The 144,179-nt window shown below is 40.5% G+C and overlaps 2 protein-coding genes across 2 annotated transcripts; both read right to left on the bottom strand.

Annotated features, from left to right (window-relative positions):
* Nucleotides 1–49,907: 49,907 nt before the first annotated feature.
* slc7a8b (solute carrier family 7 member 8b) lies at nt 49,908–121,651 on the bottom strand. Its single transcript, XM_039747834.1, has 11 exons — nt 120,824–121,651; nt 115,267–115,471; nt 91,170–91,321; nt 66,371–66,496; nt 65,648–65,801; nt 65,400–65,523; nt 65,081–65,184; nt 64,909–65,005; nt 64,199–64,348; nt 61,521–61,698; nt 49,908–54,619 (listed from the first exon to the last, which is right to left on the bottom strand). Exons 1-11 carry the CDS (start codon nt 120,957–120,959, stop codon nt 54,492–54,494), a joined length of 1,554 nt encoding a protein of 517 aa, XP_039603768.1. The 5' UTR covers nt 120,960–121,651; the 3' UTR covers nt 49,908–54,491.
* Nucleotides 121,652–123,480: 1,829 nt separating this feature from the next.
* On the bottom strand, nt 123,481–125,007 carry LOC120523081 (tigger transposable element-derived protein 1-like). The gene has a single exon (XM_039744087.1). It carries the CDS (start codon nt 125,005–125,007, stop codon nt 123,481–123,483), a length of 1,527 nt encoding a protein of 508 aa, XP_039600021.1.
* Between the last annotated feature and the right edge of the window lie 19,172 nt (nt 125,008–144,179).

Below are 144,179 nucleotides of genomic sequence, written 5' to 3'. Positions count from 1 at the left end.
CACACAGGCATGAATTATCGCATTCCAAGCCTCACAGCAAACAAAACACAAAGCACTGCAGACAGGGCCGGATTTTCCTATAGGCTAACTAGGCTTCAGCCTAGGACCTCAAGATCAAGAGGGGCCTACATTCAAATTGTTAGCAAAATTAAAATTACACTACAGTATTCTAAAAACAGTGAACACTAAAACACTGAACCGAAAATAAGGAGAAATTCTACGCATATGACTAATAAACAAACATAAAAATGTATTGGTTAAGATCAACGCGTTCGGCTCATTGGGTCTGTTCATTTGTATATACTAGATTGCACCAAAGTATAGTTCATACGTTCACTGATTGCTATGGCAAATATTGACGTGCCTTATGCTACTAAGCTCTGGTTTGTTCTTGCATAAATAAAGTGCAGATTGGTGTAGATTGGAACAGACAAACAAACAGACCTATTGATATCCCGACGTTCGGTTATATTCGTGTTACTTCGATAATATGAAACACGTGTTAATGTTATTAGAAAAGATTCTTATTTTAGGATTGCGTACACGATCATTTGATTCTCGCCTTTTGAGTTCAGTAGGTTCAATACTTTAGTGAAGTGTTTATAGACTATTGAAAAATTTTTTGTGACAATATCTTCATTTGCGGAATTCTAGGTAAGTTCTTAACATATGTTTTAATTTGTATATTTTAAAATGTATATTACGTGCTTTATTTAAGTTACAGTTTTTGCCCGTTGCTTGAACACATTTTGCAAAACTTCGCTCATTGTGCCAAAACTCTAAACACAAGTAAACATGACACAACACTGGGAAATATACCATTCACATCTGTGCCAAATTGAAACTCTACTCCCAAAACCTAAACTCTGCTATCAAAACCTAACATTCCTTTGTCAAAATGTAACTCTGTTGACAAAATGACACATACTTGCATCATATGCAAACACTATCAGATCAGGGGGAACACACTAGTCTACTTTATATAAAACACTGCAGTCTTTGATTTTCATTGTTTATTCAGAAGGCATATTTTCAGGAGACACATTTTCAAACAACCAAAAAAGCAAATAGGCCTACTCAATATTGTACATTGCAGTACCATGAATTCAGATAAAGCTAAAAAAAAAACCATAATACAGTAATAGAAAAACACTATACTATAAACACAAAAGATCATGATAATTGTGCATACGTGGGCTCATGGATCCCGCCGTCTGTTGGGGTCTGGCCACAGGACCTCATCGACATCGCAAGCAATGTCTTCTCCCGCTAGGCACCGGGGAAAATATCCTCTTGCATGTCGAAACCATCCATGGATTGCTGTCACCTGAATGTCGCTGCAGGCCTGTTCCATTGCCTGCAGAAAGGGCATGCGGGCATGTGGTTGGCGGTCATATACACCCCATCTCCAAGCCGAAAAGAATTCCTCTATAGGGTTTAAAAATGGTGAGTAAGGGGGCAAGTATACCACTTCAAATTGATGGTGGTTGGAGAACCAGGCCTGGACCAGAGCAGCCCGATGGAAACTGACATTATCCCATATCACCACAAACCTGGGCTGATCTGGTCTGTTCTGTACAACTATATTATGGAGAGCATCTAGAAATGTGAGTATATGTTGGCTATTGTATGGACCTAGTTTTGCATGATGATGCAGAAGCCCTCGAAGGCTTATGGCGGCACACAATGTGATATTTCCCCCGCGCTGCCCTGGGACGTGCACAATTGCCCTTTGGCCAATTATATTACGACCCTCGTCGTCTTGAGGTCCGTGCATGGCCTCTTCGACCTCCTCCTCCTCCTCTTCCTCTTCCTCTTCCTCTTTCTCTCCCTCCATCCATGCTTGCAAAGTTCTTGAAATGGCTGAACTGAAGGCTTTTTGTAGTTGGCTAATTAGTGTTGAGTTTTGCAAGTAAGTGCCTTCAGGTGTGTATTTGAGTGGTTGCAATTACCCGATGTGTTTTGTATTTTGGATACATGTGTTTTCCAAATGACACCCTGAGATTTCATTTTTGAACGAAGTGTCTTATGTATGAAATAGAGTGTAGTATGCAGGACCATGTGTGTTGCATAAAGGAGTAAGTGTGTTGCATAATTGCAACTAGAGTGCAAAGCAGCGCTTTTGTGTAAGGTATGGGTACATGTGTTTGAGGTATGGTAACAAAAGCTTCAAGTTGTGTTACTTTAGTCTAAGCATGGGTCTATAGTGTTCAAGCAACGGGCAAAAACTGTAAAATCATTTATTCCTATATTAGATGCACTAGAATCAAATTTAGGAAGAAGAGCTTCTGTTTATGATGATGTAGTGAAAATATTTTCCTTTCTTTCCGATCTTACATTATCAAAGGTAGAACTTCAAAGAGGTGTTAATGCAAGAATACCCAGAAGATGTCAACCAAAATCTTACTGAAGTACTATTTCATTTCCACACATATGTGAGACAAATGCATAAGCCTTCAAAAAATTCCACATTGTCGCATACAGACTTGTATCAAATAATATTCAAAGAAAATATTCAAGTGGCCTTCCCCAATGTGGAATCAATCTTACGGCTGTTTCTCAGTTTAATAGCCACTAATTGTACTGGAGAAAGGTCATTTTCAAGACTTAAAAATATCAAAAATCAATTAAGAAGCACAATGACCCAGACGAGGTTGTCTTCATTGAGTATTTTGTGCATCGAAAATGAGACCTTCATGAGAACTTATAGAAGAATTCTGTGTGAAAAAGTTTAGAAAGAAATTATTCTAATCTACTATTTCGTTTTAAATGTATACTTGGATTGAATCAGTTCTTAAATAAAATAACTATTAACATAAAATTTAATATGATATACAATTTGATTTTCTTTTTTGTGATCTGGATTTTGTTTGAATAAAGTTCCATTTTTGGTTTAGTTTAAGACTTAAAATTCATAATAATTCATACCTAAACTTTAAATGCGAATTATTATGAAATAAATTTATCTGAATTGAATTTGGTTTAATCTTCAATGTATTGAATATATTTAATTTAATTTGATAGAAAATATGATAATTTTTATTGCGTATTTTATTTTTGTAGTCAAAGATTTTCATTGTTTGAATTTTGTTTCTTTGTAAATGTTGTATGTTATATTTGATTAGTTATTGTTACAAGTACTATATATGGTGCTGAGAATAAATGTCCAAATAAGTGTTCTCGACTTTTTCTTATTTATTATCCGTGCCACATTTTTTATAAAGGTTGGTACCAATCACAATGTGTTTCATTTAACATATTGATATATATCACAGTAATGATGTATTTTATTATCTCTCATGTAATTTACAAACTTAAAAATGGGAGGTGAAAGAGCCTCATAAGTGGAATAGCGTAGGGCCTCTTTTCATCTAAATCCGGCCCTGACTGCAGACATTCCAAAACACAAAACTGGTGTAGGCGACTCAGTAAACCAGTTAGCTTCATCTCCATCTCTTCTTTGGGAAGACTCAGGCCACAAAAACTCATCCACGTCACACTGGAGGGTACGCCTTGCCTGACAGCGAGGAAAATAAGCTGGTGTGTGTTGGATCCCCCCACTGAACTGACTGAACGCGTGACCTTCCACATTTCTATAGTAGACACACAATACAAAACTACTGCGACTGGCCAGTTTTCTTGTCTGAAAGTGCGGACGATAGCTGCCACTCTCTAGCGATTCCCATTTGGCTGGGCACGTCTTCCAGCCTCTGCCACTGTCATCCCATTGGACCAATATGATGTGTACTTCATCTGATATAAACTGTCTGCCACCCGTACCTCTTCTTGTTCCTCGTTGTCTTGCTCTTCCATGAACTCACTCCCTTCCATTGTTTGGATCCATTGTTCCAAAAACATTGACCAACCTTTGACCCTCTTTGTGTTCTCAGGTTCTGGTTGGTGAGTGTTAGATGATTAGAGTTCACACGTGGCTACAGGAGTGTTAACTGAGTTCAGGTAGTGATGACTTGAGTCAACTGCTTTGATTGCTAGACTTTACTGCATGAGCACAGGGTGAACCAGAGATGCCCGACGACAATAAGGTTTAGACGGATGTGTTTCACAGTTTGCAAAATATGCAAAACCAAGTGGATTGTGTTGATATTATTGGGATAAGTGCTGATCTGCTGAGAGCGGGAGTAAGGCTATCAGGGACGTTATCAGTTGAACCAGTTTTAGTGTGTTAGTATAACTAAAATGACTGTAAAAATAACACTGCCCACCATCCTTAACATCTCCCAGTTCTGATAAAGTTTCCCTCAACATACCTCGTCCTGTGTTAGAGCTGATTTTGTGCCCACCGCACCCTAAATTCTTACTTTATTTTGGTTTGATCACTACCCTTTCATGTGGGACCTTATCAAAAGCCTTCTTAAAATCCAGATAAATAATATCATATGCACCACTCCTATCGCGTGGTTTTGTTGCTTCCTCACAGAATTGCAGCATTGTTAGTGAAACACAACCTTCCTCGTCTCAGCCCATCCTGACATTAGTGTGCTGCCATAAAATAAAACTGTGGCCTGAAGAAAGATAGTTAAATGCATGAATTAATTGTGAGCTCAGCCTCTTGGTAATGAAGTCATGGCAAACGGGAGTGATGCACTGACTAACATCATGGAGGCCACTGTGGATAGTACAGCCGATATAAGTTCAGACCTTTGTAACACAAGCTGTCATTTTACAGCGTCACAGCCCAGAATTCACAAAATCAAGAGCAAACCAACATAATGGAGAGCACCTCTTACACAAAATGATATTCATACGCAGAGCAAAACAAGTTAAATCCATTCCGTTTCAAAGTCAAATGGAGGATAACAACAGCTGTGCTGTCAGAGGTCACATCACATCACCAGTATTTGGACAGCAAGGGAGTGAAAATGTCCAGCATTACAGTTAGGCAATCTTGTCTGCATGTGCAATGAAGTAAAGCAGCCACTAGAGGGTGCGCTCACTCGGAGCGAGAATACCCAGAAGTCAACAGGCCAGCAAGTAAGAGCAGACTTGGGCCTTCTGATTTCATATCAAATAGAGGAAGATAAAGCAGGTTTTATGTCTTAAATTAAATGTGAAGAAAGTTCAGATTTTAAATACACACAATGTGCAATAAAATATAAGGAACTCACTGAGAAAGACTACTCTCAGCTGTTGAAGTGAAAAATAAGATGGGACAAAGACATGACACCCCATCTGTGTTTAGGGATGGCAAGTGGGGCGACCGCCCCAGACTCCGCGCCTAAGGGGGCCCCACTTTTGAGGTCCACGTGTCCTGTTCGAGTGTATTTGTCAAGTTATATTCTCCGGTATATATATATATATATATTTATACAGTATATATGCTTCTAAATGGAGCCCTTATCACATATTTAGATTCACAGTATACTTGCAATTTGGGTAGTTTTCTAGAAGAAACTTTCTGCATGACACTGCATCGCATTTCACACTGTTGTGGTATTGTCATGAATTATGAATTGCACTTTTTAAATAGATTATATCGTTATATTTTGATAAAGTCCATGTGTTATCTTGCAAAAATTTAGCTGAATACTGTAAAGAGGGGCGGCACGGTGGCGCAGTGGTAGCACTGCTGCCTCCCAGTTAGGAAACCCGGGTTCGCTTCCCGGGTCCTCCCTGCGTGGAGTTTGCATGTTCTCCACGTGTCTGCGTGGGTTTCCTCCCACAGTCCAAAGACATGCAGGTTAGGTGGATTGGCGATTCTAAATTGGCTTGGCGTGTGGGTGTGTGTTTGTGTGTGTCCTGCGGTAGGTTGGCACCCTGCCCAGGATTGGTTCCTGCCTTGTGCCCTGTGTTGGCTGGGATTGGCTCCAGCAGACCCCCGTGACCCTGTATTCGGTTTCAGCGGGTTAGAAAATTGATGGATGGATGGATGGATGGGTTAGAAAATGGATGACTGGATACTGTAAAGAGAAAATCGGGTGTATGTTAACAATAGTTTTATTAAATACTTGTGCAAGTTTATACAGTCCACGCATAACGCTATCAGCGTTTGATGTAACCGGCCCCGCGTGGAGTTGGTCAGCCCGAGACTCCACACCTCTGTTGCTTACTCCAGATTTGGATCATAAGACAGAGCTCATCCTCACAGTATCGGGTACAAGCCACACCACCTGCACTTCAGAAGAGGTCATTCTCCTGAAGCTAAGCATATTCGGGCCTGGCCAGTACTTGGATGGGAGACCATCTAGGGAAAGCTTGGGTTGCTGCTGGAAGAGGTGTTGGTGAGGCCAGCAGGGGGCGCTTACCCTGTGATCTGAGTGTGGATCCCAATGCCCCAGTGCAGTGATGGGCACAATGTGCTGAAAATATGGGACTGTCCTTTGAATGAGACTCTCTACGCCCATCCTTCAAAAAGTGTAAGGTGTATTCCAATGTCCTGGCTAATCTGTCCACCACAGCCATGTCCATTCTCACCCCCTAATCATGCCCTGTCTCTAATTGGCTATCTCTCTCATCATTTCAACACCTAATAGATAATGTGTGGTGAGCATACTGGTACAAAATGGCTGCCATCACATCATCCAGGTGGATGCTACATGTTAGTGGTGGGTGAAGGGGCTCCCCTCGAGACACACTATATAAATGTAATTTATTATTATCATCACTGTGAACAGGACATGAATATGGTTGCTTTACAAAGATCAGTAGCCTTAATGGTTTTATCTGAATCATAGTCTTCTTGGAAACGACATTCAGCACGGCACCATGATGTATGTGTTATGGCTTATCTTGCACTGCATTTTGGTGGATTTGCTTTCTGGTTTTCCCTGAGATTGTTAACATTCTTAAGGTTTTATAAAAAAATAAAAGTCTGCAGAATGGTGTTCCCATACTGCTTTACATTTTGCCATTAAACATAACAGCATGGAGACATTTCTTGAGATGAGCAGATGGCCCTCGTGTCATTTGTGTAGCATCAGCATTCAATGTAGATAACAGACCATTCAGGGGGCAAAGCGCCCACCGTGTGGGGTACAGGAGGGTGTCAAACAGAAAGTGATTTATGGAGAGTTTCTTAAAATTCTCCATTTGGATCATTTTCAGAAATCTGGGTGACCAATCACAAGAAATGGTACAGAAAAGAGGAATGGAGCGCATCCCAGGTTTACAGGCGTGCCTTCGTCTGGTGGGATAAGTGAACGCGACCTCCTCAGACCTGAACGGAGAAAGTGAAGTGGGGGCGCAAATCTTGAAAATTCTTGAAGGTGTCAGTATGTGGACTAGCAGATGCACTCTGGGCCAATAAAGAAATAAATGAACTTATTCAAGTCAATCGAGCAAAGCCATCCATTTAAATGTCGAGGACACCTAGTGGAGATTATAGAGAACTCCACACAAGGAGCCGACGAGGGAAGCCATTTTCGCAAACACAAAGGAGGCCCAAAGTGTGAAGGAACTTGAGAAATCTGGTTGGGCGTCTTTGAAGAAGAGACATAATCACAAAATTAGGAAAGTGGAGTCTCCTCCAAAAAAATTACAGGTTAACATTCAAAAAGGCTGCAGGATTTCTTTTACTTACACATTGTAGGCTGTGTATTCTTTCTTGAGGTCACATCTCTCTATTATAAAAAAAAATCCTGGAAAGGAAAAGCAGGGCGACAAGACATGATCGTCTTGGAAGTTCTTGGAAGACACTTAAAAGACCAGCGAGACACAAACAATATCAAATAAGAGCACTCAGTCGTGTAAAGCACGTAGCACACACAGATCCTGTGCTCTCAGCACATATAAAGCGTATAAGGACAATACGTTCTCGATGAAACGTCAATGACTACGCAAAGAAGAAAGAGCAGCGCGGAGAAAAGAGACTCAAAAGCGTTGGAGAGAAAAGGCAGATAAGAGATTATGAAAGCAGTGGAATTCGAAAGGCTCAAACAAACGATGGCGCGATACACATGCAGAGAAAGGTACAGAATATGAAAGCAGTAACATTCGAAAGTATTGTAGCGTCCCAGCAAGGTTGAAGCCTTTTTTTGTTTTAAGTGACTGTTAGGTCCGATTGAGGGAGGGCAGAGTACAGCACGGCACACTGATAGCAGCGCGACAACAGATGATCCGACGGCACCTCCTTAGCATGCATTGAGCCGCCCACTTTTGATGACGTGAGCAGCATTATATGTCCAGAGGAAGAGATTTAACCACACCCAGGGCTGGAAATAAAGGAGATGTATTGTTTTTACAACATCACACAAGATGTCATTTAAAACAAGTCCACGGACATCTAACATAGCAGTTGTTGGATTGCTGTTGGCAGACACGCTTCATGTGCTCCCAGCTCTTAAAACAACGACAAGAGACAAGCAAAACACGCAGCTCGCCAACAGCAAAAAGCCTGCAGATGATCAGACTGCTTCTCCTTAGCGTGTGTTCAGCCAACCTAACCCTCGCTCCCCCTTCACAACGCGAACGACAGAGATGTGAAGTGGCAAAAGGACAGCTGCCGTACAGGCTTTGAAATGATCGGGCAGCGCGACAAGCAGAACAGGCAGCTCGCCTGTAGCAGAAAGATAGCAGATGATCCGACGGCATCTCCTAAGTGTGCGAGCAGCGAGCAGCATTATACGTTCTGTAAGAAAGAGATGTAACCACGCCCGGGGCCGGAAATAAAATATTGTTTTTACAAAAGTTTTAAAATAAAAGTGAAAATAATGCATATGTAACAATTCCCATGAAACTAACGATCTCTTTAAATTGTATATCCGGTAAACCAAACCCGGGGGTGGGCGAGTGAAACAAGCAGGGGGCAGAGCCCCCTAGTTTAATTAAAAAAAAAAGAATGTAGAGATACTTATCACTTGCCTACACTGTTTGGGTTTATCTTGTGGGAAAACTTTAATCTCAGCAGAAAGTTGATTTTAGTCACAGGAGTGTGAATATCCATGTGGCATTCCAAGCTGGCAGTAACAAAAGGTGTTGAAGCATTTCATCTCTGAAATGATCGCTTCTGTTCAGTAGTGGCCATGTTGAATGCTGGGCACCACGTTTACTCATACAGCATACATCAACTGTCTATACTGGGCCTCAGGCCTGTACTGTACACTCTATACGGAGTACGACATACAGAAGGCCCTCACACAATATACTGTTAGTGTGCACAGTAAAGGACGTTCGTCAGATTATTGGATTAACCTCCAGAAGTCGGTCAGATGGCGCATGTGTGATGAGAAGCTGAAGTGTGAAATACACTGCCATGGAGTACAAAGCGGTTGTGTGCTCAGAATGTTGGAGCGTTTTGCATTGTTTTCATTTACTCTGGCAAAGACAGAGATATTTCATTATTGTTTAAATATTTTTGTTACATTGAGTACTATTTAAAAGAAATAATGATAACAGAATGTAACCAGTGTGAAACAGGCGAGAGTTTCTCACCACCAGACTTTCTTCAGTCATAACATCTGCGGCTCAAAAGGCAAATATCTGGGGCTGCTTGTGCAAGTTTGGAACTGATGAAATCGAAGGAATCAAATTATAAAGGAACTCGTGAGAAATATTGAAAAAGCAAACACTGCTGGTGCCACTATGCACATGTTTGATCGATACAGCGTGTGTTCGGACCGTTGCACTGCGGTCCTGTAGCGTTGCATTCTGCAGGATGAAGTCCTCTTTACTGTAATCTGTATTATCTGATCATAATGTGGGCCTCCCATGAAAATCCACTGCCCCGCTGGTAATGTTGTCTTGGCGCAAGTTATATACAGTGCAGTGGCTTCAGAAGGTATTCGCACCCCTTTACGTTTAATGCATTTTGTTATGTTGCAGCCTTGAGCTAAAATCATTTAACTTCATAATCAGAGCTTGAAGTGGATGATGAGCACCTCACGTGCTATGACCCCCTCTATCCACCCCACTCAATTACCGTGCTAAAATCTCTAAGTGGGATGACCCTCTCAGAAGTACTACACGTGTAGCAACACATCGCAAGGAGGACCAAGAAGCAACCAAAAACAGAGAGTGCTGACAATTGTTCGTCTGCACTTCAAGCATTGTGCAGAATGACAAAGCAAACACAGAATTTGGGGGATTTTTGCATATTTATTAAAAATGAAATGCTGATGAATTGATACTGAAGTATTTAGACCACTTTACTCAGTACTTAGCTGAAGCGATTTCAGCCTGGCATCTTCTAGGGTATGACATTGACAAGCTTCACACACCTGAATTTGAGGATTTTCTGCCATTCCCCTCTGGAGATCTTCTCAGGCTCAGTCAGGTTGGATGGAGACCATCAGTGAAAGTCTATTTTCAGGTCCCTCCTAAAATGTTCAAGTTGGTTCAGGTCCGGGCTGTGGCTCGAGAACAATCCCAGAGTTGATCTTAAGTCACTGCAGCGTCATCTTTGCTTTGATCTAAGGGTCATTGCCAGGTTGGATGGTGAACCCTTGGTCCAGTCTGATGTCCAGCATGCTCTGGGGCAGGTTTTCATTATCACTGTGCTTTTCTCTGTTCAGATTTTTCTCAAACCTGTCTAGTCTCTCAGTCTTTGCTGCTGAAAAACAACCCCACAGTATGATGCTGCCACCATCACGCTCCATCATTTGAATGGTATTGCACATGTGGCTGGTCCCCTCCAAATGAGACACTTAGAGCTGAAGCCGAACAGTTCGATCTTGGTTTCATCTGACAAGAAATCTTGTTTCCCATAGAGAATCCTGTAGGAGCCTTTTTGCAAAATCCATACAGGCTTTCATGTGTACTCAGGCCACTCTGCAATAAAGTCCAGATATGTGTGGCGCTGCAGTGATGGTTGTCCTTCTGGAAGTCTCTTTTTTCTCCACACAGTATTCTGTGGAGCTTTGGCCAGAGTGACCATTAGGCTCTTTGTTGCCCTATTTACCTTGACCCTTCTCCTCCAATTATTTGTCCAAGTAGCCAGCTCTAGGAAGAGTAGCACTTGCTCCAGACTTCTTCCATTTTGGACTTATGGAGACCACTGTGCTCTTGGGAACCTTCAATGCGGCAGGAGTCATTTTGTAGCCCTCCCCAGATCTGTGCGTTAACACAATCCTGTCTCTAAGCTCTCCAGGCAGCCGTCTTGACCTCATGGCTTGGTTTTTGCTCAAAGGTGAGACCTTCTCTAGACAAGTGTGTGTGCCTTTCCTAATCAGTGCAGTCAACTGAATCGACCGCAGGTGGACCCTGAATAAGGTGTAGAAACATCTCAGTGATGATCAATAAAATGGGGCACACCTGAGCCAGATTTCAAGTGTCTAGCAAAGGGCCTAAATACCTGTGTCTGTGTGATATTTCAGCTTTTTATTTTCAACAAAGTCACATAAAATTCTAAAATGCAGTTTGTCATTCCAGGGTATTGTCTGATGAGGGGAAATATGAACTGAAATGATTTGGCCATAAGGCCGCAAGATGTCAAGATGAAAACACTGAAGAGGTCTGAATACTTTCTGGCGGTCCTGTAGATATTATATTGTTCATAGCCAGTGGAAGACGGAGTGTGGGTGTCCTATTTACAGTGTATTGCTATTTGTTAATTAACGTGATAAGAATAAAGCCATTCAAATTCTGATACTTTTCCGCACAGTTTCTTAAAATAAGATTTTCAGTTAATGTCATATCTTTACTCCGACTTAGTGCAAGTAGTTAAAATCAGCATTGAAATTTCAACTCTTAGCATGTTAGTGTGTGTGTGTGTGGATGGATGGATGGACAGCAGACACATCAAAATGACAATGTGAGGACGAGGAGAAGGTTTTAGATGAGGGGTCCCCAACTCCACTCCTGGATGGCCCCAGTGGTTGCTGGTTTTTATTGTAACCCTTTTCTTAATTAGTGATCAGTTTTTGCTGCTAATTAACTTCTTTTGAATTAGTTTCAATTGACTTGTTTCTTAAGATTTGTTCCCCTGAATTTCTTCATCATTCCTCTGAATTGCTTCATTTCATTCCTTAAACAGAAATTAAATCTGAAGTGAGTGAGCCAACAGAAGACCAACTAAGTCAGGGCTTCAAACTCCAACCAATTTCATTCCAACCAGTTGCTCAATTAGGTGCGATTCTTGTCGTTAATTAAACCCGTTCTTTAATTCCATGGCTTCGTGCTGCTCTCACTGTACAACAGCAGACATTTCCGAAATTATTGATTTTCTCTTTCTAAGAGCACTGTTAAAATGTTTTGCGGACCTGAGCAGATCCACATTCCTGAGACTGCCATCTTTCTTTATTTTCATTATTGCTTGGCTGCTAATTAAGGAAAAAGGAACAATAAAGTGGTCGATATCTTCTACAGCAAGTCAGATAAAATTAATTCAAAAGAAGGTAATTAGTAGCAAAAACAGGTCACTCATTAAGAAAAGGGTTAGAATAAAAAGCAGCAGGCACTGGGGCCTGCCAGTACCGGAGTTGGGGACCCCTGTTTTAGATGATTTCAATAGTCTCAGTTTCAACGGCTCTGCTTCGATAAGCCAATGCACTTACTTAGAAAGCAGTGCTATTTCAAGCCCAAGAAGTACACCAAATCTGGAGTCAACGTGGCTCTTCTTTTCCTTAAATGAGGGGTCCTGACTGGCCAGAGGACATCAGGTGGTGACTTAGCTTGCTTTGTTTTACTGTTTAGCATTGCTGGAGCTGCGCTCTTAGTGTGTGTTGTTGTGATTGACATGGAGCTGTAATGAGAAGTTTAGCTCCTGGTGTTACTGTGAGAAGGGAAGAGAAGAGAAGAGAAGAGACAACCAGGAGATGTAAATATTTGGCTAAACGCATAGTGAGGGATGATAAAGAGTCAAAGCCAGAATAGTCAGAGAGACTGACGCCAAGGCAAACCAGAGAATCGAAAGGCAAAGACACGAAGTGACCTGAAAAACCAAAATGCTATCTACAGAAGCACTTGGCCTGTTGGCTTAGAAACGAATGACACTAAAATGTTTGCTTGCTTATCCATCTGAGGGATACTGAAACAAGAAAATGCCGCCATACTTATGCGGTCACTACCTGTGATGTAAGGAGTGTGGCGATCACGGTCACGTCACTCATGTAAAGCAGACAACGAGATGGACGAAAGCAAAATTAAACTTGCAAAATATTAAAAAATGGATAGAAATCTTCATAGATAGATTTTCCATGCTAAAAATTATAACAAAGTAACATGAAGTACACGTACAACGATGTGCCATCACTACAGGAACGTGTGTGTGTGTGTTAAGCAGGAGGTCGATTGTACATGCTGTTATAATTTGCTTTCGTAATACATTTTTTACAGCTTTGTTTTCAATTTTTTCTTGGTGAAAGTTGTCGATAACAGATATTTAAAAAAACCATTTATTTAAAGACACAAAATATTTGAATTTGTTTGTTGTTGAATTTTGTTTTTCTCTTTGCACATGTGATTATGTATTTTTACGCAGCATTGTGTTCCTTCCCTGGCTTATGGTTTTTGATCTTTTCATTCATTTTTCAGTTTGAATTATTTACAGTAACACGTAGTTTGGTTATTTCTGTTCCTCTGTTATTATTTGAAATGTTTAATGTATTGTTTATATGTTAAAAATATATCTGTACAATTTCTTTAAAAGTCTTTATGTTCCCTGTACTTAATGGGTGGTTCCCCAAGAGGCGGGGCCACCTGTCCATCACAGCTGAACCCTGTAAGGGCTGATGGGTAATGCCGTTCACCGGTGTGATTTGCTGGAGTGCGGTGTATCTGTAAGTCAGTGTTTTTAGCATTTTGGTATATTTGCTGGTTCTTGTGAATAAATCTTCAATTTTATGAAGATTTTTGTGGACTTGTCTCCACCCCTAGCCAGAGTGCTCCTCCTGGCAGGACATAACCTGAGCATTTTGAGAGGCTGTGCTATTATTTTCTTCTTTAAAAGCCAGTTTTTCATTTTGGGACCTTAGTCTGGCCTGAAGCCTCCAAATCAGCGAGAGTCAGGCTTGCCTGGGTGAGGCCTACACTGAGGGTAGAGAGTCAGTTCTCTTTATCGTGGGCCTTTTTCAAGGCCTCACCTGTTTTTGTTATTTTCAGGGGCAGAATCACAAGATGCTGGACAAGCAGAGGTTGTGACTCGTGATGTATAAAGGTCAGCTCAGTAACTTTGTGCTTGTCTGACTTTGTAGATAGAAACCTAAACAGTTACAAGGGCATTTTTTGCTTTTCAAATTTTTGATTAAGAAGTTTGTGCTTTAATTCTTTGATTTTCATTAATGCACTTTGAGCTACTTTTGACTACTATCCTAGTTTGTAAAAATCTGCTTCAATTTTTTCTGTGGCAGAACAGTAGTACGCTGGCGACATATTGAGATCAAGGACAGACAAGGCCATGTACGGTTCCGACGGTTTCCTTTACGTCTTACTTGTTAATGATAAAAAAGGATAAAGTAAACTTTCTAATCATGAATTTTGACTAAAAGGTCATTCAAGTTGATGAATAAAACGCCTCACAAGGTCTAACCTGAGGAATGTCAGGAATGCCGAGCACATCAGACGTCACAGGCGGCAGCAGCAGCAGCGGTTCTGCTCTTATCGCCGGTGACCGACTCACTCCGCATTATCACTGGGCAGACAATCGCAAAGGCCTTTTCTAGAATATTGTCAATATCAAGCATATCCTCAGGTTAAAAAGAAACTCCAATAAAAGTGGCATAGAATTTGAAAAATGCTGATTAATCGTCTTTAATCCTTTAAATAATGCTGAAGCAAAAATGAAACGGAAGGCTTTTTTTTTTAATTCTATTTATCAAGATAACTGCAATCCAATAATTAAAATGCCACAGCTGACTAAAAAAATTAATAGACAAACAAGCTAAAAAGACTTTCTGAGAACATGAAGCCAGCTTTCTCAGATATTCTCCACCAACCTATGAATGAAATATTTAGTTATTAAATCTGTTTTGACGTTTTGAAGGTTTTGATGTTGAGGGCATCCCAAAATACAGCATCACCTACAGAGAAATAAACTCGGTCAGCAAATGGAATTCACCTGAAATGTGCTCCAGCCTTTCCTCTGTATAGTCGTGTCACTTCCATGCTTGTGAGCGGACTTCAGCATTATAATTACTTGATGGACGCCTTCCTCCAAGGCACCTTAGAACATCTGAGATCCAGTTGGTTACACTTCTTCTGATTGTTACCCAATTAGAGCACAGACCGGTGAATATAGTGACTTGCTCGTGGTCACACAATGTCAGGCACAGGAATATTCCAAAGCCTTAACCACTACACTACCCAGCCTGCCTCCTGGACTGTTGGTTTTGATGTCCTTCACTCAGTTCACATCTTAAATCAATCTCGACACAAAGGATGACCTCACTCCCTCCACCATACACTGAGTGCTCAGTTTCATAGGTCCACCTATCTTGTTGCATGGTTGCCTCCATTGGCCTTCATTAATTTGTTTATCAATGAATTCTACAAGAGCCTGGATGTGTTGGTCAGGAATTCTCCATCATGAGGAAATGACTGCATTGTGCAGTTTCTGCAGATGAAACGGCTGAACGTTCCTTTCAACAACAACAACAACATTTATTTATATAGCACATTTTCATACAAACAGTAGCTCAAAGTGCTTTATATGATAAAGAATAGAAAAATGAAAGACACAATAAGAAAGCAAAATAAATCAACATTAAATAACATTGAATAAGAGTAAGGTCCAATGGCCAGGGGGGACAGAAAAACAAAAAAACTCCAGACGGCTGGAGAAAAAATAAAATCTGTAGGGATTCCAGACCATGAGACTGTCCAGTCCCTCTGGGCATTCTACCTAACATAAATGAAACAGTCCTCTTTGGATTTAGGGTTCTCATGGAAGGGCTTGATGATGATGATGGTCACGTAGAATTCTGCCTTTTAATCCATCCATCATTGTTGGAGCATCATGAAGCTTTGAGTAGGTGGAGGTGGCGCAGGCCGCCACCACAAAGAAACCGGAAAAAGAAACAGAAGAGAGAGTAGGGGTCAGTACAGATTTTAGAGTCACCATGAATAGTTATTATGAAGAATTGAACATACAGAGTATCAGGATTTTAAATTAAATTGAAGTTATAAAAGGCCATGTTAAAGTAATGTGTTTTCAGCAGTGTTTTAAAGTGCTCTACTGTATTAGCCTGGCGAATTCCTATTGGCAGGCTATTCCAGATTTTAGGTGCATAGCAGCAGAAGGCCGCCTCACCACTTCTTTTAAGTTTTGTTCTTGGAATTCTAAGGAGACACTCATTTGAGGATCTAAGGTTACGATTTGGAATATAAGGTGTCAAACATTCGATATATAAGATGGAGCGAGATTATTTAAGGCTTTATAAACCATAAGCAGAATTTTAAAGTCAATCCTGAATGACACAGGTAACCAGTGTAGTGACATCAAAACTGGAGAAATGTGTTCGGATTTTCTTTTCTAGTTAGAATTCTAGCAGCTGCATTCTGCACTCGTTGCAAGTGGTTTATGTCTTTTTTGGGTAGTCCTGAGAGGAGTGCGTTACAGTAATCTAGTCTACAGAAAACAAAAGCATGAATTAGTTTCTCAGCATCTTTCAATGATATAAGAGGTCTAACTTTTGCTATGTTTCTTAAGTGAAAAAATGCTGTCCTAGTGATCTGATGAATACGCAATTTAAAATTCAGATTACAGTCAACAGTTACCCCTAAGCTTTTTACCTCTGTCTTGACTTTTAATCAATCCTAATGCATCAAGTTTATTTCTAATAGCTTCATTATTATGATTATTGCTAATCACTAAGATTTCAGTTTTCTCTTTATTTAACTTGAGAAAGTTACTATTTATCCATTTCAAGGTCATCTCAAAGATGTTTCATAGAGATGAGATCCAGTGACTGTGCGGGCCATTGAAGCAAGGAAAACTCTGTGTTGTGTTCCCAGAACCACTGGGTGGCAATACGTGTGTTAAGGACATGTTATTGTGTCTTGAGGATTACTTTGAGATGAAAACGTAGCCAAACGATAAAGTCAAGGAAAGTACAGAGGTCAAAACCAGGAGAGCAAACTGAACCGAGAAAGCAGAGCAAAAGAAATAGGATGAGTGCGAAGGTCAAAGCCAGAGATGAACTCAAATCAAAGTTCAGATTACTAATGCTGGGGCCTACTTGGAAATTCAATGACCTACTGCTAAGTCTTTTGAGAAGATGTTATATCTACCTATTGGCGACTGCTGCCATATTCACATCGTCATGTCTTGTGATGTCATCAATGACCACAATCATGGTCAGATGATGGAGACCAAGAAAACAAAGAAAATTAAGAAGGTTAAAAAAATCTTTGTAAATACAAATCAAACATAAAACTACTGTCAAATAAGAATTCTTTGGGATTCAAAATCCTAAACTAGACAGGAATTTACATATAAGATGTGTTAATACTGTAACATGCCTTCTAATTGGCTAACTGTGATGAGAGAGCTCTGTGGTGGTACAAGTATTAAATACAAACAGCATGGCTTGGGCTCCCTGGGTGTGCGTGTTTGTGAGTCCCTGGGTTGTTTAATGTGGGGACTGGGGTTGACTGTAATCCTATGTGAGGATACGTTTGGTTCCAGTGTCCTCATTGTTGCTCCATGAGTCATAATTATGACACTTTGTCCACTGATGTACAAATAAGACCCTGAGCATGAGAGGAGGACAAAGAAAAGAAAGGAGGGAAGAGAAGATTTTGAGTTGGATGTGGACATCCATTTGCATGAACAATTATAGTAGATCATGGGAAGAGTAAGATACTGCAAGGCAGGTCTGAATGATCTCAAGTAGCAAGAAATTCCCAGGGTTGAGTGAAGCGTTGAACCTGCAATATGAGCGAAGGGGCAGGAGAGAGGACTGAACCAGAATAATCTCTGTGGGTGGCAGACAGATCTCACTGTGAGGCTGTTGGAGCAGTAGCTGATTTTGAGGCAAAGGCCGTCAGGACAAGATGACTTGCCAAGAGATAAACTGCATTTGGCATGGCCCTTGTGGATGTGGTACGAGGTTGCAGAGAATGGAGCGAGCAATTCATCGCTTGCTGTACTCATCAGGAAGGAGACGAGTCAAGTGATGTGGTCATTGTTTACACACTATTGGAGGCCTGAGCAGCTGAGGGGACTTTCACAGATGTCATGCTGAAGGATTTTAGATGGTTTTATTTATTTATGACATACACTGTTTTTGTTAATATTTATTTGTAGATTATTTATTGACTTTATTATGAACAAGGCCCGCACTGCACTGTTTTGCACTTTGACTATTGTTGGAAAAATAAAAGCATTTATTGCACACTTGCGCTATGCTCTTGCCAGTTTGTGCGCTCATCACGCTGGCTCATCTCAGTACATGACTATTGATATCCTGGGTTCAAGGAGTAAGGCAGCTGCAGCCGGCACAGACTGCCACATGTACCTTCAAGCTTCAGACTTCCCCATTGTGTATTCACAACTACCATTTTTACTTCCAATGGATTGGCTGTCATAATCTGGTAGAACCGGACCTTAGCCAATGGGTCCCGCACCACACATTTAATGTAAATTTACTTTTTTTATCCATCTCTTTCCAAACTTGCTTAACCCAATTTAGAATCATGGAGTCAGCTTGGGTCCACCAAGACAGCATGACGCACAAGACTGGAGGAGGTGCCATTCGCTCACTCTGAGTCATTTTTGAAGCAACCTAAGCTCTGTATCTGTAGAAATTTGATGGAAAACTGAGGAACCCCAGAAAACCACATAGAAAGAGAGCGGGAAGGGGCAAACCAGGCAGATCTCGAGCAGACAAGGAGTCCCATCTGCTGGGTCTGTGAGGCGTCAGCACTGCACATCGAGCCACAAGGCCCACTTTGAAGAACTCAAGTCATCAGAAACAGAAATGATTTGACTTAAGAGATTCACTTGACATGATTATATTTAAAAAACTGTCTCTGCACTAACTGTCATAAACCCGGTGCCCCCAATGCTTTTGTTTTATTCACCATCTAAACATCACCCATCAGATGTTATCAGCTAGTTACAGAAGCAGCTGGCGGCTGCAGTTCCTGTTGGCCCAAATCTCAAAGGCTGCTATAAAAGACTGTGGGAAGTGGGCTTAGCATTGTATTACGGATAAAAGGACAAAAGCAAATGGGACTTGCGGTAACCATTTGTTAAAAATATAAGCTGTGACTCGGTGGGTGAGATGCTAAGGAGCATCCTGTATAAATAAAGTTTGACTGTCTGCTCCATCTTGGTGGCCCAGTGACTGGCACTGCTGCCATACTATTCGAGGCCGACCTCTGTGTAGTTGGCATGTTCTCCCAGCCACTGCCATTAACCAACATTCACAAAGAAACCAAAGACATCTTCATCACCTTCTGATTATGAAACACGTCCACCTTTCTGTAATTTCTAGAGAAAGTGAAACTTTCTGTGTGTTTTATCTCCGGGGCTCCGTCAACAACGGATTAAAGGGTGTCCAGTTCTGCTCGACATCACCCTGACCCGGGTAAGCCTGCTAGAAGATGAGCAAATTAATGGAGGTGCTCTGTCGCAGCCCTGTGAAGATGAGCAGATCAGGCAGTTCACAGTGGGAAGAGACGGTGCAGGATGGGGGTCAGGGGGTCACAAGATGTCTTCTCATGTGCAGCCATTACATCCCTCGCTCTGTTTGTCATGTTAAATGATGGCAGCAGTTCAGCAGGAGCTACAAAAGGGAAAAAAAAAGTGTCAACGATGAGGGAAGGAGAAACAGAACAGAGCGACTTGTGTGGATAACATTCCAAAAGGTCAGCTTTCACAAATCCCCTCATGTTACAATAGAAAACTGAGGAAAGTGGCATTTATATGACAAATAAGATACAAACTATGGATGATGGGTTTCAATTCTGGCAGCCCTGAGTTGGATTGAACAGGCCTGAGAATTGTGAATGTTGTGAATTCTGGTTGGTATTTATTTGACATTAAAAAAAGCTTATGAAGTGCACCAAACAATCGAGTTCTAACAAAACAGCAACTGCATATCCTCTTTCATTTACCACGAGGACTTCCGTCTGAACAACTTGAAAAACAAACTGGTGATTGGCGCTGAAGTCCAACAGACGCCGCAAGCGGCTTAAAAAGCATTCCACGCGTGCATCACCTCCTAACTGAAACACGACTTGACCGGAGAGTCACATGTGGGGCACCATGCCAGCGCTACTCGGCTACGGGCACAAATTTGTTAAACAATATGAAAGTGATTAGCCACTGCTGTTGGGATCAGCTCCAGTCATATGGCTTAGGCCGGCACACCGTTAAGTAGCACTGGACATTTATTAAAGGTCGACAGCAAGTGGCACAGTGGCTAGAAATGCGACTCTCAAGCTCAGGATTTGGGTTCAGCTTCTGGCTCATCCATGGCCTCTTTGGTTTTCTTTGGGTGCTCCAGTTCTCCCAAAGACATACAAGCTGTGCTGTCTGGGGGCTCAAAGCTGACCCTCTAAAAATGAGCACCAGTGTGTGTGCATGAGAGAGCAGGGCAACAGACTGGTGCCACGTCCTGGCACAGGAACAGGACCACAGAGGTCGGCCCTATCTACTCATAAACAGTAACTATTTATAAGAGAGCCCGGTGTAAGGAGATTCACTTCCACCAAGCTTGGGGGCTTTGGTGTGCTGGGTGAAGACGTTCTACTGTAGTAAGGGGGCCAAAATCCTGGAAACACAAGAAGGAGTGGAGAAACTGGGCAGTAATGGACTGGGCTTGGGTTATGCTGATGCCCTGGCTCAGTCTGATTTAGTGTTTGTGCTCTTTTTTTAAATATCATCTATCCATCCATCCATCCATCTTCTAACCCGCTGAATCCGAATACAGGGTCACGGGGGTCTGCTGGAGCCAATCCCAGCCAACACAGGGCACAAGGCAGGAACCAATCCTGGGCAGGGTGCCAACCCACCACAGGACACACACAAACACACCCACACACAAAGCACACACTAGGGCCAATTTAGAATCGCCAATCCACCTGACCTGCATGTCTTTGGATTGTGGGAGGAAACCCACGCAGACACGGGAAGAACATGCAAACTCCACGCAGGGAGGACCCGGGAAGCGAACCCGGGTCAATATCATCTACAAACCACTTTTAAAGTAGAACAAAACAGAAAATAGCAAAAAAAAAGCATTTAAAAACACAATAATCCTCTTGTGAGGATGGCCTGAAAGGAAAATAAGAGGCAGGACCATCAAAATGAGACACCATCCCCTGTAGCTGCCTGCTTTTATACAGCACAGACCAGAAGGGGCGGGGCTTCTTTGCTTCAGTGCCCTCAAGGGGCGGGTCCTCCAGGCTGTGAGGGAAGGAGGAGACGAGTCTGCTAGCGGCAGTGTGCCCTCTCGTCCCAGGGCGGTACTACTGTGGTAGAAATTTAACATTTTATTAAAGAAAGAAGCATCCCCTAACAGGACAAATCAGTTATCAGACAGGAGAAAAGCTGTTCATTGTATCTTTTAATTACGCCTCTGCATAATGCCTTAGAGGGAGCATTCTGTTACAGCCTGGTCTGAATAATCAGAGAAACAAAGAATAGAGGTTTATTGTATAGACTGTTGAATTTACATGCAGTCTCAATCAATGCATACATTTCACTCTGGTTGGTTCATTGGTTTACACCCAAATGATTTATATAAAGTAAAAGTCTGTTATATTATATCCTGGTTCTTCTTACACCTTTTGAGATGAGCTACCACCCTTGAAATGTCTGTGCATGTAACAATTGTCCATTCTCGTTGTTTATAGGACATCTGCGGATTTCTTAGTCACCTCTTAGTCACCTTGACTGCAATTAGGTATCGGTATAAAATCCTTGGACCCATTGTCAGACCCTATGCTGGTGCAGTGGCTCCTGGGTTCCTCCTGGTGCACGACAATGCCTGGCCTCATGTGGCGAGAGTATGCAGGAAGTTCCTGGAGGATGAAGAAATTAATACCATTGACTGGTCTCCACACTCGCCTGACCTAAATCCAATAGAACACCTCTAGGACATTATGTTTCAGTCTATCCAATGCCACCAGGTTGCACCTCAGACTGTCCAGGAGCTCAGTGATGACCTGGTCCAGATCTGGGAGGAGACCATCCAGGATACCATTTGTCGTCTCATTAGAAGCATGTGCCCTAGACGTTGTCAGGCATGCATACACGCACGTAAGGGCCATACAAACTACTGAGTACGATTTGGAGTTGCTGCATTGAAATTTCCGCAAAATGGACTAGCCTGTCGCATCATTTTTTCACTTCGATATTCAGAGTGTCTTTGAATTCAGCCCTCTGTAGGTTGATAATTTTCATTTCTATCAAATGATGTGGCATCCTTTCGTTCCTAACACATTACTCAGTCCATATCAGTAGAGATGTTCAGCACGATTTTTTTCCCATTGAGACCTGATGTGTTTTCAAAGAGTTCCTTTAATTTTTTTGACCAGTTTATATATAGTGTATATACGGTATGTACAGGTGAGGGCAAAGTATGTTTACAATTGTTCATATGAAAAAAGACATGCAGGATATGACTGCTGCAATCTAGCACACTTTAACAATAATAATAAGAAGAAAACAAATAATACAATAATAATTAAATAAATACTAATACAAGAATAAACTCTATGTTTCGTATACTCACAACTATAAACGTAACTTTTGCCCGTGTATATATACAGTGGGTACGCAAAGTATTCAGACCCTCTTCAATTTTTCACTCTTTGTTATATTGCAGCCATTTGCTAAATCATGTAAATTAATTTTTTTCCTCATTAATGTACACACAGCACCCCATATTGACAGACAATAAAAAGAATTTTTGAAATTGTTGCAGATTTATTAAAAACGAAAAACTGAACTATCACATGGTCCTAAGTATTCAGACCCTTTGCTCAGTATTTAGTAGAAGCACCCTTTTGAGCTAATACAGCCATGAGTCTTCTTGGGAAAGATGCAACAAGTTTTTCACACCTGGATTTGGGGATCCTCTGCCATTCCTCCTTGCAGATCCTCTCGAGTTCTGTCAGGTTGGATGGTAAACGTTGATGGACAGCCATTTTTAGGTCTCTCAGAGATGCTCAATTGGGTTTAAGTCAGGGCTCTGGCTGGGCCATTCAAGAACAGTCACAGAGTTGTTGTGAAGCCACTCCTTTGTTATTTTAGCTGTGTGCTTCGGGTCATTGTCTTGTTGGAAGGTAAATCTTCGGCCCAGTCTGAGGTCCTTAGCACTCTGGAGAAGGTTTTTGTCCAGGATATCCCTGTACTGTACTTGGCCGCATTCATCTTTCCCTCGATTCCAACCAGCTGTCCTGTCCCTGCAGCTGAAAAACACCCCCACAGCATGATGCTGCCACCGCCATGCTTCACTGTGGGGACTGTATTGGACAAGTGATGAGCAGTGCCTGGTTGTCTCCACACATACCGCTTAGAATTAAGGCCAAAAAGTTCTATCTTGGTCTCATCAGACCAGAGAATCTTATTTCTCACCATCTCAGAGTCCTTCAGGTGTCTTTTAGCAAACTCCATGTGGGCTGTCATGTGTCTTGCACTGAGGAGAGGCTTCCGACAGGCCACTCTGCCATAAAGCCCTGACTGGTGGAGGGTTGCAGTGATGGTTGACTTTCTACAACTTTCTCCCATCTCCTGACTGCATCTCTGGAGCTCAGCCAAAGTGATCTTTGGGTTCTTCTTTACCTCTCTCACCAAGGCTCTTCTCCCCCGGTAGCTCAGCTTGGCCGGACGGCCAGCTCTAGGAAGGGTTCTGGTCGTCCCAAACGTCTTCCATTTAAGGATTATGGAGGCCACTGTGCTCTTGGGAACCTTAAGTGCAGCAGAAATTGTTTTGTAACCTTGGCCAGATCTGTGCCTTGCCATAATTCTGTTTCTGAGCTCTTCAGGCAGTTCCTTTGACCTCATGATTCTCATTTGCTCTGACATGCATTGTGAGCTGTAAGGTCTTGTATAGACAGGTGTGTGGCTTTCCTAATCAAGTCCAATCAGTATAATCAAACACAGCTGGACTCAAATGAAAGTGATCTCAAGGATGATCAGAAGAAATGGAAAGCACCTGAGTTAAATATATGAGTGTCACAGCAAAGGGTCTGAATACTTAGGACCAGGTGATATTTCAGTTTTCTTTTTTAATAAATCTGCAACAATTACAAAAATTCTTTTTACTGTCTGTCAATCTGGGGTGCTGTGTGTACATTAATGAGGGGAAAAATTAATTTAAATGATTTTAGCAAATGGCTGCAATATAACAAAGAGTGAAAAATTGAAGAGGGTCTGAATACTTTCCGTACCCACTGTATATCCTTCTCTGTGCTCATTTGACTATACGCAGTACAGATAGCTTGTATCTTATGTTTGTGAAGTTACGCTACATTAAAAAAAAAAAAAAAGAAAAGGAGAATGGCGTCTATGTAAAAATAAGCTAAAGCAGTCATTGAGGTTGCCGCCTCCCAGAATAGCTTTTCATGCAGAAGCAGGTGGGATTCTCCCAAGAGATCGTTCCCAGCAGAGCACTACACTGGCGTCCTGGAGCAGCGCGTATGAACTTCAGATCCTTGATGTTCGTCGAAAGGCTCAGCACCTAAACATGTGGAGACACCTGTGAGGTCCTATGCTCCTTCTCAACCCCTCGGGTCCGCTGGTGATCCCACCTCTGCATGGTGTCAAATCTTAGTCATGCTGAGCTCCCAGATGGTGGAATGAGCCCCCGATTGAAATTCGGACCCCTTCAAAGTGTTCAAAGACTCTCTTTTTTGGTGAATTTCTTTGTAACTTACTTGTATTTTGTTCGGAGTCCTTTACCTGTAGTGATCAATTTTGTAACCTTGTCCAGTAACCCTTGTTCCCAAACAGACCCCCAGACTGATGTTTACTTGATTATGTCAAACTCTGTTGTAAGTAAGTTGGATAAAGACATCCACTAACCATATAAATGTATAAGTAGATGTAGATCATCTTCAAGGAGTGTGCATGCACTGGAAAACAAGTTCCCATTTGCTGCTTTTCTGCTTTTGAATTCTCCCTGAATGTTATGATCTGCTTTACCGTTGTGGATAGACAAGCATCCTAACGAGGATGGGGGGGGCGATTGCTTGTCCAACCAGGATGCCATGAGGAAAGAAAATGGATGAACGGGAATTCTGGCCAGGTTGGTTGCCAGTACCTTACCCACAGTGGAAGGACAGAGGATGTCTGCTTCCCAGTACATGGGGTGGCAGCATTCCCACAGTGGAACTCCCATCTGTACAGCCACAGGGCATTGTGGGAGTCATAGCTCAGATGGTCAGCTCATTGGGTACTTGGGTGCTATAAGGGGGAGCTGCTGGGGACCGCTGTTTGTACTTTCGGGGGCTTTCGCCTGGCACAGAAATGCTTCCAACATTCACATTGTGGCACCAGAAGTGCTCCCACGTCCAGCATAAAAGAAGCCGCCTCATCGTCGACAGGTAGTCACACTTGGGAGGAAGAGGATGACGCTCACTGTGGAGGTGAAAGGAGACAAAAGGCATTTGATTTATTAGATTATACAGCATGGACTGACCTCAAAGCCTGTCTAGATATATTTAAATGGAGCTATCACTTGCTTTTAACTTGAAACTGAGTCTTTGGGGCTCACTGGTGCCCCCTAGAATTCACACCATTAAACTAACGATGAATCACAGAGTGTGTTAGGCATTTGATTGCAGTAGTGGGCTTTTTCTTCATGTGCAGGTCTTCTGAGTCAATGGACTTCAAGCCCACTGTTAAGTCGGAGCTGGGGATGGACAGTAAACTTGGGCATCATATTGGCAATGCCAGGTAATGCCATGAAAGAAATTTAACAGGATCTGGTCGGACATCAAGTTCATCTGTAAACATCTACATCAGGCTCAGGCCCCACAACCCTTCCTGTCTGTCACATCGCCTGCGTTGTTAGCAGTGATGGCTGAGGAAACTCACATTTTCATGGATACAATGGACTTCAACGGCAAACCAGCTTAAACAATAGCAGGCAACCTTAAAATCTCAAATGTTAGGTGTGCTGACGACCTCCCAAGCGTGCATTGTGGATGAAACGCCTTCACGCTTGTGATGTTTCAGCCAGCATTTCATCCCCAACTTCCAATCGGTTTTCTTTTATTTTAAAGATTTTTTTGTCTTCTGAATTAATTTTGTATATTTTACTGTTAACCCTACTTTTGATGTGTTTTGCATATTTTATTGTGTAATAATTATTTATGGTGTGTAATTATAGATTAGTGTGCACCTCGTGTTTTGTGGGTGAAACCTCTGGAGGTGGGGCCACCATGACAAGTCTGTGGAAGCGCTGCCATTAGCTTCAATAAATCACACGTTCTATTTGGCTCTGTTTTGTTCACTCATTTTTTTTAGTGCTTTAAACAATTTACTTTGGAATCCTGATATGGTTTTGATATACAGTGATCCCTCACTATATCGCGCTTCGAATTTCGCAGCTTCACTCTATCGTGGATTTTAAATGTAAGCATATCTAAATATATATCATGGATTTTTCGCTGGTTCGCCGATTTCTGCAGACAAATGGGTCTTTTAATTTATGGTACACGCTTCCTCAGTTGGTTTGCCCAGTTGATTTCATACAAGGGACGCTATTGGCAGATGGCTGAGAAGCTACCCAATCAGAGCATGTATTACATATTAACTAAAACTCCTCAATTATATACGATTTGCTTCCTGCGTGGTGCTTGATTGCTTGCTTTTCTCGATCTCTCTCTCTCACTCTCTCTGACATTCTCTGCACCTGACGGAGGGGGTGTGAGCAGAGGGGCTGTTTGCACAAAGACTGTTTGCCTAGAGGATACGGACGCACCTCTACAAAATGCTGAAAGACTACCTTCACATCGCTCCCTTCTGTTGCGGCTGCTTTATCGATTTTCTGATTGTTTGCTTTTCTCTCTCTCTCTCTGACATTTTCTGCTCCTGACACGCATTCTTTGAAGTGAAGATCTATTTGCATTCTTTTAATTGTGAGAAAGAACTGTCATCTCTGTCTTGTCATGGAGCACAGTTTAAACGTTTGACTAAAGGGTGTTATTTCATGTCTAGAGGGCTCTAATAATGTTAACAGTGTGGGAGAGTTTATAAGGGCTTAAAATATATAAAAATAACTACACAAACATATGGTTTCTACTTCGCGGATTTTCACCTATCGCGGGGGGTTCTGGAACGCAACCCCCGCGATCGAGGAGGGATTACTGTAATAAAATAAAGAATTTGTTGTTTTTTTTCTCCTTTGGCTAGGGGTTTTTTTTGGCTCCCTTCTCCCTTAAGTTATATTTGAAGGCCTCGGGCCACTTTGAGTGTTAGGCCTAAGGCTTGTTTTTGAACATTCAGGCCTTTCTTGAAGTTGTGGACCCTAATAATGACATCAGTGGCCTTGAAAACTCTTTGAGGACCTTCTCCTGGGTCAAGGCCTGAAATACCATGGACATGAACTGCCTCAGTGCCCTCCACTGGGCCATTGTGCCAATGCAACTCTGAGCCCTGAGTGACGTGGAGGCTTCTGTGCAGTAGGACTTCGACTCACTCATCCCATGTGGTACGAGCCTGCTACCACCTGCTGCCCTGGAGAATCTGCATTGGCTTCAGGCCAGTCCTCCATAGCTCCTCACACTCGCCCTGACTGCAGGCTTTTCAGCGTTCATTTCACAGCACATTCATGGCTTCCTGCCCATGTTCCATACTGCCAATCAGCAGAAATGTGCATCTGTCAGTGGTGAGCTCTCTGTCTGTGCCATTCTGCTGGAAGGTTGTGCCAGGTTTACTCAATATCACAGTATTAGGAGGAGGGTGAGGGCAGCAGTATATAAAGGTGAAAAGATAATCCATCTGCAAATTAAACAAAAAGAACTTTGAGAAAGGGGGGTCTACAAATGTACTGCCATTGGCACAAAACACAATGGGTGGATAGCAGGAGTGGCAGTCCTGGGCTGCAATATGTGGACATCACAGCACTGAGGGTGACTGGCACACGTAATGAAGGTGGGCTTTGTGTCAATACTGGCCTACTGGTAGAGCCCAAGTACCTCGTCCCACCCACCTTCAGTAAGAGACAACTTGTCTTTCTCTAAAAATGTGTAGTGGAGTAATAAGAAGGAAGGCAGTTCAGCTCAGTCACCTGAATGTGTCAAAGTGTGGAGAATAAAGGGGGGAAGTTCAAAAAACTCTAATATTAAATTAGACTTAATGACGGTATAATTGATATGAAGAACAGAATTTGGACGTCACTGTGCTGCACTGTGGAGCTCCTTATCTACAGCCCATGAAATGTTTTAATCTTTTTTAAGATATGTGAACATCTCAAGATGTGATTTCCATTTAAAGTATCTATCTATCCATCTATCTATCTATCTAAATAAAAGTGATATAACAAGCATCAGGCTACATTTTTATATCATAGTCTAACTGAGATAAACAGAAATGCAAATTCTGCATGTAGAAAAAGTGACACCCCTACATTTATTGGTACCTCAAATACCTCAAACTAGAATGAGGTGCACCACATCAGGGTTAAGTGATCAGAACGTCGTTAGAGAGGACCTCATCTGAACCTACGCAGTCACAGGAAACGCCCACCTAAGGGGGCAATACCAGCTTTTAGAACCAAGGGTTGACTTGCTTTTCCCATTGACAGAAATAACAACTGTTCATTTTTGTCGATTAAACTGTTGCAAAGTCACATTTTCATTTTTTATTATATCACCTCTTATCTAAAGATACTGTTTAAATGAAGATCAAATTGTGATATGCCCACATATGTTAAAAAACAAACAAACATAACAAAACATTTCAGGAGTGCACTTACTTTTTCACATGACTGTTTCATGTTTTTATAGCCTCCCTATAGCTAGTGTGGCAGATGGTCGGGACGTCCCACTGAGGAGAGGACCGGGGGGAGAGGACATGTCAACAGCAGTATCTCCCGCGGGACACGAGAGAGCAGCCCCCCTGGTTTGCATTGGGGGCTTAGAAGCTCAAACCTGCTGAGGGCACCTGGACAGCTCCGGAGCCGTGGTCTGCAACACATCTGCCACAACCGCAAGTGCTAGCAGAAGATGATCTGGGTTCCCATGCAGCACTTCCGCCACGTGATCAGTATAAAGAGGCTGCCTCACTCCATTCGGGGAGCCAGAGTTGGGAGGACGGAGACGAAGCTTGCCGGGAGGAGTGAGGGATTAAAAGAAGAAGAAAAAGGAAAAGAATTGTGCTTGTATTTGGGACTGTGTTGTTGTGCATGTAGGAGACGAGGAAGACATTTACCAAAAGGGAAAAGCCCTGTGTGCTTTGAATTGTGTCCTATGCCTGTCTGTGTCAAGGCTGGCCTTTACACTAGTTATCAATCCCTCTCTCTCATATAGTGCCTTTCCCTACTTAGCTGTCTACCTGCAGCCACGGTGGTTCTCCAGGACCGGAGTTGGAGACCAAATAATGTTTTAATCTCTGATATTGTCCTTAATAAATTGCATCAGTGAATTAAAGGAGTGGATGGATGTCTTTGAACACCGATAAAACAGAAATGTTAATTACTGGAGGGAGTGATGCTAACTGCAACAACATTCTGTTAGTTTTACCCAATCAGCCCGCAATCTAGGAATTAGCTTTGACTCTATCCTGTCATTTAAAGCACACATTACAATAATATCCTAAACATGATTATTTCATCTCAAAATTGTTTGAAAATTAAGGCATTTTCTAAATATGCAGGATACTGAGAAATTCAAGCCATTCTTTACATAGTTTTCAGATAATTCAAAATGCTGCTGTAAGAATTACTACAAAAACAAGAAGATACGAACACATAACTGCACTTCTTCAGTCCTTACACTGACCGCCTTGGGAGTTGGTCTTGTTCAAAAAGCGGAACGCCAGCCATCTTCTTGTTGCTGTTTGTTTTAGACCGGCCTAACCCTACTACAAAGCCTGAACTTAAGGTTCGTGGTGGTAAGGCCGGGTACACCAGGGTCCCTAATCTTAAACATTTAGAGTAGGTGCCTAATCTTAAAAACAAGACCCGACTGACCTTCTAGATCTGTGAGGAGGATTACTTGTGTTCTGTTTTCTGTGTTGTGTTTATACCATTTATACCATTTTTTGACACCCCTTGCACATCCAGCCCACCTCTCTCTGAATTGCTTTTCCTAGGATTTCGAATATTTTATCCCAGTTGTTGTTGTTGTTGGTCTCATGTCCCGGTGCTCCCCGTATCTGATCACAAACCTGCCCTTTCTTATACTTGGCATGTTTGTTCAAATCTTTGTGCTTAAAATTCCAGCTGTTCAAAACAAGATGAGCAGAAAAACAAGCCTGAGGCCTGCATGCGATGTCGACACACTGCTAAGCTGGCCAGAAGGCCTTTGGGTGTTTTCTCCTGACTTTCAAAGGTTTGGCAGTGCTCACGTGTTCTCAGATGAGGGTAAAGGAGGACAAGACTTGAGATAAACCAGGTAACTAACTGAATGATGCAGAGCAGGAGGAGGAGGAGTGTGAGTGACGGAGAACTCATTGCTGTAGTTCAAACAGAACAAAATGTAACATCCTCAGAGGCCAGAAGAACTGTGGGGTGATCAACAGAAGTTTAAATGAATGGTCATGTAGAGTGAGACAGAGACGACATGCAGCCATTTAGCAAATATTCAAAATAATGTCACCACTGGGAATCCAAACAAGTGTGCCAACGAGGAATTGCAATATTGACAATCTGTGTGAAGCTTTTGAGGCACGTATGGACCAACCACACTGTCAGCATCATAACAGATGTGCTTATGAACTTGCCAGCATGTATTAACTGAATGTCTTTGGTGGAGGAAAGCTGCCATGCATCTATTGTCTCTGGTGTTCTTGGACTCTGGACCACAGTGATGTATCCAGTTCTGAAACATTTTGTCAGTTTATTACATTATTTGAATTAATTTGACTTATCTTCTTCTTGGAATATTGAATGTGGTGATGCCTAATTTCAGGACTTAAAATTCCATGCTTCCATCATACCTTGTTTGTGTTTCATTTCTTCATGAAGAATGGATTCATTAGACCCATAACTAACCTTTATAGTGTCTGCCATATCACATCCATCATCTTCATCAATTCCCCTTCACTGTTCACTTATGGTGGAAACAATGTCTTCTGTTGCCAGTGTTGAAGGCTGGCCAGACTTTGGGTCACCTTGGAGAGATGTCTATACAGTAGGCCCATCCCTTGATTGTGACATATGAAGGGATCCTAAGATTAACCATCTGTACCAGACACATCGGCATCAGAAGAATATTCACACAGTGCTGTCTCTTTCACGTGAGTGATATTTGGTACTGTCGGACCGTCTTCTGTGTTGCAGCTGGAACAGGTGGATTCCTCTTCTCAGGTAAATTCAAACCTATTTATCTGTCAGTTATATAGTGCCTTGCGTCTATCTATCAAGTGGCTTCATTGTCACACCATCCATACCCAGTACTGCAGCATACAGTGGCACAAAATAATGTGCTTCAGGGTCACAGTACAACAGATACATAAACACAGGATGAGGTAAAGGACAATACTACATTATAAATAAATAAAAATAAGTAATAGGTAAGTGAATAGATAGTAATAACTTGAAATGGATAGTTATACATCATTCTATAATAATATCAATTAAAAAAACAACAAGTGTAACCAAATGAATTGCATATAAATAAAGCACTAGGAGCTGATCCGAGTCCAGACCACCAAGGGGTACAAGCTGTCGCAGTACCTGGCAGAACTGATTAGGATGCTACAGGACCTTCTGCAAGATGGAAGTGGGACAAAGAGACTAGGAATCAGTTCAGCAGATGCAGGTATTGTTTGATAAAGGCTCAGCATTATTCATGATGTGTCTGTCCATTACCTGGCAATTTTAAAATGTCTCTGACAGATTTTAGTAAATTCTAGAGTGGGGCTGCTAGTTGGGCATTCATTCCCTGCCACTCGGCCCGCCATGTCATTCATTGTCTCCATAAGCATTCATGCTGAAAATCTCCTCACTCACACAAACATCAACCTCACCCACTGACAATAACCCTTTGAAATCCTAAAATATTCTCTCATTATGCCTCCATGACTGACCTTTATGCTCATTGCTATGAGCCAGCAGATAACGCAGACATCTTTGGTCAGAAAACACTGAGAACATTCAGCAAGGCCTGGTGCCTGGTGCCTGCCTGGAGACGCACTGCTTGTCATACATTCATGTGTTTGGACCCCAAGGTTAAGCAGACCCCTGCTTGTGGACACAGCGTGTGTCCAATACAGTGCTGGGAGAGACCACTTTGAACAGAGTGACACAAAGTAGTGACCTGCGCAGCTCCTCTTCAGGTGAGGTGATAGATAGATAGATAGATAGATAGATAGATAGATAGATAGATAGATAGATAGATAGATAGATAGATAGAAAAGCACTATATAATAATAACAGATAGATAGATAGATAGATAGATAGATAGATAGATAGATAGATAGAAAGGCACTATATAATAAGATAGATAGATAGATAGATAGATAGATAGATAGATAGATAGATAGATAGATAGATAGATAGATAGATAGGAAAGGCACTATATAATAGATAGATAAATAGATAGATAGATAGAAAGGCACTATATAATAGATAGATAGATAGATAGATAGATAGATAGATAGATAGGAAAGGCACTATATAATAATAACAGATAGATAGATAGATAGATAGATAGATAGATAGATAGATAGAAAGGCACTATATAATAGATAGATATTTTTATTTTTTTTTTATTTTAAAAGCAAACTTTATTAAATAAACACAGGAATAAATACAAAAAAAACACAGTAAAAACTCAAAATCTTAAGTCTTACAAAAAAACACGTACACACTTTCCTAATGATGAATATTCATTTTAAACCATTACATATTCATATTGTTCTTGGAGTATATATTTATCTAATCCCCCCCATTGTTTCCACCCTCCAATCCCACTTATTCTCAATTTATCCACCCAATTTATAAAGGAATGAAACACCAAAGTCAAAGCACAAATTGCAAATTATCTTCATCACATACACAAAGCACATTATTCACGCACACATTTCCTTAAACTTTGCTAAATTATTTGTGGACTTATAAAAATTAAAATCCACTAATATCCTACTTTCACATACTTTTCTAAAAAATACAACAACATTTTCATTTCCACTCCCAGTAATCTTGTTTTTACGGGTCTTCCATATTGACAGTTTTGCTTGCCCGATAATAAAATTAATTAAGTTCATATTTTCTCTGGTGTGTTTTGTAATTCTAACCCCAAACACAAACACCGTGCCATTATACGGGACCCCCAGCCCTTCTATTATTCTTTCAATTTCACTAAAAAAGGTCTGGAGCCTCTCACAATACATAAAAGCATGAAAGACACTTTCCCTCAGACCACAAAAAGGGCAGCAATCTGAGACCCCCGGACATATAATCGATTAGAAGGAGTTCACCGCTAGTATCCCATGTACCAACCTCCACTGCAGGTCTCCCACCCTACTGGCCAATGGCGGCTTGTACAACGACCTCCATGCGGGGTTCAGTCCTAGAGGGGCTCCAAGCTTGTCTCTCCATGGTGTGTCGTGTCTTCGTGTCCTCAGCTGCTCCAGGTTGTTCACCTTCACACAACAACATAAAAATAATAATAAATAATAGATAGATAGATAGATAGATAGATAAGGCACTATATAATAGATAGATAGATAGATAGATAGATAGATAGATAGATAGATAGATAGACAATGGTTTGAGCACACAACAGAATGACTATAAAGCCAGAATATTAAAAACAAAGAAACCTGACTTGGCTGTCCCAGTCTCAGTGAGACATTACGCAGACGTATTGCTGTTGGTATAATGGAGCCCCCCGCAGTGTTTCTTGACACACTTCTGCTAATAATTCATTGGCTGAAAGTCCTCAGTGTTGGTGTGTCAGAGAGAGGATGTGCAGCATTGTTCATAATGACACTCAGGTTTGTTTTAGTTCTCCAGAGTGCGTCCCATAACTGAGTCTGCTCAAGTGATGTTACCAGTCCAGCTGTGGTAAAGTGAGGTTTGCTGCTGATTGACATCTTTTAAATAAATAATTGCCACACTCGCGTCTTTGTGTGGGGTGGTGTGGTAGCATGGCGGGCGCAGATCCCATGCATAATGCGGGAGCGGACGGCCCTGCACTTTGTGCTCTGGTGCAGGATCACCTGTGACCCGAATTGGTGCCAGGAGCTTCCCAGCTTTAAAAAGGGAAGAGTAAGTGCAGGAAGGAAAAAGGAGAGGGAAATAAAAGCTGATTGGAGGAAAACAGACTGGCCAGTGACTGTGAAAGAGACAAGGAGGTTGAAAGGGAAATGGAAAAAAGGCAGGAATGGAGAAAGAGAGAGAGAGAGAGAGAAAGAGAGAGCGCGCCGAGCTGATCGAGTGAGCCTCAGGGCCATGGAAAGCGGAGGAGGTGTTAGTGACGCTCCCACTGAGCACTTTCTTGGGAGTGGGAGAAGCCTGAGTGACGGCGTCGCCCCACAAGGGCGGAGGGTGAGCGGGAGAGACATGTGGGGCTCATTGGGTTGCCCTGCAGACGCTGAAGGAATGGTGGCATTGAACAGAGCCCGGTCAAGACAGTCGACTGCACCTGTCGGCGGGCGCCTCCTTACACTGCACAGTCCAACCGGGATAAGCGGAGGAGATGCCAGTTTTTAAAGGGAAGCATTGGGGCTCGCCGTTTTTATAGTCGATCTCTGGCTTTTAACCTTATCATTTTAATGGATTTATTTATTGGAATATTTTAACTTTATTTTATGGATTATTTTTTGACATTTTGAAGCACTGCACTTTTTGTAAACCTTACTTTGTGAATTGTTTTTATTAAAAGCACATACATTTTTCACCATTCCCTTACTTGATGTGTTTGTCCTCACCTGTTCAGCTCATCCCGGTCTTGACTATCAACAGTGTCGGCTTCAAGAGGCTCCCAAAAACAAAGAGGGAGCATGGAGTCAACCAGCACCTTTACACCAGCACACCACAGCGCAGAAGGATGTCACTTCCCACATTAGAGGAACGCAGTCTGATCAGGAGCGAGAGCTGCCCTGCCCTTTGTTATAACGTTCTTCTGTGTTCTGAGACCAGTCCAACCTGTCATTGACGTGGACCCCCAGATAAAGAGGCTCTTTGGTGAGGTGAAAGTCAATAAGCAGTTATTGATTTTGCTAAGGGTGGCACAGTGGTAGCGCTGCTGCCTCACGGTAAGGAGACCTGGGTTCGCTTCCCGGGTTCTCCCCGTGTCTACGTGAGTTTTCTCCCACAGCCCAAAGACATGCAGGTTAATAACAATTCGTTCCATTTATATAGCGCTTTTCTCAGTATTCAAAGCGCTATCCGCGGGAAGCAAACCCACAATCTTCCACAGTCTCCTTACTGCAAAGCAGCAGCACTACCACTGTGCCACCTGTGAGGTTAGGTGCACTGGCAATCCTAAATTGTCCCTGGTGTGTGGGTTGGCGCCCTGTGTTAGGATATAGTGGGTTGAGTGATGATTGACTGACTGATTTTTGCTAAAGTTAACCTGCAGAAAATGTTCAAAGTTCTCCACCTGACTCCCCTCCTCTGTCTCATCCCCCTTATCAATACACCCCATAAGTGTTAGTGTTACCACTCCAGGGGTCCAGGTTGAAGCCCCAGCTTGGTCACAATCTGTGTGAGCTCCCTGGCTGTGTGCTCTGGTGCTGAAGCCTGCAGGCCGAGTTACTTTATAGGTTTTCGAACTGACGTACCCAACGTTGCCGATATAAATAAGCAGAAAAAAACATATTGAAATTCAGGCTGACTAAAGACAACCCACAATGAGACAAAAAGACGCACTCTTAGTCAAAAACTATAATCCAGCAAGACAATGAAACCGCTGGCCAGATTAGCTGAGATGTAAACGCACTCCCATCAGCCCCACTGCCTGATGGGAACTGTAGTCCCCATGTCGGTGCTGGTCTATGGGTTAACTGCGCCTCATAGTGTTTATGTGAAGCTGGACTAACGCCAAAGTAACAAGCAAAATTTCCTGAAAATCAGCTTAGCTGTTTCTCCGTGATTGGCAAACCAACAAAGAGACACCCAATGAGGTTCCGATTTTATGTAAATTGCTATTGTTACGTTTACAACGGCATGCAGTGAGGCTGCTCCTTGTGCGCTGTAGTCAACACACACCTAACGTGCTCAGCCTGTTCACATACGAATGCGTCTGCAAATTCTTAGATCAGCGGCACAGACGGCCGGGGCCTACGCTGGCAGCGCCCCACTCGTGGGCACGGGGCCAGTTCAGAGTTGTCAGGTAACCAAACCTGCAAGTCTGTGCTGGACCACCTGGAGGACGGCATACAATGATTTGATGGGGAATACACAACCTCCATACGGACAACAACAAGGTGGGCATTCAAATCCATGAAGCTGGCCCCTTGAGGCAGCAACAACAACCACTGTGTCACAGCGTCCTCCACACGTACAGTATTTATTATCTCTCATCTTCTTCTTCATCTTTCGGCTGCTCTTGTTAGGGGTTGCCACAGCAGATCATCTTCTTCCATATCTTTTTGTCCTCTGCATCTTGTTCTGTTACACCCATCACCTGCATGTCCTCTCTCACCACATCCATAAACCTTCGCTTAGGCCTTCCTCGTTCCTCTTCCCTGGCAGCTCTATCCTTAGCATCCTTCTCCCAATATACCCAGCATCTGTCCTCTGCACATGTCCAAACCAACGCAATCTCGCCTCTCTGACTTTGTCTCCCAACCATCCAACTTGAGCTGACCCTCTAATGTCCTCATTTCTAATCCTGTCCATCCTTGTCACAATCTTAGCATCTTTAACTCTACCATCTCCACCTCTGTCTCCTGCTTTCTGGTCATTGCCACCATCTCCAACCTATATAACATAGCTGGTCTCACTACTGTCCTGTAGACCTTCCCTTTCACTCTTGCTGATATCCGTCTGTCACAAATTACTCCTGACACTCTTCTCCACCCATTCCATCCTGCCTGCACTCTCTTTTTCACCTCTCTTCCACAATCCCCATTACTCTGTACTGTTGATCCCAAGTATTTAAACTCATCCACCTTCGCCAACTCTACTCCTAGCATCCTCACCACTCCACTGACCTCCCTCTCATTTACACACATGTATTCTGTCTTGTTCCTACTGACCTTCATTCCTCTCCTCTCTACAGCATATCTCCACCTCTCCAGAGTCTCCTCAATCTGCTCCCTACTAGCGCTACAGAACACAATGTCATCAGCAAACATCATAGTCCACTGGGACTCCTGTCTAATCTTGTCTGTCAACCTGTCCATCACCATTGCAAATAAGAAAGGGCTCAGAGCCCATCCCTGATGTAATCCCACCTCCACCTTGAATGCACCCGTCACTCCTACTGCAGACCTCATAAAAAGCATAAGATATGGTGGGCAGTGTCACTGCCAATGATGTGTTAGTCATGACACCAAATAAAGGACTTTTTTTGGACAGTTGGTAGTGCTCTTTGTGCCTGGTGATGGTGGCCCGTTTCCAGGTGACCCAGGTAGGCCCCTTGTCCCTGCATTGTCCTTGTCATGTGTAGCCCCAATGGCCAAGCCTTTTGAAGTGTCCCATTGGCTGACTGTTCTGTAGGTCATAGGGCGGGTAAACTTGAACAGCTAGCTATTTTGGAGTAGTCGGCGTGATCGTGAATCACGTCAATTACTTACGTACAATATGATTTAGCACTTTAAATTATAAATATTTGTTTGAGTATTTGATGTCGACAGATCTTTTAAAGCTGCCCTTTGGTGTCTCCCTCAAACACACAAAAAGATTTGGGGCAGCCACCCTTATATTGTACCTACTGTAGCTGCAAAGGTTAACTGAAATTACACAGATGTGCTCAGGAGGAGTTCTCAACATGAACTGACAAGTAGCCTCAAAGATGGTGGCTTTAAAGGCCATCAAAGGAAGTGATGTCATCTATGTCGGACGTCACTCTTGGGGTCGGAACCAGAAGTGATGTCTTGTATGATGTGTTTGGTCTACAGAGAAAACAGAGAAAGATGTAGTGCACCCCGCCGCCCCCTGGCATGGTGTGGAATTACCTTCTTTCGGTCTACTCAGCTTCCTCCTACTCACACGTGTGACAGTGTTTTACCGTAACACATTGAGGAATGATGTGGCTGTCCCTCAAGTGGAGGCCATCTCCTTTCCAAAGCCACTGATGGCTCTGCTGCCACTCTATGCCTCCTTCCATGAAGCTGCAATGACCGCCTGCACATTTATCTCATAGCGCTTCATTCTGTGAGATCGACATCACTAGCGGCCATCATACACACAGGCCGGGAGATTTAAGCAGAGCAGCAGGCCTCATAAGTTCTGCTATTGAAGTGTTGGATCTTCTCCTTCTCTCTCTGACACACACACCAGTCAGCATTTCTCTGCCAGGTCTCTGTGGCCCTACCTGAATGTTCCACTGGACGTGGTATTTTATGAGCCTCCACACAGAAGGTGCCAGGCTAACAGAGGTGAACACTTTCTACCATCACAAGCTAAAGATGAAGAGCACATCTGGGAGGTGGGAGTAGAGCTGACAAATGTTAGCATGTGACATCATGAAATGGGCCTGCATTCAGATGGATATTCTGACATAAAAAATGATTTTGTTTGATGAATTATTTATTTAGATTTATACAGAGCTTTTCTAGGCACTCAACATATATTGCATAGACAGGGGAGAGTCACTTGAACCCCCACCGATGTGTAGCACCCACCTGGATGATGTGACAGCAGCAATTCCTGCACCAATACACTTACCAGACATTAGCTATTAGGGGGCGATGGGGTGGGAGAGACAGTAGGGGATGATTAGGGGAAGAGAGTGGCGGGGGGTCATCCTGCTCCTTTCAAAACCTCCTTTTATGACCACAGAGAGTGAGGACCTCAGTCTTGCATTTCATCCAAAGGACAGTGCCATTTTTACAGCACAGTGTCCCCGTCACTGCACTGGGGCTTTGGGATCTGCTCAGAGACCACTGGGTAAGCGCCCCCTGCTGGCTTCACCATCACCTCTTCCAGCAGCAACCCAAGCTTTTCCTAGATGGCCTCCCATCCAAGTACTGGCCAGGCCTGACTATACTTAGCTTCAGGTGGATTAGCTGATCTGAATTACAGGTGGCACGGCTGACGGCCAAATAATTTAATAAAGACCTGAGCTGAAGTTTTAAAACAGTAGACATGTCCCTAAAGCTCATCCAGAGGTGACAAATGGCATCCCGATGCTCTGAAGGGACACACTCAACCATGGGGACCTCTGCTCTGGACATCATGCTGTCCCATGAGCTCCTGCCAGTTGTTATTTATGATGGTGGGCAGCACTGCAACCTACAGTAGCTCTGTTCATCAATATCACAGTCTTCTCTCCGGTGGGAATAGGAGTTGATATTTTATCATATCCAAAATAGATGGAATTTTTTCCCGGCCACAATTTTCAGCTCCTGTGATGGACGTGTGTCCTGTGCACTCTGTGCTGTCGCAGCCTTCACCCCAACCCCAAATTGGATTAGTTAGGTTTGAGAACGTTATGTTGTGTTAACATTAGGCCTCTCAGGAGGCCTTGGTGGAGGCGCAGCAAAGGATGGGACTACAAGCCCAGTGTTAGTGAGCAGGTAAGTCATCCGCTGCTGCTTCCTATCCTCCTCTGGCTACTCTCCATTACAGTTACTGGGATCAGTTGATTCACAGAAGGGAGGAATGAAGGAAGAGCCTACTGTAGTTAACCCAGGAGGGGTTGGGTGGGCAGCTGGCCGTGTTCTCCAGGACGGCGACTTTCATTCTTACAGTTGACTGTGGAGCCCCTGGCGATGCTGCTGACTGGAGTTTTTGTTCTCCTCTCCTCCGTGGTCCACTGGCCTCAGCTCAATGATAATATCGGCGGGCTGCTGGGCTCCACTTATGTTAGTCCGACTGGAGTGGCTGTATTTCCTGTCCGATTACACAAATGGTGTCTTTATCTGCACTCGTTACGTTCCTCAGTCGTTTGTAAAGTTTGTTATTTGCGTCTCTCTGTGAACCTGCATGTGCTGAGGACAGCTGTGTAAAAATAAATATAAAAATCGACTTCTGCAGGGTGGGCTGTCATCCACAGTACAGCCTATCTGTTACTGGGCCACAGAGTTCAATTACATAAAGCACGGACAAGACAAAGGTAATAATAATTAAGAGAAAAATGAAATAAACATTAAACATAGACGAAGACAGCAGCTGGCACAGAATTTACTGATTTGTCAAAATTTTAAAAACATCCCAAATAAGCACGTCCCATGAACGGATTTATTTTCCCAAAGTTACTTCTATAAAGTGGTCTGGTTCTGCAGGAAGCCCCCACAGCAGATGTGTCCTGAAGCGAAACACTCAGAGGGACAAGACAACCGTCTGGCAGCAGCAGCGGTGACAAAAACAAGGCATGAAATTCACAAGCTTGATGCTAAACCATTGCTGCTCTATCAACACCGGGACAAGTGGCACAGACGTGGCACTCTAAAGGTCAAGGCTCCCAATTAACACTCGCTTTGTGCCCCTCAGTGCCTGCCAGTCCTGCCTGCCCACCAATGGAAGGAAAAGCAAACACAACGGAAAAACTTGGACTCAAAGATGGCTGTGCATTCAGAAGACACCGTTTACATACAGTGGGCCGAGAAATTCATTCAGACCCCTAACTTTCTGCACACTTCCTGGTGTCATAGAGTTAAATAAATAACAGCCATTTTGACCATCAATGTGCACATAACAGACACACGATAGATAGATAGATAGATAGATAGATAGATAGATAGATAGATAGATAGATAGATAGATAGATAAAAGGCACAATATGATAGATAGATAGATAGAATATGATAGATAGATAGATAGATAGAAAGGCACTATATATAGATAGATAGATAGATAGATAGATAGATAGATAGATAGATAGATAGATAGATAGATAGATAGATAGATTCCCTCAGTTCTGTCCAGTCTCCCTGACCCTCCTGTTGAGAAGCACCCCATAGCACGATGCTGTCACCCCCATGCTTCCCCGTAGAGATGGTATTAGTCGGGTGATGAGCAGCGCCTGGTCTTCGACAGACATAGTGCTTGCAGCCCTGTCCAAAGAGTTCAAATTTTGTCTCATCAGATCAGATTATTTTCGCTCATGCTCTCAGAGTCCTTTAGCTGCCGTTTGGCCAACTCCAAGTGAGCTGTCAAATGCCTTTAACTCAAGAGTGGCTTCCATGTAGCTACTCTACCATATACACCTGATTGATGGAGTGTCGCTGAGTTGGTCCTCCTTCAGACACACACATTCTTCCATCTCAGCAGATGATCTCTAAAGCTCCTTTAGAGTGACCGTTGGTTTTTGGTCACCTCTGTGACAAAAGGCCACTCTTGCCCAGTTACTCAGTTTGGCCAGACAACCAGATCTAGTCAGAGTCCTACTGGTTCTAAACTTCTTCCATTTCACACTTCTTGAGGTAAGTGTACTTCTGCAAACACTCAAAGCTTTAAAAATGGTTTTATTTGTCTGATGTGTGCCTTACTGCGGAGGTCTACATGGATGTCTTTGAACTTCATGACTTGTTTTCTCTTCTTACATGCAGTGTGAATTTGTGGACCTTCTATTCAGAGGTGTGTGTCTTTGTAAATGACGTGCAGTCTCTTCAGTTTGCCACAGGTGGGCTCCAGTCGAGTTCCAGACACATCTCAAGGCGCAGTAAACCATGCAGGATGGACCTGAGCCACTGCCGAGGGTCTGAACCCTCATATTACTGAGAGATTTCAGTTTTTGGCTTTTAATGAATTTGCAAACCTTTCCGAAAATGCGTCTTCACTTTGTCATTATGAGATGTTGAGTGCAGATTGATGGACAAAACTGGCAAATGTATCCTTTTACAATGAAATCTCCAACACAATAAAGTGTGAGGTCTCAGAACTTTCTGAATCCACTTTCCCAGACCACTCACTTCTAGTTGCTGCCTTTTCATTTCCTCCCTTTTCCTGTTTTGAGCGCCTGCCATTCACCAGCATGAAGGTGAGCCGGTGGGATGATGGAGAACCCTGGCGAGCTGTGATTGGGAGGAATGGCTCCCCAATTTGAGTCCCCCTAGGAACTGTTATTGGATTCCTGTTCTAATGATGGACGTTCAAACACAAAGATGCTGCCAAGAGTGCCTGGTCCCGGCGCATTTTATTAACTGTACAGTTGTGTCAGCTGATCTTAGGCGGTGTGCTCTGGACATCTGGGTAATGGGAGACTTTATCTGATCAGCACTTGGTGCTAAACTGACTGACAGAAATGAGTGCCCACTGGACAGATTGTGAGGGGTCGACCTGGACAGATACATCTGCTCCACATGACCTCAACTCTCACCTCCTGACTCTCGGTTGTGGTCAGGTGCATCAAGTCTGGGTGAACTGTGCTCAAGGGCTCAGTGTCTCCTGTCATGGCAGCAGTCCTAGGATCCATTAATGGACACCTATGATAAGGGAAGCTATCAAGTTGAAGGAATAGGCCTTCTGTGCCATGTTAGTTGAGCGGTCTCTGATTTGACCAAAATTTACCACAAGCCCAGGAGTTACAGAAGTGGCCAAAAATGAAAGTCTTAGGGTGGCTGGAGTTCAGTAAGGCCATGAAGAGGGACTTTCAGGTGGTCTCAAGGATGCTCTTGCAAGTCAGTTGAAAACACGGGAAGTGACTCTGGGAAATTGCATTAGGATATTCTCACCAAGAATGGGGAACCACAGATATTTGGAGTGAGGAACTCCAAAACCCAGTGGTTACGTCCTACTTGGGGGGCACTGGTCAGGACTGTGGTCACTGCGGCTCAGGCAGAGGAAGATAACGGGGTGATGGCATCCAAGAATAAAAAAAAAATCATTAAAAAAAAAAAACAAAGAAATCATTCAGGGGATTAAAATAGTAACAGAGAAAATACCACAGCACCAAGCACAACCATCTGGCTTAGTGGGACAGGTGTTGTGAAGTCTGCAGAGCAAACATCAGACGTGGGCCCCCAAGCTCTGTCCTCAGGACTTTGAATTTGAATGGGAGAAAATGGAAAAGACTATTTAGAGACAGAAGGGGAGACGATCAGCTTAAGCTGGGAAACATGGACAGTGGGATCGATGTAAAAATGATAAGACCCCCAGACCCTATTTTGTAAGATGGGACAGGTTTCCGAAATGGAATTCCATCGCTGTGAGCCACACCATCTGGCCAGGCTGATAATGTGGAGGAACTCGTCCTTCTCTCATCAGAGAACACTTTGGCTGTGCTTTCCACCCTCAGCAAGTTCTCCAGTTTTGAAAATTCAGCAGCCATTCATGCAGAGTGAGTATCAAAGAAGAGAAAAGAGCAGGAGCCCAATCCGCAAACCCAAAAGGGCCGTCAGGAATAAGAACATGAAATAATTCACAGCCCTCAGACTGAAACACGCCACTAGCACTCACTGCGGTGCTGACCACACATCACGACAGTGCTAGAAAATGGGGATGTAAAAAATAATGAAACTAACTAAACAACCAGATTCTCCACATAGCAAAAAGCATAAAGGAAAAAAAGAAAATTTAAGAGAGAGCCCAAAATCAGGACACACAATAGTGAACAGAAGAATAAATAAGAGGTTGCGGTAATAGAAAATTGTCCATTCATTTGGCAGTCTGTAATCCAGCACCCCTGAGCAGAAGGCAGGAACACACGATGGACTTTGCACCTCTCACTCCTTCACTCACACACACCTTTATAGAATGTACAAGGAGTGAAAAGCAATGCCAAATGTACAGACTCCACGCTGACAAAGACACGGCCGCATCTCTGAGGTATCGGTGCGGACCGCTACACCACCACACCGCCTGGGAGACTATGCTGACGTCAACTCTTGCCTCAGTTTTAGGGGTCTGCGAGACTCCCCTGCTTCTTCTGCTCTCTTCTCCCCTTGAGTTGCTCTTCTGGCATAACGTCTCTGAATGGACTTGACTGCCTTTCCCTACTCCGTTTGATTCCACTGTTCCCACAATTCAGTGTGGGCTCCGTTTCATGCTCTGCTGTTAATGGTGCTCTGGAGTGCTGCTCAGACCTCTGCTTTGTGGCCCACTTCTGATACTCCACTTGGCTCGATTTCCCACCAGATGTTCACTTTTGACATCCAGAATGTCCCGCCAGTTGGAGAGCTGGACTGGAAGTCACAAAGCTGAGGTTTTAGAGACGTCACCCCTCAGCTACAGGCCACACTATTGTGTCCAACTTATCAGAGCACGCGCTCACCGTTTGGCAAGTCCAGGTGGGCTCTGCCAATGTCATGTCTGTCATGTGTAGTCAAGGTCACTTCTGTAAGGACAGAAAACATTTTCTCTTGGGTGGAATTAGAAAACTAATACAAAAAGTGAGACAAGTCATTTTAATGTTTTTGTAAGTCATGTCTGACAGAGGAGCACAGGAATCATCAGGGAGAAGAGTCTTTTCATCTGATTGGCCAGCCTGGCACTGACTCAGCTGTGCAATGGCCAATAGGGGGAGGCGGCTTGTTGGCCGAAGTCTCCAGGACTCTGAACAAATCAGAATCCTCGTCTGTATAGTTCTGTGTTTATCTGATGATATCTGTACTTGCTCATATTATTACTATTGTACTGTTGTGTTGTATTCCGGAGGTGGCCATGACAGATTGGCCATCGAGCTCTGTAAAGAGGATTACTTGTCTTCTGTTCTGTGTCGTGTATTTACCCCGTTTTTTGACCCCCATTGTACACCCAACCTCCCTAGAAAGGAGGTCTCTCCCCACATTGCCTTTCCCAAGATTTCTTCCAATTTTTTTCCCTACAAGGGTATTTTTTTGGGAGTTTTTTCTTGTCTTCTTAGGGAGTCAAAGCTGGGGGGCCACCAGAAGACAAGGCTTGTTAAAGCTCATTGTGGCTCTCCTTGTGTGATTTTTTGCTATACAAGAAATAAATTGTATTGTGTTTAAAAGCTGTAACTAATTCTGACTTATATGAAATCTCCACTCCATACAAAAACCCATCCATCAAGTCCCTGAAGCCATTTCAGCAGGTGAAATACAAAATGGCAGAGTTGACCTTCATCAGAGTATCACATTTATCCATCGATCTGAATGGAACGCGGGTCTGCGGGGTCTGGCCCACCCTGTGAAAACCCCACCCAGTTTAATGAATGAAGTAGGAACATCCAAGGATGGCCAGCATCATACGAGACCCGCATTGTACTTGATAATGCTTACAATTTGTTTGGGTGACAGTTGAGCCCTTTTAGAATTAAAACATAAATTAATCGAGGAGTTTGTCAGTGAATTGCAGCACTGCTTTAATACTTACTGGCCCTCTCTAAGCCCCATATTGACAATTTAAGGTGCTCATGTTGCTAAACGCTTTCTGCTACTGTTTCACTTTACAGTGTTTTTAGTCCTTGTGCGACTTTCCCATCAGCCTCTCTGTTTTCCTAGAAAGCTCTCATTTCCTTTTTTAAACCCAGCACAACTCTAAATACATTGACCATGTGAACAGCTTTCTATTTCAGTGTGCTCTTCATCTCCGCGTTCCTCCTAGCGTCCCCAGTTGACTAGTAATCTTTCTTTACTAGGAAACCCCCTCTCACTTATTTACTTTTAAAAGACACAAAGCCGGTTAGTTATTTACTTACTTTGGCTACTCGAGGCCATTGACTAAAATGGCAACATCTGCTGCTCAAAGCTGGCATACTGCTTTACTGGCCAACATTCTTTTTAAACGCTTACAGAGAGGACTACAAGCGGTATTCTGTATGAACTAGATGGACCCTTCCAGATTTCCTTATGAAAACACAGCCAGAAGACTGGCGAACAGAGGCGGAATCCTTCCTAGTTTGCCACAACACCAGAGGGATGGCCGAACTTGTTCAAGAAATCAACTACCATGGAGTAAAAGTTACTGTGCGTTACTCAAGAGGGTCTGCTCCTTATGAAGAAATCAACATGAATGGCCTGGCTGCTGTCACCTGGTGAAGCTGCTGATCATTTAATGCAATACAATTTATTTTTTGTATAGCCCAAAATCACACAAGAAGTGCCGCAATGGGCTTTAACAGGCCCTGCCTCTTGACAGCCCCCCAGCATTGACTCTCTAAGAAGAGAAACTCCCAAAAAAAACCCTTGTAGGGAAAAAATGGAAGAAACCTTGGGAAAGGCAGGTCAAAGAGAGACCCCCTTCCAGGTAGGTTGGGCGTGCAGTGGGTATCAAAAGAAGGGGTTCAATACAATACAGTACAATACATAGAACAGAACAAATCCTCAATACAGTATAAAAATAAAAATTTTACAAGTACGGAGCAGAATTTAACAGTAGATGATATCACATAATAGGATTTGGATTTGTTTAGAGTCCTGGAGGCCTCGGCCATCAAGGTGCCTCCCCAATTTGACCATTGTACGGCTGAAACAGCCCGGCCTTTAAAGGCTACCAAGCCTTCTACTAAATTGTTCTGAGAATTCAGAGTCGCTGTGCTAAACAACATGGCTGCCATAGTCACGTGACCGGCCCACATAATGGTAGTCCATTACAGTCTTCAGAAACAGTCATTTTTAGTGGTCTTTGTGAGCACTGAAAGCGGACTGCACTTGGGGGAATGCAGCTCTCCAGGTGAGGCTCACTTTTTTTTAACCCGTTCCAGTTTTCAAGATGGTTTTTAATCGCCTCACATAATTTTTAAATAAGCTGGATCCAGCAGGGGGCACTCTTTCTCTCCTTTCTTGATGCATAACAGATTAGAGCCAATCATTACCCATCCCTTTTGTAACCACACTGGAAATAATCAAACGAGAGAAGTATGGCACAAAGAGAGAGATATGTATTCCCACAAAAATACCATGTCTAACCATTTATACATACATATGCGGGATGGGGAGAAGCCAAGGAACAAGATGGTCATCACAGCCAGTTCTCCAAGTGTGGGAATGCTAAGACTATATGGCCATCAGCAGGAATGACGGCATCTGACTTTGTGCTGGATCACACATCACATATTTACGTATGCATAAAGTTCTGGTCAGCTGCCAGGCGGGCTGTCTGTACCCAAAGAACACCGTCACCTGTTCTCATCACTTATAACAGACTGTGGTTTTAACCATACTGGTCATCAGGCATTGGCACTTATAAAACAGCCAGCCCGAGTGTCTATCTTCTCTGGCACTTTCCCCTCTGTGTTAGTTTATAAACTATACAACAATGGATTAGAAATAATCTTCTCAGATTACAGTGGCACACAATAACCTTATTGCTACGTAAGCAGAACAGAAAATGTTCTGCCATCATTGTTTGAAAGTGGTCCTGTGTCAGTGCCGCAGTTCTCATCCAGGCAGTGTGCGAGTGGGCACTAAAAAGGAGCGTCAGTTAGACAAACCCGAGTGCCCATGCCAGGCTGTGCTTCAGATCCACCGCTCCGTCTTGTCAGTGCTCCTGCAGCGAGTCTGAGCCCATCTCACTCACCCAAACTTCTGTGTCCACCACCCATGCTACTCCAGCCCTGCCTCCCTCCCTACCACTTTGAGCCCCTCCACAGAAAGATGGAGACCCTCACTCAAATTCTTTATCTCAGTTCCACTGCGTCAATGTTGCCTTTTTTTTTTATACCCTTATTTTCTGAATAGCATTAGGAATTCACAGACTAATGGAGAAAATATACAATGTGGAAAAAAGAAAGTCAAATGTTAGTAATTATTAACAATAAAACATATCTAACATTTCATTTTAGTGTTATTAACACTTTGAGGTACGAGTTAACTCACATGTCACTGAGCTGGTTGAGGTGAGACATTAGAGAGAACTCGGACCTCAGTACACACAGACTATAAGTGCAGCCAGCGTGCCGGCGACCTCTGCTGCTGTTCCCTACTAAGTTGCTGCCATCGAGTGGATGGCCACTGTCACAGATTGCTGGGGTCCTTACTCGGCCAGGATGCCTGGAAGGACCAGAAGGTAGCACATATATGTTCCGGGCCACGAGGGGGCAACCGCCCTGGATTAGGAGAGGACCACGGGAGAAGAGGAAAAAGGTTTTAACTAGTTGGGACCCGTGGCCACCGCAAGGGGGCGCCTTAAGCCTCGTGGAACCCAGCAATAGTTACTTCTGCCACACTCAGAAAGATGGCGGAGGAACCTTAAAGGTGCAAAGGGCAGCACTTCCACCACACCAGGAAGTGCTGCCAGAAGGACATCATCAGCAACCTGGAGCACATCCGGACAGGAATAAAAGAGGCCACCTTCCTACAATCGAGGAGCTTGAGTCGGGAGTGGGAGCAGGACAAAGCTCCCAGGAGGAGAGGAAAGGCGGCCAAGGACTGAGAGAAAGAAGCCCAACTTGTGGTGATTATTGCTGTGTGCATTATGTATGGTGTTCAGGACTGTGAACCTGAGCTTATTTACGATTAATAAACATGTGCAAATGATAAAGATGTGGTTTCCAACTGGTGGTGTCCAGGCAAGTCTCACACCACATTTCTTATTGTTTTGGTGGGCAACAGAATGCAGAAAATAATGTTCTAAATAGACAGTCTGAAATTAAGTTGTCACAAAAAAAGGCTGCTGATGTTTTGAAACAACCAGATTTGTTCCAAGAAAAATATTTTGATGTTAATGACTGTGGATCAAGATAGTGACAATCATTTAGATGACGTGGGACATGCAAGTTCTGGCACTTATGAAGGCATTTCTTGATCATAAGGCAGCCAAAGGGTCACGACTGTCAGGACAGCAGTACATGGACATTCAGCCACCTGCTGTTGACAGTCATTAAGTACCAAAGGTGTTGTATGCAAGAAGCGTGAAACAAAGGAGCACATCGTATTTGTGGCACATGTGCACTCGGCCTGGTGCCGCTCTTCAAGGACGTTCATTCAGGATGTCAGGATGCAGGCCAAAATAAACTATTTCTTTAGGCTTTTCATTGGATTTCTTTGTATTTTCAGAGTTTTTAAAGAGTTACTTTTGATAACAAAACATTTGTTTTGAAACACCATATATACTCACGTATAAGTCGGGTCTAGAAACCTGAAAAATCGATCAAAAAAATGAAACCCCGACTTATACACCCGTTCAAAAATGCAACGCTTCAATTTTTTTTTTTTTTTTACATCTTCTTGCCTCCTTTAATCTCGCAATCTTCTCAGTCACACTGAATTTTGTTGCATCAGTGAAGTTACCAATTTCTTTCGCCACTTCAATGAGTTTTAATTTAAGACTTCTTCTGATCGAATGCTCCATCGTAGATAAGGGATGCTCTTACGATAAAGGTGTATGAGGGTGTGAGGTACAAAAACACAAATCAGTGCAAACGTCGCTTCAGAATAGTTCGGGTATTACTGTGTGGTCACGTAGGCACAATAAGAGACTGAAATAGAGGTTAGGAGCACATGCTGATACAGCACATTGCTGCACCCACACAGAAAACATAAGGCAGTGTGCTCCGTGGTTACTCTCTCAGGTGGGTCCCTTGGACCAACTCATACACCTTGTGTCAACTTATACAACCGACATTATAAAATACCAGAAATAATACAGTAAAATCAAGTCCCGACATATACGGGAGTATATACAGTACATTTCTTTATGGGTGTCCATTATTCATCAAATATGCATAACCTATACTGCAGCATCCTGGTATTAAATGGTCCGGCAGTCAATGTGTTGATGTGTTATTAATAAATCAAAAGCGGAAAGTTTAATTTAGAGAGTCTCTAATGTTGGGTAACCTTCGTCCTTCATTTATTATCCTTCATTGAACCAAGACACCGGACTGCACAGCCATGAAGCAGGCTCAGCCTTCACGCTGACCTGGAGCCATCTTTGAGTAATTTGTCTCCTGCTTTTAAACTGAATTCAAATGCAACTGAATACTTTTTGTAAATGTGAAGTATTAAAGGGACATTTTTATTTCGTATCAAATCACACTACTGTTTTTGCAATAAGAATATAGTAGGACTCTGCTCATCTGAGGTGATATGGACCAATGCTATCTTGAATAACTGAAAACTCGGATAAAATGGATAACCATGGCCATTTTGGATCAAAAATTACAGATACAAAAGATTTTGCCAATTTAAATATTAAGAGTGTCACTTTTAAGGCTCTTTTCATACTTTAGTGAATATAATGTTCCTTGCTCTCTCCTCTGCAATGTTCCTCAGTCGCCCCAGCAGGTGTAGTGTCTTCTTGATGCTCGATATGTAAAAGTGACGTTTTGATTGCATTCAGCCCGTCCATTTGAGAAATCCTGTGTGCGATCCTCATGGTCATAACACACAAAATTCCTAAGTGAATGAAACAATAAAGCATGTTTACGCAGTAAACACTGGTGACGCAATGACAATGGCCGAGAGGTGAGCAAGTCACACACACATAGTCCCACAGTCCCTCGGTACAGCCAAGGTTAAAAATACAGTAGTCACAGCAAAGCCTTTATGAATTATAAAAAAATAAATGCTGTATTACAATTAGAGATTCATCTTGGATGATGCCAGGCCTTGGTTAATGGGGGCTCAGATGATTGAGGTTCTACTGCAACTCATTAAAAAAAGAATATAGCATATTTAAGTCCAGAGGTTGTACACCATGAAAAAAAGCGGAGCCCCCCAGCCTGGAGATATCACACCTTATTTGATTGCATACTGTGTGAGCCAATAGTCTTCTATATGAATAATAAGGTCTGCTATTGTCCCAAAACATGCTGTGGCCCTGCTGTCAGCAGAACTGGAGCATTGGGTTTATATATTAGTGGGAGGCCATGACAGGTGGTACAACGTTCTCTCTAAAAAAAAGAACCGCTGCTCAGTTACATGTAATTGTGGGGCCATCACGGTGGCCATCTTTGATCGGAAGAGCATTTTGGACTTTCTGCTCATTCAGGAGGGTTGAATAACCATTGCAAGGTCAGTTATTTCATTAAACAACATATCGTTTTCTAGATAATGATGTACCGGTATTTTGCAAAAAATGATGACTTTTTTGGACTTAAATCATGGGACACTTACCCTATGGCCTGTGTGTGGATCCCAAAGCCTCAGTGCAGAACTGGTGCTGCCCTTTGGATGAGACATTTAACTGAGGTCCTGACTCTCTGAGGTCCCTGGACATCTTTCAAAAAGTGTAGGGTGCACCCAGACGGCCTTGCCCATTCTAGCCCCCTGGCTCTTTCTTAGTGGTTAACTATTTCTCTCACCACTTCACCACCTAACACTTAACGTGTGGCGAGTGTACTGGTGCAAGAATGGCTGCCGTCGCATCATCCAGCTCGGTGCTGCACATTAGCGGTTATTGAAGTGGCTCCACACTGTCTATGTAAAGTGAGTAGGTTAGTAAAGCGCTATATAAATCTAATTAATTAACATTTCTGATCTTGTATAAGCTAAAAAAAACTGGAAAATGAAAGAGCCCAGGGGTTATAAGGATGGAAGCTGTTGTACTAAACAGACTGCAGCAGATATCTGCAGCTCTGACTAAACCCTCCAGACTCGGATGCAACGACTGCAAACGCGGCTACAACTCTCAACTGCGGCTTTCTTGTCACGTCGCCATCTCCATATGTTCAACACAAAACTCTCCCATTTTCACATTTATTGGATTTCTTTTTCATCTCATTCCTGGTTTCATCTGCACGCCTCGCTCTGAGTCACTGTTTCAGTTCTGCATTTTAAACCTGCCGTCTGCTTTACTTCCAGAAAGTGGCCGGGTTTGCATTTCCTCTGCACGACACGCTGATTTTATTTCACCATGGATATCTACTCGCCAGCAGACTGCTGCTCCAGGAGCTTATAGTGGAAATTAAGCTCGGCACTTTTCCCTCGGGTTCTCATACAGATTTTCCTCATTCTATCTAGTGATATTTATTTTTATACATTTGCCTTCTGAATTTATTATTTATTTGTCAAACTATATAAAGCACACAACAAGTGAACCTGAAAAATCGACCTTAGGTACAGCTGCACAGGAAACGATTACACCAGATCTGGGATGTTCACAAAAAAAGGGGGATCTTTGGCCAGGAGTGGGCATTCTCACATCTCCATGGAAAGGCCCCCGTGTTGCTATAGTGACAGCCCATGGGAGTTTATGTCACACTTTAGTTTCTCAGGCAACCAGGCCACAGGGAGGGACACTAGGTGATGCCTGTACAAACAGAAAGACCTTTATCCAAATATGAAAAGGCACACTGTACTGGAACATTGTGATCTGATCCCCGTGGGGGATTAGACAGGACTTCTGATACTCGTGTCTGCTGGTGCTCCTTTCCCAGTGACTCAGCAGCTCTGCTTGTCGACAAGCCGTCAGGCTGAATTCAGCACCCCACCAATAATTGAAAAGGGTCACAATTCACACAGACGTTAAAACTTTATGCAGGAAGGAACGCACAGTAAGGCTTGTTAAAGCATCTCAAATAATAATTTACACTCAGTTTTGGGATAATCATTTTTCTGATACATTTATATATATATATATATATATATATATATATAGATAAGAGAGATTGCTTAATTTATAAACTGATTTCAAGCCATTGACAAATGGGTACAAAACATAAAATAAGAAAAGTCCTTGGAAAAGCAAGAACAGGTGTCATACAATGGCAGGTAACACGGCCTGGTGAGGCGGCTTCCCGACTCCAGAGATCCATGACAGTGCAGACACACTGAGCGTTTCACTTCTCACTTTAGGCTTGCTGGGCTTAAAAGACGTTTATATCCTCATTAGCGACAGTAAAACACAAACATCAATGGGATAGCCCGTATCACGCCCCAAGAATAAGAAAAAGGCGCTCCACTAGCTTGTACAGTACCAAAGAGGAGGACTGAAGCAAACGCTGGCGGAGACGGGGCCATCAAACCTGTGTGCAGCGTCCCCAGGCCAGACGAGTGACAACGTTCACACTGAAACCAGTTAGTTAGAACGATAAATTTGCACTTCCTACCAAGCCACCTGTCCAAGAATCCTGTAGCCTCCTTGTTATGGAGAGAGGCAGACAGATCATCTCTTGAACACACACACAGCTTCACAAAACAGAACTTTCATTTTAATTTTTGTAACTTTTTCGTTTTTGACATCCCAAGATCTAAATGCCTACAGGAAGTGATGCACTTCAATAGAGTGATGCTATTCAGTCATTTAAGCAAACTGTAATAACCGGCCAGCCATATTTTTGGAACATTCATCACCAGAAGCAATGGTTACCGTCCTACTCTGAAGTTTCATTGATAAGCGAAATTAATGATGTTAGCAGAGTGTCCTGCTAGCTCACGGTAAAGGTATCAGATGAACACACACAGCTGGCAGCTTTTCCACTATATTTTGGCAAAACGATAGATAGATAAAAAAAAAAAACAAAAGTGCAAGTCTCAATATCTTCGACTTCACAATTACAATCTTTTTTATAGCAGGGCTGTACAGAAACATACACAAGGGGAACATCTTGCTGGCTATTCTTACGGTACTGGTCTTCGGTTCAAACACATTCACTGACGGTGCTGCCTGTGACATCTCAAATGGTTTTCAGAAGTTTACACTGTTGACTACAATTACAGCCTTCATTTTTCAGCACAGTTACAGATGAAAAACAAAAGCACACTGTGCAAAGACGGCAATGGAACAAAACGGCAGTTGAATCGATTTCTTTCAAGATCAGAACAGGAGACAGGCAGTATCTCTGCAGGCTCATTACAGCCTGATCAGTTTGATAGTATCTCGCCTGCTGGTGACAAAACCAAAGGCAGCATAACCCAAATAAACCCTGAGTAATTGTAAAAGTAAGAACTGACCCAGAATGCCAGTCTGTGATGTACTAGCAGACTGGGCGACACTGTTGTACAAACTCGGCCGATGGTGAGCCGAGGGAGGGTGCGAGTCTATTGCTTGGTCTTCTGACAAAACAATACGACGATGACTAAAATTACAAATAAATTCTTTTTTTTTTTATATACTGCTTATTGTTATTTTCTGTGAGTGATGAGAAAAAAAATCTACGGTATAATATAATTTTTATATAAAAGTTTAAAAAGACATAATAAAAATATCCATACCGACATTTTAAGAAAGTGGCAAATACCGCACATTACCACTGAAATCAGCCTCAACCAAATTTAACTTGAAACTGATTCAAATGGCATTCTGAAATTGAACAAGCGAGAAGTGGACGGCCATGGCGTTTCCTAGTTGCCCTGCTAATCAGGGTCATGGTCTTTAAGTGAACTTGCATTTGTAACTCTTGTAGCAATGGCTGGGCTATGATTAGTGTTTGACAGTATGGTGAAGTGTTACCCATAAAACCACATCACATTGATGAACAGGGCAGTTTGGTTGAGACAGTCCCACTAAGAGTAACTGAATGCTCAGTGAAGAGCTGAGCTGAGGCTAATCTGGTCGGGATTCTGCAGTGGTTTTTGGCGGACTCTCTTGACTGTGTATCTTGTTGGCGTGGCTGACCCACTGACTTGTATTCTTCAATCACTGGCTCTCTTCGCTGTCCTTTGTCAGTGGCGATCTTAGCTCTTGCTTTTCTTCCGATTCACTTGAGGAATCTTCAGCAGGGTAAACTACCACACAGAATTTCTGTCCAATGTATGTCAGATTGTCTGCAAGGGAACGGAGAGACAAAGATGTTAGTAAAGCTGATGTCACATGGCATGACTTCTGTTTGGAAGGGGATATCAAAGTTGACGACTGCAGTTGCTGATCTCTCCGTCTGAAGATTACACAACTAGAAAATGTTGGGGATGTCAAATTACATAACTAGGCGATGATTTTCCAGCACAGTTTCTTATTTGTTATTTTTTCTGAAAGAGTCAGCGCCCATGCAAAGGGTTCACTGGTATTTTTTTTTCCATTTTATCGTGGTACATAAAACACAAGAACTCAGACTGACAAGTCTCTCTTCTATTTGAAAAGTCCAAAATACAGGTGTCCCTTATTCCTGGTCACTCCATTGTACGCATTGCACTTCTAGGTGGGCACTAACTGGCACACAATGAGCCCACCGCGAATACTTAAAACCGAATCAAACCTGCTTGGTTTGTCAGGTTTAGACACTGACTAGTTGGATTGAGTCACTGAGTATGTTCCACAACAAGACTGGCAATCACGGGAGCGGGCTGCGACTGTCCAAGAGTGTCAAAGATTATTAAATAACGTTTACAGCTGAAAAATCCCTGGAAAAAATTGTGTAATATGATAAAGAATGTAGAACATAGAGAATGGAGAGTGAAGAGAAAACAGAATGTAGAGAACACACACTGTCCAGATGTGTGCAAATACTGAAGTAACAGAAAAAAACACATCGATTTTATACATTTGTTAACCAGTCTCCATCACAAAATATTAAGATGTTCTCTAAAAAAGAAGGCTGCAGGAGGCTCTTGACTTGCATTTGCCTTCTTCATCTCAGATTTCTATCTATTCCATGGAATAAAAAAATGTTCACAGTTACGACCAAAACTCCAGAAATATAAGGCTTTTGTTTAAACCATTTAGTTTTAATGATGCTTGCTACTCCAAGTTTGATATATTAAACTGCAAATTTCAATTATGTCAGAACTACATCTTGGCCCTTGATGCACAGAAACATTGACAACGCTGCACTGTTGCTACTTGACTAGGTGACCTGCATGTTAAAACACATAAGCAATCAAGACAGGAGGCGCAGCAGTGGCATACATGAATCAGTCAGCGTTTGTGTTATCAAGTGGTATAAGGTAGGGTGTTGGGTATTGTTACGGTTTGAACTTGATTTTATTGAGGCACACTCATACAATGGTTAATCCTGTCACCTCCAGTTTCAAAGTTCTTGGCTGTCTGTGTGTACATTCCCCCATTATCACTGTATGTTTTATATACGGACCCCCATATTCTACCCACACCTAAAAGTTACGCCCAACAAGTTGCTCCCTTCAAACTGTCTCAGTATGTTGATAAGTGTGTCCTACAAAGTGTACTCCTCCTCCAATCAAGGATTTGTACTTCACTGTGCCAGATGTCGCCATCATAGGCTTCTTTGAATGGAATAATTAACATCAAAAAGGCAGATGTTACCTCCCTACGTGGTGTTTGCATCCTCCGGGTGCTCCGGTTTCCTCCCACAGTCCAAACACATGCAGGTTAAGTACATTGACGATCCTAAATTGTCTCTAGTGTGTGCTTGGTGTGTGGGTGTGTGTGTGCCCTGCAGTGGGCTGGCACCCTGACCGGGGTTTGCTCCTGCCTTGCCACCCGTGTTGGCTGGGACTGGCTCCAGCAGACCCCCTGTAATCCTGTGTTAAGATGTAGCGGGTTGGATAATGACTGACTGACAGACAGACATCAAAAATGGATAATTACATGGAAAACAGTTTGCAGAAAATGTCCATAATTAGAACATTCAGAAACAAATCTTAACTTAAAATATTTTGCTGTTTTGTTGTTCAGGAATGGAGAGTGATCATCACATGTATTCATAACCAAACAGAAAACAGGTTAATGTTCAAACTACGAGACACACAGAACAAGGCAAACACTTAATGTCAATGTATAAATAGGAGTGCATGGCACCTAACTAGTGGTCCTCAAAATGTGCAAGGTGGAGTCAAGTAGGGCTGGTGCCTTTGCTTTCAGATATGTTCCCTACTGGTGCCAACCCTTACATTATATCAAACTGGTCATATTTAACTGGACACATGACAAAAGAAATGCTGCTTTGTGTGTATCTAACTGAACACGATGTTAATAAAAGGCAGATATTAGCCACAAAGTAAAAAAAACATCAATTGCTTCCACAGACCAAATCTTTTAACTACTGCTTTCCAGTCAGTAACTTAACTAAACTGGGTATTAGAACATTAGAACGAGAACAGGCCATTCAGCCCAACAAAGCTTGCCAGTCCTATCCACTTATTTCTTCCAAGAAAACACCAAGTCGAGTTTTGAAAGTCCCTAACATCTTACTGTCTACCACACTACTTGGTAGCTTACTCCAAGTGTCTATCGTTCTTTGTGTAAAGAAAAACTTCCTAATGTTTGTCCGAAATTTACTCTTAACAAGTTTCCAACTGTGTCCCCATGTTCTTGATGAACTCATTTTAAAATACAAGTCTCGATCCACTGGACTAATTCCCTTCATAATTTTAAACACTTCAGTGATGTCACCTCTTAATCTTCTTTTGCTTAAACTGTAAAGGCTCAGCTCTTTTAATCTTTCCTCATAAGTCATCCCCTGTAGCCCTGGAATCAGCCTAGTCGCTCTTCTCTGGACCTTTTCTAGCGCTGCTATGTCCTTTTTGTAGCCTGGAGACCAAAACTGTACGCAGTACTCCAGATGAGGCCTCACCAGTGCATTATAAAGGTTGAGCAGAACCTCCTTGGACTTGTACCCCACACATCAAGGCGCTATATAACCTAACATTCTGTTTGCCTTCTTAATGGCTTCTGAACACTGTCTGGAAGTCGATAGCTTAAAGTCCACTATGACTGCTAAATCCTTCTCATAAGGTGTACTCTTGATTTTCCGAACGCTCATTGTGTATTCAAACCTAACAGTTTTACTTCATATGTGTAATACTTTACATTTACTGACATTAAAAATTTCATCTGCCACAAATCTGCCCAAGCCTGTATGCTATCCAAGTCCTTCTGTAGTGATATAACGGATTATCAGCTAATCCACCTGTCTTGGTATCATCTGCAAACTTAAACAAACAAGATTGTTACTTAAATTCCTATCTAAATCATTTAATAGCAGGGGCCCTAGCACTGACCCCTGTGGATCACCACTCTTAACATCAGCCAATTCTGATGAGGTTCCTCGCACCATCACCCTCTGCTTCCTGTGTGCCTTATCAAATGCTTTCTGAAAGTCCAGATAAATAATATCATATGCTCCACTTTGATCGTATCCTTTTCTTGCCTCCTCATAGAATTCCAGCATGTTAGTAAAACACGACCTCCCTCTTTTGAACCCATGCTGATTGTTCAGAATAACTCCTGTCCTTGCCATGTGTTGCTCAATCTTATCCTTAATAATTCCTTCCATTAATTTTCCTGTGATGCTTGTTAAGCTTACTGGCCTATAGTTGCTTGGATCTGCCCTGTCACCCTTTTTATATAATGGGATGATATTTGCCATTTTCTAGTCCTTTGGAATCTCTCCAGTGTGCAGTGACTTCCTAAAAATATGTGTCAATGGTTTATATATGTACTCACTAGCCTCCTTAAGAACATGAGGATAAATATTATTTGGGCCTGGTGATTTGTTTTATTTCATCTTATTTAATCTGAGCAGCACTCCCTCTACAATTTCCAAATCTCTCAGTACCTCCTTAGTAGTCGCGTTTACCTCTGGGAGGTTATACACCTCAGAAAAATTTAAGTTTAGGGCATCCTGTATTTCTCTGTATCTTTTAATTCCCCTTTACTATTCCTGATGAACTTGACCTCCTCCTTGACTGTTCTTTTACTACTAAAATACTGAAAGAATCTCTTAGGGTCTTCTTTCGCCTTATCTGCTATATTCCTCTCCGACTGTCTTTTAGCCTCCCTGATATCCTTCTTAATGGTTGCCCTCATGTTCTCATATGCTCTACGATTCTCTTTGCAGTCATTAGTCTTATATGCCTTATACAGCAGTTTTTCCTTTGCAACTTCTTTTTTAAATCTTTATTAATCCATCATGGAGTTTTTTTAGTTTCCTATTACTTCCAAATTTAGGTATGTATCTGTCCTGCATTACATGTAAAACATTTTTAAACCTGTTCCACTGCTCCTCGACTGTCTCCACATTTAAAAGCTTATCCCAGTCTATCCTACTTAGACTTTGTGCATCTGCTCAAAATTAGCCCTACTAAAGTTCAACTTAACAATTTTAGTCTTTGCATCTGTACTCTTACAAAATACTGAGAATTGTATTACATTATGGTCACTTGACCCTAGTGGTTCAATCACCTCTACACCCTCAATTCTATCCTGATTATTACAGAATACTAAATTCAGACAGGCTTCACCCCTTGTTGGTGCTTTAACATGCTGTGTTAAAAATCAGTCGCTGATTACTTCTAAAACTCCTGCTCTTGTGCTCCTCCATCTGTAAGGTTATCCCAGTTAATATTTGGATAATTAAAGTCCCCATGACTATAATATCCCCTGTAAACTTGCCTTTTGATATTACTAAAAAGACGTATGATGAAATTACTGTCTGAATTGGGTGGTCTATAACACACTCCTAAAATAAGACCTTTTTCCCTAATATTGTCCTCACTAAGATGTGGCTCATCATCCAACTGAAGAGGACTTACATTTAAATTCTGTTTGGCATAAACAGCAACCCCACCTCCTTTTCTGTTCTGTCTATCCTTCCTAAAAATGTGTATCCCTATGTTACACTCATCCCCATCTTTGTTATTTAGCCAGGTTTCCGTTATTGCTATAATATCATAATTATGCTCTGCTACATACAACTCCAACTCACTTACCTTATTTTTGATACTTCTAGCATTAAGGCAAGCTATTTTTAATGTGTTAATCCTTCTACATTTATGTTTGCTTAAAATTTACATTACTATGCATTTTTATTTCTACACCATTGTTTGTTCTTCCATGTATAGATCTAAACCTGGCCTGTCCTAAACTCCCTGCCCCCCCATTCCCTAGTTTAAACAATCCTCGACTAGCCTACACATACACCTCCCAATACATTGGTGCCCTCCGTTCAGATGTAACCGTCACGGCAGAACAGGTCCCATCTGTTCCAAAAGGAGTCCCAATGCCCCATAAACCTATACCCTTCTACCCTGCACCAAGATTTGAGCCACGCATTAAGCCTTCTAATCTCCTCAATCTTACCTGGACTGGCGCTGGCACAGGCAGAACTTCGGAGAAGACTACCTTGTCAGTTCTGCTCCTCAGCTTGGTACCTAACTCTTTGAATTTGGATCGCAGAACTGACAGACTACCCTTATGTATGTCATTTGTTCCAACGTGGACAATGACAACTGGATCCACCCCCACTCTGGCCAAGAGCCTATCCACCCTTCCAGGGAGGTCTCCCACCTGTGCTCCCGGAAGGCAACACACTGTGCGAGACTCTCTCTCTCTGGAGCACACCTGCGCTTCAATCCCCCTAATGATTGAGTCCCCAACTATCACTACCTCTCTCTTTTTGGGAACTGGTTTTGAGGTGGCCCGTTGGGGCTCCTCATCCCTGCCTACCACCTCAGAATTATCAGAGTCACCGTCCAGCTCTGCAAGGACATGATAATGGTTTGACTCTTCTAATTCTGGGGTTGATGCCCCCGGACAGTGTGCACCCTTTACCTTACGCCTTGTGACCGTGACCCACCTATTCCTACCTGTCTGGTCTGGAATCTCTCCCGCGCCACCTTGGGGGTGCACACTCTCTCTAAAGGACACCTGGGCCAAGTCCGCCAATTGTCTATTACAACGCAGGTCAGCCAACTCCTCCTCCAGTTCAGCGACCCTGAGCTCGAGGTGCTGGATCAGCTGGCATCTCTTGCAGATGTAGCCCTCATAGACAACTGGCTCTTCCAAACCATCATCTAAAAAGTCCAACATCCAACAGGACTTGCATTGCACTGGCCTCATTATTAAAATTTGATTTGGGATTACTAAGCTGCCTTAACTTAAGTTCTTCTTCTTTCAGCTGCTCCTTAACTTAAAACTGATTGGCCTCTCTGACACAAAGCAAGTGCAACTTTGTTTTATGTATCTATAGGACTTTTTGTTTTTTTTTTGTAAAAGTAGCTGTAAACCGAGATTGAATCCGCTCAGCTGCCATTTGAAGTGGTAACAGTATAAGGTGCATTTAATAATGAATAATCTGCCTTTTGCTGTTAATGATGTGAATATGAATAAGAAAAAAGTAGAATGTGATAGCTGATATATTATGAGCATATAGCTGATATATTATGAGCACACTAGCATATCTTGAACCATTTTCTACCAATGGGTCAAAGTGTACATACATTAATGTCACATGAATTGCTTGTGTTTGGAATAATTAGGCGTATTTATAAAAGAACAACCAGGGTTTACCGGTTTGCAAATGGATATCTGATGAAATGTATTTAATATTTTTGTGCAGTTATTTTTTCTTATGAATGTTGCAGCCTGAAGTCTATTATCAACAGGAAAAACACAATCAATTTCATCCTATGAAATGTTTGCACAGGTATAAATAACAAAAATATAAAAATGGAACAACAGCTGCAAGTGCTGTTATTCAATTTGTCACTATGATCAGTTAACACTAACCGATCTCCTTCACAATTATCCTCACTTCAAATCTAAGAGAAGAAATGGAGTAAGTACGAGGATTTTCTTTGAGCCAATAAAATGCAATATCAGAGAAAAATCAATCACTTTACTGCAGCGGCTGATGTTAGAACATCCCGAATTGATTGCACATTTGGCTAAAGACAGCAAGTGAACCATTCTGTTACAGAATGAATATAACAGAAATTGAAAAAAAGAATAGACACATTTATGACCACTTACCTATAAAGGTATTAAAACATGCTGGTTTGTTTTGCCAGTGTACACCAAGGAAGTAAACTGGAACACCAGTTAACATTATAGCAAGTCCAATTCCACAGACTACAGGTTCCGACCACAGGCTAAACACCAGTAAGAAGGCCCAGAACAGGAGGTATATCACAGGGAAGATGAGGTTGACCTACACAAAAAGAAAGCCAGCGGATATTGTTAAAAAGGAACATAACAAAAAAAAACAAGGATATCATGCAATCCCATCAAACTCAGCTGGTCCAGAGGGAATCAAACTCTCGATTATTTCTTACAGTAGATCTTAAAAATAGCAGGAAAATAAACTGTTGGCTTGAAACCCAAGTTACTCTTTGTGTAATGTCATATTATTCCATTTTAAATCGGGTAATTCAAAACACTCCCAGACTTAACATACACCATGTGCACATTATTTTGACACAGTTCAGGTATTACTCAACTCTGGTCAATACTCTAAGCTAACACGATGAGTGGCACTAGCAAGAAGTGGAGGAAGATGGCTTGTCGAAATATCTAATTATGAGTATATGTGCGACTTATTTGTTGGCAACTGAACTGAATACATATATGTGTGGCAAAATAAACTTTAAATATTAAAAAAAATAAAAATGATATATCCCAAAACTGCACTAAATACAAACACTCATTACAGCTCTAAAAAATGTGATGCTGTCAGTTCTAACAGTTTTCGCCCTCCAAGAGCTTTACCTCGCTTCATGTCCCAACTCTTGCATGTGTGTTTGTTCACGTCAACCTCTCACTGCCTATTAGGGCTTCATGTCAGGTTATTTTGCTTGTTTCATCGGGTGGGCTACCTTTCAAAGACTGTATTTCACATTCCCAAACATTGCTTTGAACTTTATGTCTGCATCCATCTACTACATTAGGGTGGAATGCAATCCCACACCTCTTGCAATTTTTCCACTTAATATACTGTATGTAATGTACTAATTGAAACATATTTGAAGGTGAACAGCATGAAACTGGTGCAAACCAATCCTAAAGAGTGTGAATATCAAATTTTGTCAGTCCAAATCGGATCCACACTCCAGGGTAGTTTCCAGCAGCCACAAACCTCTCTCATCACACAAACTTAATCAGGAACAAATCTACGGATGTAACTGAAAACATCTTTGATTTGACTCTACAGAATCCAGATATGTTGTCCGAGTGGTATGAAAATTCTAAATATATAGAAAATGAAAATATAAGGAAAGGAAAATGCCATAACAATCTGTTCTTTTTACCAGGCCAGAGTCTTCGGGCCTATTAGGCTAGAGCTCATTAACTGGCGGGAAGACACACTGGATTGGGCACCAGTCAGTGTATCACTGTGAGGTGGGGATCCATAGGAAGAAAAAAAAAAAAAAACAAGCACACAGAAAGAACAATTATCAAGCATAGCATTGGTTTCAAACTCTGGACACTGGACCCGTGAGGCAGCAGCGCTAAACACTGTGCCATCATGCTACCCCATAAAGGGTAATACTAAAAACATAACCAATAAGCAACTGATACCGATGAAGCTTAAGAATGGTAACCACTGCCTTTCTGCATACTTTGATGTTTTCAGGTACTTTAAAGAATATCAATCGTATTTCATAATATTGTACACATAACAGCATATGTTTTTGATGATGTTGTCATTTGCCTTGTTTTATTAAGTGTAAAATAATATGATCTTTTTAGATCAGGGGTCTCCAACTCCAGTCCTGGAGAGCTACTGTGGCTGCAAGTTTTCATTATGCCCCCTTTCTTAGTGACCAGTTTTTGCTGCTAATTAGCTCTTTGCCTTAATTTTAATTGATGCACAACTTAAGACTCAGGCCTCTTAATTATTTCTTTTTTCCTTAATTAGAAATCAAACAATATTAAGACACAAAATGAAGCAACACAAACAACAACAACCTGCGTCCATCACACAATAACTGAAAATAAAAAAAAGGTGAAGGCCTCAGTAATGTTGATCTGCTCAGGTCCACAAAACATTTTAACAGTGCTCTTAAAAAAGAAAATCAACAGTAAAATGAGTGTCATGGAATTAAATAATGGGTTTAATTAGCAACGAGAATTGGCTTCAAGTTAAGAAACTAAATGAAGTTGGAGTTTTGAGGCCCGAACTTAGTTGGTCATCTGTTGGCTCAGTTCTCATCAAATTTATGTTTAGATGCCGTTTAAGGAAAAACGAGTCAATTCAGCAGTCAGAGTCTCAAGAAAAGTCAACTAAAATAGTTAATTAGCAGCAAAAACTGGTCACTAATTAAGAAAAGAGTTAGAATGAAAACCTGCAGCCACAGTAGTGCTCCAGGTTTCGAGCTGGAGACCCCGTTTTAGATTGTACAGTAAGAAAAATGTGGTCATGCTGTTGCAAAAGAAAGAATACTTTGGAAACAAAAATATGGTAAGCTAAAGTTATATAAACTAGATCAAATTTTATAGTACAATTATTAAAATGTTTGAAGCCTTTATCCAAAGTGACTTGTTGAGTTGGGATACACTATAATTGCTTACATATAGTGTTTTAAAAATGCTCATAATCACCCAACCTGTTAGACAGGAACTGAACCAGCAACCTTGTGTTTTAAAGTACAGTTCTTTAGCAACTACAGTGTAATGTCTGTGTGATTAAAAGTTAGGAATCAGAGACTCACCTTGATTGGTCGAGGCAGGTCTGGCTGCTTCCAGCGCAGCACAATCTGCCCGGCAACAGTAACACCATAGAACAGGTAGTTGATGAAACCAACATAGTTGATAAGAGTGTACATGTCACTTGTGACCAGCATCAGGAGAGTGGAGATACACTGGAAAGGAAACATATGAAGCCAGTTAAGATTCTCCCCTATCTGAGCAGTCAAGTCAACCAACATCTAAAAAGAGGTGCACATCACACAAATATCTTCATTTAAGTGACAATAGCAGACATTCTTCTTCATTACCACAAGGAATACAGACTGTTCTCAAGCTAGAGAAAGCATATGTGTATTCTTATATTCATCTCCATTTGTCAATGAGACAATACGCTAGGAGGACATTTCAACCAGCATAAACATCATAAATTTAATATAAAAAATCTGAACTAGACACTCTTGACACAAATGGAAAAGGAAAACACTGTAATGGAACACACAGGCTTTTGCCAACCAAAATAAAAGGAAGCACAGAACACCGACCCCCATTCCAAAAATCTTCCAGTTAATATTGCTCAAAGATACTGACAAAAAGGACAAACAAGGCAGCAAATTTAATGCCTGAACACAACAGGCTGGACAGACGCTGCACAGATGGATATTTTGAAATAACAGGACAGGAAGAAACTCCTTGACACAAGTACAGTGGGACAGACAAACAAATCACCACTTACAGTAAACAGTAGAGCTGGGATTGGTGTACAGCGCTTGATGTGGATCATAGCCAAGAGTCTTGGCAGATGACCCTCTCTTGCTCCAGCAAAGAAAAGCCTGTGGGGCAGAATGGTGTGAATGGCAGTTTGAAAAATGAGATTTGATCAGCATAATGTGGAAACTCATAATTACCTGGAAGAGGTGAAGAGTGAACCATTAACACCTCCAAAGGTGGACAAGGCAACAGAGATGGGCATTATCCAGGACATTACACCAAGAAGCTTCTCTCCAAATGTCTGTAATGAAAGAGAAAGATACACAGAGCCTTTAAATGGCACATTTGCAAATGAACAGAAGGTGACAGATTAGCATTTCAAAAAAGTGCTTTGTCTGTGAATCAATACATTCACTGGAAGGTCCATCACAAAACTGCACAGAAATAAAAATGAAAGTTTTTCTTCATTTGCTATATTTTTCTTATCTGTCCACTTCAAAGCACTGTTGTACTCACCACTGCCACCGCATTGGAGTCCAGCAGTTCCTGAGGTGTCATTGCAGTCACATATGCAATATTGGCAAAGACATATACAAATGTGACTAAGGGAATGGAGATGTAAATGGCACGGGGAAGATTTCTGTATACAGAAGTGGAAAAATTAGGAGCTTCAGAATACATCGAATATACTGATCAGTCAATAAAATACAAAACATTCTTGTTAATAAATTGAGCTTTCTGTTCAGCTGTAAAAACAGACTTACTTGTGGGGTTCAACCAATTCTTCTGTGACATAGTTGAGGAAATTCCAGCCACCGTAAGCAAAAGACCCTTGCAGAAATGCTAATGCAACCAGGCCGATATCTGGTTCCTTGAAGCTTTCAAATGCATTTGATGGCTCCAACCAATAGTAATGTCCTAAAAGGAAGCCAAAATAACAGATTCATTTTCTGCAACTATGTTCACTAAACAATGAGTATTTCTGGTTCCAAAATGAGTTTTCAACAGCCTTACATCTTTAAATTCCTAGAAAACAAAAAAATACATCTTTAGGAAGGCACCACACTGACTCATCTTTAGATTACTGAGAAGCCAGAGGTCAAGGTGCCAGTCAGACTAAGGTGAACCAGAATGAATATGTGACAGTTCTCTTTGGGATGTAGCTTAAAAATATCTGATATTCTTAGCAAAACGTCAAGTCAAAAATGCTTATTTATTTACTGAGCAAATTAAAAAGACTAATATAAGGCGATTGAAGCAAGGCATATTAACTTTAATGCAGACTGAAGATTATAAAACCACTAATACATGAATAAAATGTCTTGATTTAAAAAGGTGTATTACATTAAAAGAGTGAATCCATGTGAATCAAGTGCTGCACAATGAATTAATCATTGAGCTGTTTAAGAATTTCCCATTTTACAGCCCTGTCTACCCAATCTAGCATTATGGAACATATTTATTAGCGCAATTTCTACTCCACTCACCTTTGCAGATCTGTACAATGCCCATTATAATGATGAGGCCCAAAGCTAGCAGTTTACCAGCTGTAAATACATCTTGAACACGAGTTGCCCACCGAACACTGGAACAATTAACCCAGGTGAGTAAAACTGTAAGAGGGAAAAAAAAGGGCACAAAACAAGATTTTTTTTAATCAATATGAATATTTCAATTTAATATTCTCTGCCGGTACTTTTTCAGTCTATGCATATGTGAAGGTATAAGAGCCATTTGTTACTGCTTAGAATAGCAATTCATTCATCTAAGGTACTGACTGAACGTCACTCGAGACATGGCAAAAGGCTGGATCAATAGGAGATGGATGCACTGCTTCATTATCAAACAGCAAGAAAAATGCTCTGCCAGATCATGGACATTTCTTGTTTTGTATTTATTAGCTTTCAGGGTACAATACGTGCACAAGCAAAACTTGTAATGATAGTTTCAAGCAATTATATGCTTTCTTTATAACAATGAATGGAATTCTCTCCAAAGGAATAAATTACAATGTTGGCAACAATTAATTTTGATAGAGGTACTTTGATATTACATACTGCTAAATATTTCTTAACTAAAAAAAATCCAAGAAATCATAATACAGAAAAATGACATTTGTAAGTAGACTTATTCTGAAATAATTACACAGAGAATAACTCAAACAAATGAAAATAAAATACAATGGCAAGTGCAACTGTGTGCTTTGAAAAATAATCCACAGAGCTCCATACTTAATCCCTACCTGACAAAAAGAGCAACATGAACAGAGAAATGGGTCTTCATTTAGGATAAAACAGCAAGGAAAATACAAAGTTTGAACGGAGGCCTGCTAGAATTAGGATTATATCAATAAAATCTTGCCAAGTTTCAAGTTTTTAAAAAAAATTCTTAACAGATCCTTGTAAAGAGAATCAGATTTTTTCCAATTTTATGTAATATAGAACATCACTTCCCACAGAATTATAGAGGGTGGACTGGGATTTTTCCAGCTGAGCTAAATAAACCATTGTGCAAGCATTGTGGCATAAGACATTAAAATTAATATTCTTTTATCCCATCTAGTATGACTGCAAACACTGCCACTAAGGTGTCAGGAGTGACTTTAAATCCACAACTATCTGAGAGACATACACATTTTTGTGTAGGACATTCTAAAAACATGCGACGAGTGATGCATGTGCTTCACTGAACGGTTGGATCTTCCCCTACGTACATTTTATACACTTTCAGACAAGATACATATGAACAATGAACAATTTGTAATTGAATTATAGTATGGTTGGTGCATACTGAATTAGAATGTATTTTATGAATGACTTTTCTGAGATTTCAATTGAGATATCCCTTTCTCATCATTCCAAGTGTTTCATGAATGGGTTAATTTCCTTGAAATATTTTATATACCCTGGAGATGCTGTCAGAAACATTGTCCACAATAGCCAGTATCACAGATTGTAAGCAACCAATTTGTATATAAAAGAAAAAAAAGTGGAAGATTAAATTAAGAACATAATCATTTAAAGGATGCATTTATATCAAATGTTCCAGAATCTCTAAAAGTCACAATCTGGGGCATCCTTCATACACTGAATACAGAAGATGGATGAAACAGGTGATCATCATGTGTAGGAACAATAGATAAGAGCCCCTCTGTCTTAAAATGTTTCCTACACTCGTTCCAGACTTTACTGAATGTTGGACTGGTAAATCAATGCTTAATTTTGTTGACTGGAGGACAGTGCAGAGCATGCAAAGATTTAGAAAAGAATTTCCTTTCCATCGCAATCCAAAAAGGCATTAATATGTAGACCTCTAACAACTTCCAGTGTTTTATTGTAAAAATGTTTGCTGCCCAATAATGAAATTGAAAATTAGGTTGTGTCATGCCATGTTACGCTTCAAATGTCTGTTGAGACACGTTTTCAATGTGTAGCCATTTTGAGGCTATAATTTAGTCTAACTTCTTACAGAGGATAAGTTTGGTATTTTTTAGTATGTATGTTTTTATTATATAATAGTAACAATAACAGCAGCAAACTACTGAAAACGGTAAACGTGGGGAAAACCTGGGATTGAACCCTCAACCTCTCGATTATGAGACAGCAGTTCTTACCTCTGAACCAGCCAAGTGGACATGTCTACTTCGTCTCAACTGATATTTGGGCTTCAGTTTTTACACACTGACTGCAATACTTAAGTTGAACAATTTCTTTGTCTTCTGTTACATTCCTGAATAAAAGCACACTTGTTTTGTTATACCTTTTGTGAAAGTGCTTCTTTGATATTTGGACTTCAGTCTTCACACATTATATACACTTCACGTCAACATTTTGTCATTATTACTATAACATGAAAAATGTTTCTGTTTTAGTTATGTGTTCAGCATTTCTTGCCTCGCATTTCCAGTCATCCTTTATTTACAGATATCATTGCAGACAATGAACACACATGAAATGTATGTATTCCAAATAACGATATATTACTTACCCTCTACAATTCCAGACACCCAACTCCCTGATAAAGAGACTTCAGCTATCTCGGTGAGGGATGGGTGTGCAGGCCGCTTGCTGAATGTGCTGATTGACACCGTTGCACAACAAAGGCACTGATGACGAGGTGCGATGGAATTAAAGGTGGACCAGCATTACAAATATTTTTGTAGGCTTCAGGGATTCTACTGTTACATTGGCTAAATCTCACAATATTGGTGTTTTTTGTTCAAAAATTAAATGTATAAACTATTTTACAATACAATACTAAACAACTATCTTGGCTTGAAAAATGGACGTATTTTGCAGGTTTTGAAGTGTTTCCTTTATGCTCTGCAGCCTCCATTTTAAAAATATTTTTTTTAATTTATTGAAAATGCTTAACTTTAGAATACAATTTTGCATGACAAATGCATATATACAATGTTTGTGAAGAAATAAGTTCAACTTGAAAAATGCCAAACTTCTTTAAAGAAGGACTTGCTAATTTATATATGGATGTTCCGACAGCGGTATAAGAGCTTTTTAGCAGGATACCCATTTTGATAATATTAAGATATTGCACAATATCATCTGTGTAAAGAGGTATTTTCTATTCAAGCCCTTATAATAATAATTCTTTACATTTATATATTGCTTTTCTCACTACTCAAAGCACGTCAGTGAGTGGGGAGCCACTTCAACCACCACTAATGTGTAGAACCCACCTGGATGATGCAACGGCAGCCATTTTTGTGCCAGTATGCTCACCACACATTAGGTATTAGGTTGTGATGTGGTGAATGAGACAATTAGAGACAGGGGATGATTAGGGGGCCAGATGGGCAATTTAGACAGGACAGATAGACATGGATATATACTCTACTTTTTATGAAAGATGCCCAGGAATCTTTTATTACCACAGAGAGTCAGGACCTCAGGTTTATGTCTCATCTGTAGGACGACTCCATTTTTTTGTACAGCACAGTGTCCCCATCACTGTGCTGGTGCATTGAGATCCACATTCAGACCATAAAGTCACTAACACCTCTTCCAGCAGCAACCCAAGCTTTTCCTTGATGGTCTACCATCCAAGTACTGGCCAGGCCTGAACATGCTTAGCTTCAATGTGAATGTTCTGAAGTACATGTGGTATTTTATCTTGCTTCTGGAGGTAAATGGCTAGTGTTTCAATAGGAATCACACAAATACTGCCGATAATAGATACCCTTGGTTGCTTCCATTTTTTATTTTGAATTCATCCCGAGTTCACATTATTAATATGGACTGAGACTTCTGCAATAGCATAATGTAATTTAATCCACGTAGATATATTGGGGCCAAACCCAAATTTGCAAGTACAACAGAAAGACATCCCCATTAAGCTCTATCAAAGGCTTTTTTCTATATCCAAAGATAGCAAAACCTCTGTAGATTCAGATCGGGCAATTGAGCGTTTGTCTAATAAACCCAAATTGGTCTTTTGATACTTTAGAGGGAAGCACTTTTTTCTATTCTTATAATACTATTTTTAATAAAGCACAGAAATCTAATAAAAGCCTTGGACAGTACAGCATACAGCCATCTGTTATCAAATATGCTTCATCAAGTTAAGCATCATAGGAGCCAAAAAGTTAAAACAGCAGCATGAAGTGCAAAACATAAACGAGCACTGGACGAGGTTACAGTCAACTGAAGGACACACACATGCACAAATATGGAGCAAAATTAGAGGAATCAGTTAACCTAACATATCTTTTGGGATATTGAATGAAACGAGAATACCCAGAGAATGGTATGGGGAAAAAGTATAATAATGCACGACACTATACCACTAATTAGCTGCTTCACCCTGATGCCACATCTATGTAACACATGCAGAGCTTAACAGTGTGCTCCTCTTCATCATCCTCCTCTCAGATTAACTCAATGTTATGAAACAGAAACAAAAAAGATGCATGAAGGAAATTCAATTTTAACATATAGTTGAAAACCAGAATACTAGTTTGTCAATTGGCACTCTAGTGCACCACCTCACTCAGGATAGGATTATAGTGAGGCGTTTAAAACCTTAACAAATGCCATAACTGCCCGAGAAACAGAATGACTGGTACATTTGCCAGGATGTTTCCGCAATCTAAAGAAGCTACACAATCATGATGGGACAAAGGCCTGCCTGGCAGAAGCAGGCACACAACACCACACACATTTACAAATGAGCAATTTAGTAACCTAAATGAATCACATTTATAGCATGACCAACAACTGGGGAAGAATTATGCTGCAGAGGTACACTGATTGGAAGTGGGTGCTTCTCAATGTATGAATGCTCATTTTATTTTATAACTGGCATCTCTTATGTAAAACAGTGAACCAAGTGAATGTGTGGTGCTGTGATGTATAAATTATAAACCAAAAAACAACATAAGAAGGTGTATACTGCGCGATAGGACATACTGTATACACCAGCTGATTACGTTGAACGAGTCTCTCTCGGTGAATGCAACACACCACACTGTTGAGCAGAATGATCTGACAAATACACATAAGTAATAATTATTTTTTAGCAAACCTTTTTAACCATGGAGACTTTCAAGATTGATGGATTGATAATTAGGACACAGCAAACAGTCACCACAGCTCCCAGCTGTCAGTTGTGGAAGAATAATTTTAGGGTAACGTAGCTTAAAGAAATAGCATAAAGGCTTAAATGTCAGAAACCTGTTCAGGCACACCAGGAAACCAGATAAAGGTCAAGTGAACCACAAAATGCACACCGAAATATAAGAATTGGTTTAGGAAAAATACTGAGATGATCATGTAAAGAACGCACCAGAAGAAAGGTTGATGTAATATACAATATGTACTGAAGGATGACTAAGAGATGACTAAGAAATCAGATGTCCTATAAACAACGAAAATGGACAATTGTTATATGCACAGAAATTTCAAGGTTGGTGGCACAACTCAAAGGTATAAGAAGAACCATAATATGATATAATAGACTTTTACTTTATATAAATCATTTGGGTGTAAACCAATGAACCAACCAGAGTAAATGTATGCATTGATTGAGACTGTATGTAAATTCAACAGTCTATACAATAAACCTCTATTCTTTGTTTCTCTGATTATTCAGACCAGGCTGTAACAGACTGCTCCCTCTAAGGCATTATGCAGAGGCGTAATTAAAAGATACAGTGAACAGCTTTTCTCCTGTCTGATAACTGATTTGTCCTGTTTGGGGACGTTTCTTTCTTTAATAAGATGTTAAATTTCTACCATACAGTGCCTACAACACTGTGTTTGAAAGAACCTGAAAGCATTAACACAGCAATCAAAACTTAACAAGAATATTGCAAAGAAGATATTGTGTAGGTAATTTAACATACACCCTGACAGACTGCCATGTGTTACACCAGCAGGCATGCCATTTAAGAAGACTACTAAAGACAAGGACCAGGAGAACAACTATCAGTATACAACCAAAGCCAAGAATCGCAAGACAAAGTTAAAGTCAGTTGGACTGCAGAGAGATCAAAAACCAGAGAAACAAAACAAAAGAAAATTTGCAAAAAGGTTTGAAGGTTTTAGGAATCCTTGTAGTCAGATTGGAAAGCAAACCAAAAGGATGACTTTTATCCCTTTGCATCGGGATTGACAGGACAAAACTTCTCTAAGGTTACACCACTCTGGGACGGATGGTCCTAACAATGGGAACAAACAATAGCACTGTGAGCATAGCGGCAATATAACAGCACAAATCAAAACTATAAAAATATAGTTTAAAAAGAAATGAACCCAATGGATTCCTTAGGATGTAAAATCTCCCAACAGAAGCAAATGATGTTCAAAAATCCCTGACACCTTGGATACTTCCCATTACCAACTTTTGAACTTGCTGCTAAACATTTGCAGCACAATGACATGTGAACCATCTGCAAGACAGATCTGTAACTTTGGTGTAAAATATTGGCTCTAAAGGCTGGAGAGTCTGGACATGTTGAAAAGTGAGGCTGAGCACGTATCCCAGCCACCGGTCCTTCATACCCAGATGAAACCCAAATTCCTTCCATGGTTTGCCAAGTTTCAATTTAAAGCATTTAGTTTAGCTAATTGCAGCTATTGTCAACAGAAGGTGCACTGCAGTTTAGAGAGGTTACTTTATAATAGGCTTTCACAATTAAAGAGTAACTTTATAGTGCGTTTATGTTTACACGTCGTATATTGACCTTTGGACACTCTCTGCCTTCTGTCCCGCTATATGCGAATCGGTCCATTAAATACATTAATGTACATTATTAATACATGGTCTGTCAACCAGACATTTCATTTCAGACGTTTCTCAACCTTAAATGTATAAAACTGTATTATAACTTAAAATATTGAATTTTGCTGCTGTGAAATATCTTTAAAACATTTTAGTGGTTCTGTCCACTCACATTGCAATGGTAGATATAGATTAGCTGATCTTTGCTGGGGATGCTTTTTAAACCTTAAATGCCATAACTGCAGACTGACTTGTACAACTGCCAGGTTCTTTCCATAATCTTCACAACACCACACACACATTTTACAAACAAGCAATTTTGGAACCTAAAAGAATCACATTTGTCTTTCGAATCTGGGTGTTAAAAGGACCACATAGGAAACCTAACCTGCTAAAAATGGGAAGACGTTAACTGAACATTAAACCCAAGAGGCAAACTCCATTAAACAATGTTACAATGTCAGGGGTCTTTTGATAGCACAAGAATAATATAAAAGGTAACATCAACAAGCAAACTAAAAAAGTCAAAATGGTCTTCTTCTCATTACTAAATGAACATTCCTTGAGGAAAAAAAGGAGTTCTGAACAGCACTGATGATGAAGAAACCAAGTCAGTCAAGTTTTAAAAGTGGTCAACAGGGAGGGTTTTAGGCTTTAAGCAAAGTAAACAGCAGGAACAGATAAGACCCGATTAGATTTCGGGGGGGAAAAAAGGAGCTAATCAGGCTAACTGCTCAGTTGCAGTCAAACAAAGCTCTTGTCAGCAACAAGTCATGCACGGTCAGTACATTTTTCTGTGATCTAATTAGCAGTAGCAGAACACACATTGAGGAACAACAACTGGCAGAGCTATGGAGTGCATTCAAATAAATCAAGAATAACTTGGACCCGATGTTTATTGAACGTGTTCTCTCTTCACCTCCAGTCATGGCAAAGTGATCACTGCACTGCAGTTAGGCAGACAGCAGATGATGTTTACCAGAAAGATTTCTGAAAATAGAACTGGGTTTTATTTCCTTGAAAAAGAGGGGGGCTGCTATAGCACCAAGAGGTGTAGTGTCTTAACTTGTTTACAGCAATTACGTAAGACTGAATCTTGAAATAAGAAACTGCCACCAAGAAGACAGCCATCAGATCAAATGTAAATGTCAAGTAGGGCCAGACGAGAGAGCATAAGGGTTGAAAACATGAAACACTCACTAAAACCCTGATAAATGGACTTACACCCATCCTTCACCAGGCCACACAGGTTTGAATTGTCCCCTACAAGCAGACCTTTATGCTTCTATTTTCCATTATCAAGGAAAGAACATGTGGATACCTGATCAATCAATCAATCAACATTTATTTATATAGCACATTTTCATACAAAAAAATGTAGCTCAAAGTGCTTTACAAAATGAAGAATAGAAAAATAGAAGACACAATAAAAAATAAACATAAGTCAACATTAATTAACATCGAATAAGTAAGGTCCGATGGCCAGGGTGGACAGAAAAAACAAAAAAAAATTCCAAAGGCTGGAGAAAAAAATAAAATCTGTAGGGATTCCAGACCAAGAGACCACCCAGTCCCCTCTGATGTGACTGTGAAGTAGCTACAATGTGATATAAGAAGAGACTGGAAGAAAGAAAGCAGCAAAAATAATAAATAATACCTGCCTGTTCATAAACAGCAAATGAGTTTTCTGGGCAGTCAAAGGAACAAACTGCCTGACTTAATCGTAATTTTATAAATGCACCAATACAAATATGCACATGGCCATTTTTATTTTTGTCTTCGCTTTCTAATAATATGTAAAGAATGAAGTGAATCATAAAACTAAACAAGAAGAGTAAATGAGGCAGAACAGTTTATTAGCCAGACAATGATAAACTTTATATCCATCACATGCGCATCCCGAGTGAGAGCAAAGTAATTGAACCTAGTGTGATGTGAGAATTTCAAGCTCTGCCAGTGCCGGGCTTACGATTTAATACTACTGCAATTCAGGCCATCTACTTGAAACTAATGTTTTAAATTTTACTTAATTACAAAAAAAAAAGAATAAAAATAGTGCCAGGAGTAAACAGTCTGTAAAGAAACTCAATTATGTGAAAACTAAGAAGTGGAAGCCTTTCATCGTCTTTGTGAAATGGAACCAAACCCCCCAAAGTAAAGCAAGCAGAGAGCCAAAAATCACTGTGCACTTTGGTATGTGGATGCTAATGGGTGCATTGTGTGCTTTGCTGGTTAACCATTTGCTTTTTGATTTACTTTGGTTAATTGCATTGTTTATGATAATTGCTTAGCTGCAGCGGGAGCAGATGTGGTTACAATGTTTAGAATTGTAAAACCAGTGAGGCATGAATTCCTGCTCTCAGAGGTGTGAAAAGCCCACCACTACTAGTTTATCCTCTCTAACTAAGCTTACGTTTTTAATGTGGTGCTGTAACTTCGATTTGTTTTTTTTTTCTTCACAGATGCTGTCCTTTTTTTCGATAAAGCAAGATTAAAGACTTTCATTTAGTTATATTACTCAAAAAACAATGCAATTTGTGATCTCATTGGCATTCACAAACAAAAGGAAACCTAGAAACAATAAATGAAAACGTAACACTACCATACACTAATATCAGGGCACATTTGAAATTGATTTTGCAAAAATTCACTCATTTCCATTTAAATGATATATTTTTGATAGTGCACTTTAGTTTATTTATTTAGTTAGTGGATGGTGGCACATTTCTTCGCAGCATGGTTACAATGCTCTAAAGACTTTGTTGTGACTGCGTCGGTTTTTCTCTGTGTACCACTTCCCAAAGACCTTCTTATAAGGTTAACTGGAATTTTATTAAGTGTTGGTTCATATCTAGTGCTCACTGACAGGATAGCCTATGACCCCCAAGTCCTGAAACTGAATTAAGTGGACATGATAATGGACGTACACATTTATAGATGTAGCTGGCTGTGCTACCAATCTAACATAAGCTGGTGTCCAAGCAATCAATGTAGACCTCAGTGTTAATTTTTGCAGTCACCATCTATTGAAATGTATTTTGTAACACATTACATTTATCCTTCCTACAGATAGCACATCATAAAAACTTTGTTTTTGTGACGTGCCATTTGTTAGAATAACAAACAAATGCATACTTCTCTGTTACATGCCACTTGGTATGGGATTCGTAAAAGCAGTTTCAACGTTTGTGATGCACTATCTGATGGAATTTCAAATGCAATGCATTTTATTTCTACAAATGCTTGTGTTGCTCCATCTGTTGGAATTACAGACACCCAGCAACTGGACAAACACACAAGACACTTATTTTATAAAGGTGGATATACTTAAAATAAAATACAAAATAACATGCTAAGTTTGTCACATTCTTTTCTGCCTGTCAACTTGTACTTTCTTGTCACTCAAATGTATTTTATCTAGACCTTTGATAAAGGCATCTTCTAAATAACACTAATAATTAGTCCAACTGTATATTTTAATTGTAAAACAAATTCTGATAATTAAAATGCTTTAGGATTCATTAAAATCTTTTAACAATTACAAGCTGACCCTTCTACTGTAACAGTTTAGTTCTTTCAGACAACTGAAGGCTATATTTTTATCTTTTCCCACCATGCTTTAGGCAGTATTTTGCTGCTGTTTTATGTAGTGGGAATTCTGCCCAAAATCCAGAGTTGAATTTCATATGAATACAGAATTTGCCTTGATAATAAATGTGTAGTGTAGAATGAGGTGCCCATGTACAGTATACCACAAAAGTATTCCGATAACAAACCCTTAAAAGTCTCAAAGATAGCTGCACATTTTAGAAAGTTGCCCCTATGAAAAAGCAGAAAACAATGCCAATTTATGGCAGGGTTTTGTGGCCACAAATTATCTGTTTTTCAGTCAGGTATATTAAAGTAAACCTAAATCCGTGATTTAATTTAATACAAAGAAAATGATCGAAAAATGGACTCTCTATTAGTTTTACCTGCCATTTGTTTTAGGCTCATCCATGTTAGCTTGGCAAATCCAAATGGCGATTGTATTCAGTATGATATCCATACAGCAATATTTCCATCCATAACCAAACACATTACATGTGAGAATCAAAAATGTTAGGTTTGAATACACAAATTGAGGTCTAAAAATCTAAAGAACATCTTATGAGAGTAATTTAGGAGTCATAGGAGGTTATGCTCAAGTTGGTGAGGCCTCATCTGGAGTCCTGTGTGTAGTTTTGGTCTCAAGGCCACAAAAAGGACATAGCAGCACTGGTAAAAGTCCAGAGAAGAGCGACTAGGCTGATTCCAGGGCTACAGGGGATGAAATATGACAAAGATTACAAGAGTTGAGCCTTTTCAGATTGAGCCAAAGAAGATTATGAGGTGACATGACCAACATGTTTAAAATTATGATGGGAATTAGACCAGTGGATCAAGACTGTTATTTTCAAATGAGTTCAACAAGAACACAGGGACACAGCTGGAAACTTGTTAAGGGTAAATTTCAAAATAAACATTAGGAACGTTTTCTTCACACAGAGAACCACAGGCACATGGAATAAGTTACCAAGTAGTGTGGTGGAACTTTAAGGACCTTCCTAACTCAACTTGATGTTTACTTTAGAGGAACTAAGTAGATAGGAGTAATACGCTTTGTTGGGATGAATGGCCTGTTCTCATCCATATTGTTCTAATGTTGTAATGCTTTTTGTTATGCACACTGGCTTTGCAAGGGTCTTAAAAGGGACCAACTTAATGGAACACAAGAAGGATTGAAGGAAGGGCTTCACAACTGATAACAGTCATTTCCATACCTGTTCCCACAGCAGTCCCACCTATAGACTGGTATCACATCTGGTCTTACCTTGCCCTCCCATTTTCCAGTGAAGATGGGACAAAAGGAGCAGAACACACAAAGTCACTTTAAATTCTACCAGCAGCACCCCTGAGGAATGTTTGTCTCCTAATGGTGCTTAAGAAACACGTGGAGCCGTTTACACATCTAATGCAACTTGACAAAAGTACCATTAAATGGGGTTTTCCAGGCTGGGAATCCAACTCTTTTCCATCTCCTTTTTGTGTTTTATTAGACCTTATAAGACATTACATCAGATACCAGCAAGTTTTACCGAATCCCTATAAAAAGGGCCAGATAATCATTTTTTTTTAAATCATTTTTTATTGAAACCCAGATGGACAATAAATTGCTGGTATTTTTCTTGCTATGGTCACAGGGCCTTCTTAAAGTCACGGCCACAGTGGCAATGGCCAACAGCAATGAGCCGTTTACAAGAGAATCAAAAACAGTAAATTATGGTGGAGAAATGAGCAAAAAAAAAAATGTAAAATGATCCAAATGTAATGATTAAAGACATGAACTGATTGTGAAGTTGAATTATTAGACATTAGTATATAATTGAGGAACATTGTTCTATTCTCTTCCTTGGGAACCAGTAGCACTTCAGCTAATAGTTTCTGATAAGTGAATATACATGAGAAGCTCATGTGCAGAAATACACACACAGTACACATACATACATATATACCATATATTTACATACATAAAGACACAAAGAAATAAATATTTAATTTAATAAAAGTGTATTAAACTAAGCTGAGATACCCAGAGGAAAATCTTTTCAAATACAGGGAGAACACCCAGACTTGACACAGAAATGTGGAGACTCAAACCCAGTGAAGCGGCAGCTAAAACCACAACACAACCCTAACATCCCTATCTTGTATATTTATGTTTCTAAAGCAGCCGAAAGAAGAAGAAGAATTCATGTTTTAAAGCTGAAGTCTAACATGCTCCTTGCTTAGGTAATAAACTAGGAGCCTTTTTTTTTAATCTTTTCATATCTGACAGGCCTCGCTTTAATCCTTTGTGTTTTTGATCAGAATGACTCACAATGTTAGAAGGCAAAGATTGTATTGTACTGTCTCTGACATTCAGCGTTTCAATATCAGCTATGTTTATCTTGTTTCTAAGTTATTACTGGGCTGGCTAGGGTTCTGATGAAAGCTCTTATCATCGTCATTTATCTCTGAAATAGGACCATGTTGCATTTTTTGTGCCTTTATGGTACATATCAATATGAATCTTCTTCATCTACAATAAAAGTTACAAAGAGGTTCTTCTTTGTTAACTCTTTATAATTGTGTATTCGCATGTTGGGTGGACAATGTCAATGATACCAGGCCCTTATATAGTGCCTAAACACAGAACAATTAAAAATTTCACTTATTTTTAAACAAAACACTTTTCTTTAGATAGACTTCAGAAATAGAATAGAATTAAAATAAAACACAATGGAATATACAAATTATATATGTAAATACACTTTTCACATAATTTCTGATAGTGTTCATGTGGGTCGTAATGTAAGTAAATGACAATGTATTGAAAATCAAAGTAAGGAAAGTTAAAGCCAATTGACAGTGGACTAAAGGAAGACCAATTTATAAAGTAGCTGGAGAAAAAAAAATCCTCTTTGCGAATACTCTCTTCAGGAAGACACCTGATGACTTGGGCCAGTGGTCACCAAGCTCTTCTCTATATATTTTACAACATGCTCTAAGTGCAAGGCATCCCGTTCAACTTTGCACAGAACATACAGGATGCGGTGTATTGTACATTGGTGGTAATGTAACTACCCTTAATCCATTATGCTGCAAAATAAAGTTTTTATTCATTTTTCAAACCCACTTATAACAAACACTACATGAACACAAAGAGCCAGAAGCTATCCTCCAAACATTGAGTCCACAGCAGAAAATAACTCTGATGGGGATGGCAGACCATTGTAGAAAATGCTCCTTCAAAAATCCAAACTCACTCATATAAGGTCAATTTACATTCACCAGTCATCTCACCCAGGACATCTTTGGGATGTGGAACCAAAGAGTACTACTCAACAGAAGGAAAAACACAGATACACACACAGACACACAAAGATAAGAGGAAGATCTGCATACTCCACACAGGCGGTCACTGGGTCAATATCTGAGAGTCCATGCCACAATGTACTTTAAGCACTGCAATGTTTCCTAAGTGTTTTGATAAATTACATTGCAGTGAACAAGGCAGGGACGTCAGTCGGACAAATTGAGACTTCAGTTTCTGATTTAAGGAGATGTTCTAATAGAAAATTCAGACTCGGAAATTAAAACATCCCACTTGAAATGGAATGCAGCAGAACATACAGCAGTAGATTAATCACAATGAAAGGAGGAGTGAAGGAGTAATTGTCAACCCAAGACAGCCAGAAGAACAGTTTTATTTTGAGTTGAGTGTAGGGCATTCCTAAACTGTATGACCTTATAAAGCAAGAATCTGATGAAATCTCCCTATTATAAAAGGAAACCCTGAGATAGCTCCCACGAGAGATAATTTTAGTTCCCGCGACACAAGACTTTTTGTCAAGAGATTTGGACAGGCCCTGCCCTCCTCTCAAACATTTACAAACATGCCCCCACTCCACTCACTTCTCATTCGTGTGATTGCTATTGTCAGACACAGTTCCTGAGCTCTCAGCTCCAAGTGTGGTCGGAAATAAAGGACAAAGAGTAGAAGACAAAGTAGAACGTCGTAAAGAGGTTCAAAAACGTTGGCGCAATACATATGCAGAGCAGGTTAGGGATTATGAAAGTACTAAAATTGGAAAGTCTCAAAAAACTGAGAGTAAAGATCACATTAGCGTTGACAAATGGAAATTACTACTCGGTGAAATAACAGAACAGCAAAAAGACAGCAAACATATGGACATAGGTGATATGACAGAAGTATGTAGATATTGTTTGCCTTTAAACTTCGTCGATCGTCTAATTCGTGTTGTCATCAGGGAAAAATAGTGTTTCTTCCACTGTAGGCATATCCACGAGAATTAAAAGATTTGTTGTTTGGTGAAAGTGAAATCCACATACGCGAGCGACAGAGATGTGAAGTGGCTGGCGCGCAAAGCGAGCAGGGGGCAGAGCCCCAAACTCTTCCATACTTTAGAAATCATCCTGGATAATATCAGATAGGCGATAGAATATACAGTTTGTAACTAAAGTACACCATGCTGTATTCACATTGATGAGGAGTATATCTTGTCAATAAGACAAGACCCATTCAATACTTCAGATTGTAATTAAAAACTTGTGTTTAAACAGTGGTGCTTTATTAAATAAGTTGGTAGAATCTTGAGATAATTCCTTTGTCTGCATTGCTAGTGCACAGTCACGTTTCAACCACAGATAGTGATGAGAAATTTGAACAGCTCACCAGGTTTCCCTTAACAAACCTTAAAGTAAACCTACTTCTTCATCACATGATCCATGAAAAGAACACATCACATGTCACAGCTCCATTCTTAGCCCCCTGAATCGTATGCATGGCTAAGATTACATGGCTCATTTGTCTTTCATGCTATACAGCTATAACACAGTCCTGATCAGGCTAGCTCATCTCTCCTATCAGACTTCTCTTGCTCGAGCTTACTAGTCTTCCTTAACTGCACCCATAAACATGTTCAATTGGGTTCTTTTTTAGGATTATCAAGGATTTGATAAGGTTTAATTTAGGAACTGCTGAGTAAAAGTTTCATGCTATTAGATCATTTATGTACAAAAGGTGATAGGGGATGAATTTTTATTGCAGCATGTCTGCCTCCATGCTACGATTACTTTTTATTTATACTATAGGGGCTTTGCTCGCCAAACCCGGTGTTTGGTTTTCTGGATACACACTTGTAAGATTTTTTTTTGTTTGAATTGTTGCTATTTCATTAGTTTCACTTTTATTTCAGAACTTCTGTAAAAACAATATTTGGAATCTTTCGAGTCCCAATATGCTGAATCTTTTAAACAAGGTCAGTGAGACATGTGTTTAATGACTTTGTACCATAATTCAGGATAGGTTTCTCTGTTTGGAATTTTTGCACAGACAAAGTGATCGACATCATTAGCAGTTAATAATTTTTTTTGCAAAGTAACCAATAAATGCATGTGAGGTAAACCACGTTTTTGAAATTCTCTCACTTAAAATTTCAAAACGTTACAGTATTTACATACTTCTGACATATCACGTATGTCCATATATTCGATCTCTATTCGCCTTTCGTTATTTCTCTAAGTAATAATGTCTCTTTGTGTTAATGCAATGTTTACTCTCTTTTTTTGGCACTGTTGTTTTTTTCTGTTTTCATATTCTGTATCTTGCTCTGCGTGTGTTTCGCGCCTACTTTTTTTAGTCTTTTGAATTCCAGTTTTCATTATCTCTAACCTGCTCTGCATGTGTTTGGCCCCCTTGTTTTTTAACCTCTTTATGACGTTTTACTTTGTTTTGTAATCTGTCTTTTATCTCTGACCTCGCTTTGTCCTGCTTTTTTTCCCCCCAATGACACCTGGTCCGTAGTGATTATTTTCCCTTTTTCGAGTAATAATTAGCATTTGTTTGCGCTACTGTGATCTTTACTTTTTTTTATACTTTGTAATTTTCCTACTTTCATATTCTTTAACTTTCTCCACATGTGTATTGCGCCATTTTTTTTTTTGAGCCTTTCGAATTCCACTGCCTTCACAATCTCTAACCTGCTCTGCATGTATATAGCACCAACGTTTGTGAACGTCTTTATGAAGTTCTACTTTGTCTTTTACTCTGTCTTTTAATTCTAAACCCAACTGGACCTGCTTTGTTTCAGTTCCACTTGTTCCAGGCTGATAACTACTTTACTTATTTGCTAAATTTGCACTTCGATTATTCTTTTTCTTTTTTGCTCTTTTTTCTCTCCAACGCTTTTGAGTCTCTTTTCTCCGCGCTGCTTTCTTCTTTGCTTAGTCGTCAACGTTTCATTTATAACGTATTGTCCTTATACGCTTTATATGCACTAAGACCTTGGATCTGTGTGTGCACAAAGCCTTAGTTTACACGACCGAGTGTTTTGCTGCCCGTGGTCTTATTTGATATTGATTGCAAGTAGGGCGTGTCTTGCAAGAATCTCATGTTCTACGCCATCGTGAGATGGTCCTGGGTAAATCTCTTGGTACAATGTCTCATGTTTAAGGTCCCCGCGAGACGCTCCGTGGCCATTCTCTTTCTTCTCGCGGGTCTTTTAAGTGTCTTCCATGATCTTAACATGAAGATCACGTCTCGTTTCCCTAGTGGTTGTCTCCAGGATTTTATTTTTTTTTTATAAAAGAGAGATTTGATGAAAGTATATAATAACTGAAGATATGGAGACAGCAGTGTACACCTCTAAATCTCTGCCGGTGCCATTATGCTCTCCTTTTCTGACACAGATTGTAACTATTCACTATTAACTTGAATGCATGACTTGTATGGAGCTACATTTTTCACACTTACTATAGATTCAACAGACATCATAGTAATATGTTCTCAGAATTTCTAAATAGCAATGCATTTCTGAACACTACTGTATATGTAAAAAAGAGAGGGGAGGTTCTCTTTCTCTTGTATCCAACCAAAGCCATTTCTGATAATCTCATGGGCATAAGAAGAACTGACCTACATAACAATATGTTGAGCTTCTACAGCCTGTTATTTACAAGCTATAGGGAATAAATCTGTCCCTTTATGAGAGATTTGCTGCATCGTCTTTCCCCCACCATCTTTTTGCTTTCTTCTCCTGTATGAATATTTAATGTTCACTATATATAGCTCTCCCTATTCACCTTGAACAGCAACTGCTTACTAATGGCTGAAAGGAGTGCAAGAGCAATGGTTCTACTGACCTTTCACTTTCAGAATAGCCTTTCATCTTTTAATGAATAATAGCCCATGGGGGTTGATGGCAATTTACTAAAAGGCATGTTGAAAAATTAACTGGAAAGAAAAGGTGGAATTCTGAAGGTACCATAGAACATGCCATATAGCTGTTGCCTTCATTTCTTTATTAATTCTGCCAGGGATCGACTCTCAGCTGTGTTTGGAGGTGATGCACGGTCTGCACAGAATTTTGAAGTTCACCCAATGCTTGAATGACTTTTTCATTTTCAGTACTCCAGTTTTTATACAGATCCCAAAGGTATGTGCACATGTTTGTTGAGGCTACTGACAATTTTAATATGCCCTGCAATGGACTGGCACTCCTATTTAACAGGATTTGATAATGAATGATCAAGGGACATTTAAAAGATCCAAGTAGTAAAACAAACAAGTTTGGTGAACTGAAGAGTATCCTCACGCCTCCCCAAGTTTTTATGTTTTTAAGTGGTCTGCATGGGTCAAGTCAAATGAATCATCCTACTTGATGGGGGAACAAAAAAATGAAACATCTGTACTGCTGCATTTTTTTTTTTTTACTGTTGGCTAGGATTTATTATGCATTTAAATTAGATACCTTGATTCCTTTTGTGAAATGAGCAGTTTTAATTTAATTTTGTGTCGTTTTCTTCTACAAACCACACTTGCAATACTAATACTAAATCCCAAGTATAACACAAGAAATTAATATAGCTGGCAATAGTGTTAAACTATTACACCACAGTCCTTGGAGTTTGAAAAAAATATTATCAGTCTTCAATGGGAGTGGATGTCAGAAATTACAGGTCAAACTACATATGATAAATTCTGTGATTACCATCTTTAGAGTTTCAAAACAAAGGGCAGTAAAATAAATACTGTATGCGTATTATCAGCAAAGACTGGATTTAACCAGCGTGTAATAAAACTGCCGAAGTGAGGTGGGGTAGTGCTGGTAATGAAAGACATCTAAAAACGTATTAATTAACAAACAACATTATCAGTACGAGTACTGCAAAGTGATTAAAAGAAATGTGAATGGAAATGACAGCTCAATTAATAATGTCAGACTACACTGTGATCCTGGTACTGATCTGGACAGTTACATTAGAAAGTCATGAAACATTAATATTTGATTTACTATAGTGTTATGCCATGTTAGCCATTATGAATGTAGTGAAAAGTCAAGCAAAATGACACCTTTTATTGGCTAACTAAAAAGATTACAATATGCAAGCTTTCGAGGCAACTCGGGCCCCTTCTTCAGGCAAGATGTAATCAATATAGCCTCATATATGATTTACTTTATACAAGTCTCCATGATGGCACAACAGGTCGTGCTGCTGCCTCAAAATCAACCAGACCCACTAGAGTGCAACACAGGCCAATGTCTCCATGGATTTGCACATTTCTCAACTTCATTAGTCTTTGCTGGTACTCCAGACTCCTACCACATTCCTGAAAGAGACATTTGACAATCCCCATATGAATGAATGTTGGTGTGTGTATGACAGACTTGTCCTGAATGGTGTAGCTTCCCTCCTAAGGTTTTCTGCTGTCGTGTGCTCTTACTTGCTAGTATAAGCAGCAAGAGTTTGAAACAATAAAAGAATTATTGCAGTATATTGAATAAAATGTCATCTCTAATATTTAGTTTGGAGGCAGTGTGAACTAGGGCAGTGGTTGTTAACCTTTATGGAAACTTGCATGTATGCAGCATTCAGACTTTACAAAAAGCAGTTTAGACGTATACAGTACAGGTAAGCAAAACTACAAGCACCATGGAAATCAAGTCTTCTCTGCCCACTATACTAGAATATGGTCATTTTCTGTGAAGGGTAACCAATTAAGGAATGAGACATTGTAATTTGCATGATCCAATCAGGGAAGGGTCACATAATAAGCACAAATCAATCAGAGTGTAAATTAGAGTCTGCATTTTTAAAAATCTGTGTATTCGCCCAATTGAGGCCGCCTCTTCAGAAGTATATAACTCTGGAGAGCATTTGTCTAATGTCTGTGTTTTTAAACAAAACAGTAGTAGTATGGACAGAGTTTCCATTTCTAGCCACTGGGTCCCTCGCATAATTTAACCAGTTATTTACGACCCTTTCATTATGCCTTCTCTTTTAACTTTCTTAATGACAATCCTTCATTTTTTATATGCTTGCCTGTTATAATTTACCTTTATTAGCCAGTCACTCGCCCTTTACTATCATGTTCATCGTCTCACAACGTGATAAGACATTTATTGCACTGTCATTAATTGTATTACCTGGACCTGTCTGTACCAAATAATGGGTGAGACTTAACAGCAGTTGGGAAATGGGGCTTTGTTAATGGCTGATCTCATCATCTGATCTATGCTGTCACTTCACATGTCCCTACCACGGTCTTGAACTATCTTCTGGCCAATTCTATAATGCCCAGCAAGGGCATTGGCCTACAGCTAGCTAAGCTGTGATGCACATTAATTTTATTACAGGAAGTGTAAGCGCTCGTGGATTTCTTTTATTTGAAATATGTTCACAACTGGGAGCAGAGGGTTATGATGTGAGAAACCGTATCAGAACTGGGTGATGTTATGATTGGTGTCCCTCAGAGGTCGGTTCTAGGGTCACTGCTTTTCTTAATACATGCAATTGATAAGATTATAAGTAACAACCTGGTAAGTTTGCAGATGATACTAAGCAAGGAGGATTGGCAGATAATCTAAAATCAGTTAAATCATTACAGAGGAACGTGGACAGCATACAGGCTTGGGCAAATTTATGGTAGATGAAATTTAATGTAACAATAAATGTAAATGTTACACGAAGGAAGAAAAAGTGTTAGGTTTGAATACACAAGTCTGAAAATTATACAACTTATGAGAAGGATTTAGAAGTCGTAATGGACTCAACACTATCAACTGCCAGACGGTGTTTGGAAGCCATTAAAAAGGCTAACAGAATGCTAGGTTATATAGCACAATGTGTGGATCCACACACAGAACACAGGGTAAGCTCCCCCAGATGGACGCACCAACACCTTTTCCAGCAGAAATCAAGCTCAAATATGCTTGGTTTTATGTGGATTAAATCAAGCTCAAATATGTTTGGTTTTATGTGGATTACCAGCTCTGAAGTGCAAATGGTATGGCTCCTGGCTCTGAAACCTTGTACTGGAAAAGTAATTTATGTAGGCTGCTGGGGGAACCTAAATTCTTGAGCTGAGGGTATACATAAATCAAACCAAAAGCAGAAAGGGTGGAAAAATGTTTCCCCACAATTTCTCAGATCAAGGCACAGTATAACCTCTAGAAATATGCCATCTAAAAGTGCCAGGACAAAGTTATGTAAGATGACTTTACAAATGTTAAGAGACTCTGGCGACAGTGTTTGTGTATAGCTCACCTTTTAACAGACCAGTGTGGAATGACCTTTTGTTTTGCAAGGGCAGATATTTGAAAACCGTTTGGAAAAAGGATGGACTCCATCTGTACAAAAAGCTGATTTTTAAAATTGCTAAAAATTGTTACGCCTTGTCTACTTTGAACAGCATGCTTTTTTACTTCTGGGCCACTTCTGTATTAGCAAATGGAGTTTTTTTCTCAACATGTTAATTGAGTGGTGTGCTCGAGTAGTAATGGAGCAGCAGTGAAAGTCAAGACTTATGCAACTTTCAGAAACAGCAAGAAATGCAGTTATCTATTTGTTTGCATTCCTGGCACTATCTGGTCACTTTTGTCATTTTCTCTTGCATTGGTTTGTTTATATCTGAAACGTCTCTTTGTGATTCAAGTAATATGTCAAGAAATGTGTCTGTAACATAACACAAAATAAATGTGAAAGAATAATTGCAGCACTTGCCTAATGATACTAAAAGGAAGATATTTTTAGGGAAAAATTCAAATAACTGCAACGGTGGTAGTCAAGGACCTTGTGCAACAGTGAACACTCTTGTGTGAGTGAGTGAATCAGACGAAACTCTTGTAATGCTTAAAGTTTGTGTGTGTGTGTGAAACCACCTACTGTATGATTCTAGGTGAATACTTTGAAGTTCTCATGCTCAAATTGTAGAAACAGGAAAACAACTGTTTTATGAAATGACAACATATTAGTCGCTATGAATAAAAGCACCAAGTAAATGCATAAAATGTATGTATATCTCTCTATTATAAAAGAAAATCCGGAGACGAGACTTTCTCAAAGATAATTTCAACTCCTGCATGAGATAATTTCAGATCCCGCGAGACGAGACTTTTGCCAAGAGATTTTGACAAGTCCCGCCCTCCTCTCAAACATTTACAAACACTCCCCCAGTCCACTCACTTCTCATTTGTGTTAAATGCTATTGTCAGACACAGTTCCTGCGCTCTCAGCTCCAAGTGGGGTCGGAAATAAAAGACAAAGAGTAGAAGACCAAGTAGAATGTCGTAAAGAGGTTCAAAAACGCTTGTGCGATACATATGCAGAATAGGTTAGAGATTATGAAAAGTACTAAAATTCGAAAGTCTCAAAAAACTGACAGTAAAGATCACATTACCATTAACAAACGGAAAGAACTACTCAGTGAAATAACGGAACAGCAAAAAGTCAGTAAACATATGGACAAAGGTGATGTGACAGAAGTATGAAGATATTGTTCGGCTTTAAACTTTAAGTCAGAGACTTGTAGATCGTCTAATTCGTGGTGCCATCAGGAAAAAGTAGTGTTTCTTCCCAATAAAAAGGCGTATCCGCAAAAATTAAAAGATTTGTTGTTTGGTGAAAGTGAAATCCACATATGCGAGCGGCAGAGAAGCGAAGTGGCAGGGGTTGGCAAGCGAAGCGAGCAGGGGGCCGAGCCCCCTAGTACTAGAAAATGCAAGTCACAGCATTGGTGCAAGCAGGTTCTCTTCAGATGGTTAGCACACCCTTTGTGAGTGGACACTCTGGGCAAGAAAGAGACACACTTGGATTGTCATTCCACATGTACAGCTGAAAGCCTCCATCTCAGCCAGTCAACTAAATAGAGGACTCAATCACTTCAAATAAGTAACCTGGCCTCTTACATTGTTTTGTCGCAGTGGGCTTGAGCTCTGCTACATCTTACACAAATTTCAAGTCTCCAAAGTAAGACCAAAGTACTGTACAAACTCTATGAAAAATGAACATAGCTGAACTGTCTGTGGATATGTTTGTAAGTTCAAAGCACAAATAAAAGACTGTGCAGAACAATTTACATTAAAAACACAAGAACCAAAAGTCTGTGTGCCGAGTAAAAATTAGGTCAGTTTTTGGGATTAAATATTCTCATTTGCCATGTATCTTTAGACTTTGTGAGCGCACTGTTCTGGATATGGGCTTTGACCTCTGCTCTACAGTTCCAGAATCAGTTGAATTAGAGTTTCTTAATCACACGTATATTCACATGCTGATGAGTTGAAAGTCCTGACAAGGTAATATAATCTGTACCTTTTGACCTAGTCAGCAACGCTTTAAAAAATTAAAAAAAAACTAGCAAACAGCAAATCAAGCACTGAATGATCATAGTCTGAAAAACAGGGGTCAGCACTTATGAAATTGAGACAACTTGATGATGGGTGAATAGCTAATATTATCTGAAGACTCGGGGCATAGAAAGACAGCCAAACCAAAGAGTAGCTAAAATGCTAGCAAACAAATAAACCAGTCAGTGAGAGGGTTTGTGGCCAAAAATTACACCGAGAAACATTTCCAAAGTGCTTATTTTGTCTACAGTGAAGAACAATGACCGATAAGATTTCACCACAATGCCTTTGTATCAAGCAAAGAATGATGTGACCAGGAGACTCCCTGCTCAACACCAAAACAGAGGAACGGCGTCACACACTGAAAAATTCTTTTCAACAATTCTTTTCTGGTTATTGCTTTTTTTGTTTTTTGATTTCACATCTCTGGATATTCCCTGCTGACTTCCGTCTGCTGTGCATTTCAACTTTGTTTACTAATGATTCCTGGGTTCCTGGTTGGTCTTATTTTAGTCTGCTACTTTTAACCCTGCCTACCCAATGGTGTTAGTTCTGCTTGACCTGATCTTCGAGCTAACAGCTGCAGTGGTGTTCCACAGGCAGGACAGCTTCTACAAACACTGGAGAGAAGTTACAGTCCAGCAATCAAACCCAAAGCAACCATGATTCAGAAGTATAAAGCAAAGGGACCAGGATGGTTACCATTATGTAGCAAGGTGGTCTCAGGGAAAAGCTGCTGGACGATTCCCATAGGGGTGTAGCTGAGTGATTGAACAGCTATGCAGTAACGATCCGGTCATTCCCTTCTACCCATCACTAGAATCTTTTAGTTTTATTTATGTTAAGATCAGATCACGACATCAATTCAAAATGGCGATGTACACCATAAACTTTAGTGAAAGCTATAGCATTCTACTGTTTATTAGCATTTCTGTTTATTTGTGTCTCATTCAACCAGTTTTACATCCAGTACCGTCCAACTTCTAACCATGGACATGTTATCACGGTGTTTAGATGCACAAAAATCGGGTGTAGAATGTTTTATCAACTGCTATTTATTCCAATTGACCAAGCAGAACAACGATTTTCCTGGAGACAACCATCTGATTTTCCACATTTTTTAACTGGAACGCAGCATGAGTAATGATATATGTGATCAAACCTATCACAAGATCACAAACAAAAGAAAACATGCATGGTTATTTAAGAAAAAAAATGTGTTTACCAAATAATAATAAGATTACATTTCATTTATAACATGCTTGTCTTAAACCCAAAGTGGCACAAAGCAATACAACAAATTTAAAAAAACAAACAAACTATGAACTAAGTAACAGATGCCAAAATGAAAAACAATATACAACTAACAGTATAAATAAACAACAAAGCAGGATAACAAATGAATAAAATATGCAACATGTTGGTAGATAAAAATCAAGTAAGAGCAGAGTAAACCCTAAACGTTTACCTAAAAAGCAGATTATAATCTCAGGAGAAAAAATAAAAATTGCTTTAATACATAATAATTCTTCTAGAAGCTATGTTGGAGTTTTGTAATATACCAAACGTTAATAAAGATACAACAAATATGCATTGGGCACAGACATTTTTCCCTGATGCTATTCAGTGTATAGTAATTTAGTCTGTAAAATAAATGAGTTACCAAGGATCTTATTCAGGGACCAACTGGCATGTAATGATTCTCTAATACTGCCAACATCACAGAATGCTAATACCTTCTTAGAAAGTGCTGACATTTATAGTCTACTTTCAACATCTATTCCAACCATCAACTTAGCCCTGACAGCTTTTCCTATTTTAAACTGATCAGCATACTTACGAAGGCACACTGCGGCCAGCAGTCGGAGGCCAAACTCTGGTGCAAGGCAGGTGGGGAACAGTGGCTGAAGGACATAGTTGGAGAATGTGAGTGCAATAACAGCCTGGTTGGTTGGATAAATTACAAGGACAGCAATCCACAATCGGAGAAACCTACAAGAAACAGAAACCAAAATCAACATAAATAGAACATAATTCACCATAGTAAATACTAGTGTACTTTACATTAGCAATTGGACATTATTAGTATTGAAGTACTAATAATGAGACAAAGTCAGAGAGACAAGATTGCATTGGTTTGGACATGTGCAAAGTATATTGGGGGAAGGATGCTAAGGATTGAGCTGCCAGGCAAGAGGAGAAGAGGAAGGCCTAAGGGAAGGTTTACGGATGTGGTGAAAGAGGACATGCAGGTGATGGGTATAACAGAACAAGAGGAAGAAGACAGAAAAATATGGAAGAAGATTATCTGCTGTGGCAACACCTAACGGGAGCGGCCAGAAGAAGAAGAAGAAGAAGAAGAATGTAGAAGACTTAAACTGACAGTGAAATACAAGGCAGTACTTAAAATGTGCAGTATAAGCTAATGCCTGTGCCATTCATATCAAACAGTTCCCTCCCAATGAAGCGCCTGCAGCATACATCGGTCTGAACTTGTGCTATAAAACTACAAACAACCCTAAAGTCTTAATGTGGATCATTTTCAAATGAGTACAGTTACCTCATAACGTTTTAAGCCACAATGGCCTTATTAAAAAGCCACTAAGCACTGGTTTTGTTTGCCCGGGGTATTCCTAAGATATATCGAAATGTTTCAGTTCAGACACTACAAACAAATGACCCAACAGCTGCACAAATGTTGTATTATGTGTTTTTTTTAAACATTGGGTTAATTAATTTCATGAAAGACTTCACATAGTTTAGTTTTACTCACATTTTACTCATGTCATTTGAAATAATTTCAATCAAAATCAACAATTGCTTAAATGTATTTTTGCTGATGGAACAAGCTTTCTTTCAATCATAGTTTAGTTATAAAAGCAACAATCTGGTTTTCGTTAGAATTAAATATTTACTCATTTAATTATAAAATTACAAATCATAAGATATTTTGGAAACTCCCATTTTCCCTCATTCCAAAGGCTGGTGACAAGTATGAATGGGTAGGTGTCCTGTCCACTACCGCTTCTCTGCAATACTATAATAGACAAACAACAAAGCTCAACGCACCTATGAGGAAGCAGCACTAACCACCACAACAAAGGATTCTCTTGTCATATTTTATTATGATCAATGTACAAAATGATTTGACCATCCAAACTGTTCATATGATGGATTGTCATTATAGAAATCACCTCCGTTATTGTCTTCGAAGTGTTTTATCAATAAGACTGGAAACAGTTATTTTTGCATTTCCTACAGTTGTAGTCTTGCAACAGTGCCCTAGTTTTAATACTAGAAGCTCAGAAAATGCACCAACTTAATGTTAACATCGCTGGAAGGAAAACTTGTGTCGTGCAGGTGGGCTCAGGGGACAGTTTTAAGGGATCTGGTGAAGGTAATCCTCAGACACTCCAGACACTGGCGCTGTATTGTAACAACTTCTGTTTTCCTCCCACTGCAGATCAGAAGATTGACGGTTTTTGCACCATCAATGTCACTTCCGGTGTCCAGCCACCTGGACCCACCTCTTCCTACCAGAAATACACCTAACTGGAAGCTCTGCCATCTTAGAGTCAGTAAGAACCAGACTCCCATCTGAAAAGACATTACCTTAACGCTCTTAAATCACGTTTTCACCGAGTTTGCTCACTGGTGTCCCAACCCTTCTTATTGTGTCCTATTGTTCTTCTTAAATGGTGGCCTTTGCCCTACAGGCTTTTAGCATATTAACCAACTTTTTTAGAGGTTTTCAGTCATAGCCTTCATTTATATAATCTTAGCATGTCAGAGGTAGTTGGCAGTATGCCTCCATGAAGCTGGTCATGTAACGTGAGATGTCAGTCACTTAATCCAACTACTCAGCGCCTCGCTCCAATAAACTTACAAATGGATTTGATCTTTTCTTTAGTCCCAGGGGTGTGTTCTTGTGCATGAGAGTTTACAACCAATGAATGCCAAGGAATTAGGAACATGGGGACCTTACCTACAGAAGGAAAGCTTGTCTGTCTGATGTTCAATGTTTTACATACCGTAACAGCGCCGGTTCCATCAGGTAGCACACTATTGGCTGCCCACAAAAAGGTGCAAGCTTAATGGTGCTGGAAGGTCAGTAAATGTGACATGGGCAGTGATTTTCAGGTTGTTAAAATTGACATTATCCAGCATCTCAGACTGATGCTGAGGTGTGCAGATGTGAACTTTGCAAACGCTAGAGGTTCCTGAGAGTTTTTGGCGTTTTCTGCGGTTTGAGAGATAAATAAAAAAAATACATTTTATTCTCCAAAACTTGGGTTTTGGTTGCTGCTAAGGACCCGTGCAGTAGTTTTTAAAGCTCTTTTCCTTTTAAAATGTTTTTCATTTTTCCTTTTTCACCCGTACAACAGCAAAAGTAGCTGGGTGTTTGGAGGTGCGCTTGAAAAAGTTACTTGTACTTGTACGTGCACTTGTTCTTGTTATCTGTATCTGAACTAGCTTCGAGGAGGTAGCCTAGAAAGCAGCAGTAACTGATATCGGCCTTTGTAAGCATATGACCGCATCATAACAGCGATTCCTTAGATTAAAAGAAAAAAAAAAAAAGGCCGCAGCTGACTTCAAAGCAGTAAAGGGAGGCTCAGCAGTGTGCAGGTAGGCGGCCAGCGTTAAGACCCCGATCAGGCACAAGGGGCTGTAGGAGCAGATAAGGTAGTAAAGATTTATTTATTTGTTTAATTTAGATTGAACAGTCCTTAGCGGTCCAGCGGGCGACTGCATAAGGGTTCATTAATACAGAGAATACAAACAGTGCAAGTGGAGAGCTTTTAAGTAAGGAATAAAAGGAGAACAAAGATAGGAGAACAGACAGAGAAAAGTAAAGTTAACCTCACAGAAGGAGAAATGGCAGGCAGCTGAGAGGGAGAACAGTACAGCAGCTGAAGGGGACAAGGTGTAAAATAGCTGTAGCAGTTCTTAGTCTTACAATTTAAGTTAAATCATTTACAATTTTAAGGGGGAAAAAAAATAGTTAAGGCACTTTTACTAATCTTAAATCAAATTTTAATAATGAGACCAGTGCAATACAAGTCCTGTTGGATGTTGGACTTTTTAGATGATGGTTTGGAAGAGCCAGTTGTCTATGAGGGCTACATCTGCAAGAGATGCCAGCTGATCCAGCACCTCAAGCTCAGGGTCGGTGAACTGAAGGAGGAGTTGGAAGACCTGCGTTGTAATAGACAATTGCCGGACTTGGACCAGGTGTCCTTTAGAGAGATAGTGTGCACCCCCAAGGTGGCACGGGAGGAGATTCCAGACCAGACAGGTAGAAATAGGCGAGTCACGGTCACAAGGCATAAGGTAAGGGTACACACTGTCTGGGGGCATCAATCCCAGAATTAGAAGAGTCTAACCATTACCATGTCCTTGAGGAGCTGCACAGTGTCTCTGATAATTCTGAGGTGGTAGGCAGAGATGAGAAGCCCCAATGGGCCACCTCAAAACAAGCTTCCAGAAAGAGAGAGGTAGTGATAGTTGAGGACTCAATCATTAGGGGGACTGAAGTGTAGGTATGCTCCATAAAGAGAGTCTCGCACCGTGTGTTGTCTTCTGGGTGCACAGGTGGGGGACCTCCCTGGAAGGGTAGTTAGGCTCTTGGCCAGAGCGGGGGTGGATCCAGTTGTCATTGTCCATGTTGGAACAAATGACATACATAAGGGTAGTCTGTCAGTTCTGTGATCTAAATTCAAAGAGTTAGGTGCCAAGCTGAGGAGCAGAACTGACAAGATAGTCTTCTTCGAAGTTCTGCCTGTGCCACGCGCCAGTCCAGATAAGATTGAGGAGATTAGAAGGCTTAACGCGTGGCTCAAATCTTGGTGCAGGATAGAAGGATATAGGTTTATGGGGCATTGGGACTCCTTTTGGAACAGATGGGACCTGTTCCGCCGTGACGGGTTACATCTGAACTGGAGGGGCACCAATGTATTGGGGAGGTGTATGTGTAGGCTAGTCAAGGATCCAGAGGAGGTCCAGAGAAGAGCAACTAGGCTGATTCCAGGTCTACAGGGGTTGAATTATGAAGAAAGATTAATGGAGCTGGGCCTATACAGTTTAAGCAAAGGAAAATTAAGAGGTGACATGATTGAAGGGTGTAAAATTATGAAGGGAATTAGTCCAGTGGATCGAGACTTGTATTTTAAAGTGAGTTCATCAAGAACACAGGGACACATTTGGAAACTTGTTAAGGGTAAATTTCGCACAAACATTAGGAAGTTTTTCTTTACACAAAGAACGATAGACACTTGGTATAAGCTACCAAGTAGTGTGGTAGACAGTTAAGACTTCATTTTCAAAACTCGAGACAATGATTTTTTGTACAAAATAAGTGGATAGGACTGGCGAGCTTTGTTGGGCTGAACAGCCTGTTTTCGTCTAGATTGTTCTTATGTTCTAATAACTAGATCAGCAACTGGAGTCAGCAAATCTGCCCACATGGTACCACATGACTGGAAGTCATGTATTGTTAAATCAGCTTAAGTGTAGCACTTGAGTTGTCAGCATTCTCTATTATCATTAACAGCATAAATGATTCTACTAACTTCTGAAGTTTAAAGATTTTCTTGTTAATTAATTAATATTCAGATGAATACAGAAAAAAAAAACACAAACAGCAAGAGATGTCAAGGGGGAGATTACAAAACAATGATAAAAAGCATGACTGTATAAGTCTTCTGTCAGGCAGGCTCAGTGGTTTGCATCACCATCCACGATAAGATAGAGGCCAGCAGAAAAAGACCATGTAGGGCAGACAGGCTGGGATATCAGAGGAGAGGATTTTTTGCATATCAGAGGAGAGGATTTGAAAGGAACATTTACATTTACAGAGATACAGACAAGAAAGACTGGCAAAACAGCATATCTCATTGTAGCTTTTAAGTGTCAATCTTTAACTGAAGTAACAATCTCTGACTCTTCCTCAACTATTTTTACACTTGTATGAATTGTGCCATTTGATGATGCATTACAGCCAGAAGCAGCATCCATCACATTGATTTCCTGTCCCTGACACTGTCTTGGGTGGCCAAAGCCTAGCTTTGTGAAAAATGACAGAAGATAGGAAGCAACCTTGCACGGGAAGCCAGATCATGAAGATTTTATATTTTTATAAATGGAAAAAATTGTTCATTTTAATCATAAACAACATAAAATATCAAACAAATAAGAGTGAGCAGCCAAATCACCATTATCTTCAACTCAGCCTACTTTGCTACTGTTGAAAACAACCCGAAATACCTCTTTAACCCTTAACTAATAGCGCTGGTAGATTTTGCACACCAATCTCAGTTATTTTTGCCCAACGTCCTTTTACTTGAACCTACCGGTATCCTCAGCTTGATGTCACAATGGTTTCCCTCCAGTGTGCTCCCAGCCAGTTTTATGAGTGGATGCACAGTCGCAGCTTCCATTTGGTGTATTTGGTACACCACACGGGTACTTACGTATGTGTGACAACGATGAGATGTTCCCTTTTCAATGGCTTTGTCTGCAAAGAACATTCAATAACTGAAGTGAAATGTGATACATGTGCAAATTCTGAAGTGGCAGAAAGTGTGACTGGTGACGAACGAGCACTGGAGAAGTGGATCAGGGTTATTTTCAGATTGTCCTAGACTGTGTCATACTATTCAGTAGTATGGTATTCAATTACATTAAAAACCATGTACACTTTAAAATTATTGCAATATTTTATATGACAACTGCACAGCGTGTGTATAAATAGCCATTTTAACACTGGTCCATAAACTACTTCGAGTGAATACTTACGAGATGAGAAATGGTGAGAGTAGTTAAGGGTTAACAGGATAAAATTCTTGTCACTTTAAGGGCCATTTGAAGTTTTTGAAAGCACACTAATTGATCGATTTTACATTAAAAGTTTTTATTTTTGTTTTAATATATAGTATCATTTTAAAAATGTGATGGTGAGCAAAATTGCACACATGATTCTGATACTGGACATTAAACACTTGCTATTTCTGTACTCATTCCATCCTGTATGTTATTTTTGCAGTGTGTGCATATCGGTGACAGAAATATATTTAAACATCTAAGTGTGACTTTAATGGGGCTATCTGTCTGCCTCCTACTGAGCAACTCGCGAAAAGGCTTCTCTCCATAAGACATTGCAAGTGCCTCAAAATGCACCTTTATCGAACGTGACACGTGAGTAGAGAGCTGAATGAAACAACTTCTCCGAGAACCATGGCACTCAGCGACATCTGGTCCAAATGAAAGTGAGTGTAACAAACCGTTCATGGTCTACTGCTCCACTGCGTTAATATGCCCTGAATACGAAGCAAGTGCCAGACTGTACCGCTGGCTTCTAGAAGGAAGTTGTGCAATGGACATTCCTTAGGAACTATGATTTTTACATCTGCAGCCACCTTAAATAAACACATGAACTCTTCACTTCATTTCCACTTTAAAATCTGCTGGTAACCCATCTTCATGTTCACCCTTGGAGAAAAAGTATACACTAATTTCCAAGATGGCAAGCAACGACATGCTAACCTTAAAAAGCATCTGACAAAAGAGGCTATCTGACTGATCTGACTGCACTTGCACATATACTGCAAGTAAAGCCCATGTCATATTAGATGACTTTTACAGCAATTTTGTTGTCCCCGACTTCCTTTACATAACCTTAGCCAGTCAGAGACAGTTGGCGATGCGTTCCCATGAAGTCCGTTGTCTAATGTGACATACCCAATAGCGCTGTTAAATTAGCCAAAAAATAAGGATCAAACATTCCAATTAAAAATTAAGTAAATATTCAAATATATTCAAACTCAGGTTAATGATTCTGGATGGTTCATGTTCATTTGCATGTGCTTTTTTATGCTTTATTATTATGGTAACACACACAGTGGCGAGCAACAGCAAAAATCCAAGCAGTACTCGAGCCAACTGTTACTGCCATGTAACGATCATCAAAATCTGAAGCACCTTCACTATCATACTATTGACAGCTGGATGGGCAAGTTCTTCTCGGTAACAGCAAGCCATAAAAACAGTCATGAAAGGAGCTGAAAACCTTACAAATCACATGCGCTGTCACCGCACTTTGCTACATTGTTATTAGTAGTTTGAATTTTATGGATACTCCGTTGTCTGGAAATCTGCCTTATAACAATGTTACATGGGTCATGCTTATAGTGCTAGTGCTAATGGAAAGCAGGGTTGAGGTGTAGCCGTGAAAAAGCACTTTGTGAGGACACAAGGCATCTCTGTAGAAAGATCTGACTGACAAGGGTGATCGACAGTGTGTTCACGCCAGACATGCACAGGGAGAGCAGTGACAATAGCGAGCAAAGTAAAAGAGCAGACAAGAGATGGCAGAAGACTTGTTTCATTATTCTGGAGGCATCCAATGGGCAGCAGCGGAGTACCATTTACATCACACCATTCAGACAAAAATATTGGCTGGCACCTGTGGACCCCCAAAAACACAATTGTCACAGTATCTAGTCAGGGTCTGCAAAATCTATCCCCCCTTTAGATGAAGCAATATTTTAAAAAAAGGTGTTCTGAATATTTTTTAATTACACCTCATTGTTGTAGGCATTATGTGTCAAAGCAACAGCCATGTAAAATGGAGGTTAATTGTGCAGCACTGCGTGTTGACAAGGTTCTTTAAAGTGAGGTTTTAAAGCAGCGTGTAATAGAAAGAAAATTTGAATTATTTCCCATTTGATCTAATGTGAAAGCATTAGCTTTGAACAACAGTCAGAGATGTGTTAAGGGGGAATGGCACAGATTCAGATGAAAAATTATATTTTAGGGCACAGGTGAAGTATTTGGAAAAACTGCTGTTTGAACACTTTTAAGTCAAAGAACATATCGGGATTTAAAAAAAAAAAAACACTATATGTTGAAGGGGTCTGGTTGTAAGTTTTACTAATGAAGACAACAAACTAAACATTTAAAATTATGAAACGGCCGATCATGAAAATGAAGTGCAATACTGCAGCTCTGCATTGCACAGTAGCAACTCAATGCCAAAATTAGTGTGGTTAAACCAAACAACTGTTCTTTAATAGTCGAGTGTCAGCTTTTGCCTTTGAAGAAGACTTTTGTTACATAGACTCGAATTAGATTCAAACCAGTAGCGGCACAGAATCCACTTGACTTGAGCATTCATAGTTTTCCTCCTCTTTCTTTCTCTGTACGTTTAGCATTAATTTGCTCAGAGGTTGATGCGCTCGCTGCCTCCTGAGCAGCTCTTCTTTTCTCCACCCTAGCGGCCCGCTTCTTCTCTTCTTTCATCCGTATACAACCTTGAAAGTCAATCATCACCCCAAAAGCGGATAGTAGACGTCACGTAATGTTTGTGTACTAAATTTCAAGTCAATCGGTCAAACGGTTTATAAGCTACGGGTGATTGAAAATGCTGGACAGACAAACGGACAGCCATGGTAGCATATAAGAAGATAGCGAAATTCAATCTGACAGCCCCAAAGACTGAGACCAACTGGTTTGATTTTTCTCTTTGGTCAGAGGGGTGGGCTCTTTACATGCGAGAGATGAGAACCAATGAGTGTTCACATTGTAAAGAAAGTAGCGATGAGGAATAAGGAACGTGGATGTTTTGAATCTCACAAATCAATAAGAAGCTCACCTGTCCGATGTCTCATATTTTACATACCATAACAGAATGGAAAAAAGGGCAGATGTTACCACTTTGTACAGCAGCGGCTCAATGCTCATGCTACTGGTTGTCAGAAAAAGATGTTGAGCACGACACCACTTGGTTCGTAAATGAGACATAGGCTGTAATTTCGGTTGTGTAATTTGACATGATGCAGAGACAAGATCAGTGTCTGTAATCTGCAAATCTGACGTACCCCACCCCACAATAAAAACCTTTAGACTACCCTTTACAATATAATTACGCTGTGTACAGAACAGTACAGTGTTCCTGGAGTAATCCGTGGATCTCTTGTGGATACATATTCACTTCCTGGCTAGAACTTCTTTGTGGTGATTTACAGATTTACTTGCTACAATACAGAAATAGGCTACTGGACTTACTGGCCTGGTGTGGATGAGTCCCGAGTCTACCCCATGATGCAATGGCACCCTATTTAGCTTTGTTTCATACCTTTACTAGTTAGCGCTGGAACAGGCTCCCTGAACAACAGCCTGATGAGATGACATGTGCATTATGCAACACAAGTAAAAACATATGTTTTCATGGATTTTTTTAAATATTACTAGGGGGCTCTTGAACGAATTGTGGTTTCTTTGAAATTAAACTTGTAGTAGCTTAAATTGTTGTGGGACGGCAGATTCTCATAGCGTATGGTCCTGAATCGTGTAAATCTATGTTTTGAGCACTGAATGACGTGAACACGAGCAGATTTGGATATTTTGCCTGTAGTGTTTGTGGATTTCACTTTCACCAAATAACAAATCTTATTTGTCGTGGATACGCCTCTTCATTGGGATAGAAACACTACTTTCCCCTGATGGCAATTTGACGATCTACAAGTCTCCAACTTAATCTTTACAGCTAAACAATATCTTTCCACCCCCGCTTGGACCTGTTAGGTTTTCAATTCATCTCTTGGCACAAAGTCTCGTCTCGCGGGACGTGAAATTATCTCTCTGAAAAAGTCTCGTCTCATCCCAAGATTTTTTTATATAATAGAGAGATTTGATGTGGTTCTGCATTGGACCCCATTGACACTTACTATATCAGTATTTTTGTTGTTTTTTCCTCACCTTTCAAACAACACAGAGGGTAAGACACAGATGAAAAAATTATTATTTTTGAGTACAGCATCCCTTTAAGAACGAAATAGCAAGGCAACCACCCTTTAGAATAATCAGTTACACTGCTGCCGTTTTTCAAACCTTCAGAACCATGCTCACAACCATTTCAGATGACCTTTCTAAATTCAAGCTGCAGTTCGCCAAACATAAACCAGAACAGTAATTTAAAGAGTACGCCTAGCCACTAAAAACTTACAACTTCATGTAGGGAGATGAGCAAGTGTACACCAGTAGGCCAGAGGAGCCAAAGTAAAGTCCACCCAGCTGTGTTTGTATGTCTATTGTACTTGGTGGCCTCTGGCAGGAAAGTAAGAATGCCTTTTAATGCTGTGGCTTTTGCTTTGAAGAACATGTATCTGCCATCAAAGTAAAGGAAGCATAATGTTCCAGGAGTTATGTATCAAAGTGAACGCAGTACATGCCCTGCCTAATCTGTTCTTTAAAGTAATATCTTTAACAATGCACAGCCAGGGTGTTTTTATTACAGTTGGGATATAAATATCATAGTGTCTGCCAAGAAAGTCCGAATAAACAAGACAGCAGCAGTACATTTTTAAAAAGTACTTCCAAAATGTGAAAACTAAAAGCTAGTAAAAAAAGCACAAATTCTGGTATAACAGAATGTCTACTCCTTCTTTTTCAATGTTTTAATGTACTTTTAATATATCAGGAAAATGTATAAACTACTGATAAAACAATGAGGTAAGCAGATAAAAAAATAAGCCACACACAGTCACATATCATCAAGTTGGGTATTTGTTTGGCTGCCCCTATCAAATTACTAAATAGATTTCAATCTTGTTAACAACGAGCAATACAGAGCAGCCATGTCCTAAATTTGAGAAATACCGGACAGGATTGGCTTGGTCAAGAGCTGGAGAGTCCAGCCTAGCTAGCATGGCTTCAGGAAACTGTTGTTCCACCAAGTTGGTGAACAGAAAAGAAGCTGAGGTCAAGCGTCTGATCAAAACAACACACAAGACAACACTTTTCAGACTTTTTCCATTGTGACCCCTCAAGGTCTTCCGGAAAATCAGGCCTGTATATTTATATACATTGATAAATTCTAGAAGGGAAGCAGAGAACAAAGCCACATCTTTAACGAAAGATTTTCTGCCATCAGTAACTCACATGACTGGTGAGACTTGCAGATATCTTTGATGTTAGCTCAAACGCAAGACAAGTTAAGCTGCATTTCTTTACCAGACATTTGTAAACCTCTGACATTTTCAGGTTTTTTTTTTAAACTGTACCATATTTCTGTTTTTCCTTTTGTTGTTACAACCGCTTTAAAGTCATGATTTTAAAGAGTCTTTTCAATGACAGCAGCAGTTTTCATTTTAGTTGCCTCAGCCACTACACAGGGAGCACGTAACTTGTGTCTTAGGTGACCATTGGATTGACACACAATGTCTAAAATAAAGCCATAATAAAAATAAATATTACAGGTTTTTTGAGTAGTCAGAAGCAATATTGTCTAACTTTTCTGTGCGCGATACAGGTCTGTTGTTGCATCACTGAGAACCCATCAAGTATTCCGTTTACAGTATGTGAACAGCTATGTTTTCAAGTGTCACATTAGAACACTCTAGACAAGAACAGCGCGTTTTTGCATTTGAGCGCAACAAAGCTCGCCAGTCCTATCCACTTATTTCTTCCAAAAAAAAAAAAAAACCATTGTCGAGTTTTGAAAGTCCCTAAAGTCTTACTGTCTACCATGCTATTTGGTAGCTTATTCTAAGTGTCTATGGTTCTCTGTGTAAAGAAAAATTTCCTAATATTTGTGTGAAATTTACTCTTAACAAGTTTCCAACTGTGACGCCGTGTTCTTGATGAACTCATTTTAAAATACAAGTCTAATACTAATACTGTACTAATTCCCGTCATTATTTTGTGATAGAAACATTGATTTTCTTGCACTAAGTGAAACGTGGCTTAACTCAAATGGCGCTGCTGTTTTCATCGAATCTGCACCTCCGGATTACAGTTTTACTCGTGCAGACCGCCAGGGGAAAAAGGGGGGCGGATTGGCAAACATTTACTCGAGCCGGTTAAAATGTAAAGATGTTAGTTTTGGTAAATTTAAGTCCTTTGAGTATCTCGCCGTTGTTATTCATGGAGATTCTCACGTTCTAGTATTATCCGTGTATAGACCTCCTAAATATAACGCGTCTTTCCTTGAGGAATTCTCTGACTTAATGTCAATTTTAATTACAAACTATGACACACTCTTAATAGTCGGTGACTTTAACTTTCATATCGACAATCAGTGTGACCAAAAAGTAAAAGAATTCATGAACCTCCTGGACTCTTTTGATTTGAGACAGCTCGTTAATCAGCCTACACATAAAGCAGGTCATACGTTAGACTTAGTGATTACTAAAGGACTAAAAGTTGATATAAAGCAGGTCATTGATATTGGTCTATCAGACCATTTCCTTCTACTATTTAATATTGAAATAAAGATAGATAACACTCATGAGAAGCATTTTGTTAAAAAACGCTTCTTTGACTCATCAGCAGCTTTAAAGCTTACAACTATTCTAAGCAATCAGTCCGTTTATAGTGCCAACTATAATAGCGAGGATAATGTAAATAGTAAAGTGGAAAACTTTAATTCTAAAGTAAGAACTGCTGTTGACATAGTTGCACCTGAAAAGACAGTTAAAAAATCTTCTAGTATTGTTATTCCATGGAAGACCCAAAGAGTGTCTGATTTAAAAAGAACATGTCGTAGAGCTGAGCGTAAATGGAGGAAAACTAAACTAACTATCCATTATGAGATATTGAAGGTTAAAATAACAGAATACAATAACACAGTCCGTCTTGAGAGGCTGCTATTTCTCTAATATTATAAATAACAATGCTAGTAATCCCAGAGTCTTATTTTCAACAATTGACCGTCTGTTAAACCCAGGTAACACAAAGGAATGCCCCCAGAATACTTCCAGTGAAACCTGTGAGAACATTGCTGTATTTTTCAATCAAAAAATTAATGATATTAGAGATAACATAGTATATCTCCCCAACACTGCAGAACCTCCAAAGCCCGGTACTCCATTATAAACAAATTAAATGCTTTCACCAGGATAGATTTACCTGAATTACATAGTATAATCTCTCAACTGAAACCCTCCACCTGTGTCCTTGACCCAATACCAACAAGGTTTTTCAAAGAAATATCAGGCGTGTAATTGACAATATTCTGGACATAGTTAATTGTCATTAGATACGGGGTCTTCCAGACTGTCTTAAGACTGCTGTAGTTAAACCCCTCAAGAAAATAATCTTGACCCCTCTGCCTTTGAAAATTTTAGACCCATCTCTAACCTGCCCTTCTTAAGTAAAATTCTAGAGAAGGCAGTCATTATGCAGTTAAATGACCACCTCAATAAACATGCTATTCTTGATAAATTTCAGTCAGGTTTCAGAACAAATCACAGCACTCATTAAAGTAGTAAATGACTTGTGGGTAAATGCAGACAGAGGCCATTTATCTGTTCTCATCCTCTTAGATCTGAGTGCTGCATTTGACACCATTGATCACAATATTCTTAGAAATCGCCTTAGTCAATGGGTGGGCCTCTCTGGCAGTGTCTTAAATTGGTTTGAATCCTACCTGGCAGGGAGAAAATTTTTTGTGAGTTGTGGTAATCACATCTCAAAGACACATGATATCCGATATGGTGTTCCACAAGGCTCTATCCTGGGTCCGCTGCTCTTCTCAATCTACATGCTTCCGTTAGGTCAGATTATCTCAGGTTACAACGTGAGCTACCACAGCTATGCTGATGACACACAGCTGTACTTATCAATAGCACCTGATGACTCCGACTCTTTCGATTCACTAACACAATGTCTTACTGGTATTTCTGAATGGATGAATAGTAATTTTCTCAAACTAAATAAAGAGAAAACTGAAATTTTAGTAATTGGCAATAATGGATTCAATGAGGTTATCAGAAATAAACTTGATGCATTAGGATTAAAAGTTAAGACGGAAGTAAAAATTTAGGGGTAATTGTTGACTGTAATCTGAATTTTAAATCGCATATTCATCAGACCACTAGGACAGCATTTTTCACTTAAGAAACATAGCAAAAGTTAGACCTCTTATATCATTGAAAGATGCTGAGAAATTAATTCACGCTTTTGTTTTCAGTAGACTAGATTACTGTAACGCACTCCTCTCAGGACTACCCAAAAAAGACATAAATCATTTGCAACGAGTGCAGAATGCAGCTGCTAGAATCCTAACTGGGAAAAGAAAATCCGAACACATTTCTCCAGTTTTGATGTCACTACACTGGTTACCTGTGTCATTCAGGATTGACTTTAAAATACTGCTTATGGTTTATAAAGCCTTAAATAATCTCGCTCCATCTTATATATCGGAATGCCTGACACGTTATATTCCAAATCGTAACCTTAGATCCTCAAATGAGTGTCTCCTTAGAATTCCAAAAGCTAAACTTAAAAGAAGTGGTGAGGCGGCCTTCTGCTGTTATGCACCTAAAATCTGGAATAGCCTGCCAATAGGAATTCGCCAGGCTAATACAGTAGAGCACTTTAAAACAACTGCTGAAAACACATAATTTTAACATGGCTTTTTATAACTTCACTTTAACTTAATCCTGATACTCTGTATGTTCAATTCTTCATAATAACTATTCACAGTGGCTCCAAAATCCGTACTGACCCCAACTCTCTCTTCTGTTTCTTTTCAAGGTTTCTTTGTGGTGGCGGCCTGCGCCACCACCACCTACTCAAAGCATCATGATGCACGAACATTGATGGACTGAAAGCCAGAAGTCTACGTGACCATCATCATCAGGTCCTTCCATGAAAACCCTAAATACAAAGAGGACTGTTTGACTAATGTTAGGTAGATTGCCCAGAGGGGACTGGGCAGTCTCTTGGTCTGGAACCCCTACAGATTTTATTTTTTTTCTCCAGCTTTTGGAGTTTTTTTTTTGTTACTTATTCTATGTTAATTAATGTTGACTTATGTTTATTTTTTATTGTGTCTTCTATTTTTCTATTCATTTTGTAAAGCACTTTGAGCTACATTTTTTTTTATGAAAACGTGCTATATAAATAAATGTTGATTGATTGATTAAACTGTAAAGGCTCAGCTCTTTTAAATCTTTCCTCATAATTCATCCCCTGTAGCCCTGGAATCAGCCTGGTCGCTCTTCTCTGGACTTTTTCTAGCACTGCTATGTCCTTTTTGTAGCCTGGAAACCAAAACTGCACACAGGACTCCAGATGAGGCCTCACCAGTGTGTTATAAAGCTTGAGTATCACCTCGTCTGACTTGTACTCTACACATCGTGCTATATAACCTCACATTCTGTTCGCCTTCTTAATGGCTTCTGAACACTGTCTGGAAGTTGATAGCTTAGAGTCCACTTTGAGTCCTAAATGCTTCATAAGGTGGACTCTCGATTTTCAGAACGGCCATTTGTGTATTCAAACCTAACATTCTGTTTGAAGACTGTCTCCTTCACCTGCTTATTTTAGGCAACACCACATGCGTCGTCAAGCATATCACAAGTACAGGAGTAGAAATGTTACTGCTAAATATAAAAAAGCACATACAACACCAACGTGCAACATATGTAGCACCCAGAACATTTACACTTTGTGCTACATTTTTAATATGAATATTTAAATCTTAATTATTGGCTAAATTATTGTCAGTACCAGTTCAAATTTGTATTGTTTATTTAAAGTTGAATTTTAAATTAAACATTTAAAACAAATTAGAGTACTACCTTCATGATGTCCCTCAAGCCAGGTTAGGTAGAAAGCTCGGACAATGGATATCAGTTGTGAAAGGCACAACAGTAATAAAACAGGAAAATGTGCAAATGTCACCAAATGGATACCAATGCATGCAGCACGGTGGTGCAGTGGTGGACCTGCTGCCTTCAGAACCAGAATACTGGGTTATGCGCCCCTGGGTGTTCCCTGCATGAAGCTCACATGTTCTCCTCATGTTTGGATTTCCTTCAGGGGCTCCAGTTTGCTCCCACAGTTCAAAGACATGCAGGTTAAGTTATTTATTATTTATTTATTATATTACATATCTATTGACTATATTTATGTATCTAGATTGCAAATACCATACATTACATCAATGTTCATATTGCTTACTAAACGTCAATATTGCTACTACTGCTTTGTCTTGTCTTTGCACAATGTCTTGTCTTGTTTGTGTTTTAATTTTAAGTTTAAATTTTAATTCTATTTTTAATCTATTATTGCACTTCATGTTGTTACACTGTGGATCCTGAGCTTCGCAATTTCATCTATCTTTATATTTATAAATGGTTGAGATGACAATAAAGTTCACTTTGACTTTGAAATGGTGATGTTAAATTGGCCCTCGTTAGTCTGTGGCTCCAGCAGACCCCCGTGACCCTGTGTTAGGATATAGCGGGTTGGATAATGGATGGATGGATGGATAGTGTGTGTGTGTGCGTTAGTTCCGCATTGAACCGGTGCCCTGTGCAGGTATTGCTGCTGGCTAATCTGATGACTGCTGGGATAGGTTCCAGCTGTCCCACAGCCCAGCCCTGGAAAGGCAGATTAGGAAAATGAATTGATTGTTGGTATGCAAATGTTTTTACATTTGAAATTCTACAAAGACATGCACAGAAAAACAACTGCCTATAAGTAATCTTGTACTCCTGCAATATTAAGAGATTGCCATGTGGGCTGCCAGGCAACTCTTTGGAGTTGGCAATCATGAGATAAGATCTTGGCAAGAGATGATGATCAGAAAGAGCCTACATCTCGATTTGCACAATAGTGTAGCTTGCTCTACATAGAAAAAAAGTCAAGCCAAGAAGTGACATTTTACAAATGCAAACTGAAAACTGAACAAAGGATTATGGATAATAATCACATATACAAAGTACAGGAGAAAGTAGGGTGAAATGACACCTTCTATTCACCTTACTTTCTCCTGTATCAATCTATGGCTAACACGGTACAACACTCTACTGCTATGGATATACAAAGTACAGCATAATGTGCTGATTAACATGCGACACATTGTCACTCTTCATAACGTGTTAAAAATCAGTGCCTACAATGTGGGCAGCTGTAACGTTCTCTAGTAGCACTGGGTACAGGGAAAGATGGCTGAATCACTACAAAGCAGAATGTGTGTGTGTTTGGGTTTTACTTATTCGTACAATTAGTGTTACTGAATGGCATTGTGACTTTAAAGTTCTGTGCCTCATTTTAACTGGTGGTTCAAATTATGGATAAAGATTAAATTGAATAAACCCATTTCAATTGAGTCATTACAGACAGCGCAATTTTAAATTCAGTAAAATTCAAACACAGAAAATGGCAACAAAATATTTATGACGGCGATATCTTGCCCTGTTTGAAGATGACACCGCTTCACTGACAGGTCTGCGGAGGCTCTTACCAACAAAGGTGTTATTTGAGGAGCCTTGACTTTTCTCACATGGCCATCTTCATTTTATGTTGTAACACAGGGCTCTTCTAGAAGGGTCTACAGGTCTGTCCTGACATTAGAACATTAGATCAATCTAGATGAGAACAGGCCATTCAGCCCTACAAAGCTCTCCAGTCCTATCCAGTTAATTCTTCTAAAATAACAACAAGTCAAGTTTTCAAAGTCCCTGAAGTCCTACGGTCTGCCACACTACTTGGTAGCTTATTTTGTGTGTCTGTAGTTCTATATGTAAAGAAAAACCTCCTAATGTTTGTCCAAACTTAAGTTTCCAACTGTGTCCACATATCCGTGATGAACACATTTTAAAGTAACAGTTTCAATCCACTGTACTAATTCCCTTCATAATTTTAAACAATTCACCTCTTAATCTTCTTTTGCTTAAACTGTATAGGCTCAGCTCTTTTAATCTTTCATCATAATATAACCCCTGTAGCCCTGGAATCGGCCTAGTCGCTCTTCTCTGGACTTTCTCTAGTGCTGCTGTGTCCTTTTTGTAGCCTGGAGACCAAATCTGCACACAGTACTCCAGATGAGGCCTCACCAGTGCGATATAATCCTTGAGAATAACCTCCTGTGACTTGTACTCCACATAATGGCTCCTGAACACTGTCAGTTAAAAGTGATGAGTCCACTAAAAGCAGTGGAACACAACATGACCAGTGAATGGTTATTTAAGGCAGTGTGCTGTAGCGTTTAAGGCTTTGGACTTCAAACCTTGAGGTTGTGGGTTCAAATCCTGCTACTGACACTGGGACCCTGAGTGAGTCACTTGGCCTGCCTGTGCTCCAATTGGAAAAACAAAACGAAATTTAGCCAATTACATTATAAATGTTGTAAGTCACCTGGCATCAGCCAAATAAGTAAATATACATTTAAGCCCCTTAATTATTAAAATAGTACAATATCGCATATATATTTCTCTTCTGGTTCGTCTCGCCCACACGCAGCCGACACGGCATTTCTTGATTCCTATTTGTCCTCTTCCAAACCCTTCCCCATGCTGCCTGCGGCCTCACAAATACCTTGCTATTTTCGTTATACTCCGACGGTTGTTTCCTAAGCCTCTGTTATAAAATGAACGACAGTATCTTCTCTGTCGACAGGTTTTTGTACAAAGTCTTCTCTATTCCGGGATCCAGCAACTGCCTGTTCCTATCAGTGGGTTATTTTTTGACACAAACAGTTCACGAAGGCAATGCACCGTTTTCCTTTCCTATTCTTACACCGCCGTATGCTATGGCGGGCGTCGGCTATCTAGTATTTTAATAATCCAGCGTTGTTTAAAACATTTACCATGACCTTCACATGTTTTAGATATAATTAAATATAATAATAACAAACATTATCAAGATGTTCTCCTAACAACTATGCGCAATCAATAACAACCAAGAACAGCCTCAGAATAGCAGACCCAACCCCATTTAGTGAACAAATACAAGGGGGGGGAAAAAAGGTAAGAAAACATTCATACAGCAAATAAAAACGTCTTTCAAAAAGAGCATTCTTACACGTATAAGGAGTTTGTCTGTCTACAGAAGTGACAGGCGGCACAAACTCCATGGATTACCAGGCATTTATATTTTCTGCAAATATTTTATTCCTGTATGTGACGTTTTTCACGTAAAATACCATGAAAACCCAACAATGAACAGTTCTACATTGATATTATCTGCACTGAATTATAGTATACAGTATGTTACTATCATATGAAGGCCTTTCATTTGTTTTAACACCTTATACTATGCTGTGAAATTTCTCACTCCTACTCCCTGTCTTTCCATCTTACTTTTTTGTTATACAAAGCAGCACTAAATAGCATATATTATGACTGTGTCCACTATGAAATATGCTAGATTATCAAGCATTAGAAAAGAATTATCCTATAACTTCAAGTCGCCTTTTAACGAAGTGCCCTGTAATACTGTTAATGCTACAACAACTGGGTTATTGCAAATACTGAGATCAGTCTCATTATAAATCATACAGAAATTAGAAGGATATTTATGTTTTAAATTTAATGTATAATAAAGGAAAAAAGGGAGTAATAAGTAAACGTTCTTTCTTTTCACACCCATTCTGCTCTGTCACTCTTTCATCTTCTCTTGGTTTGTTTCCTCATTTCAAACCTATAAGTTAACTAACAGCCGGGTTCAACGGTAATAAAAAAAAATTAAATTAGAATCAAAAAACCTGTATCAGAATGCACAACTTGTCATAGTTTGGGTCATTCGTGTCAATCAAGCTCTGCTTCTTTCAGTAAAAAACAATGAAGCTGCAGTTGCAGTATGTTTAAGGCAAAAAAAAAACAACTCTCTGCTGGCTAACATTTATTAAGAACACAGAGATGTGGCAAACTGCACAAAAGTGTGTCCATCTTAACTGGCGTCAACAATTTGAACAAGCAAAAAGAAAAATGCTAAAGCATTACAGAACATCAATGCTTATCAGATGCAGATTTTCAGTGCTCAAGTATTAAACTTTAATAAGATGTTTGACTATCAGAAACTTAGGTCGCACACATAAAGCATGATGTCTAAACTAACTAGAGATGCTCAATCATATCTACACTCTCAAAAATATACGGCTTCTTTAATAACATTTTACTTTACCCGTGTGTGTGGTTCCTCATAGAGCTACTGCTTGATAAAGCACCATTTCATTCTGTGAAGGGTTCTTTGCATATGAACTCTTTAACGTATGATAGGCTACCTAGCAGAACAATAACAGATTAATAAAACCTGGACTTGGCCTGTATTATTTTATGCAGCAAGAGTCTTTTTAAAATCATAAACCATTGGTATTTCTCAAATCCTCTATGTTTTTTTTAAACTACATGGAGCCTGTTACAGATCTAAATAAATAAAAGGTTCTATCAGGAACATTCAAATGGAGGAGTCTTTTGAAAACCAAAAATGGTTCCCCTATGGCATCGCTCTGAAGAACCACTCTGGCACCTTTATTTTTAAGGCTGTAAACCATGCAATGCACACATCTGTATGTCTGTCCTCTCTGACCCAAGGTGCCAATTAACCCTAGAAATGTATTGATTGCCAACAAGCCTTAGACAACACCGATTTGTTATTAAGTTATTAGAGAAAGAATCTGCTGACCAATTAATTAAAGAGACAAAAGTCCAGCTAATCAGTGCTGACCTCGTAACATCTAGGTAGTCAGCAAAGTCTCAGGAACATTCAAAAACAACTACCTGCCAGATCTACAGACACACTTTAAACAGTGTGGGAGTTACTGGCACATGCTCACCTTTAGCACAGTTTTAAGAATTATTCAGTCTGCATTTTTGAGGAACAAACAAAAAAAAATAAAAGCAAAGCATCCCAAGGTGCACAAGTGCAGACCTATGGTGACATATTTAACTTTTTACAATTATAGCGCAGGCGAAAAAAAAAAACACACTTTTGCTTATGTTTTGTCATCTTGACGGACACTTTTTTCAATTAGCAATTACAAATGCACCAAAAATCTACTCTCTATATATAAAGTCCCAAGCTTAAAAGTGCAATGATTTTATATGATGTTTTTATCACACTTTAAATCAGACTTATTTTAAAGCCTACATATATATGCTTGGCATCATTCTTTTCAGAATGTATCGAACTTTAATGTGATGTTGTGAGATTTTCAGATTCTTATTTAATTTTTAAATTATAAATTAAAAAAATATCAAGAATTCCCATCCCGCGAGACCAGAACTTGTGCCAAAAGATTTAACCACGCCCGGGGCCGGAAATAAATGACAAAGAGTAGGACAGCTGCTGTACAGGCTTTTAAATGTTCGAAGCGCCACACGAGATGGAGATCATGCGACACGGCAACAGCAGCTGATCGAGCAAACAGGAGGTAAAAAAAAAAAAACTGTACAGTATGCGTTTCCCATTGTGTCACCGTTTACGAGGGGGTTTCAGAGGAGCGACCGCGTCTCCTTGAGGTGCATTCAGCCCCCCATCTTCACAACGCGAGCAGCAGAGACATGAAGTGGCTGCCGTGTAGCACAGGCCAGAGGTGGGGGTATGGATTTGGCAAGCGAAGCGAGCAGGGGGCAAACCTCCTAGTAAAGTAATAAAACTTCACATCTATCTGACAGAGAGAGGCAGACTTAAAACATAAATTCATATTGTATATACATAAACTGTTAAACCTGCTTACTTCAATTCAGTGTCCTAGAGGGCAACACTCGGGGCACAGCAGCCAAGAGCAGGTGGGTGCCAGTCTACTGCAGAGCCCAAAAGGAATATCAAACTTGCAAAAATGTGCGAGTTGGTTCTCTGATCTGTTTAAAATATCCAGAGTTCATCACGAGGAAATGTCCACAAAGATAAGTATGTTATGATTTTAATACATTGAATAAAAAGAACCATTGAGATGTGTGAAGTTTGTAATATTTGCATTATATTCCTTTACATGTAGATTATCATCAAAGATGGCAAAGTCTGCCAAAAAGTGAAGGGCATACAATACTCTGCATTCTTTACAAAAGAGTGTGGAGTGCATTTAATGAGATTCTATTTTGATAGAACAACTGAAAGAAATAAGTGATTGCAGAAAATCTGCTTTAGGTTGGCATAACATAGGGCAGAAAGTAAAGATTTTGTCATTCAAAATCCCGATTACCAAATCTAATTTTATTCGTCATATACAAATTATACATACAGTACGATATGTACTAGAAACACTAAGTTGCTCAAATCCAATGACTGTCCCTTTAAGAATAATTTAAAAGGACAATAATTAATACATTTTTTATAAATGTCAAAAATCATTATTCAAATGATATACATGCGATAAATAATAAGTAAATATATAACTTAAATGACTTAAAGTACTGCAGTGGGTTGGCACCCTGCCCGGGGTTTGTTTCCTGCCTTGTGCCCTGTGTTGGCTGGGATTGGCTCCGACAGACCCCCGTGACCCTGTAGTTAGGATATAGCGGGTTGGATAATGGATGGATGAATAGACTTCAAGTAAGAGAGATAACAATAGGGCATTGTGCATTTCTAAATACTTTCCTTTTTCCAGATGCGGATGCATAGCAGACAAAACCTCCTTCTCCATCTCTCTGAACTGGACTTCAGGCAGTGGTGGCGTTTACCTGACCGCAGCACAAAAAGGGGCCATTGTTTGGATGGCTGGTGTCGCCCATAATTGTCTTTGCTCCGTCAGGTTTAGATGGGTTATGCGTTAGCTCACACTCTCTTGTACATTTCTGCTAGGAAAGTTCTAGTCTTTGCGAAAATGATAACAAGGAGACCTACAGTAAGGAGAGGCATGTATGGTTTCAATGCAAATCTTACAACCACAAAACTATGATGCTAGTGCAAAATGTGGATGACAAATTTTAGAACTGTGCTTTTTTTTTTTAAAAAAAGAAAGCCTTGGAAACATAAAGGGACAAAGACTATGATAAAATCTTCACCGATGTTAATTTTCCTCGAAACCTTTTACAAGTTAAAATAAAATGATGGAATTACTTCCAAGTTATGCTCATTTAAAAATCAAGCACACATGAAAGTAACAAAATAACTAATATTAAACTTTGTGAGACGCTGGGTCAAGCAGTCAGCAAATAGTAAGTAAAAGCTAACCCAATGAAATAATACATTAAAAACACCCACTGTATACTTGCACGTCTCAAACACCAGCAGGATGGCGTGGAATGAGGGTTGACTAGCACCTCTAAACAGAGCCAGGGAGTGTGGCCTGTGATTAGTTAGATAAGATAAACTTTATCAATCCCAAGGGGGAAATTCAGATCCATACAGCAGCAGAGGCATAAAAAAAAAAACAAGGATACAGCCTCACAGGACAAATAATACAGCCAATCAATTCATAAAATAAATAAAAATCTACATAAATAAATGTAAACTGTGCATATATTTTAAAATTAACTTAAAGAGTACATTGGGAAGAAGCATTGAATTGCCTGATAGCAGTGGGCAGAGGCTCTTCTTGGCACACTGTGGTAGAATACGCCTGTGGTTAAATGTGCTCCAAAACAGCGCCACCTGGAGGGAACTTTACAAGGTGGCATGCCTGTCCACCCATAGTTAGTAAGCACTAGATCCCTGACACGCTGGCACTGTCCCTCAATGTCTCCAATCCTTGGTCTCTCCTCATGACCCCTCAAGAAGTTTCCGATCTGCCTCTGCCTGTCTGCTGACCGTCCCTCCTCTTGCCACAACTGAACAATGCTTCTCCATTCTTGCTCCAAAGCTGTGGAATGATCTCCCTTTATCGATTTGAACGGCACTCAATGTACTTGTGTTTAGGCATCTTTTGAAAACAAGTGTTTTTATTAAATATTTTAAAACTGTTTAGTTTTTATCCTACAATGCAGCTGCTGTTGAAATGACAAAGAGTTTTGGACCGTGATGTTTGTGGTATTCTAGTTTTAGGTAATTAGTAAATTGTTCTAATTCCCTTCTGCTCACTTTTTTATTATGTTTCGTGTTGCTTTTGATGCTTGCACCTTCATTCTTGCATGTATTTAACTAGTTTTATAAGTCGCCTTGGATATAACTCTCTGCTAAATAAATACTAACTATATAAAATTCTGTTTATCGGTCTATAAATGTGTTAGTAAACAGGTGGATGAATAGCCGGAAATGGCCAGACTTACCCAGCTAAACCTCCAAAGATATCCTTTACATAGGAGTAGTCGCCTCCCGATTTTGGAATGGTGACCCCAAGTTCAGCATAGCAGAGCGCGCCAACAGCCGTGATCAAGCCCGTCACAATCCATACAATCAGAGCCAGGCCTACTGAGCCGGCATTTTCCAATACACCCTTTGGAGAGACAAATATTCCAGAGCCAATGATGTTACCTGAATGGAATAAAAACAAACAGAAATAAAGAGGCATCCTCACATGCAAAACAAATATTTTACGTTTAAAAAAATAAATAAATAAATAATTCTCAATTCTTGAAGCCAACACAAATTCAAGCTTATTTTACTATTTATATTCTCCAGTTGGGAATATTCAATGCTCTTATCTTATTTGTTCTAAAGATAGCATATTTACAAAACTGAGAATAATTACCCCAATCATTACCGGATAAAAGACACTTTGTAGATTTCATGGAAAATTAAACATTTACTTCAATATATTACTGACTCCGGAGAACACAAATGAACGTTTAAATTAAACACAAGCTTTGAGTGCAGATGTATTTACTCGGACTGTGCACACTGCTCCCGTTTTTGTGCGAGTGCTGGCGCAGCGGGATGGAGCCTTTCTACTTGTATCGTCCTGCATGTTTGCTAACTGCATATCTCCATGAACATGGCAAGGCTTGGACAATAGCAAATATGAAATAGTTTATATGTTTAAATTTTATTATTGCTAAAACAGGATGCTATGAACATCCACACATAAATCGATTCTGGTATGAATTGTTCTTTAAACGTTTCTTTTAGACCTTTAGAACAATCGAGACGAGAATGGGCCATTCAGCCCCACACAACTTACCAGCTCTATACTCTTCACATCAAGTCTAATTTTGAAAGTCCCAAAAGTCTTACTGTCTTCCACACAATATTGTATCTTACTCCAAGTGTCCATGATTCTCTGTGTAAGGAAACACTTCCTAATGTTTGCGAGAAATTTCCCCTTAAGTTTCCAACTGTGTTCTTGATGAACTCATTTTAAAATAACAGTCTCGATCCACTGGACTAATTCCCTTCATAATTTTAAACACTTCAATCATGTCACCTCTTAATCTTCTTTTGCTTAAACTGTAAAGGCCCAGCTCTTTTAATCTTTCCTCATAATTCATCCCCTCTATCCCTGGAATCAGCCTAGTCGCTCTTCTCTGGACCTTTTCTAGCGCTGCTATGTCCTTTTTGTAGCCTAGAGACCAAAACCCGTAGCCCATCGTTTATCGATGAACTCCTTTTAAAATAAGAGTCTTGATCAACTGCGCTAATTCCCTTCACAATTTTACAACAACAACATTTATTTATATAGCACATTTTCATACAAACAGTAGCTCAAAGTGCTTAAACCCTTCAATCAGGTCTCCTCTTAATCCTCTTTTGCTCAAACTGAAAAGACTCACAATTATTTATACTTTGGTTCTTTCCTATTGAAACGGCGAGTTTCAGGTGGCATACTTTACTTCTAATTCTGTGTGAAAGCATCCATTATACTGCCTCCAAAACTACCAGACAGAATTAAAACGTGATATACTGTATGCAGACATAACTATCTTATTGTGTAATTGGGGGAAGAAAAAAAAAAAAAAAAAGGGTGCCAACAAAATGTTTCAATTTGGTTCTGGTGATGCACCCTGCACGTGCCACACATCTTGTGAAAGCCTAGTGTGCTTGACAGCGGCACATAACACACACTTCCTGTCCAATGTCTGAGAGGAAGCGAGAAGGTTTTTTGCTGATCTGTGTCATGTGACCTACTAGTATGCTTGCACAGCAAAGATTCTCACTCAGTAAGCAAACCACAATCAGTAAACTGCACCTTGAGCTTTGTCACTTTACTATTGTAGTCACTAACACAAGTTTTACATTACTAAGGTCACTGATGTAGAAGTAGCAAGCTGTCTTTTTCCTATCTGATCATAAGCAGGGCGGCACAGTTAGCGCTACTGTCTCACTGCAGGATTCATTTCCTGGTCACTCTTTTATATATTCGCCTTAGGTTTCTCTCAGTTCAAATGACAACGTGTTTACTTAATTGGCAAATCTAAATGTGCCCGGTATTAGAGAGCTGGGATGTGCGCTCCATCCATGGTTTAGACTGCCTTGTGGGCAATGCTGCCAGGATGGGCACTGCCATCCCCAATCCTGAATCAGACAAGTTATAAAGTGAATGGATGGAATTGTGAGCTTTGGGATCGGTGTAAGATCGATCGTGTGGACCGAGATGCCCCCCAGTATCAGTACCCGCTACAATCCTGTACTACAGCAGTCACCAAACTGGGTCCAGGGACAACTGGTGGCTGCAGCTCTTTGTTCCAACCATCCTCGCCATCAGTGATGGTCATGGATCTCATTTCATCAGCTGCTCTTTTTTTCTCTTTTCTCCAATTCGGCATTCAGAAAAGCGCAGCAGTCTGATTTTTACATTTATAAGAAATGTATTTCTGCTCTAGCTTTAAATGCTTAACTCTCTTTTGTTGATTTCCTATTATTTTGTCCTTTTTCTGTGTAGTTTGTCCCTTTCTTGTATCAAAATCATGACAATTAAAAACAAGCAGAGCAGACAACCCTGGATGATGGAAGGCAGCAACTAATTCAGGGTCAGACCCAGCAGTTAGCAAACAACAACTAGAAAAGCAGAATGAAAATCTTAAGGAATATATTATTAAAAACTACATTAGTACATTTTAATTAAAAACAAAAGTCCAAATTTAGTTTTAGTTTTATCATTTCTACATTGACCCTAAAATACAGAAACTGGGAAATAACAGTTCAGCTAATTAGGCAAGGAGTCCACTTAAAAACAGAACAAAAACTCGTAGCCACAGGGGGTCGCCAGGACAGAGTTTGGGAACCACTGAATGTCAGTGGGGTACCAGCCAATACGGGAGGGCATGCCAGTCAACTGGTGGGCACATTCTTACACAAAGCTCACTTCTCAATCCTTTCATTTTACAACTTACTCAAAAGCAAGCTGAGAATATTACAATTACTTATTTAATAAGCAAAGTGACTTATAACATTTGAGATACAATTGATTACATCCATCCATTATCCATCCCGCTATATCCTAACTACAGGGTCACGGGGGTCTGCCGGAGCCAATCCCAGCCAACGCAGGGCGCCACACACACACACCAAGCACACACGGGACAATTTAGGATCGCCAATGCACCTGACCTGCATGTCTCTGGACTGTGGGAGGAAACCCACCCGGACACGGGGAGAACATGCAAACTCCACACAGGGAGGACCCAGGAAGCGAACCAGGGTCTCCTAACTGTGAAGCAGCACCGTGCCGCCCCCAATTGATTAGATTTCATTTGTTTTTATTTTTTTTATCAAACTGGTGCACATTCAGTTGAAGCGGCTTCTCATGGGCACACAGTGAGTGTCAGTACCAGGATTTGAACCCACAGCCTCAGTGTTTGAAGTCCAAACCCCTAACCACTACACCACACCACAATACCTCTCTATGTGGACAGAATGTATGGAGATGAAGTGAATCACACAAGAGGGTAACAGAGGCAGCCGGTCAATCCTGGGAAGATTATCTGTTCAGCTGTGCACAGAGGATATCGCTGTTGCCATATTGGACTGTGTCAACTCAGTACGGGTCCAACAAGCTTGCAATTTCTTACAACTCCGGCATGTTCAAGGTCTACTCTGTTTTTGTGAACAGCTTTATACAGTTGTGCTGCACAGATTCAAAACGCATTTCACAAAAGCACACCGAAATCTATTACCTAGCATGTGTGTTTAGACCAACCAAGACTGACAGAAACAACTCACTTTCAACAACAACAACATTTATTTATATAGCACATTTTCATACAAAAACATTCAACTCTTTACCTACACAAGTACTGACTACTTTCACTACTTCTGTGAATTTATGGAAACCCTATGTTTTCTCTTCTAAGACAAATGTCACAAATGTAAAATAGTGCAGCAATCTCCACATCTCACCGAAGCGGTTCTTCAGAGCGATGCCAGAGGGAAACCATTTTAAGTTCCCAAAAGACATGAACACTGCAGAAAGCGCCTTTATTTATCCATCCATCCATCCATTTTCTAACCTGCTGAATCCGAACACAGGGTCACGGGGGCCTGCTGGAGCCAATCCCAGCCAACACAGGGCACAAGGCAGGAACCAATCCCAGGCAGGGCGCCAAACCACCGCAGGACACACACAAACACATCCACACACCAAGCACACACTAGGGACAATTCAGAATCGCCAATCCACCTAACCTGCATGTCTTTGGACTGTGGGAGGAAACCGGAGCGCCCGGAGGAAATCCACACAGACACGGGGAGAACATGCAAACTCCACGCAGGGAGGACCCGGGAAGCGAACCTGCGTCTCCTTACTGCGAGGTAGTTAGATATTTAGTTATTTATTTAGATCCATACAGTAAATAATCATGAAGAGATAGTCAAAGATTTCTGAACCACCAAGAGCTCATAATTTTAAAAGGACTCTCATTGCATATGCACAGTAGGAGACTAAATCCTGGTTCTCTTAATCTCTCAGAGACCCGTTAGGTAGCCTACCATACATTAAAGATTTCAGATTTCATCTACATGTTAAGATATCTTTTGTTACCTGGCCTACCATACATTAAAGATTTCAGATTTCCGCTACATGTTAAGAAGTTTTTCAGAACACAAAGAATCAACTTTATATGCAAAGAACCCTTGCCAGAACGAAATTGTGCTTAGTCAAGTAACAGTTCATCAAGGAACACCACAACCCAGTAAAGCACAATAAAGTGCCATTTAAAAATCCATTATTTTAGCAGTGAAGAAGGACATTGGTTCTGTATGCCCCACTTATGAACTTGTCAGTATATTTCAATCATTATGGGCAGAGTAGATGAAAAAACAATGTATCGGGACAGAATAGAAGTTCATTCAAGGTCATTCTGTAGCCGATGCTGCTGATTAACTGATTTTAAGGTTACTAAAAATCAAAAAAAAAATTAAGAAAAGCACAATACAGTGGACAGTAGAGTGTAGTGGCTTAAAATGCAAGTGTCCTGAACCGGTGTTTAGTTTTAAAAAAGCCACTATACAAAAACGGACACTTGCATGAATAAGTAAACCTCAGCGTCCAAATCGCAGAATTATAATTGTGCTGTCAGCTAGAACAGGAAAATCTAAATTTTAAAGAATAATCTTTTTTTAGTGTTACTTTATCAAACAGACCTTTCATTGTAAGGCAGCTATAACAGGAAAATCAAAATTTAAGATGTAGTTTTACTTTATCAAAAAGACCTTTCATTGTAAGATTGACGGATCTGTACGATCTGAATGACACATACAGTAAAGATCTGGGGGAGGGAGAAGCAAGAATGGCCACGAGAGTATCTGAAATAAATTGCTGCCCCGCTGCCACAATTCTCTAGCAGTGTCTTCGGCGATTCCACACACCTATGTGACGACTCGATGTCTCACATCCCAGGAGACGGTCCCTGCACAGTTATGCTTAATTCAAAGATTGCATGGCCACCTTACCCACAATGATCCCACAGCCACTTATCAGGCCGATCTCCTTCTTCAGGGCCACCCCTGAATCGCCTTGGCTTTTTGCAGCCCCCTCACTTTCAGCAGGTGCTGCGGTGCTGCCTCGTTGCCTCGGCCCGTCAGCCATGGTCGCCTGCACAGATGGGAGATGCACTTGTTTGGCACGCTCGAGTGATGGAGCTGTCCACGCCCTCAACTGGTCAAACTCTTTCTGGAGTGGTCGGTTACGACTCTCCAAGTGGTGGACTATTCTCTTCTGATTTGACTGGCAGAGGTAATCGTCGTCTGTCTCTGGGCTGCTCAAGTAATGTGGCTGTTCTCGTTATTATTTTTTTAATTTTCTTGAGTCAATACATGCGAAGCAGTGTGCGAAAGAAAGAGAGGGGAAAAAAGGACTAAAACCCCCACGAGATCCGCCGCCTTCTTGTTACTGCAGTATTTAGCATACGAGTCCAGCTTGCCGATAGCCTTTGGAAGAAAGATTTGCTGTTGCGATCCAAAGCGCCATACCGCCCGGACTGCTCTATCCGTCCTGGCAGCTACGGCTCTCCTCGACCGTCTGCACGGCCTGTGCTCTTCGTCCGGCGACACGCTGTCTCCTTTTCTTCACACCAACAGCTATGGATACCTAGCGCTTTCCTGTTGTCTCGTAGAAACGAGCGAACAATGCAGCGGCTGTAGCTTGTCGTGCAGCCGCCGTGTTTATTATATTCAGTATTCGGACCCCGCCCAGTTCCGTGTGAAGCCAGCCCCCCGAGGCGTCACGCTCGGTATTGTTTACATCGTTCCGAATCGCTGAGTGCGCGACCACCGAGCTGCTCATGCAAAGTAGCCAGCTTCCTCGTTGCGTTATTTGTGGCTTCCTTCTTAAAACCTCTTGCAACGAATACATTTATAGCGTTGCTGTTTAGCGAGCACCCCTCGAAGGCTGCGCTGGTTAAAATGTTTCAGTGTCTCAAAGTGGGTCAGTGAGATGTGGTGGCCAAGGCTCTGGACTTCAAGCCATTTCTGACTGTGTCACCCTGAGCAAGTCATGTCACCCTCCCCGAGCTTCAAAGGTAACCGTAACCGATAACAATTGTACGGTGTAGCTGGAGTTGAGGAGCGTCATGTTCAATATGAAACGGCGCTGTATAAAATAAAAATGGTTTTTCTTTGTACCCCAGCATAAAATAATGGACGCCAAGTAAAATGCGTTGCTTCATTGTTACTGTGAGAATTAACTGTACCCTTTCATTGCGAGCTACGCTTTTAATTAGAATACTTGCTGTTATACGTCATGCTTCGCTTAGCAGTTTGGGATAAAGCTGACATCAAAAAATGACTGTTGAAATGATCGAGGATTGGCGTTCAGAGAATTGTGCTCATTGAAAGGTGACAAATAAAAAAAGCTGAATAAAGTTTAGTTCTCTCTGTGAGAGACGCTATAAAACAGACAGTGTAAGTACTCCATCATACGCACTCTTAGAATGGGACTCTGAAATATGGCTTCTGCTGTTAATGCACCTAAAATCTGGAATAGCTTGCCAATAGGAATTCGCCAGGCTAATGCAGTGGAGCACTTTAAAAAACTGCTGAAAACACATTTCACATGGCCTTCTCATAGCTTCACTTTAATTTAATCCTGATACTCTGTATATTCAATTCATTATCATAACTGTTCATGGTGGCTCTAAAATCCATACTGACCCCTGCCCTCTCTTCTGTTTCTTTTCCGGTTTTCTGTGGTGGCGACCTCCGCCACCACCACCTAATCAAAGCAGCGTGATGCTCCCACATTGATGGATTAAAAGCCAGAAGTCTACATGACCATCATCACCAAGTCCTTCCATGAGAACCCTAAATCCAAAGAGGACTGTTTCATTTATGTGAGGTAGAATGCCCAGAGGGGACTGGATGGTCTCATGGTCTGGAACCCCTGCAGATTTTATTTTTTCTCTCCAGCAGTCTGGAGTTTTTTGGGGTTTTTTTTCTGTCCTCCCTGACCATCAGACCTTACACTTATTCTATGTTAATTAATGCTGTCTTACTTTAATTCTTATTTTGTCTTTTTTCTCTTTTCTTCATCATATAAAGCACTTTGAGCTACATTATTGTATGAAAATGTGCTATATAAATAAATGTTGTTCTTCTTTATAGAATATCTATCCGTTTTCATTAGCCCGTTTTTCTGAGCCGTGTCACAGAATTAATTAGTTACAAGAGGGGTATTCAACATGAACATAGGCTTCTGTAGCGGTCCCTCAAAGAGCTACTGATTAATTTGATAGATAGATAGATAGATTACTTCAAACTTCTTTATCATACAGTGGACCCTTGACTTACGAACTCAATTCGTTCACGAGGGCTGGTTGTAACTCAACTTGGTTGTAAGTCAAGACTATTTTTCCCATAAGAAATAATGGAAATTCTCTTAATGCGTTCCGAACCTCCCACAGCAACACTTACTTAAGCTTTTCATAATAAAAAAGGGTGTATAATGTGCATCATTTACCAAAAACACCAATAATTTTTGTATTGAAACTAACCAAAAAGTAATAAAAACTGCCTAGCCTACCAGAAACAACAATTTCATACTGTACTCACCATTTAAGTTGACATCTTTGGCTTGCAGGAAGGGAGGAGGAGGAGAATGAAATGGAAGGTGGTTATTGTTTGGAAGGAGAGTCCCCTTCCTTAAGAACATCAGGACTCTGGCCCTCTGGTGTCCTTTCTCTCCTTGGGAGAGGCTGTAGCCCACTAGGACCTGCTTCTGGCTCACAAGGTCTCAGCCTTTTCGGAAATAAAAACTGGTCTAAGGTTATCTGTTTCTGTCTTTTCTTCAACACAGTTCTGCAGTATGACATGACATTATCATTAAGCAAGTTAATGCAACAATTAGCTTTTTCTCTGTCTGGGTAAGTCTTCTCTACAAATGTTTGTAGCTCTGTCCAGTTTTTCAGGATGTCCTTTATTTCAGAAGAAGACATTTGCTGCACTGATTGTTGATCCTCCCCCTCCTCTTCAGAAAGCTCCTCAGCTGCCATTTTCTGTTGCTCAGCCAGAAGTTGCTGAAGTACCTCTGTAGACAATTCCTCCGAGTGTTCCTCCACCAGTTCGTCAACATCACCACTGCCTACCTGCAAGCCTATGGACTGAGCTATAGTGACAATGTCATCAACCACATGGTCAGTGGCAGGCTCAGGATCCTCTACAAAGCCTTCAAAGTCTCTCTCCTCTATAATTTTAGGCCACACTTTCTCCCAGGCAGATCTCAGTGTCCTTAGAGAGACATTGGCCCAGGATTTGCCTATTAACCCCACACATGAAAGGATGTTGTAATGTTTCTTCCAGAACTCTGTAAGAGTTAAATCTGTATCTGAGACCATCTGGAAGCACTTCTGGAACAGTTCTTTGGTGTATAGCTTCCTAAAGTTAGCTATAACCTGCTGGTCCATAGGCTGCAGTAGATGAGTTGTATTAGGTGGGGGGAACTCTACTATAAGCCATGGGAATTCTTCAGCCAACTCTTCTTCCAAGTCTCTTGGGTGAGCAGGAGCATTGTCCATGATGAGGAGATCCTTAAGTGGTAAGCCTTTGTCCTCAAGATATTTCTTAACAGTAGGACAGAAAACCTCCCTGATCCACTCAAGAAAAAGCACTCTTGTTACCCAGGCTTTTGCTTTAGATCTCCACATGACCCCTAGCCTATTCTTCATGACTGTATGTTTTCTGAACACTCTAGGGGTCTCAGAGTGATAAACCAAGAGAGGCTTTATCTTGAGGTCGCCACTTCCACTGGCATATAACAATAAGGTTAGCCTATCCTTCATAGGCTTGTGGCCTAGCATTTTCTTCTCTTCCTGGGTAATTAATGTTCTCCTGGGCATTTTCTTCCAGAAAAGCCCAGTTTCGTCACGGTTGACAGCTTGATGAGAGCAAAAGCCATTTCTCTGTGTTATCGTTTCAAAGTGGTGTATATAATTTTCGGCAGCACTTTTATCAGCACTGGCTGCTTCACCATGCCTAACTACGCTATGAATCCCAGTTCTCGCTTTAAAATTGTGAAACCACCCCTTACTGGCACGAAATGTTTCACCACTATCACTTGTTGATGGCTTATCCTTTAACAGATCTGCATTTATAGCCCTAGCTTTTTCACAAATTATAGACTCAGATAGGCTATCACCTGCCATCTGCCTTTCGTTTATCCACACTAATAATAGCTTTTCTACCTCGTCTAACACTGTTGATCATGACTTACTCATTTGAGTAACACCTATAGCAACACTAGCTTCCTCATACAAATCTTTTCTTTGTAAAATTCTCAAGATGGTGGATTTCAACATGCTTTACATATTAGCGAGATTGGTCACACGAATGCCACTCTCATATTTCCGCACAATTTCCTTCTTCGTTTTGATTGTGATCGCTTTCTTTACCTTCGTTACCTTCCTTCTTTAGCTTCTTTTCTAGCTTTTTTGGGGCCATTTTGACAGCAATTATAAATTATATAAATCACTGCACTGACCGAAATGATGTCCACAAACACACGTATCTGGGCTCCGACTGACGCTTGCGAACGCTCTCGGCTGTTTGTTTACAATCGCACAAACGGATAAACATGACTGCATTTGGATCGTAACTCAAGACGTTGGTCGTAATTCAAAACAAAAATTTTGGCCGTAAACCAAGTTGTTCGCATGTCAGGCCCGTCGTATATCGAGGGTCGACTGTACTTCTCTCCCACAGGTCGTCCACTGGAGCCTTTATTCCTAACCCTCCCTTGATCTCCTTTTGTCGGCCACCTAACCTATGCAAACTTCTCATCCACAGCTGACTTCACAGGAGAGACACATTCATCACCAGGCACTTTGAGCTGTAACTGGAGCCGCTATGTCACCAACAATCTCCTTATATCTGATCCCTCTCGTAAATTCAGTATTAAATAACGGGCCTCTTGCCAGTCTAAAATTCTTATCTGCTGCATTTCTTATAGTAAGTGTCCAGCCACCTACATACAGTAAGTGAAACAGGGAGACAGCAGACCGTTTCAAGGAGCACCTTCAAGCCACTAAAACGAAAGGCCTGACAAAGCATATTGCAATTCTCTGTTTGTGTTCTCTCACAGGACTTCAAAGACACTTTTCAAAGAAAAAACTGTAAGCCAGTGGTTCTCAACCTGTGGGTCGGGCCCCTCTAGGGGGGCGCAAAGATGTGAAAAAAAGAAAACAAGAATCGAAAATATGAAAAATACATCTATTGAAACCCAAACAAATTAACTTAAACTACATTCTGATACTAGAAAAATAAATATAGAGTTAGATAAATGTCGATAAAGTTAATTAGGTATAATAAAATATGCATCTATGATATATTATTAATTAAAAAAGAACAAATTGATATTAGTGGGCTCCTTTCAAAAAGACGTTAGGGGGGCACGATTAAAACTGTTATGAAAACTCGGGTCGCAAATATTTAAAGGTTGAGAAACGCTGCTGTAAGCCAAGCTCATTCTCACCCAGGCATCACTGACTAATGTTTTAATCTCTTCTTCATCTTCTCTAATGGTGATGTTTTCTCACCTGCTCTCCCTTTTTCTCCTATCATCTACCCTGGCTTTGTTCCCACCGTATCCATCTCTCTCTGTTACCTGCTTCTTCCTTCTTAGTTGCACAGCCAATGAAGGCAATACAGCCACAAGGTTGTGCCATTAACTTTCTTTCCCTTTCAGCACTGAAATAACCTTTAACCATTACCATCTACTTGTCAAAGGTTATTTCAAACTACCAATTCTTCCATTTCTGAAATATGCTTTGTTAACTACAGGGTCATATTATGTCATATCCTGTAACTAGCAGTTTTGCAGACAGAGAAGATGTCAGCCCTGCTTACAGCATTGGGCCAGTTTTAATCAACATTTAATGTAACACTAACAAGTTTGACACATGGGAAGAACCCTAAATAAACACAGGCTAAGTCCAATCTACTGTATTGTCATTTAAAAAACAAAATGAACTCCAAAACACAATTTAGAGGCATACAGGTAAGAAACAGAATAAGAGCCATGGTAAGCAAGTCTTCTATGTCCTCAGTGTTGGAATATGTTTTTCTTCCATGAAGGGTGACATTTCAGTGAATGAGATGTTTTAATAAGAACAATCCAGTCGGGGAAAGGACTACGTAATCAACACAAACAGATCAGAGCATGATTATGGTCTGCATGTTCACACATCTACATTATAATGCTAACGCTGCATTTTCAGAAGTTTACAACTCTGGAGAGCAGTCTCTGTTTTCAGGGTTGAATATACCATAGTAGTGGGGAGAAAAGTCAAAAATGGGAACTAATGTGTGCGTTCTTAAACTAAAACATAATAGTATGGATGTGGCCATGGAGAAAATGTGGGAATTCCAAGCAGTCCTACCTGGCCCACAGGCACTCAGACAGCTGCAGTAGCCACTATACCACCATACTCACAGAAAAGGGGGAAAAAAAAACTTACTGTACTAAAAATCAAGATGATTATAAGGTGTTTGTGTTCATTTAAAGTTCCATTCCCATAAGAGAGAGAATAAGCAAAAACTCTTTTCCCAACAGTTTAGTTGCAGAGGCAATTAACATTCTGATTGCTGAGTTCAAAATATTGTTTCTCCCCACAAGCCAATGTGATCAGCCCTGTTCCAAGCTCATCTCTTTTCCTACTTTTATTACCATATATGGAGTAGGGATAATTAAGAGCCAATAAAAATGACAGCTATTTCAGTGCCCATGCAGAGTCAGCTGTGATGCCAGCCTTGGGGTACTACATCTTTAAAGAGACTAAGATTCTCTGTACACACAGTATATTGTTGGGTTGCTATGATAAAATGAATAAATAAGTATACATATATACAGACACTTATATATATATATATATACACTCACCTAAACGATTATTAGGAACACCTGTTCAATTTCTCATTAATGCAATTATCTAATCAACCAATCACATGGCAGTTGCTTCAATGCATTTAGGGGTGTGGTCCTGGTCAAGACAATCTCCTGAACTCCAAACTGAATGTCAGAATGGGAAAGAAAGGTGATTTAAGCAATTTTGAGCGTGGCATGGTTGTTGGTGCCAGACGGGCGGTCTGAGTATTTCACAGTCTGCTCAGTTACTGGGATTTTCACGCACAACCATTTCTAGGGTTTACAAAGAATGGTGTGAAAAGGGAAAAACATCCAGTATGCGGCAGTCCTGTGGGCGAAAATGCCTTGTTGATGCTAGAGGTCAGAGGAGAATGGGCCGACTGATTCAAGCTGATAGAAGAGCAACTTTGACTGAAATAACCACTCGTTACAACCGAGGTATGCAGCAAAGCATTTGTGAAGCCACAACACGCACAACCTTGAGGCGGATGGGCTACAACAGCAGAAGACCCCACCGGTACCACTCATCTCCACTACAAATAGAAAAAGAGGCTACAATTTGCACAAGCTCACCAAAATTGGACAGTTGAAGACTGGAAAAATGTTGCCTGGTCTGATGAGTCTCGATTTCTGTTGAGACATTCAAATAGTAGAGTCAGAATTTGGCGTAAACAGAATGAGAACATGGATCCATCATGCCTTGTTACCACAGTGCAGGCTGGTGGTGGTGGTGTAATGGTGTGGGGATGTTTTCTTGGCACACTTTAGGGCCCTTAGTGCCATTTGGGCATCGTTTAAATGCCATGGGCTACCTGAGCATTGTTTCTGACCATGTCCATCCCTTCATGACCACCATGTACCCATCCTCTGATGGCTACTTCCAGCAACAACAACAACAACAACATTTATTTATATAGCACATTTTCATACAAACAGTAGCTCAAAGTGCTTTACATATTAAAGAATAGAAAAATGAAAGACATAATTATAAAAAATAAATCAACATTAACATCGAATAAGAGTAAGGTTCAATGGCCAGGGGACAGAAAAACAAAAAACTCCAGACGGCTGGAGAAAAATAAAATCTGTAGGGATTCCAGACCATGAGACGCCCAGTCCCCTCTGGGCATTCTACCTAACATAAATGAAACAGTCCTCTTTGGATTTAGGGTTCTCACGGAAGGGCTTGATGATGATGATGGTCACGTAGACTTCTTCCTTTTAATCCGTCCATCATTGTTGGAGCATCATGAAGCTTTGAGTAGGTGGAGGTGGCAGGCCACCACCACAAAGAAACCGGAAAAAGAAACAGAAAAGAGAGTAGGGTCAGTACCGATTTTAGAGCCACCATGAATAGTTGTTATGATGAATTGAACATAGAGTATCAGGATTAAGTTAAATTACGATTAAAATGAAGTTATAAAAGGCCATGTTAAAGTAATGTGTTTTCAGCAGTGTTTTAAAGTGCTCTACTGTATCAGCCTGGCGAATTCCTATTGGCAGGCTATTCCAGATTTTAGGTGCATAACAGCAGAAGGCCGCCTCACCACTTCTTTTAAGTTTTGTTCTTGGAATTCTAAGGAGACACTCATTTGAGGATCTGAGGTTACGATTTGGAATATAAGGTGTCAGACATTCCGATATATAAGATGGGGCGAGATTATTCAAGGCTTTATAAACCATAAGCAGAATTTTAAAGTCAATTCTGAATGACACAGGTAACCAGTGTAGTGACATCAAAACTGGAGAAATGTGTTCGGATTTTCTTTTATTTAGTTAGGATTCTAGCAGCTGCATTCTGCACTAGTTGCAAACGATTTATATCTTTTTGGGTAGTCCTGAGAGGAGTGCATTACAGTAATCTAGTCGACTGAAAACAAGCGCGTGAACTAATTTCTCAGCATCTTTCAGTGATAAAAGAGGTCTAACTTTACTTATGTTTCTTAAGTGAAAAAATGCTGTCCTAATGATCTGATTAATATGTGATTTAAAATTCAGATTACAGTCAACAATCACCCCTAAACTTTTTACCTCCGTCTTGACTTTTTAATCCTAATGTATCCAGTTTATTTCTAATAGCTTCATTGTATCCATTATTGCTGATCACTAAAATTTCAGTTTTCTCTTTATTTAACTTGAGAAAATTACTATTCATCCATTCTGAGATACAAGTCAGACATTGTGTTAGTGAATCAATAGAATCAGGGTCATCAGGTGCTATTGATAAGTACAGCTGTGTGTCATCAGCATAGCTGTGGTAGCTCACGTTGTGCCCTGAGATAATCTGACCTAACGGAAGCATGTAGATTGAGAATAACAGCGGACCCAGGATAGAGCCTTGTGGAACACCATATTGGATATTATTATTATTATTATTATTATTAGCAGGATAATACACCATGTCACAAAGCTCAAATCATTTCAAATTGGTTTCTTGAACATGACAATGAGTTCACTGTACTAAAATGGCCCCCACAGTCACCAGATCTCAACCCAATAGAGCATCTTTGGGATGTGGTGGAACGGGAGCTTCATGCCATGGATGTGCATCCCACAAATCTCCATCAACTGCAAGATGCTATCCTATCAATATGGGCCAACATGTCTAAAGAATGCTTTCAGCACCTTGTTGAATCAATGCCACGTAGAATTAAGGCAGTTCTGAAGGCGAAAGGGGGTCAAACACCGTATTAGTATGGTGTTCCTAATAATCCTTTAGGTGAGTGTATATACACACACACACACATATATATGTGCAAAGCCTCTACGTTGCCACGGCATGTGGTTCATTTATTTGACAGCATGTACATCGGGTAATTCCGTTCATGGCATTCGTAGTCTGAATCACAATCTGATTGTTTGGGTGGTTACCTAATAAACCGACCACCGCCGTGGCTATAACGTAAGAGGCTTCACCGCTGGCGTCCGAGGTTCGATCCCGAGAGGGGTGCAGTGTGTGTGTAAAATATATATAGTCAGTCATTATCCAACCTGTTATATCCTATCTACATACATCTTATATATAAACATCTACTCATGGAAGTGTGTGTGTCTGTCCGGCCTGGAAGTGAGAGATGGAGTCGGGTAAGGGCTCCACCTCTGAGGAAACAGAAAACTCGCTTAGCCACTAACACCACAAGCAGGGCCAGCACGTCAGTAAAACAAAACCTCAGAAGAAAGACAAAGTAAACACATCGACAAAATGTCGATCGAGCACATCGGCAAAATGAATCTTCCTAGGAGAGAGACACCCAGAGTAGTTCCATCCAATTATTTGACATCTCTACATTTCAATTTTTTTCTGATGATTTCAATAGTTTCTAGGATCCTGGGCTTTTTACAGCACAGGCTTACACAGCTAGTATATATATATATATATGTATGTATATATATATATATATATATATATATATATATATATATATATATATGAACGCACCGGCACAGACAGGCGGACATGTTGTTATCCAACCACCACACGCTTATTAACCACAATATTTACAATACTTAGGTCACACCGACCCAGTCACGTGCACAAACCCCAAATAGTCCTCAGTCCTGGCCACAATGCCTTTCTTCGGGCCGCCTCCACACTCCTCTTGCTTTGTCCTACTTCCACCCGACTCCAGCCTCGAATGAAGGGAGACGGCCCCTTTTATACAGGACCCGGATGAGCCCCAGGTGTTCCCGGCATTCCTCCTCTAGCCACGCCCCAGCGTGGCGGAAGTGCCGCTGTTCTCCCGGCAGCTCTCCGGGTATCCTCCAAAGTCTTCCCCAGCACTTCCTGGTGTGGCGGGAGTGCTGGGGAAACAAGTCCCAAGGCATTGGGCGCTCCTGGCGGTGACCACGGGCCCCTACAGGGAAGGGCTTCCATGCCCTTGACCCGTGGCCCCATCAAGGGGGCCCCGGGCCCCGGGAAAAAATACATCTATTGAAACCCAAACAAATTAACTTAAACTACATTCTGATACTAGAAAAATAAATATAGAGTTAGATAAATGTCGATATAAGTTAAGTAGGTATAATAAAATATGCATCTATGATATATTATTAATTAAAAAAGAACAAATTGATATTAGTGGGCTCCTTTCAAAAAAACGTTAGGGGGGCACGATTAAAACTGTTATGAAAACTCGGGTCGCAAATATTTAAAGGTTGAGAAACGCTGCTGTAAGCCAAGCTCATTCTCACCCAGGCATCACTGACTAATGTTTTAATCTCTTCTTCATCTTCTCTAATGGTGATGTTTTCTCACCTGCTCTCCCTTTTTCTCCTATCATCTACCCTGGCTTTGTTCCCACCGTATCCATCTCTCTCTGTTACCTGCTTCTTCCTTCTTAGTTGCACAGCCAATGAAGGCAATACAGCCACAAGGTTGTGCCATTAACTTTCTTTCCCTTTCAGCACTGAAATAACCTTTAACCATTACCATCTACTTGTCAAAGGTTATTTCAAACTACCAATTCTTCCATTTCTGAAATATGCTTTGTTAACTACAGGGTCATATTATGTCATATCCTGTAACTAGCAGTTTTGCAGACAGAGAAGATGTCAGCCCTGCTTACAGCATTGGGCCAGTTTTAATCAACATTTAATGTAACACTAACAAGTTTGACACATGGGAAGAACCCTAAATAAACACAGGCTATGTCCAATCTACTGTATTGTCATTTAAAAAAAACAAAAATGAACTCCAAAACACAATTTAGAGGCATACAGGTAAGAAAGAGAATAAGAGCCATGGTAAGCAAGTCTTCTATGTCCTTAGTGTTGGAATATGTTTTTCTTCCATGAAGGGTGACATTTCAGTGAATGAGATGTTTTAATAAGAACAATCCAGTCAGGGAAGGACTACGTAATCAACACAAACAGATCAGAGCATGATTATGGTCTGCATGTTCACACATCTACATTATAATGCTAACGCTGCATTTTCAGAAGTTTACAACTCTGGAGAGCAGTCTCTGTTTTCAGGGGTTGAATATACCATAGTAGTGGGGAGAAAAGTCAAAAATGGGAACTAATGTGTGCGTTCTTAAACTAAAACATAATAGTATGGATGTGGCCATGGAGAAAATGTGGGAATTCCAAGCAGTCCTACCTGGCCCACAGGCACTCAGACAGCTGCAGTAGCCACTATACCACCATACTCACAGAAAAGGGGGAAAAAAAAACTTACTGTACTAAAAATCAAGATGATTATAAGGTGTTTGTGTTCATTTAAAGTTCCATTCCCATAAGAGAGAGAATAAGCAAAAACTCTTTTCCCAACAGTTTAGTTGCAGAGGCAATTAACATTCTGATTGCTGAGTTCAAAATATTGTTTCTCCCCACAAGCCAATGTGATCAGCCCTGTTCCAAGCTCATCCCTTTTCCTACTTTCATTAGCATATATGGAGTAGGGATAATTAAGAGCCAATAAAAATGACAGCTATTTCAGTGCCCATGCAGAGTCAGCTGTGATGCCAGCCTTGGGGTACTATATCTTTAAAGAGACTAAGATTCTCTGTACACACAGTATATTGTTGGGTTGCTATGATAAAAATGAATAAATAAGTATACATATACACACACACACACATATATATATATATATATACACTCACCTAAAGGATTATTAGGAACACCTGTTCAATTTCTCATTAATGCAATTATCTAATCAACCAATCACATGGCAGTTGCTTCAATGCATTTAGGGGTGTGGTCCTGGTCAAGACAATCTCCTGAACTCCAAACTGAATGTCAGAATGGGAAAGAAAGGTGATTTAAGCAATTTTGAACGTGGCATGGTTGTTGGTGCCAGACGGGCCGGTCTGAGTATTTCACAATCTGCTCAGTTACTGGGATTTTCACGTACAACCATTTCTAGGGTTTACAAAGAATGGTGTGAAAAGGGAAAAACATCCAGTATGCGGCAGTCCTGTGGGCGAAAATGCCTTGTTGATGCTAGAGGTCAGAGGAGAATGGGCCGACTGATTCAAGCTGATAGAAGAGCAACTTTGACTGAAATAACCACTCGTTACAACCGAGGTATGCAGCAAAGCATTTGTGAAGCCACAACACGCACAACCTTGAGGCGGATGGGCTACAACAGCAGAAGACCCCACCAGGTACCACTCATCTCCACTACAAATAGGAAAAAGAGGCTACAATTTGCACAAGCTCACCAAAATTGGACAGTTGAAGACTGGAAAAATGTTGCCTGGTCTGATGAGTCTCGATTTCTGTTGAGACATTCAAATAGTAGAGTCAGAATTTGGCGTAAACAGAATGAGAACATGGATCCATCATGCCTTGTTACCACTGTGCAGGCTGGTGGTGGTGGTGTAATGGTATGGGGGATGTTTTCTTGGCACACTTTAGGCCCCTTAGTGCCAATTGGGCATCGTTTAAATGCCACGGGCTACCTGAGCATTGTTTCTGACCATGTCCATCCCTTCATGACCACCATGTACCCATCCTCTGATGGCTACTTCCAGCAGGATAATGCACCATGTCACAAAGCTCGAATCATTTCAAATTGGTTTCTTGAACATGACAATGAGTTCACTGTACTAAAATGGCCCCACAGTCACCAGATCTCAACCCAATAGAGCATCTTTGGGATGTGGTGGAACGGGAGCTTCGTGCCCTGGATGTGCATCCCACAAATCTCCATCAACTACAAGATGCTATCCTATCAATATGGGCCAACATTTCTAAAGAATGCTTTCAGCACCTTGTTGAATCAATGGCACATAGAATTAAGGCAGTTCTGAAGGCGAAAGGGGGTCAAACACTGTATTAGTATGGTGTTCCTAATAATCCTTTAGGTGAGTGTATATACACACATATATATATATATATACTAGCTGTGTAAGCCTGTGCTGTAAAAAGCCCAGGATCCTAGAAACTATTGAAATCATCAGAAAAAAATTGAAATGTAGAGATGTCAAATAATTGGATGGAACTACTCTGGGTGTCTCTCTCCTAGGAAGATTCATTTTGCCGATGTTAGCGGCTAAGCGACTTTGTCTTTCTTCTGAGGTTTTGTTTTACTGACGTGCTGGCCCTGCTTGTGGTGTTAGTGGCTAAGCGAGTTTTGTGTTTCCTCAGAGGTGGATCCCTTATCCCGACTCCATCTCTCACTTCCAGGCCGGACAGACGTACACACTTCCATGAGTAGATGTTTATATATAAGATGTATGTAGTTAGGATATAACAGGTTGGATAATGACTGACTATATATATTTTATATATATATATATATATTTTATATATATACAGTATATATATACTGTATATATAGCATAGTTTTACTGTCAAATAATGCAAAGAGTACGCTGCACGTGTTTCACCCTAATTCTGGGCTCATCAGGCGTACACACTCACTGCACCCCCTCTCGGGGATCGAACCTCAGCACTAGAGGCGAAGCCTCTACGTTGCGCCACAGCATGTGGTTCATTTATTTGACAGCATGTACATCGGGGTAATTACGTTCATGGCATTCGTAGTCTGAATCACAATCTGATTGTTTGGGTGGTTACCTAATAAACCGACCACACGCCGTGGCGCAACGTAAGAGGCTTCACTGCTGACGTCCGAGGTTCGATTCCCAAGAGGGGGTGCAGTGAGTGTGTACGCCTGATGAGCCCAGAATTAGGGTGAAACACGTGCAGCGTACTCTTTGCATTATTTGACAGTAACATTATGCAACATTCTATGATCTGCTTCTCGCAACTAAAGAGGGCGGATGTTTGCCGACTTGCAGACCAATCACAAGCGTTACCTGGTAGGTAACCACCCATACAATCAGATTGTGATTCAGACTACGAATGCCATGAATATATATTATATATACTGTATACAGTATATATATATACACACAGTATAGTAAAGACCTGTGAAAAGGGTGTGAGTCAAGCCTTTTGCTTTTAAGGAAATAAAAGTCATCATCAGGTAGTATTTCAAGAGCTGTACTGTTAAGAATCTGAGAAAGAGGGATTGTAGATGTTTCCAGACACTGTGTCGTGTGATTCAAAGACAAACACTTTAAGTAGAACACTAGACATTTGTGACCATGAGGAATAGACCAAATCCTGGGGTCTTGAAAAGAAATCTCTTATTTCATTGTATTGTTTCAAAAGCTCCTGACACTTTAGAGTTTCAGGATGCAGAGGATGTAGATTGTGTTTAGGCTTTGGCAGATGGCCTAGTGTGGATGTAAGGTGATGCTATACAACCCCATTGCTCCTGCCCCTTAAAGACAATAATATGGGTTGGAGGGGGAGATTCAGGAAAGACAGATGAGTGACAGGGGTCTCTAGGGGTTAAGCAGTGGGGGGTTATTGGCTTGTGCTACCTTATAAACTATTCCTTTAAAATTTGAAGGAAGCATAAGAGGCAGATTTCCTGCAAACTTCAGACTGATGTCATTTTTGTACCCTTGTTTCCTTGTCCCTGTAACTCAATTAAAAAGAACTGACTTTTTCCCCTCTTTCTACTCTTCTGTGCGTACACTTTATCTCATTTTCAATAGCATTCTCTTGTTGTTGTCTTGTCTGTCACTACCACTCACCTGTCACCCTCTTCATTTCCACTCCTCCATTTGCCTCCTGTACATTATTTCTACTGCTTTGTCACTGTTTCTACATGCTTGCCTCTGATCAGCCTCTCCATCTCAGTTGTCTCTCTCTCAATTGTAAGCCCATCTGGCTTCTTTCATTTAATTGTTTTTAACTCAGATAACATACAGAACTTCACAGCAGGGATCTCACACAACTTAAAGTGTGCTCCCTACCAAGTTCAAAGAACCCAGTTTATTCCAACCAATCTCTCTGTCATGCCTGCTTAGTTTCAAGATAAGGAAAAAACACAGATAAGCAGCCCATGCCTATAAAAAACTGTTGAAAAGATGCATTCTTCTATTTTCAGACACCACTTTTGCTATTGCAGTGTCCCTTGGAATCACAGCCCAAAATGTACAGTAGGAACTAACTAAAGATGGGACGCCATTCCATCCTAAGACATGCCACCTGCCACAAACCCTCATGCTTACATAGATATCTATATTGGGCCATCTTAGAGTCACCAGTTTAACCTAAGATATCTATCTTCAGGAGGTAAGGAGGAAACCATAGTACATCTCCCGCTAATGAGAACAATGAGAGAAAGTGGCAGTTCCACACAGACAGTGACCAGGCACGCAGTATTTCCCTGGCTAATTGGTAAAAATAGGACATCAGACACTTTTTGGCATTTAAATGACTGGAATGTACTTCATCTGTACTTTCAATTTACTCGGTATAGGGCCGCGGGAAGTTGTAGTCCACATTAATGTCATGTTGCATTACGCAACTTTTCCAACGATTTTTAGTTGTAGACATCATTTACATAAAAGTAAGTTAGAGGCAGTGGCCAGTATGGTCCCATTAAGCTGATCGTGTAACAAGACTAGTCCACAATTCACTTCAATAATGTCAAACAGGTTTTGTCATAAGTCTTCTTCTTCTTCTTCTTCTTCTTACGGCTGCTCCCGTTAGGGGTCACAAGAGCAGATCATCTTCTTCCATATCTTTCTGTCCTCTGCATCTTGTTCTGTTACACCCATCACCTGCATGTCCTCTCTCATCACATCCATAAACCTTCTCTTAGGCCTTCCTCTTTTCCTCTTCCCTGGCAGCTCTATCCTTAGCATCCTTCTCCCAATATACCCAGCATCTCTCCTCTGCACATGTCCAAACCAACTCAATCTCGCCTCTCTGACTTTGTCTCCCAACCGTCCAACTTTAGCTGACCCTCTAATGTCCTCATTTCTAATCCTATCCATCCTCGTCTCATCCAGTGCAAATCTTAGCATCTTTAACTCTGCCATCTCCAGCTCTGTCTCCTGCTTTCTGGTCAGTGCCACCATCTCCAACCCATATAACATAGCTGGTCTCACTACCGTCCTGTAGACCTTCCCTTTAACTCTTGCTGATACCCATCTTTCACAAATGACTCCTGACACTCTTCTCCACCCATTCCACCCTGTCTGCACTCTCTTTTTCACCTCTCTTCCACAATCCCCATTACTCTGTACTGTTGATCCCAAGTATTGAAACTCATCCACCTTCGCCAACTCTACTCCCTTCATCCTCACCATTCCACTGACCTCCCTCTCATTTACACACATGTATTCTGTCTTGTTCCTACTGACCTTCATTCTTCTCCTCTCTACAGCATAACTCTCCACCTCTCCAGGGTCTCCACAACCTGCTCCCTACTATCACTACAGATCATAATGTCATCAGCAAACATCCTAATCCATGGGGACTCCTGTCAATCTCGTCTGTCAACCTGAACATCACCATTGCAAATAAGAAATGAATGCTCACCTGGAAGTACAATGCATAAAATATGGTGATGGAAAATAAAGAACGGGTGTGTTGTGGACCTCACAAACAAGAGAAGCTCGTCTGTCTGATGTCTCATGTTTTACATACCACAACAGAATGGGAAGAAGAAAAAAAAAACAGAAAAAAGAGTAAAGACTGCAGCAGCACCAGCCCCATCAGGCAGCCCATTATGAGCTGTTACAGAAAGTGGGGATTATGCTGGAAAGGCTGCACAAGATGGTTAAATGTGACATGCTCAGGAGTTTGGCCATCATCCTGTTGACAATCTGACATACCCAACGACTGGAAGTCACATACTGGGACATTGGCTTTAGCAGCAATAAGTAGAATGCAGGAACCAGCTGAGGGCAGGATGATAATTCATCACACACTCTTGTACTCGTCAGCTTCATACTAAAATCATTTCAATCTGAAAATCACTCTTAACACCACACATCATTGGAGGAAGGCCATGCAAACCTGCACAGAACATGAAAGCTCCTTAGAGGTGTCATCTTATTTGAGAATCAAACAAGGGTCTCAGTGTTTTTAGGCACTGCAGCAACATGCCCCTAAGATTTCATTCACTAATCTTTCCACGTGCACAAGATACGCGCCGAAATATGACAAAAAACATGTTTTTTTTTTCAAATTGCCGCCATTTTGAAAATTTGGTTAGATGGGGGGTCAGACCTGTTTATGGTTCTGACTGAAAATATTAAGCATTTTTTAGTCAAAATTCTAAGAGACTGGCATGCAAGAATGGATTTTGTGGGTATGTTTTCACTTAACAATAATGAACATCAGACCTCAGGCTGTAATTGTTAGAGAAGAAAAGGAGACTCTTAAATGCACACTCGCCTCGCACTTCACAAATCCCTTCTTCTCTCGATTTCTCAGTTTGTAATGTTTGGGTGGAAGCAGAAAAAAAAAAAAACTAGACAAAGAAGTTCCTATCCTATTCTCTGTTTTAGCAGGTTTTCAGCAGCAACATTTTTACCAACATTTGAAAACAGTAACCGGTGCTTCATGATCCACGCGCAGTACGCAGCTTGAAGCGCAAGCAGATTAGCTGGGGAGCTGCCGATTCCTGGGTCTGTGGCACCTCATTATTGGTGGGCGCCTGGTTAAGAAAACAGCCAGCAATTAGAACCTAAATGCAGCAACTGAAAACTAAAATAGGCAATTAATTATAACAAGCACGTTAACTAAAACTAAGCCCCAAAAAACGTATTTCTTTACTAGTCAATACCTATATTCCAGTTAAGAGGATGGTTAAAGCAGTGGATCCCAACCTTTCTTATGGCCGTGCCCCAGCTAGGCCTCTCTAAAATCATGATGCCCCCCATTGTAACATATACCGTATTAATATTATTACCTATTTTCAAAACAACTGAAATATTACTACATTGGTCAGTGTACATATACCGTGTTGCATTTAAAAAAAACAAAATAGCAAATGTAAAAAACATGTGCATAAATATTTTGATTATTAATTTATATTTGTCTTAAAGCTCCATTTATGTATTTTTCTTTTACCATATAAAAATAGTCCAAATAATATATTTTTAGATAAATTAATAAAAAAATCAAAAACATATCTAATTTATCGTTGCATTTATTTTTAAACAGCTTGAAACAATAGAAATGTAAACAATAAAGGACAAAAATGTCAACAATAATTTAATTTGATTTTGAAGTCTTTAAAAATTGTTAAATTGCTGATATTAACACAAATAGAAAGTATTTAAAAACAGTCCAGTATATTTAGAATTGGGTTTTTCTAACTCAAACTCATTTATATATTCCATCCATTATCCAACTTGGTATATCCTAACACAGGGTCATGAAGAGTCAATCCCAGCCAACACAGGGCACAAACCCCGGGCAGAGCGCCACACACACACACACTGGGGGCAATTTAGGATTGCCTTTGGACTGTGGGAGGAAACTCACAGACACAGACACGGGGAGAACATGCAAACTCCACGCAGGGAGGACCCGGGAGGCGAACCCAAGTCTCCTAACTGCGAGGCAGCAGCGCTACCCACTGTGCCACCGTGCCGCCCCATTTATATATTGTTTTGTTATACTGCATTTTCATTTTCATTGTTACAATTCGTATTATTTAATGGTAAAAACGATTTCTAAGTAGAAAGACCCAAGCCGGTTGTAAAATCATAAATTAAAGTGTTCTTCACCATCCCTTCTATGTTTATATAAATATATAAATGTCTCTGTAAAAAATAAAAAAAAAAAATTTCTATCATTTTTAACAGTGAATTTCTGTTTTTTTCATTGTATAAATTGTTTAACTTACCTAAATTCTCGAATTGCCCCCCACGTTGGGAATCACCGGGTTAAAGCAGACATCTGCCGCCACTGCGTTCCTCCAGGATCAGAGAAGAGTGCGGTTTGGGGTTTACTTTTGGCCGTCTTGACGTCTGTACAGTACAGTATGTACGGAGTTATTGAGCTGTTTCACCGCACATTTCAGTCAACTAACCTTTTAGTTTTTATGGTAGCAAAGTAACCCAGCGTTGCTCTTGTTACAGTTGACATATTAGAGCAGGGGTCCTCAATCGCGGTCCTGGAGGGCCGCAGTGGCTGCAGGTTTTTGTTCCAATCCAATTGCTTAATAAGAATCATTTATTGCTTAAGTAACACTTCTGCTTCACTTTAGTTGTCTCACTCGTTACAATTTTGAACCCTTATTGCTTATTTTAGTCTTAAACAGTTGTAGTCTCGGTGTTTAGTTGCTTCTAATTAGCAATGAAAGGCAAAAGACAAAAGAGAGCAGCATTTATTTCTCCATTTACACCCGTGTGTATTGATCTTGCACTATTGGGTTTAATTAAACACTTGTAAAGAAAGTGAAGGACTGAGAATTAGCCTTCAAATTATTTCGATGATATTCTTAGGAAGGGGAATAAAATCGAAGTACCTGACATAGCAGACTTAAAGCACTAACAACCGTGACATAAAATTATTGGCAAGAATTGCTGTTTAATTAAGCAACCGGGTTAGAAGAAAAATCTGCAGCCACTGCGGCCCTCCAGGACTGTGACTGAGGACCCCCGTATTAAACAATAGTAAGCCATTCCATACATTAATAAACTATATATCAAGTCGGTTTAAAAAACACACAGTGAGGTAAGCAGCAGCATAGACTTTATAGATGTTCTTGACTCGTCTGCCCATTCTAATTTCATCCATTATGCATGCCTATGAAAAAACAAGGATCCCCCCGGGCTGACCGACCACTTCACTGTATTTGATCTTCATTAATGGACCCCTCAAATGCAAGATGCAGATATCTCAAAGACATTTGTGAACATCTTAAAAGTAAGCATTGTAAATAAAGTGAGCACTTTTGTAATTAAATCTCTTGAAAAGTTCTCATTTATTTGCTTGCTATCCCTAATCCTATTCCCTGATGTCCATTTTACTTTTTGCAAGCTGTTTTACAATTAAAAGTCATTTAGGAATGGCTCCGCACAGACGTTATCTTCAGTGGGGAAGGGCAGCATCAGCCAATTAAAGTTTATGTGACCACTGATAGGAAAGTCACTTGGCACATTTCTGTGACAGCAACTTCTCTGTGCTGAAGCGCGCTCTTTGTTTTGACCTCCGCACTTTCACACGTGTTTCTTGTGAAGCTTTCTGGCAGCTTTTGACTTCCTCTCATGTATTTTGATGGCAGTGCGAGCAAGAATATACTCACCGGTAAGCAGGGAAACAGTGAACGCCATCGCAGGGCACTTTACAAGTCAGAGAGACAGCACAATAGTGCAGTGTGTAGTTAACAATTAGTGCTCAGAGTACGACGGGCATGGAGTGGACTGGCAGATTTGTACTGCGCCGTCAGCTAAGCTGGCACAGATAGATAATGCTGGTGTCTGTGCCAGGTGTCAACTTCAGAGAATGAAAGACCAAAACAATGCCATCTGCTGGTGCAGCTTGGGACGTTTCCAAAGATCACTAAAAGGTTCATAGAAAGGGGAACATGGAACTCACTATCAGTAGAGCTTTGATTACAATGAAGAACGTGACGCCAATCCCGTTAGTGCATAAAAGTGTGGCAAGGATACCATACATAGCAGAAGAAGGCAGCTGGCACCGACTACTAACTAAAACCATGGAAATGAATATACTGAAAAGCAATAAATATCAAGTGCACAACAGAAATACGGTGGATTCAGAAAAGTTACAGACCCCTTTATTGCGTTGTAGACTTCATTTTAAATGGATAAATTTCAGAAAGGTCTGCAAGTTTATTAAAAATCATAAACTGATAAACTTCCGGATACACTATTTTAAGATTTTTTTTTTCTTTGAATTGTTGCTATTTCATTAGTTTCACTTTTATTTCAGAACTTCTGTAAAAACAATATTTGTTTATATATTCAATCTCTCTTCGCCTTTTCGTTATTTCTCCGAGTGACAATTTCTCTTTCTTAGCGCTAGTTTACTCTCTTTTTTTGACACGGTCGTTTTTTTCTGCTTTCATATTCTGTATCTTGCTCCACATGTGTATCGCACCGACGTTTTTTTTTTGAGCCTTTCTTATTCCACTGCTTTCATAATCTCTAACCTGCTCTGCATGTGTACAGCGCCAACGTCCAGATTGGACCTGCTTTTTCTCCAATTCCACTTGTTCCGGGCTGATAATTAGTTTCCTTATTTTCTGAATTTACACCTCTATTATTCTTTTTCTTTTTTGTCTCCCCAACGCTTTTGAGTCTCTTTTCTCTGCTCTGCTTTCTTCTTCGCTTAGTCGTCTACGTTTCATTTATAACGTATTGTCCTTATATGCTTTATATGCGCTGAGCGCCCTGGATGTGTGTGTGCGCTCAAAGCCTCCTTTACACGACTGAGTGTGTTGCTGGCTGCCTTTACTCTTATTTATTTGTAAGTAGGGCGTGTCTTGCAAGAATCTCATGTTCCACGTCATCGCGAGATGGTCCTGGTCAATCTCTTGGCACAAAGTCTCATGTTTAAGGTCCCCGCGAGACGCTCCATGGCCAATCTCTCTAGTCTCGCGGGTCTTTTAAATGTCTTCCGTGATCTTTACGTCATGTGAAGATCACATCTTGTCGCCCTTCTGTTTCTCTCCAGGATTTTTTTTTTTTTAATAGAGAGACGAGAAGAGAAGAGAGTGTTATCAGGTGTTGTCACCGATTAGGACGCTGGTTGGAACAAAAACCTGCAGCCACAGTGGGCCCCCAGGACCGACTTTGAGAACCCCTGATTTGAACCTTTAATTCAGTACTTGACAGAAGCCCCTTGGCACAGCTTTTAACCTTCTTGGGTAAGTCTCTACAAGCTGCGCACACCTGAATTTGGGCACTTCATCTCATTCTTCGTCTCACTCTCTGTCAGACTGGATGTAAACTGCCATCTTCGAGTCTCTCCACAGATATTCTATGGGATTTAAGTGTGGGCTTTGGCAAGGCCACTCAGATTGTTGCCCTGAAGCCATTCCAGTGTTGTCTTGGCTGTATGCTTTAGGTCATTGTCACTGTTGCTCTAATCTGAGGTGACATGCACTCTGCAGCAGGTTTTCTTCAAGGTCCTCTCTCTATCTGTCTGCATTCATACTCCCCTCAGTTCTTCCGAGTCTCTCTGTCCCTGCCACTGTGAAGGACCCCCACAGCATGATGTTACTACTGCCATGCTTCATTTTTGGGAAGGCATTGAGCAGGTGATGAGCAGTGCCCGATCTTCACCAGACACAGTGCTTGGAGTTCTGCCCAAAGAGTTCAGCTTTTATCTTGTCATACCAGAGCAACTTCTTCCAAGCTCTTAGAGTCCTTCAAATGCTGTTTGGCAAACTCCAAGTGGGCTGTCATATGCATTTTACTCCAGAGTAGCTTCCAGCTGATCAATGGAGCATTTCTGAGAAAATCAGCCATCCAAAAGTTCTTCCCATCTCCGCAGAGGACTTCTGAAGCTTTGTTAGAATGACTATTGGGTTCTTGTTCAGGTTCTACCTGCCTGGTTATTCAATTTGGATGGACATCAACTCTATGAGGAGGCCTGCAGGTTTCAGATGTGTTCCATTTCACAATTATTGAAACCACTGGCCTCCTGGGAACA

The sequence above is a fragment of the Polypterus senegalus genome, chromosome 1 (assembly GCF_016835505.1).
Source record: "Polypterus senegalus isolate Bchr_013 chromosome 1, ASM1683550v1, whole genome shotgun sequence".
Classification (NCBI taxonomy): Eukaryota; Metazoa; Chordata; class Cladistia; order Polypteriformes; family Polypteridae; genus Polypterus; species Polypterus senegalus.
This window is presented reverse-complemented; position numbering and strand designations above follow the sequence as displayed.

Excerpts from the sequence above, each read along its gene's own strand:
- LOC120523081 (XM_039744087.1), bottom strand. The coding sequence starts at position 125,007 with ATGGCAGGTGATAGCCTATCTGAGTCTATAATTTGTGAAAAAGCTAGG.
- slc7a8b (XM_039747834.1), bottom strand. The coding sequence starts at position 120,959 with ATGGCTGACGGGCCGAGGCAACGAGGCAGCACCGCAGCACCTGCTGAA. Across the intron at positions 91,322-115,266 it reads ATCTTTGGAGGTTTAGCTGG|GTTTCTCCGATTGTGGATTG; the intron begins GTAAGTCTGGCC and ends TGTTTCTTGTAG. Across the intron at positions 65,006-65,080 it reads TCACTCTTCACCTCTTCCAG|GCTTTTCTTTGCTGGAGCAA; the intron begins GTAATTATGAGT and ends TCTGCCCCACAG.